The sequence below is a fragment of the Lissotriton helveticus genome, chromosome 5_1 (assembly GCF_964261635.1).
Source record: "Lissotriton helveticus chromosome 5_1, aLisHel1.1, whole genome shotgun sequence".
NCBI lineage: Eukaryota > Metazoa > Chordata > Amphibia > Caudata > Salamandridae > Lissotriton > Lissotriton helveticus.
The window spans coordinates 462,427,968-462,549,863 of NC_136065.1; the positions used below are offsets into that span (position 1 = coordinate 462,427,968).

Consider the following 121,896-nt stretch of genomic DNA (forward strand, 5'->3'; position numbering starts at 1 on the left):
AGGAGCACTGGGGTAGGATACAGACGATCCTTTACTGGCGTAACCGTGAGTACCACTCGGCGAGTTGAGACGTGTTTGACCCTAGTTTCCGACGGGCTCACACTGACGGGGAGGGGAGATCCGGGCGATGTTACGCGGTACCCTCCCTGCCGGCATCTTAGCATGGACACACCCCTCATTGTGTCAACAATGGAGGGAACTAAAAAGGGCAATTTTTTAAGGGGGTCCAGTGCTTGAGCCCTTGAACGATAGCAACAAAAAGAATAGCACTGTTCCCCAGAAGAGAGTAGTATACGGAGTAACCAAGCGGAGAAAAGCTAAAGGGGGGAATCCCCCTTTCGGAACTGAAACCCTCACACACCCAGCAAGCTAGGTGTCATGCTTCATCATATGGGTTTTGCTCCTCGTCAGACTGGCGCTGCAATGTCTGACGGGCACCCAAAAAGGGGCTCTTTGTCAGAGATCTTTTGTTCCTGCCATTTGGTGCATGTGGGTGTGAGGGCTTCAGGGGAAGTGTAGACGTGTGCAAAAAAGGTGAAGATTAAAAAAGGTTAGTAAATCCACGGCAAACTTTATTGGTGTGGTTCGCTACCTTACTAAAAACAGTGAGGAGAAAATACACACTAGTGCTACGATCCAGCAGTGTGTGTTCTACCTACAGGTCGACATGTTTCATGCTTTGGGAGCAATTCGTCAGAACCTACAGTGAAAAAGTGCTACACAGTACGGAAGGGGCGAATATTACCTTCCTCTTGAAGTAGGAACGCAGGCCGGATGGTCCTGCTGTGTCTAAGTGTCACCGGTCTTCTCGAGTGTGCTGGCGCCCAAATGGTAGGTACCTGTCCTCAGCTGGGACCACACCGCAACACCTACCCGCACGTCAGGGAGAAGCCGGGGCCCCGGCTTCTCCCTGACCCTGAACACACACTGCTGGATCTTAGCATTAGCGTGTATTTTTCGTGTGAGGGTCTTTTTCTACACGGAGGAATCCATTTCTCCTGTTCTTTCAATCCTTTACACATCAGGGTACATCTTCTCCCTGTGCCATCTGACCTCCATCTGCTTTCTTCATTAGGAACTTCATACTGTTTTTGTTATAATGGTCTTTGGTCATGTATGCTGGACCTCTTAAAGCCCTTCTCTCCCCCTCATTGATATAAAAAAAAAGTGGTTCGTCTTTCTCAGATGGGCATTAAGGCTAAGACCCCCAGGCTCCATTCATCATTTCTCACAGGAAGAACACAGACTGTGTCATGTAAACCTTTCAGATTGCAACCTTTTCCCCAACCCTGTGGTGTGCCACAGGATTCTTCAACAAGTCCAACACTTTTTAATCTTTATATGGTTCCGCTGGTTAAGTTGGTGTGTTCTTCTGGTTTTAAAGTATCATCACATGCAGATGACACCCAAGTAGTGATTAGTATTTCTAAAGACCAACTGTTTGCTGCAGAACACAATTCAGGACTGCCTGAGAGAGGTAGATGTTTGAATGTGGACAAACTTTAAAATTTTATGGAGAGGAAATGGAGGTCACAATGTTTGGCAAAACTCAAGCCCATGGTGCCCCTCTGAACTATGCCCCTATCTAGGGACTCGGCATGACATTTGGGATTTATCTGTGACAAAACCCTCTCCATTGTAGCGTATTTCAATCAAATGGCAGCAATATGTTTCTTTATTATTAGAATGTTGAGGAAAATGTTTCTCCACAGTCCTCTTCCTTCATGCAAAACGTTCATCCAAGTCTTTCTGGCCTCTCGGCTGGACTACATTTATGGATTACTCACCTATTCTGCTCTATACTGCAGGTAGTGTAAAATGTGGCTGCCAGGCTGATCCAAAGGATACCCAAACATCAGACTAGAACGGAGGAGTTATTTGAGCTTACACTGGCTGCCAGGCTTGAAACTCCCCATGTTCAAGGCTCTGTGCATGCCACGAAGAGGCTTGCATGGGGAAGAACTAGTATCTATCAAATCTAAGTTCAGTTGGTAAGTCCCTAGGCGGCATCTTAGATCCTGTGAGAGTAAAAGATCTTGTGGTACCACTAACTCAACGAAGCAGATCAGGATCTAGGACTTCTCTCTGCTCATAGCCAAGGTCAGGAGCCCACTTCCCATTGAAATAAAATATAATCAATCATCTATGTTCCACGAAGCTGATTATAATCTGGCTATTTCCCTAGTAACATGAGAGTTCTCATTTCCTGCTTTCAGGACAGGCTTTCCCTAGCGTTGAAATGCCTTAGGGTAAAAGAGTGCGCTTGAATGTATACATTTTATTTTTGGGAGTGCCAACTAACCTGCCTAACCCCAATAAATTCCCTTCTACGGCTGTGTCGCCCTATGCATCAGTACCCCTCGGAAGCATTTCCATAATCATCCTACCAATTGGGCAGGTTAGCTGGCACGCCCAATAATAAAATGTATAAATTCTGAAGTTAAACAAATAAATAATTTAATACACTACAAAAAGCACACCCAAATATCGGGCCAGAGAGCTAAATCCTTTTTTAAAAAGAGCATCAATCAAACATAAAAAAGAAAAAGAAAAACATGCAATGGCGATCATACAATTTGCATGATGAGGGAAGTTTATCTATTCCTCCCTATTGTTACCCAACTCAATGGTACTAATTTTATTGACCTCTGATGTATGATAGGCTAGAGAACCTTCAGGGGTTTGAACCTGTGACCATGAGTTTGAACACAGGCCCCAACAATGGATGTATTAGTCCACTGAGTCACCTGAATTTCAATTTGAGTTGAATATACAAATGCACTGTTTTTTTCTACTATTGAACACACTGAACGAACTGTCTTGATAAGAAATAGAACCAATCTTTTGATACTCTAAATATCTTTTTTCAAGGAAGTAGAGGTTTAATAAAATGTATAAATTCTGAATTTGAATGCATTGCAAACACGCCCACTGACGCGCGTTTTCTCCTCCATAGGTGCTTCCCAAACCTGCGTCCTGATGATGATCCTGTATAATTTGTACGCATAGGGTCGGAATGTTGACACAATAATATGTACTGTTTTTGTCTGATTCTGGGGCATTTTACTCTGTGTCCGAGTGTGTACCACCCACTTTTGCATCCTCGATCAGTCCCTATTCACGTACATAGATTGTATAGCACCAGCGCACTTTACACTCACCTATTTCATTCGCACTGCACCGTTGCACTGTTTGGGATCAACATTTTACTTTAACATAACATAAGTATTTGTAAAGCGCACGTTCATCCGTAGGCATTTTGGCGCTGCTGAATACCAAATGTTTATTGTTACCAATTTCCAATTTATAAACTTTATTTCGATTTTAAAATAAATCACAAAAGTCATCACAGTTCAAACACAGGGGTTGGGTTAAACAGTAACATTACAGTGTCACAACAGCAGGATTGGGAAGATCTCTCATGTACACAAAGTTAAACAAATAAATAATTTAATACACTATAAAAAAACACACCCAAATAGCGGGCCAGTGGTACTTGAGGGAACACTGTTTCTCTTCATTGCTTGAATACCCAGGTCTCAGGGTTACTGGGTTGCCCCTTATTCTCATACATAAAAAGTACAAAGGAGTTGCAATTCAAGACAGAAATGATTACACCATTGGAATGTGCTTCTGGTGAACTCAGGCAGAATATATTCCATGGCTTATAACTACTATATAGTTATTAGATAAGAGATGTATTTACTTCTTGGTTTTGATTGTACTTTCCGTTCAAAAGGTATTAATGTAATTACAAATATATTATATACGTTTTATATAGCCTGAGATGTTTCCAGTATATTTCCAACATCAAAAGCTGCTAGGAAACCCTGCGTGTTTACAAAACCAAATCAAAAAATGATCACTGGAACATAGTGATTTGAAGGAAGGTCAAGAGGACTATTGTTAAAGGGGTCAGGATCAGAGACAGGACAGAGTGTATATAGTCTACAGTTAGCTGTATTGTGGTTGAGGAGGAGGGATTTAAGGGGCGATTGAAATGGGGGAATGATAGGTTCAGCCTGAAGTCTTCTGGTGAGGGCATTCCACTGAGTGGGTCTGAAGAGCTTGAAGGACCTGATCCTTGCTGGTTCACAGAATGGTTTCAGAATATATAGGACACTCAATGACTGTTTGGGTTTTATTGTTAGTTAATCAATATTCCGACAACAATTCAACATTTGTAGCTGCCAATACGTTTTGCATATAATCATGGAGATAGGAAAGGTCTTCTTGTTTAACCATTTATTATCTGGAGCGATGCAACGTGCTTGATATGTAAAATACATAAATATACTATCAGCCGGGATAGAGCACAACATATGCACTTGGTGAAGTTAGAAATCAGAAAAGTTAAGCTTCTTCTTGATTTGAGTGATATGCAATTTGCAAAAGTCTAGGCTGCAACCCATTAAAGGTGAGTTTGTTATAGTTATTCACTGAAGAGGAAAGTGAGGTTTGCTACCTCAGAGGCACTCTGAGATTATGAAACCTGACAAGACAGAATAGAAGTGGACTATTTTCCCAGTAACACTAAATAAGGAGTCCAGCTCTGAACAGTCATGTGACATGTCTGTTACCACAAGGATATGTAATTAGATAAGGCTTTGCACTTGTCTATTCTGTAGCCATTGTTTTGGGGTCAGAATTTCAAGGACAAAGGGAGAGGTGTAAAGGGGGGAACACTAAAACTGCAGTTATCTTGTTTGTTCCAAGGCACTTCTCCCTCTTAGAATGAGTACCTCATCCCCTTTTCTCATTCCATCTTCCCAAATCACTTTTTAGATCTCTTTTTTCCCTCGTCTCACAAATCATTTTCTATTTTACTTTCTTCCTCCATTTCCTCAACGGACTGTCAGTGTGACCTTAATAACACATATGTATTGACTTATCTGGGGCTCAGGGAGGAGGTGGAACACACGTTTTAGCTAAAAATTTCCAAAAGAGGAAAACGTTGGGGGTGGAGACAATCAAGTGAGAAGTAGTCATAGGAGGAGGTGATTCTGTTTCTGGTGATGCTTCATACAAGTTCACTAAAGTGTCATCTCTGGAATCTCTTGCAGGTAAAGTGCTTGTTCACTGCTTTAAAGGAAAGAGCCGTTCAGCCACACTAGTCCTCGCCTACTTGATGATTTACCAGAACATGACGCTGGTGCAGGCCTTAATAACGGTGAGCGCAAAGAGATACATCAGTCCCAATGAAGGCTTCTTACAAGATCTGCGGTACCTCGACAAAAAGCTACAGAAGAAAAGAGCCAGTATCATGAACCAGACAACCAATAATAAATGAGCTGTAAGCAGTCATATCTACTGAAATAAATCCCCTGTTCAGCAAGACACAGAATCCCTTTCTCTTATTGCCTACAAAGGGTCTGCGTTGTGTGTGACATGTTTATGCTTTTCAGAATAGACCAGACTTAGGAAATCACCTGATTTCTGAAAAGGCTGGTGCCTCTGAAAAGGCTACAGGTGGAAACTCGGCTAAACAACAATGCTTGGTATGGGATGAGTCTGCCTCAGTACTGCCAGTCTTTGAGGGATGTTCCAGACATGTCAAGAGACTAACCCATACCTACTGACCTACAAGTGGGAGTGGCCTGTTGAAAAATAGTTGCACATGCTTAAAGGCCAGTACATTTGCCCTGGATTTATGTGTATCTTTACTCACTTATTTTCGAGCCAATCCCTGAACCTGGTGACTAACAAACCCATTTAGCTTCCAATAGCTTAAGGTGGTCATTCAGCACAAAATAAAAGTAATACTACTTAAACAGCTTTGAGTAATTACTGCATTAAAAAGAAACATAGGTGCGTTAGAGACAGGTCTGGTTATTCTCATTTATAAAACCCTTTGGCATCTTGGGTAATTTCAAGCTTCCAGGAGGAACATGGGTAAATCAAATACTCAGAATTTGTTGATGTCTCCTGCATCGCTCCAGATACCACAGATGCTCAATTTCTAAATACACTTTCCACAAATATAAGCCCTCAAGGTAGGAAGAGGCATCTATATCAGATACACAGTAATATAATAAAGCATTTGCTTAGATGACATTTAATTGGGGAGTAAAGAAAAATTGAGTGGGAAAGAGTTATACGGCTTGGGAACCTAAACAGAACACCTTCTACCATCCCGTACTCAGACGTCTTGAAGGCAAAAACCAATGGAGCTGGTTGAAATCTTTTTAATTAGATGGGGCTAGGAAAAAAGGAAATGTTAAGTGTCTATGTGCAATGACGTCATGGGATTATGTAGATCGTCTCTGGTGGGGCACCTGAAGAAGGCTGGTTTTGTGACTAGGCAGATTAGGATTGCTGCAGTGTCTAATCTACCTCAGATCCCTCATACAGTGCAGTCTCAGAGGCTGATAACGTGTACTATGCTAGCCTGTATGGACAGACATTTCTCACATTTACTAGGGACATAAAATTCATGACTTACCTATTGTGGCATTGGGTTTGGTATCACCGCTCAGCCTCTGGAAACAAAGCACAACCTCTGAAAAAAGACCCCAATCAGGGGATATTCTCAGCCAATTTCCCCCTCTAGCAAAACATCCACGACTTTCAGAGCAAATTGCAATATGAGAGACTGAACTGTGAGGACCCATCAGCATTTCTATTGGATACACGCTTCTTAAACAAGATGGTGGTTCCTCTTTGCCTAATAGGGGGAATTATATAGAGAGGAAAACAGAGTGACAGGTGCTTACCATATAGAGGTGTCCAGATGAAGACTTGAATGCTACTTTGAAATAGGAGAACTACTAGTTAAAGTGGGTTAAGTAATGGAGTCGAAACCACTGCCTCATTTGCAGTGTATGTTTGGGATGGAGACCACATTCCTGTTTGGTAGACGTAGCGCCAAAATGGAGGGGTCAATATTGAGCTGTGGCAAGCTGTCTGAGTATAAACAGTGAAACTGGGAAGACAGGGTCACCTTGTGCAGTAGAACCGTTGTCAGACAGCAAAGCAGTATGCAAGAGCTTGTGTTAATGAATCCAGAAGGGGTGTTGAAACAAATCTGCACACAAGAATCACTGTAAAAAGCTTCAGACCCCAAACATATAATCTATTCTGCATCAGATTTCTTATGTCAAAAGTAGACCTGTAAATGAGAAAAAAGAAAGTAAACTTGTAGATGAGAAAAAACCTAACGCACCATATTCAAAACGCAAAAGGTTAAACTAAAGGAAATCAGAATATAAACCTTAATAAATATCTAAACTGTCAGCAAATGAAGCTGTGGACACTAGCAAAAAGCATTACTGCATAATTCAATTTTAGATATTATTAAACTACAAATATAGGAATTTCATCAGTCTTATATCTAAATCAATCACCACCACAAAATCTCTTGGCTTGAAACATGACAAACTACTCCACCTTCAAGGGTGTTGAATTGTTTTAAATATGGGACGAGATACTTCAGAAATCGACCTCTCCGGTATAAAACAAAAAAAACTTGTCTCTTTTTGTGGCATGCAGCAACGTGATAACTGGCAGCGTTCTCACTTATATCGGATCTCCAATAACAGCCTCTCTGTTAGACCTCATATTATATCAGTGTTTAGATTCTAGCAAGATTTTAATTTTGCTGCATTTCCTAAAGTCTACAGACAGGTGCTCGAAGTAGACGGAAAGTGTTCGTTTGAGAGATTGAATGCCATCTGGTGCTTCGCACACCCATTCTTTTCAGGGGATTCACCAACCCTTCTCCCATTTGGAAACAAGTGAGTGTAGGGAACGTGAATTTGTAATCACTCGGCAGAGTTTTGCAGGAGAAAATTTACAGATGTACATTTGCTCATGGGAAAATATATGTCCTAAATTGTATGGCTTCCAGGTCTACTTCTGTAAGCTCTTGGGGATTCCTGAAAGTCATACACCTGCACCTTTGCAAGGACATAAACCCGTTGGTGCACTTCTGAGACATAGCAGTGCAAGGCAAACAGCGAGGGGAGTGGCGCATGAGGAGAGGCAGAGGCACGCCATGCCGGCGGGGGGACCATGATGAGCCCAGGCGGGTGGTAGTGCTGCATTAATGGACAGCAGAGAGACTGGTGGCTGGGATACGGACCTGGACAGTGCAGCTGACTGCGGACCGGCTGAATCAGTGAAGGAACCGTGGTGGCGGCTGAGACTTCACACTCGGCGCAACTGAGGCACGGCCTGGTTTGGAGGTGAAGGGCCCAAAGGCAGCAGAATCAAAGGAGGAGCTCAGTTGCCACCAGTACGGTGGATCTGGATCCTTTCAGAGGAGGGACTAGCGATCAAATATAGTGCGGCGGGACAGAGCGGTGGGACCGGACTCCGCCCCCACCATAGCAGAACAGAGCACGACCGCGACCAACCCACCCGTTTGTTCGTCACATCGGAGGGGGCGGGCCGCAAGGACACCATGGGACCACCAAGAGACGGGACACTGAGCAGCAAGAGGCGCAGAGTGAGGATAGCGGGGACTCCAGTTCACGCTCGGGACCCAGGAAGGAAGGGGTGACACCCCAAGAGGAGCTATCACTTCATGATATCCTGCAGGCCATAGAACGGTCGAGGATGGCAGTGGAGACCTAGATAGACACAATCCGGGAGGACCTGGGCCTTTTATGAGCTGACCACAGGAAGCTGGCGGATCAGGTCACGGCGACGGAGGGGGAGATAGAAGGTCTGAGGACACCGGTGGCTGCGACGGCTCGCAAAGTCACGGACATAGAAAAAAGAGTCCTGATCCTGGAACAACGCGCAGAGGAAGCGGAAAACAGGGCCCGCCGCAACAACATTAGGGTCACGGGCCTTCCCGAAAAAGTGGAGGGGAACGACATGGTGGCGTACCTTGAGCGCTAGCTGCGCACTGCGGTGGCAGAGGAGGGGCTATCGACATTCTTCGCCTTAGAAAGGGCACAGCCCGAGCTCCGCAACCTGGCAGGCCACCGAGGCCGGTAGTGGCCCACCTCCTCTTCTACAAAGATAGGGACAGAGGGGGAGCGGCTAATCTCTAATGCACAAGCAGACTGAATACAACTTTCTCACCTGGAACATCCGGGGGATGCACTCCATGCATACGGGTATAACATTTTCTCACAGCTGAATAGACGGGGAGTCCACATAGCAATGCTACAAAGACACATACATTAGCGGCGGAGGGGGAGGCATTACAACGTAGGTGGAGAGGACAGGCGTACTACACCACGTATTCTACATTTGCCAGGGGGGTCTTGATTTGGATCAGGGCGGGGGTCCCCTTCCAACATACTGCCCACAAGGTGGATCCGCAGGGCCGATATGTAGTGGTCACAGGACGCCTCGATGGTCAGGACATTACACTCATCAATGTCTATGGCCCAAATATAGATCAGGGGGCGTTCCTGGAGCGACTGTCAGGGACACTGGCCCCATACCTAACGGGGGCAGTTATCATGGGGGGCGACTTTAACTGTATAGCAGACCCACTTCTGGATCGCTCACACCCACCCCTTAATGAAGCCCCGGCACATAAGACGTTTTGGGACTGGCAATCCCATTGGGGGATGGTAGACACATGGCGAAAGACGCATCCAGGGGACTCCCACCTCTCCCACGTCCATGACCTACATGTCCGCTTAGATACCTTCTTATGTTCGCCAGATATGCACATCCGACTCCACAAGACAGAATACCTCACGTGGACGGTGTCTGACCACAATCCTTTATTAGCCCGACTGCGATGGGGAAATAATCGTCAACGCATCCCCACTTGGCGCCTCAGGCCGGAGGCACTTGAGGACCAAGTGTTCCATAATGAGATTAAAGAGCACATCGTCACATATTTCATTGACAATGCACACACTACAGACTCTATGGTGACTGAATGGGAGGCCTTTAAGGCAGTGATTTGGGGGTGTTGCATGGCACTGTCCATAGGGGTGAGACGTACGCTAGTGACGGACGTGGAAAGGGCAGACTGGGTGTTGAGGGGAGTGGAGTGCAGATGTCCGAATGCTCCGGACCTACAGCAGGAGTTGCTCGAAGCGAAGGAAGAGGTGGCGAAACAGGAGGAGAGACTGAGGTGCTTCGATCACCGAGCCTACATGGATAGAACACATGCAGAGAGAGATAAGGCGGGCAGATTGCTGGCGTGGCTTGCTACCCTTACCCGTAGGGAACACGCCATTCTAGAGTTAACGGGTCCAGGAGGGCGACATCTGTATCTGCAGGATGAAATTAATGAGAGTTTCCGGGGGTACTATGAGCGACTATACACGAGCACAGGCACCAGGGAGGCGGGGGACGTGGAGGAGTACCTGGCGGACCTTCCTATGCAGGCCCTAATGGACGAGGAGGTGGAACCCCTGGGGGCAGCAATCTCAGACAGAGAAATCCGAGTAGCTATTAAAGCACTGGCGAGAGGGAAAACACCAGGCACGGATGGGCTCCCTAAAGAGTTTTATGCCATGTACTTGGACGTGCTGACTCCCAGGCTAGTGGAGATGTACGCGGAAGCCAGGGAGAAGGGTTGCCCGCCGGGTACGACTAGAGAGGTGGTGGTAGTCCCGATTCTGAAGCCGGACAAGTCCTCCATGGAGAGCGAATCGTATCGCCCATTGTCGATGCTCAATCTCGACTTTAAAATTATAAGTGAAATACTGGCTACGCGCCTACTCCCCTCTATGGTACCACTGGTACATCAGGACCAGGCAGGATTCATACCTTGGCGAAATACAACCCTAAATATATACGCAGGCTACTGTATATTATTGAATTAGGAGCGGCAGCGGAGCGGAGGGGGGCAGTGTTCACCATAGACATGGAAAAGGCATTTGATAGCGATAGCCTTGAATGGGGGTTCCTATATGCAGTATTGTCCAAAATGGGCCTGGGAGAGGGCTTTATAGGCTGGGTGAAGTTCTTATATGCTGATCCAGTGGCAAGGGTCCGCACAGGTCACACAATATCGACGCAATATCGAGTGGAGAGGAGGACGCGCCAGGGATGCCCCATATCCCCGCTGCTGTTCGCCTTAGCAGTGGAGCCATTTGCGTGTGTGGCACGGTCCGGCAAGGGAGTACCAGTGGATTCAGGTGGGAGAGATACGGCATCAAGTGGCGCTATACGCAGACGATCACCTACTATTCGTCAATGATGCAGAGGGTAACCTACCGGGAGCTAAGGCAATGATGGAGCACTTTGGCTCCTTGTCAGGACTACGAGTGAACTGGCTGAAGTCCAAGCTTTTCCCCCTGGTGAGGGACGCAAGACCCCCTCTGAATTTGGGAAATTTGAGATGGGAGCCCCGTTGCTTTCGCTATCTGGGGGTCCACATATTCCACACAGTGGAGGACGTGAAGGAGGGCAATATAGGGAGGGCGCTCCGCTCGCTTAAGGACACTATGGCCTTCTGGGGGAGGCTCCCACTCTCGGTGATGGGATGTATCTCGTTACTTAAAATGGTGGCGTTACCCCGGCTGCTGTACTTTTTCGCAACATTGCCAATTTGGATATCAGAAGCCTGGTTCAGGGAGCTGGACTCCTGCATGTCAGCTTTTGTATGGGGGTCGGGACGAAGAAGGGTAGCCCTTGCTACATTAAATCGACCCAGATTAGGGGGTGGCATGGCACTGCCGGATATGGAAAGTTACTACCTGGCGGGACAGCTGCAGCGGTTTACACAATGGATTGCAGGGGCCGGGACCCAGATAGAGGGATGCCTCCGTTTGCCCCGGAGGGGCCTGCGGTGTTCCGAACCCTGCTGCGGACGATTAGACCCCAACAAATTGGCAGTAATGAGCATAGGGTGATATACTGCTGCTGGGACCGATGCCTGCAGAAAACTAAATCAAAGCGCCCATACTCCCCAGAGATGGAGGTGCAGGCACTGGAGGCTCTCCCTACTGGAGGGCAGTGGAACGACCTGCACAAATGGAGGGAAGCGGGGGCGACAAAGGTCGGGGATTTGTTTTGGGATGGGGAGCTCCTTTCCTTTGAGGATTTCAGAGCAAACTGGGACATACCACCAGGACACTTCCTCCTACACGGGGCGGTCACGGGAGCAATACGGCGACACTGGGGCGCGGGACGGCGGAACCTATACAACAACACACATGTGAATACATGAGCCTGGCGCGAGGCACCATCAAGGCAGTGGCCTGCTTGTACAGAACTATTGGCCATGACTCCGCGCAACCACTAGATAGACAAACATAAATGGGAGGACGACACTGGCAGGCCCCTAGAAGATAAGGACTGGGACAATGTTTTGGAGCCAAAGTTTCTCGAAATGCCCGGTTTAGTTTGATCAGTTTTTACATACTCCACCAAGCCTATCTAACCCCAGAATGTATTAACCGATATTTTGCTGGTGCGGATGCTAGATGTCCGAGGTGTCAGGAGCAGGGGGCGACGTTTATACATATGGTTTGGAGCTGTCCCTCCCTAACCCAATACTGGCGAGAAGTGACACAAGTGACAGCAAGGGTGACGGAAAGGGTGGTCCCATGCACACCAGCTCACGTACTGCTTCACTTATTCCCACACTCTACTAAAACCAAAACCACATCCAGATTTCAGGATTGGCAATCATTCTGGCGAAGCGGGAAATCACTAGTAGCTGGAAGAAACCGGGGGGGACCCGATGTTCTCAGGTGGAGACGCGAGATGGAGAAGTGGGCGGGTTGAGAGGGCAGAGTACTGCTTAGGAACGCACGGCGGGGAGTGGGCAAGCCGGAGAGGGCCCAAGCATGGGAGGGTCTAGTGACAGACTTAATGAGGCTGGACAGGGGCTCAGAGGCTTCCACACCAGAGAGAATCCAACAGGTAGTGCACCCCCCGTTGCAAGGGTAAAATGGGGTACCCCAATAGAAAAGCAATAATGGGTCTGGCGTCGGTATTTTCGGGGACAGTAAGGGGACTCCAAAGGAGCCCTCGGGGCACCACTGTTGCTTATGGTTGGAATATAAGGGAGCATATTCACCAATTGGAGCGATGCTCAGGGGAAGACAGCAGTGCGGTGGGGGGGGTCGCAGTTGTTGTTTGAGGCCTTGTTTATGGGGGCATAATCTGTAAATAAAGGGACGATGGGGCAATCCCGCACCGCAATGAACGGACATGGCACAACAAGGATATTGACAGCAACAACAGGCCCATGGGCTGGTTTGCCTGACCAAGGCTAGCATGTAATGATTGTCCCAAGATGTATGATGTATGCAAAATAAAAGGTAATAAAGTTTGTTTAAAAAAAAAATAGTCTACCCATGTAAGAAGTGCTACATAGGCAGTACTATACAGCCAGCGAAACGAAGAATTTTAGAACACACCAGGGCTATTGAGAAGAAATACTTCTCGTATCCCGTGGCAAAACACTTTGCCAGATTCCATCAAAGTGATAGAAATCTTCTTAGATCAAGTTTTCGCCCATGAACGGGGAGGCAATAGAGAATTGAAATTACGCAGACTTGAATCCAGATATATAGTTGACTTGCAGACCAAATCTCCCCTAGGATTAAATACAGAGGAGGAGTTAGCTATTCATCTGGGATAGTGTGCTATATTGTATCTAAAACTAATGTTGCTGTGTTAACTTAGATTATGAATTACTTGTAAATGAGTAACTGTGTTCATGAAGGTGCTCTCCTATTTTTCAAGAATTGTCATTCAAATCACATATGTTTTCTCATGTATTATGAATTGTCATCCAGATAATCTATATTTTTAATAATGAGGTACATTGTATAGATCGCATATTAGGAGTGGAAATTCATCTTTTTGTTTGATTGCCCATCCAGGGCTCAATTCTGTTGGTTCTTGAAAATATGAATAATCATTTTTACCATAACAGTTGTTACAAAATTCATGTACATTGGCTGTTCTCCACAAATTGTTAGAGGGATGATTAATTAATTTTTTTACGTGATGATTTTGGACAGTTTTGATCATTGTGTTTTCGATCTAATTGGGTAGCTGTGATGTAATTAACTGGCACCATTATGACAAATTTTATTTTCATATTGTACTTTTTATGTTTATAATCATGTACAAAGACATTTCACAGCCATGTCATTGATTGAGTAATTGCTCATACAGAGCAATATTATCCTCATGTATTGTTATATATGAATATAATTCACTGTGTTGCTTTTGGGATTTTTATTTACTCCAAGATTACATAAAGTATAAAACAAAGTCATGGGTAAGAAGCAAAGTAAGGCCAGTGCAAAATCTGAAGCCACTCCAGCCCAGGATCCACATCACACAGGTCACAAGGGAGGGCGTGGAGTTAAGAGAGAAATAGGGAGCAAGAGGAGGGCTCTGGATCGAGAGGAAAGCCCGACAGGCAGTAAAAATGTGGAGCAGAAATTAACTGAGCGGTACTGATTAGAAACAGAGCCTGTAAACCTCCCATCAACAGCCAGCGAGTGCCTGTGGGGTGGCATCCACTGCAGCATCCTGAGGCTGTACATTCCACCCCACCCAATCACCGTGAGAGTGCACCCCGCATCATCCTGACTGTGTACACACCTGTGGCACACCCTGCGCCCAGGACCACTCCAGCACCCTAAGCCTCTTGTCAGCCTATACAGGACCCGCGTCTCCAAACACCCCAACTGCTATTACAGGCCTGTCTTCCTCCCAGCACCAGCTGGACATCTCAGCAGCTGAGTCCGTTCCAAGCACCCGAGCTGGGAATTCCTCTAGCATGACACCCCTCCCAACAACCGAGCTGAGCCTCCCTCCAGTACCATAGGCCTGACACCCCACACAGCACCTGAGCTGGACACCCTCCAGTTCCGCGAGTCTAGACCCCGCTCTGGCGGCAAGCATTTTTAGCCTGGACACATCGTAAACACCCCTAGTGTCCGTTGCTTGGACTTCCCATCATCATTTCAAACTGGGCATGCGGCTGCAGGACCCAACGCAGCCTCCTCCGCACAGGCACCAGTTCAGGCCCCTAAGCCGCCCCCTCCATCGCCCTGAGTCTCAGTGCCTGGACACCCCGGGCAGGCTTTAGCGCTGGTGGCACCCAGTGTGACAACCATGCGCCACCAAACTCTATGACCTCCTCCTCGGATTCTCTCACTACCACCGGCCACAAGTGTCCCTCATCCCTCCAATCATAAGGTATTGCTAAACATACCGCCCCCCGTAGGCCAGCGCCCGGTGCGGCCACACCAGCCTAAAGCCGGCCCAATGGACAGCGAACCAGCCCTCTAAGCCGGCTCTCCACCGCTACAACCAGCATGCACACCTCTCCGATCCCCCGGAGCTGTGTCACACTCCTTTTTGAGTAAAAGGGAGGCTGGACGTGTGTTTTTGCCAGCTTGCAGGTGCTGGCTTAGTGACACGCCCTCTCGGTCTGGAGGAGCGTGCCTGACCTGCAACTCTTGTGGCAGTATATTATACAGCGTGATGCCCCCCCCCCCCAGGTGTTTTATTCCCGCTTGACCGTAATTGGCCAGTGCGTAGCAGATCTTAATACAGAGCACGATCCATAAGGAGATGGTTTGCTTCTGCAAGGCCTTCCCTTTTTTGGCCCCAATATATCCCACGAAGGGCTGATTGTCCACCTGGAATGATTCTGTGTGGTCAAGGTAGAACAACAACGCTCTTTTAGGATCCAGCCGGTGGATTCACTCCTTTTCCTTAGAGGGATGAAGCGAAGTATAAAAAGTATGCTGGCTGGTTGATTGGCCTATAAAAAATGAAGGATGCTCGGGTTCGAATGACCAGTTTGTCAGGGAAGAAGGAGACATACGAAGGCTTAGACGACAATGCCTGACGTTTACTGACCCTCCAGGCAGATGTAATTGCCACCAGAAAGGCCGTCTGGATGTTGAGAAGTTTATGAGAGCAGGTATGAAGCGGCTCAAAAGAGGCACACATTAGGGAGGGTAAGAACCAAGTTATGGTCCCATTGAGGCATAACGAAGCAAGCTGGAGGAAATAAGTGGTGCAAACCTTTAACCCCTTCGGCGCTCATGACGGAGCAGTTCCGTCATGAGCTGAGGTTGGGCTGTGCGCATGACGGAACCGCTCTATCATGGCCCCGCCCGCTCAATAGAACCTTCAGCGCTGAAGGGGTTAAGGAACCTATTTACAATAGGGGACTTGAAGAGGGAAGGCTGATCTGGCAGCTCCAGGAAGGAGGAAATGGCAGACAAATAACCCTTCAACATGCCCAAAGCAGCACCCTGCTGGGCCAGGGTAAGGATAAACAGAAGAACTTGAAAAAAGAGTGCAGATAAGGGGTCAATTTGTTTGGCAGAACACTATGCCACAAAACTGTGACAACGGCTGCCGTATACTGGTTTGGTGGGGGGACGCCAGGCTGCCAAGATAGCATTGCAGACTTTGGTTTGAAGGTCAAAAGCTGTCAACTGTTGAAGCTCAATCTCCATGCTTAAAGGCGGAATGTTGACAGGTCGGGTAGGGAACCCTCCCTGCTGTTGCAACAGACGTAACAACAAATAGTCAGCCTAACTGGAGGACAGATGGCAATGCTCAACAGCTCAAGATATTAAACTCTCTGAGTCCAATCAGGAGCCACAAGGATGAAATGACATGGTAGTGGTGTTGTCCGTGAACAACTGCATCAGCCTTCCTTTGATTAATAGGAGAAAAGCTTTAAATGTCAGTCGGATCACTCAGAGCTCTAACAGGTTGATGTGGAGTCTGAATTCCACCAGAGATCTCTGATATCCAACTGTCCCAGATGGCCACCCTAGCCCAGGAGTGATGCATCTGTCACTACTGTCAGATCTGGTTGGAGAAGTGACAGGGATCTGCTACTAACCCAATCACAGTTCCTTAAACACCACTGCAGATATGTTACTGTGCCCTCCAAGATCCATGTTAGAGAGACTGCCCTGATGCTGCGCCCACTGGAACGTCAGGTCCCACTGCAGAGTCCAAATATGGCAGCGGCATGTGTCACAAGCAGGATGCAGTAGGCCATGACACCCACCAGCCTCAAAGTCAGTCTCACCGAAATCCAAGATAGAGGTTGAAACATTGGTAACAAAGCCTAAATATCCTTGATTCACCCTTCGGAAGGATAAGGCTGAAACTGCACTGTGTTCAAAACAGCCCAGATGAAAAGGAACGTCAGAAAAGGGGGCAGGTGTGACTTTGTCACGTTAATTTTGAAACCCAATGAATGCAAGAGGTCCCCTGTAGTCTGGAGGTGGGAGACGACTGTCTGGGTTGAGCCCACTTTGAACAGCTAGTCATCTAGAAAGGGGAAGGCTGGCACCCCTGATCTCCGCAGATGAGCTGTAACCACCGCCATCATTTTGGTGAACATCGAGGGCCGCTGGTAAGTCCAAAGAGGAGCTGGGTGAACTGAAAAGAAAAGTGGTAGTGACCTACCGTGAACCACAGGTCGAGTCTGTGCGAACGTAGGTCAGAGATGTGGAAGTAAGCGTTCTGCAAGTCCAACGTTCCCATCCCATTTCCAGAGTCCAAGTCAGACAGGACTTAAACGAGCATGAGCATTTTACATTTCTCCTTTTTTAGGAAGAAATTAATAGGGTGCAGGTCTACAGAAAATAGACAGAGCACAGCATGAAATAAGTAAACAGCTGATTTGCCCCAATCAGCAAAATATATTGATACAGCTATGGCTGTAGCTGTATCAATGTTGTAACTACTGAACAACTGTCATGAAGATCGCTTGCTGAACAGAATTTGCTACATGATTTTTTGCATTAAATATTTCTGCTGATTGGGGCAAATCAGCTGTTTACTTATTTCATGCTGTGCTCTGTCTATGTTCTGAAGCTCATTAATATATACAGAGAATTTTCTGCAAGTATTGTGTGATACTGTGGGTGGCACTGTATGAAGACATAGAGCACGCTTCAAAGGAGAGAGCTACGAACTAATCTTAATGCAAACATAGCGGAGGTGCTGGCTCCTTTAAGTTATCCACTGCCACCATTCTTTTGTCTGTTATATTGATAGGGTGCAGGTCTAGGTTAGGACAAAGGAATTTGTCCTTCTTGGGCACCAGAAAATAGAGGGAATAGCAACCACAAACAACTTCTGATTCTGGCTCCCTCGGTCAGCAGAGCAGCCACTTCCTGGCAGAGTAAGGAGAAGTGGTCCTCCACCAGCCTGTTGCAGGTATTCAAGCAAGCAAGCCGGGCCGACGACGCCTGAAATGGCAGAAACCGGTCCCCGGAAGCTTGTTTCCTTCCCAGTATAAGAATTGGCTTGGTAGTTTGGTTTGCCCTGTTCCCATCATGCACTGGGACAGGAACAGACTAATTTGCATATAGCCAAGTTCTGAGCTGGGATGGTGCAGTGAGCTAAAAAACGGTGATGGATCAAGCCCTGATCTTTGGACTGGGTAAGAGTGGTCTGCTTAATTCAGGCACTCTGTTCATCACCACCCCCTTTTCTGAATCATTTTGTCCACCATAAGCGTGGAAGGGTATACTCAGATATGAGTCCCTTGCTCATTGCACCATCAGGATTCAAGCAAGCCGGGCCGACGACGCCTGAAATGGCAGAAACCGGTCCCCGGAAGCTTGTTTCCTTCCCAGTATAAGAATTGGCTTGGTAGTTTGGTTTGCCCTGTTCCCATCATGCACTGGGACAGGAACAGACTAATTTGCATATAGCCAAATTCTGAGCTGGGATGGTGCAGTGAGCTAAAAAACGGTGATGGATCAAGCCCTGATCTTTGGACTGGGTAAGAGTGGTCTGCTTAATTCAGGCACTCTGTTCATCACCACCCCCTTTTCTGAATCATTTTGTCCACCATAAGCGTGGAAGGGTATACTCAGATGTGAGTCCCTTGCTCATTGCACCATCAGGATTCAAGCAAGCCGGGCCGACGACGCCTGAAATGGCAGAAACCGGTCCCCGGAAGCTTGTTTCCTTCCCAGTATAAGAATTGGCTTGGTAGTTTGGTTTGCCCTGTTCCCATCATGCACTGGGACAGGAACAGACTAATTTGCATATAGCCAAGTTCTGAGCTGGGATGGTGCAGTGAGCTAAAAAACGGTGATGGATCAAGCCCTGATCTTTGGACTGGGTAAGAGTGGTCTGCTTAATTCAGGCACTCTGTTCATCACCACCCCCTTTTCTGAATCATTTTGTCCACCATAAGCGTGGAAGGGTATACTCAGATGTGAGTCCCTTGCTCATTGCACCATCAGGATTCAAGCAAGCCGGGCCGACGACGCCTGAAATGGCAGAAACCGGTCCCCGGAAGCTTGTTTCCTTCCCAGTATAAGAATTGGCTTGGTAGTTTGGTTTGCCCTGTTCCCATCATGCACTGGGACAGGAACAGACTAATTTGCATATAGCCAAGTTCTGAGCTGGGATGGTGCAGTGAGCTAAAAAACGGTGATGGATCAAGCCCTGATCTTTGGACTGGGTAAGAGTCGTCTGCTTAATTCAGGCACTCTGTTCATCACCACCCCCTTTTCTGAATCATGTTGCAGGTAGGTGGCATGGGTGAACAGGTAGACGCAAAGGGGAGGGAGTCGCCCCTTCAGACAATCTGAAGAACCCAGCGATCAGATGTTATTGACCTCCAGTGGTGCAGGTGGTGGCATATCCTAACTCCTACAGGGTGCCCATGATGTTTGGAGGGTAAACTAAAGAGACTTGAAAGCTGTGGCTGCTGAGGGGGTGGCCTGGCACAACCTGTTGCTACCTGACCCACAAGGCAGCATCCTCAGCCACACAGAGTCTGGGAAGCATGCCTCCTGAAGTGGCTGGGCGGGTAGTGACGTAGCTGGAAACCTTTTCGGTGGCCACGAATGAAGCAAATGGCAATCTGGAGTTGTAGATGGGCCATGGAATGGCCTGAAGTCCTGGCTGTAGCTTTGCTGTCCTTGTTGCACTCTAGCAGTGAGACCGCCTTGTCTCTAAAGAGACAGAAGCCATCAAAGGGCATTTCAATGAGTGAGGCCTGGACATCCCCTGAAAGCCAGTGGTTCTCAATCAGGCGTGGCACCTAAGGGCCATTGACAATGAAATTGCTTCGCCTAGTGAATTGGTCGAATCCAGTCCTCAGCGAATGCCATGTTTGGCTGCATCCCTCCTGTCAGCAATAGCTTGGGAGAGTATGGCAAGGGCCTCTTCAAAGACCATAGGCAGCACCTGCGCAACTGAGTCCCAGAGTCAATAGGAGTATCGTCCCAAAAGGCACGTGGTGTTCACCGACCACAGTGCCAGGCTGGCGGAAGAAAAGATTTTGTTGCCTATGGTATTCAGCCTCTAGGATTTGTTATGGTCCCCAAACTAGACCTAAGTAGCAAAAACGACCTTTCACCTACATTTGTCCTACCTTGCTCTGCATAACGGTTCTAACTCTGACCTTTTACCCAGTTTTGTGCTGAATAAATGTTGATTGGTTTCCTTGAAACTAGCCTCATTTATTATGCATGAGGATTCTTAGAAAAGTCCCCTGCACATGACGTACATAACAGGATTAACATACTCTGTATAAAAGTCATGGTCATCTTCATCCTAGGGTGACAGAACTACTTTGCATAATTGCAAGTATTGATTTAGGCTCATTTACATAATCAGACTCACAACATATTGATTATGGTAGGAACCCCAAGGCTATCTTTATGGTATAAAATAACCATACCTTCACTAGATAAGCAGAGGAGATGCTTCCACGCTGACACATGACACTGAGGTACCGGCCCGCTTAAGCTGCAACACACAGCAGTCTGACATTCCTTGCGGGGTGACCAACTCATGACCAAGACGGGATTCTTCTTCCACTCCCATCAGGTAATGGGTTGGCTCTTTCCTAGGGGATTCTTGGCTTAACACCCACATACATGCTAGGTACACTTAGGTACAGCCCACAATGTAGGAGTACGCTTGATTACTGTCCTATGCCTGCATATATTCACTGTTTTAGCACCATGGTAGAATTCCACATTCTATTTACTCTGTTGGTGCTTGTAATCTTTTACATTTGCTTTTGTCTAATGATTGTCGCAGCAAACATGTTTTATATTAGAATGATGCTGGTTCAATAAAAGTTTATTGAAAATGTGCCCAATTTTTATTTCTAAGTATCTCTCCAAGACCAAGTGAGCACGATTGACTGAGCAAAAAGTACTATACTGTTTCCAAGATCCCTGAAGGGTCAAGGTATGTCATGTTCAATGGTTCCCAGATACTATTTGCTCCTTGGTAAGGTTAGGGGGCCTGTGGTGGCACTGTGAGCTAGCTGGTCTATTGGCTGAAATATCCTGCGGGGGTGTCCGGAATCAGTCTAGACACCAATCTCTTAGTTTATGTTTGTCCAACAAATGACCAGATCCTATATATTTTTAGGAACTACACAACAGATTCCCTGGTTAGTGCGGTGGAAGGGAATGCACCAGGATTTAGTTTGCACATGGAGGCTTGGACCACCCAGTTCTCTGGGGTGGGGTGTTGGGTGAGGAAGTTGGAGCCATGGGCTTGGCGATGGCGAAGGGCTAAAGTCCTATTCACAGGAGTCCCTGTGGAGGGCTTGGTCTGGTCCAAGTAGCAGGACATTTGTGAGGACCTCGTTAAACAGGAGAAGCAGTTCAGATGGGGTCACACCTGGCTGAAGCCCCCCGCCAAGAAGTATGTCTTGATAGCCACAGAAGGTAGCGTAAGGTCCTGAACCTCACCTGCCATTCCCCCCACCATTGCAAATGAGACTCCCTCTTTAGTAGTCATGGTAAGAGGATGGACCAGTGAGGGGTATGCATTCGCCGTCACGTAGGTATCAGATCAACACATACCTCAAGCGACACCACATACAAATTGCCCTGCTGCAAGAGACCCACATAGCCAAAATTGAGAGACACAGCGCTTACATCGTCGCTGGAGCGGCCAATTGTTTGCTACAGGTTATTCGGCTTTTGCACGGGGTACGCTAATATGGGTAAGGGCAGGCGTTCCGTTCCCAATTACACAGTCGCTGGTAGACACAGAGGGGAGGTATGTGACAGTGAGGGGCACGCTAGATAGCCGACAAATAATACTTGCATCGCTATATGCTCCCAACACAGAGCAGGCAGCATTTCTCGACAAGAAATCACACATTCTCGCGCCATGGCACGACATCCCCATGATATTAGGGGGTGATTACAACAGCATCCTTGACCTGTCCTTGGACCAGTCCTTTCTACCCCTTCCGGGCACCTATACACACCATGCTATGAAGGCGGTGACAAACTGGGCAACACAGTGGCACTTGAAGGAAGCCTGGCGACACCGACATCCCCATGATATGATAAGAGTATACTCTTATTATTCAGGAGCCCATGACCTACATATGTGATTGGACCGCAATATGCTCTTGGACGCACTGCTTCCCCACATAGCGGCGATTCATTATTTGGGCCGGACGCACTCCGACCACAACCCACATGTATTGGACATGATGTGGGAACGCCCCCGTCCGCCAATTCCAACATGGCGGCTACAACCAGACCTCCTACTGGACGCACCCTTTCGTACCCTACTGGCTGCAAATGTTACTCAGTATTTTGAGGACAATGCCAGTACAGCCAAGACGCCTCTGGGGGAGTGGGACGCATTCAATGTTGTGATCAGGGGAGCCCGCCTCGGTGCTCAGACGGGTATGAGGCGACAGTTGGAGGCAAATCTTACGCGCATTGACACTGAGCTGCTCCGGGGGAGGGAGAGGCGTTGGAGCGCGATCCCGGACCTCTGGAACGCCTGAGGAGACACACTCTGGATTATTAGACCGGCTCCGTAATCTAAACTATGCAGCACACTCGGCGCACACTCATCACACGGGGGACAAACCAGGGAGATTATTGGCCTGGCTGATACGACAAGACATGGCTACCGCGCCAGTAACAGCACTACAGAATGCACAGGGTGTCGTAATGCTTACCCAGGGCGATATACATCATGCTTTTGTAGAACATTATTCTACAGTATACAGATCATATTTGACCGCAGCGGACACTGAAATACAGGATTTTCTCTCCACACTAACGTTGCCGCAGATAACAGACCACCAGCGAGGGGAAGTGAGAGCCCATCTGTTACCGGAGGACATAAGAGATGGCATCTACTCTCTGTCCAATGGAAAGACGCCGGGTCCCGATGGACTACCGGCTGAATTCTACAAGGCATACTCAGAGGTTCTATTACCGGAACTGCTGCGAGTCTATGAGGCGGCACTGGAGTATTCCACACTTGCCCCCACACAAAAAAAGGCAATGCTGGTCTCTCTTCTAAAGCCGGGTAGGAACCCTGAACTCCTAGGCTCTTACCGTCGTCCTCTGGCCCTGTTAAATACAGACTATAAAATACTCTCCTCCATCCTGGCCAAACGCATTGCACCATTTGTGACAACTCTGGTTCATGCAGACCAGAACGGATTCGTGCCCACTAGGAGCACCTCCCTCAATATTCTGAGACTATTTAGAGTCGAGCAATATGCAACGATAAACTGGCCCAGATCTGGCTGTTTAGTATTGGACCTGGAGAAGGCCTTTGATTCGCTGGAGTGACCCTATCTTGCGGCGGTCTTACGAAAATCTGAGTTGGGAGATGACTATCTACAAATGGTGCAGTTGCTGGATCAGCATCCCACAGTCTGGGCTTGTACGGGCAGGCTTCTGTCTGACGAAATCAGGGTGAGACGAGGTACCAGACAGGGTTGCCCCTTTTCCCCGTTACTTTTCTCCTTAGCTATGGAGCCACTGGCGGCTCTTCTCCGTGAGGGGGGCGCGGATTGGGGCATACCCTTGAGCGATGGTCTACACACAGTGTCCCTGTTGTGCGTTCTTTTACAGCGCACGAATCACCCGGGGGCATCTCGGCGCTTGGCTAGAACTAATCCTGCGATTGGAAGAGGACCGAATGAATTAGAAAAGGAAGGCCTTTAGCTGTTTCCTAAATGTGCCATAATTGTCAATTTTACACAAGAGATCTGGTAACTCATTCCAGTATCTTGGCGCTAGATAAGAGAAAGCTTTTCCTTCAGAACGACTTAGTCTTATACCTGGTATTTGGAGGAGACCACGCGTACCAGACCTCAAGTTCCTATTAGGAACATGTTTGATAAGTCTTTTTTGGAGGTATTTAGGACCTCTACCATTGAGTGCTGTGTATGTAAGGCAGCAGATCTTAAAAAAGGATCTTTTCCTCACCGCTAGCCAGTGGAGTTCTCGCAACAGGGGCGCCGATGCGGAGCCCGCTGGGCGATTCAGAACCATCCTGGCTGCAGTGTTCTGAATCACCTGCAACCTGTCTAACAGGGTCTCTCCTACTCCAGCCAGGAAAGCGTTGCCGTAATCCAGTCGACTAATAACCATTGCTTGGATCAAGGTTTTGCGATGAGTGGTAGGCATGAAGGGGAGGATCTTTCGCAGCAGACGCATGCTATAGTAGCAAGAACGAGTCGTGGTGGCGATATGGTATTTCATTACTAGGGACTGATCTAATTTTATCCCTAGGTTTTTCACACAATGAGTAGGCACAGGGGCGGCTCCCAACTGGGCGGGCCGCCAGTCATCAGACCAGCTTGCTGAGGCTTTGCCCATTAGCATTAATTCAGTTTTACCAGGGTTCAGATGGAGACAATTTTGCGTCATCCAGCTGGAGATCTCAAGTATGCCTCTGGAAAACGTTGCTTTCTCTGCAACTAGGTCTGTACCAAACGAGAATATGAGCTGAGTATCATCAGCATACGAGATGATCTCAAAGCCCAGTTGTTCCACTCTCCTATCTAGTGGGGTCATATAAACATTAAACAGGGTAGGACTTAGGCAGGATCCCTGAGGGACACCTCTGTCTAAATTAATTGCATCAGATCTGTATGGGCCAAGCATGATTGTTTGTGTCCTATCGGACAAAATATTACGCAGCCACTTTAGGGCTGTTCCTTGGATGCCACAGGACTCCAGTCTCTCCGCTAGCATTTCATGAGAGATGGTATCAAATGCCGTGGAGAGATCTAGTAGTATCAGGATTGCCGAGCCGCCCTTGCCTATTTGTAGCCTAAGTGAGTTTGTATGCAGATGACTTGTTATTATACGTGCGCAACCTTCATGCGCAGCCGCTGGAGATATCGGCACTATTCTGTAGATTCGAAGCGATGTCGGGACTCAGGGTAAACTGGGCCAAGTCAGGTGCCTACTCTTTCCGAGATGACGTGGTCGAGACTGAGATACTTATCAATGGAATTACGCTTGCCTGGTGGTATCCGACTACGTTTAGATACTTTGGAATACATGTTTACAGATCCACAACAGATATACCGGAAGGTAATCTGGTTCGCGCCATCTCCTTAATAAGAGCGCAGATGCAGTTCTGGAGGGCCTTACCACTTAATGTGATGGTCCGTGTCACCCTAACCAAGATGATAGTGCTGCCTAGAGTGCTGTACTATTTTGAGAATCTTCCGGTGTATGTCCCAGTGAAGCTATTCAAAGAATAAGAGGGGCTGGTAGGTGGCCTGATTTGGAATGCGGGCCTGACCAAAATAGCATTGCAGAAGCTATATGCACCCCCGGAAGGTAGAGGCTTGGCGGTTCCTCATCTGGAGCTGTACTATTTAGCAGCGCAATTGCAGTGGGCCGCAAGGTGGCTGAGCGGTAGGAATCTGGCGGAAATGGCGACTGAGATGACAGCTTGGACGCAGACCCAGATATGCGGATTGTTCCACCCGCTGGCGAAGCTTCCTCACGCGCAACAAATACATGTTGAGCTGGCGCATAGGTGTTTTAGGAGAAGCCTACACCTCACAAAAGACAAACTTCCATATGCACCGGTACTACCGCTAATTGGGACGTCTAGGGGCAGAGTCCCCATAACGGACATAGCATTGGCGCCCTGGGTGGAAGCGGAGGTGGAGACCCTGGGAGACCTATACGCGGATGGCACTCTACTGCCTTTTGCGACACTAACTGCAGACACTTGATTACCAGCGGGCCAGTTCCTCCTGCATGCAGCCATTACACGCACATTCACATTAGCATGGGGAGACATGACTAACGAGCCACCGATGCACCAGTTAGTGCAATACTTGCATGTGATTAGGGAGGGATCGCATTAAGTACACTGGCTAGTATAGGCCCTGCTCTGCAGAGACTTCGCACACATTGGACTGAAGACAGAGGGCGTCCCTGGACTGATAAAGAGTGGGAAGGGGCCAGTACCACGCACATACCAGGAAATTTGAGATTCAGGCTCATACAAACTTACATAGTACATAGGGCGTATCTTTCACCGGACAAGATCAATAAATACTTCAACATCAATACTTCCGAATGCCCGAGATGTCGTCACCTGTGCGCTGGCCTGTTGCACATGTTGTGGTCTTGTCCCCTGTTTTTACATTATTGGCGCTTGATCACAGGAACACTTACCACCTGCACTAACACAGAGGTACCTACTACATGGGAGATATGCATCCTGGGGTTTTATAGGAAGGCCAAGGCCAACAAGGTGAGCTCCAGGTTTCGAGACCTGGGCCTTGTAACTGCGAAGAGACTTATCACTAAAAGATGGAAGCACAGGGACCCTCCAGAGGCATCACACTGGGCGAAGTCCTTTGGGGTCTGGGCACAGGCAGAGAGTACAACCCTACACAGGAAAAAAGCGGCAGGGATGCGCAAGTATCCCATTGCACAGACCTGGGACGACATGCCCAGGACTTTCATACAATCTACTGCCACACTGCAGACACATCCCGTGCAACGGGCAGGGCCTGCCATTCAATAAGCTCCCTGGGCACTAGCGACACGTTGCCCCTGGGTATCACCACCATTGCAATCGTTAGGCTGGGCAGCGACCTCACATTCCTTAAACGTCACTATACGGTAGCAGCTCCTGCAACACGATACCCTAATGACAGCGCAGCCGCATGGGAAAAAAAAGAAGCAGCAGCCCACAAGCCACACTAGCAAGTTAGCCTAGCCAGGACTGCACTCAGATGGCACGCTAGATGCTGGACGCATACATCCACAGTTGTGTGACGTCTCTTTTATTTTGTTTTGTTTGATTTATTATTTACTGTTGTTGAATATGGTTGATTTGTTATAAGAAGAAGAAAAAGAGATATTTAATGTACGGATTCTATGCTTACATATGTAGTGATTTAACTGCTATGAAACGCTATGTGAAGTACTCTAAGAGCAGAGTCTCGATACGATTAGCTACCATCTGTATGCATTGATATTTTTAAGGCACATTGTTCACTATGAAGCAGAGAGCTACTACAAACCTCCGCTTTGGCCCTCTGTCGGAGTTGACAGAATGTGCGGGCTGTGGAAGCCTGAGGCGAGTTATAAATGTTTGAAACTGAAACGGCGAGAAATAAATATTTCGACTTATGTGCTCAGAGTCATAGCATGGGGGATAATGTTGCTTAACCAATATGGATCAATAAATGATGATTAATGTAACGATAAAGATAAAATGCAATAAAGATATTTAAAAAAAATAAATGGTAAGAAGATGGACCAAGCCAGAATCTGGGGAGGTGTCCAGTCCACTGGCACTTAAATCCTCACACCGGTTGTCCTCATTAGTCTCTTTCAGCTGGTATTCGTAAGGGTCCTAAGGCCCCTCCCAATGTTCCCCAAGTCGTAGCCCATAGGAATACGGTTCAGGCTCCAGCTTGGAGGGAATGGCTCCAGTCGGCGCTAGCGTTGGTGTTAGATGACACCTATCTGGCTCCAAGACCGACTTTGGGTTAAGAATAGGAGCAGTTATGTTATGTTATGTTATGTTAAAATGGCTTTTGTAGAGCGCACGGCTACTCAAAAAGAGTGTCCCGGCGCTTTTAATTAACGAAGGCTGCAGTAAAACTAACATAACACATTAAAAAGAGAGAATTACAGATAGAGAGAAAAAAAACAACACACACAGGGGGCCTACTGGGAGAATAACCACGTTTTAAGGTCCTTTCTGAAGGCTAATAAACTAGTGGCTCCCCGAAGTGACAGGGGCAGAGAGTTCCACAGTTGGGGCGCCAGCAATCCAAAGGAGCGACCTCCCAGACGTGCTCGCTTCACTCGTGGAACGGTCGCCAGAAGTAAGGATTCTGACCTCAGAGAGCGCGCCGGTTGGTAGAAGGCGAGTCTCTTCTGGAGATACTTAGCCCCCGTCGCATGAAGAGCTTTGTAAGTCAGAGTTAAGGTCTTAAAGGCGATCCGCTTACGGATTGGAAGCCAGTGCAAGGTCTGGAGCAGAGCCGTGGCACTGGCACGTCTGTTCAATCCGTAGATTGCTCGCGCCGCAGCGTTCTGCACAACTTGCAGCCGCTGTAGCAGGTACTCTGGCAGGCCCAGGTATAGAACGTTAGAATAATCCAACCTGGAGCCTATCAGGGCCTGCACAGTCAGCCTCCTGTGCTCCTCCGATAGTAGGGGAAGAAACCTCCGTAGCATCCTCAGGAGGCCAAAACACATACCCGACACTCCGAGAATCTGGGCCTTCATTGTTAACCCCGTGTCCATCTTCACACCCAAGTTCTTAGCCAGTTGGGATGAACACAAAGGGGGGGACATATTAATGGGCCACCAGGCCTGCCACTCTGGTTCCATATCGCACCCGAAGAAGAGTACCTCAGATTTATCGGGATTGCACTTGAGGCTGTGTAGATGGAACCATTGAAACACAGCCCCAAGGCAATCCCGGATACTCTCCCCCTCGAAGTCCTCTCCTCTCTTACAAGAGAAGAGAAGCTGGGTATCGTCGGCATACGATACGATCCGGGCCCCAAATGACTCCGCCAATGCCGCCAAAGGGGTCATGAAGATATTAAAGAGGGTCGGGCTCAAGATAGAGCCCTGAGGGACCCCGACTCCCAGAGGCGGCATCACGGCGGAATCCGGAGCGGCCCAGACCGTTTGCCGGCGGCCAGCTAGAAAAGAGGAAAACCAGCTGAACACCGTTCCCCGAAGTCCTATCTCATGGAGGCGTGGCCAGCGCTATGGCGGTGTAGATGCATCCCGCGGAGGCTCCGTCAGCCCGGCACTGATCTAGAGGAAGAGGTGTGGCGCCGCGGCCAGGGCGACTGACGCTGGAATCTGGGGACCACGGTTCGATCCCCGGCTCCGGCGGCAGGTTAGCCCAGCACCATGTGACTCTGGGCAATAGCTCGCTTAATCTTCCCGACGGCCCCCAGCGCCTAGAGACCCTAACGGGTGATTGTGCGCTTTACAAATGTGGATATTATATTATTATTATTATCTTGTGTGTAATCCTGATCCCTGAGCCTCATCCGGCCATAAAAGAGAAGTGGGGAACCCAGGGAAGCATAACGCTAATATTGAGCGGACCAGCGCCGCCAAAGCGCTGAGGAAACCTACCAAACCGGCTGCAGCCTCATTCACCCTGGAGTGAGGGATTTCAAGATTGCGGCTTCTGCGGGTTACAGCAGCCAGCGAAGGTAACGCGGAGAGGGGAATTGGCAGCCCGAGCAGACAGACACGCTCACCTGGGAAAGTGGCCAGATCGAATGCCACCTGGACAAAGAGGGCTGAGACCTCCTCTCTCCGTGATGCACGTGGAGTCGGCTGGCAGAGGTGGCAGGGATGTGGAATTCCTATAGCCCGACGCCCAGGACATATTGTTTGGGGTCAAGGGCAACAAGTTTTAATGTGCATTTTGTCCTTGGGACAAGCAGGCCCAAGCCCCTGCAGCACAAACCCTTTGGCTGCCAGTTTGCAGTACCACATTAAGGATCAGGGAAGGGCACTGACTACAGTTAAGTTAATATTTGTGTGCATATGTTAATGCTGTTCAAACTTGTATTTATGGTTCATTAATTGAGAGCCTTTATTATTAGGCTGTGCGCTCTCAGTAAATGTAAGTTCTGACTGCACTACTGACAGAGGTTCCAGTATAAAAATGTGGACACGCTGTTTCAAAGTTTAGCAATATGAGGCTACGCATAATGCTCCTAGAATGCTCTCTCATTAGATACAAATATTTGCAGAAGCTTGAAAGCAAGATTAATGATTCTTTAATTTCAATATAAAATGTTCCTAAAAAATGAAAGTAGGAACAACATTTTTTTGCCAAACTACTGTAAAATTTCAGTTACCATTTCTTTGCAGCATCATTTAGTAAAATGTGTTGATGCATGCTAGTATTTCCCCAAAATATTAATATTAGAAAATCAGTGTAACCAGTTTCAATAGGATTTTGGGAAATATAAAAATAAACAAGCATTGGCAAAGCCAGTAGGTCTGAAATGGAGGTCAGCTTTTTAGTTTTGGCAATGCGTGACTGTTTTGCCATGGTTTTTGTAAAACCTTATGATTGTGAGAGCTGCCAGACCCTCTCCATTATAACAAATATTGGCAAAAGCAAACATTGTTTCTGGTCTCAAAAAAGCACACACTGCCACATCAGTTACTGGCACTGAACAAAACTACTTTGTGTGCCGATATGTTCCTTGTGAAAGAGCAGAATGCTGTCACTCACCGTGAAGCCAGCCGATACAGAGAGAGTTTTAATAAACACAAACGGTCATGGTTAACGCCAGACCAAATTATTAAAGAAAATCTCAAAAGTGCACCATTGGTATATGTCCTTGCATTAAGGGCAGCTATATGGCTTCCGTGAATTTGCAAGAATATACAGCAGAAGGGCATGAAATAGCACTCCTAGAAAATATTTGTGAACTGCATTTTAGCATGAGCAAATATGCATGTGTAGATTTGCTCATGTGAAAACCTGAGTGTTTGCTAGTTTATTTTCCCTCCAACCACTTTTTTTGCCACTCTGAAAGAAGGTTTAAATCATTGTCAGGAGTAAATTTCCAACATTTCTCAGTATTGGAAAAGATTAGGGAAGAGTTGTTGAAAACCCTTAAAACATGTAAGTTAGTAGGTTTGCACAGACTCAAAAGGACATTCCAACCCTGGAACTAATGTTTACCCCACCTTCAGTCCCAGTATGTAGATCTGTGAAAACGTAGCAACATAAAGGGATTGCTAGTAGTCAAACACTACTATGGTATGAGACCTGGCATAATCAGAGAGGCTATATAAGAGCTCTTATATAATGAGATTTCTACCATAATTTGTCGCCGCACAACATGGCACCAAAGGGACAAGTGGATTTTGTTACAGGACAAGTAGATTTATGAATCAACCTGTCCCATGGACAAGTAGATATTTTAATAAATTCCACACCCCTGGGTGGGAAATTGCCCTCATGGGTTCGTGGGCCTGGACCTGGGGGTTCCCCCCTGTCTGGGGAGTGAGGTGCTCAAACGTGTGGAGCACCCTCCGACCGACCCGACTGGCCTCACCACATAGATATGAACCCCATGGTGAACGACTGCGAGGTGGTGGCCCCTGCTCCTGGTGGTGGCCCGTGCTCCGCAGACCTGACGTCGGAACGAGGGGCAGAAGCGGGAAGTTCCGGAGGAAGGAGACTCCCAGAAGAGCCTCTGAAGTACCAGAAGCAGAGAGCAGGTACCGGGGGGTGCAGCATCGCGTCCTGGATCGAGGAGGCAGGGGGAGGGCCATGGACCCTCGTGGGCCCTCGATCAGCCCCGGACGTGAGCGTGGTGGACACCCTAAGCCCTGGGAATTAATGAAGGGGCCCTGTTTGGGCAGAGCAGAGTGTCATTTAATGTGACAATAAGAGGCAGTACACAAACTTGAGGACAAAAGCCAGCGACCACAAAAAGGCCCCCGGGCAGGCTAGCGGCTACAGAAAGAAGACCCGCCAGGAGGAAACTCACGGGATATGAGGAGGGCTAGACGAAAATCCTAGCAATATACAAAGTTTGGCGCGGGCCCCCTCCAGAACGACGAAGCCTTGGTGGTCTGCCTAGTGCTGGAGGAAAGTAACAGAGTGAGGAGCGAAGATGGTTCCCAGATTTTGGCAACAGACTAGAGGCCTACAGGAACGCAGGTGGTGCACGACGCCTGAACAAAATGGGCAGGGTTGGAGGGGTCCCCTGAGAGGCCAGAAATTTCCCCCACGTGATAAATGGAAGCCCCCTGAGCCGAGTTACTGTTCATGTCCAAATGCCCCCCCTTAGGCGGATGATCAAGTGCAGAAAGCAGGAGAAAGAAAACAAGATAGAGGGACGGAAGGAAACACAGAGCCCGGAGGGGAGATAACAAAGTCAACCACCACCCACATCACTGGAACTACAAATAGGAGTCAGTTGTCGAATGACTCGCAGTGGGAGACCGGCCTGAACGAGTGGGAAAATCTGAATAACAGAGGTTACTTACAACTTTAAAAAAGAGGCGAGCACTGCAGGACTTCCCCCCCATCACACTGAAATAGGAACTAGCAAGACCCCCCTGATGACACAGCCACACTGAATGGCAAGAGATACAGAGCCAAAGCCCCAAAGGCAGGGGAAAATGGACAGATACGATAAAGTGATGGCCCCTCCCTTCTGAGCTACAGGCGACCCACCTCCCATTCCAGACAACGCAACCCTCCTGCAGGCAATATAATCGTCTAGAGAGGTGCTAGAGGGAAGAATAGTAGAATTGCGCATTGATGTGACCCTACTAAGACAAGATATCCGCAAAGTATCAGAAAGTGGCACTCGCAGAACAGCGCATTTCTGAGGTGGAAGATGTCTTGCGCAGTCTGCGGAAAGAGGTCACACAGCTGGCAGCCTCTTTGAAAGAGACCGCATGGAGAATAGACGATGCGGAAAACTGTGAGGGTACAGATGTAGGATCCTTCCTCGTCCAATAGCTCAAAGACACCGAATACTCAATACTCTGTCTGCTTTATGAATGAACAACCCCACAGGACGTTGGTATATAGCATGTTACAACGCATGCTATAACATAGCATACTATTACACCACGGTCGTTACAACGACCGCATTGTTAGTACGCAATGCATTTACATCGCAAGCCATTACGACTTGAACTAGAGGGCGTGCTGGACTTAGGAATATTATTAATTACTATTCCTACTCCAGTTTGCGAAACAGTGGGAAGGTGTTTGAATTTATTTCCAATACCCGAGCGCCACCTAGTGCAAATCGTTGTAATGACTTGCGATGTAATTGCACCGCGTACTAACAAAGCGGTCGTTGTAACAACCGCGTTGTAATGGTAGCGCGATCCCAACATCGGGTGCATGGCTGCCTCCGTGGGCCCTTCTCAGGCTGGTGATCGCCTGTTTTTTAAATTATCAGGACAGGGACTTGATATTGTGATAGATAAGGAGCGCAGTTGAGGTCCGGCTGGGTAATACCAAGATAATGGTTTTTCCGGATTACTCTAGAGATGTCCAGAAACAGACAAGAACCTTTGACTCCGTAAGGAAAAATTAAAGACCCTTCATACACAATACATGTTACTTTTCCATGCCAAACTTAAAGTACTATTCCTGAAAAAGACTTTCTTCTTTCAAACACCAGAGGAGGCATGGGCCTGGATAGAGGAACGCCCTCCTAGATTGCAAAGAATGGAACGAACAGAGGGCCTGCGACCAGCTATGAGCACTACAGTAAGATCCAAACTGCAGAACACAGCACTTAAGCGCAATTTGGGAAGAAGATCAATGCCCAAATAAGCACGCCACGGAGGTGTGATAGGAATCTGTAGGAGAAGACGGGCAGCTCGGACACAAACGGAGGGTCAGAACGAGGGACTGCAGAGATGACATCGCCCAGGAGCTGTCCACGATGACAGGCCACCCCGGTCATGTAAAAACAGGAACACACAGAGGACACTGACAGCAATCACCCACTCATGCAAATGATTACCAGGCTAAAGGAGCCGAAAGCGGATAATGACACTGGTGAAGCACATCGGCCTGCAACACCGGATGGGAGCGAAGAAGAATGAGATCCAGGGCATGCCGGAGGCCCAGAGACATTAAATCATTAACCCCCAACAGGCAACCAGCCTTGGGCTGCGCCAGTGTCCTTTACTTTGTTTTGTTGGTAAAGAATTTATTTTGGGGGGCGGGGGGGGTTGAGATACATACCTCTCAGACTTTGCCTGCGCCTGTTTTGTTTAGTTGAGGGATGGGTGGGTGTGGGAAGTGGGAGAGTGTGGGGGGGGATTTGTTGGGAATTCTGTGTGTAACAATGTTGATTTCTTTATGGCCAGTATGTGGGATATTAGAAGGGAGGGGGGAAGGAATGGGTGGTCACCGCTGAAAAGAGGCTGCTACTAGCCAATGTAGACATGCATTGATATATGACAAATGGGTGAGAGAGGATAGACGGTCCTGACATGGAACATCAATGGACTAAGTGACAAAATCAAGAGGGGGCAGTCACAAGGTATTTTAAGAGACTCAAACCAGACATAATCCTCCTGCAGGAAACACATTTGATGGGAGCCCACTGCACCTTTCTGGGAAGAGGGACATATACCACACTGGCGCATGCTTGGTTTACCCCAGTATCTAGGTGTGTAACCATCTTAATTAAAAAATCACATCCCTTTTGGACAAATAAAATCTGTACAGAGCCTGGGGGCATGCTCGTGGCGGTACAAGGGACTTGTGAACAGAAGGCGCTTACACTAATCAGCGTTTCTGCGCCCCCACGGTTAGAGGCTCAGACTCTAGATAGAAGTAACCGAGATTCTTCTAGAATCTGGTCCTTCTAGACACATAATTGAGGGGGGGGATTTTAATGACGTGGTTGACCCGCTGATGGACCGCACGGAAAGGACAGCGGAGTCAAGTAGACCTACCCAACTGGCTGAATATCTGAATACTCTGGGCTTGACTGATCTATGGCGTCGCCTCCACTTGGTGGACTGTACCTACTCCTTTTTTTCTGGAGCCCATTGGGTTTTTTCTAACCCTGGGCGTAGTGGGCGTAGTGGGGCTTCGCGGAGCTACGTGAAGTGGGCGAGAAACTACGCCCACCTCCGCACTCCGCGTAGCCCCACTACGCACCGCAGGCCTCCCTCCCGCCCTCCCTAAATACTTTAAATTAAAAGTGGAAAAGAATTAAAACGCACTTACCTTGCCCGCCGCGTCCCCGGGGCTCGCTATCTTCATGGCTGCCGTCTTGTGTACTAATGCGCATGCGCAGGCGACCGCGCATGCGCATTTCTCGTGAGAAATGCGCATGCGCGGCCGCTCGCGCATGCGCATTAGATACACAAGACGGAAGCAATGAAGATAGCGAGCCCCGGGGACGCGGCAGGCAGCGGCGGGCAAGGTAAGTGCCTTTTAATTCTTTTACACTATTAATTTAAAGTATTTAGGGAGGGCGGGAGGGAGGCGGGTGGCGGCCAGCTACGCTCCGTCTGCGGAGCGTGCATAGTGCCGGATTCTACGCCTGCTACGCAAAATGCGTAGAAGCCGGCACTACGCACACTCCGTGCACGGAACGTAGCCGCCCGCCCAGGGTTAGTTTTTTCCAGGTTGGATTATCTCTTCACACCAGCAGGAGAGATCGAGACAGTAGAAAGGGCCGACTACCAAGTGAGAGGTATATGTGACCATTCGCCCATACGGCTAATGGTGGGAAGAAATTTGGGTAGAGCCAGCGGGAATGGAAACTGAATGCATGGGATTTGAAAGACAGGAAAGTGGCAGGTAAGATTAGAACGGACTCAGAGTTGTACTTCAAGGAGAACATGGGTTCTGTTGTCTCAGCTGTCACCCTATGGGAAGCTTACAAGACAGTCCGAAGAGACAGAGCCCAAAACATAATAGCCCTCATGAAGAGGGACGAGTCCCGCAAAGTAGAAGCTGTTAGAGTGAGGTACTGGGTTTTTCAGAACCGGCACAGACACCGGTAACCCAGCGGTGTCAGGGTACACCCAGAGACCTCGGGTTCTTCCTGATCCAGACCACAGAAACTCAGAGTCTTCTAGGTGAAGTCAAAGATCGATTTATTGGTTGCAACCAAGGTAACAAGTGTCCTAGAAGCACAACACACGGGGAAGTATATTCTCAGGAGACTGCTCGAATTTACAAAGTCAGGCTTCTCTTCTTATACACAATTTTAAGCTTCAGGCAAAACATTCTCGGTTGTAAAGTAAATCGTTAACATATTTCTAACACAAAGAAAAAGCAGAGTCATGATGACATGTCCATATTTCACTTCGGGCTGCTTACAACAAATCATCCGGCAAGGCCCAACATTTCATCAGATATCACTGGACCCCCAATAAAAACGGGCACCTCCCCACCATAAAGCAAGCGAAGCAAAGGAGCAGAGGTAGATGTGAGCAAGATACGGCAGGTGTGTGCGCTGAAATGGTTTTATGGCTTGTTGAGCCTTGATGCTATCTTGTTCGGCCACTGGGAGGGGGACTGACCTAACGAGTTCGGCCTGGGGCAATGGTTCCAACTTGCACAGGTCATAGGAAAGTCGATTAAGGAGTACGTGTCCTTGCTGGAATTAATTTGGCTGGATTAAGGCCTATGTAAAGGGCAACACACAGGATGGCTGCAGTATATAAAATGGAAGCCAAGGGTTCTGGACGATAATGACGATTTAAAGGAGAAATCGTTACTCGAATACGCTGAAAATATATGTACATGGTGTGCTCGTCATTCTCGGTCTTTTGATACCAAATTTGTCATGTTTCGATGAAGTTTTAATTCTCGAGTCCAGAACGATTACTCGAATCCAGAATCTTCAGAACCACAACCCCTCCTTTTGCCCTTACACAGGCAATTAATCTATCCTCATGTTAATCTGAGTCCAGATCTATATTCCTAAAGTCATTGAGATGTTGCTGTAACATCATTCTAGTACTCAGTTCATCTCTTGATACAGGCTTCCTTACACATGATGAAACACAGAGGCCACATATTGCAGGAGCACACTGTATGCACAGACAGAACAGGAAAAGAATGGCTAAGACCCTCCCAATGACCATTAGAATTTTCCATCCCCAGGCAGATATCAGTTCCCAGAGCCATCCCATTAATGACCAATCTCCTTTATCCACATGAATAGATTCGGAAATCTTATGTAGTTTGGAGATGGCCTGGTATACTGTTGGAGCGTTATCAGGGATGAAGATGCAGCAACTAGATTGGATCAATCTGCATACCCCACCTCGGTCTGCAAGTATGACATCTAAAGCGACCCTGTTCTGAAGGGTCATAAGTCGATCCGACTGGAGCTCAGCAGTCAGGTTACTAAGGGCACCAGTAGTTTCTATTACGGTGGACTCAACTACCCTTGTCAATTGCCTTATGTTCCTGCTGTTAGCCATGGATCCCCAGAACGGCAGAAAACCCTTTGCAAAGTCCCCAAATTCTTGACCTGCAGTGTCTTCTTCACTCAAAACACCTCTAACTATCCTTGTCCTGTGGTAGTCTGCCGCTGCTGTGTAGGTGGGAGGCAACAGGAAGGAAACAAAACATGAGCCCGAAAAGTCAGGGGGCAACCATGTATAGGCTCTATCGTGGCAGATGAAATAAGTACCCTTAGCTGCTAAAAATGCTGGGGAAGTCTGAGATCCAAAAACATACGTTTCAGTACAGACACTCTTCCCTAACTGAGCCCTGGGATTCGTGCCATTACCTTGCAGACACAGATAACCCTGATGGGGTACAATCCAAATCGGGGACGATCTCTTAGCTTGCTGTTTCTCACTCAGAGTAGTTCCATACCCAGTCATGTTCCATCCTATGTATAATAGTGTCTCATCTCTAGGGATAGTCTCGTAAGAAATACCTTCCTTAATCATGTCTACTATACCCTTGACTAGAGCACTTTTTCTAGGATTGTCTGTCACAGAACGCAGGGGGTAGATTTCGTGTGCATATATGAACATTGTCCTATATGCCCATACATAACCATTGTGACTAAATGGCAGGACCAAATAGGGGATACCTTTATCCGTTGTGTGAAGCATAAGACCACACACCCAACAGTTAGTTGTGTTCATTACAAGTTGGTGTTGGTGTAACAACTGAACAAAGGAGTTATTAATGAACTCCAATCTCCTATTTGATTCGTGGTCAGGCAAAGGGTGGAAAGAATGAGAGGAAACAGTGGGAGGAGGTATGGGGGATGCAGTGGGTGCAAATGTTACACGAAAAGAGAATAAACATAACTTATTAAAAATACCATGACACTGAATAGCATGGAAATACATAATATTATAAAGTTTTTCCTTGTCATCACGTTGCACAGTCTGTGCTTTAAGGTCGTTTGTTTGGCAGGTCTCTCCACATCGGGAAACTCCATCCTCTCTAAAGTGCTGCCCGCGGTGGTAGGTTGCCTCTGCTAAGGGATGCTTCTGTCAGTCTAGGGCAACTCCCTTGGACCAACCAGAACTACCGACCTAACGTCGTCAGCTGCACCCCAAAGACTTTTAATCAACCGCGGCCCTAGCAGCGGAACCCGGATGGCGGTTCGAAAAAACAAAAATAAGCAAGTTTCTTAGATGGGGGAGCTGCACTTTCAAAAATAGTACTTGGGGGAAAAGGAAAATATCGGTTTTTATTAGTCTCAAATTGCAAAAAGAAAGTGTTTTACTAGTTCGTTTTTCTCGGTCTCAAATTGTATCGTTGTTTCCCGGGTACTGTCTGATCCTGGAACAGAAGGTCAGGCTCTGTAATGTTCAATCGCTCGGATGGTGTCACAGCCTTGTGCAAAATGTTCTCATTTTCTCGTTCAGAGTCAGTTCTCTTTACGTGCAAGTCATGAAAGTCATGAAAAGGGACGGTATGTGACACGGTATCAGATTCTGGGTCAGCGACACCCTTCTGGACCCACTGGTCATAGGGTAGAGGGAAAGGGAGTTTCTTACAATGAATCCCGTGGACCCAGTTGGCCTTCCCCTCCACCCGAACGGCTGATCTTGTAGAAAGAAGGACGAGATGAGGCCCGGTCCACCTGGGCTGGTCGTTCTACGTTCTTTGGAAATTCCTTACAAGGATCCAGGAGCCGGGGTCAATGGCGTGACCCGGAGTCTCAGAGACCGAAGGCAGGGTGTTGTGGACCTGTTGATGCAAAACACGCAATTTAGCCGTCAGTTCATACAGATAGTTAAGCAAAATAGGGTGCTCAAGCTCGCTGAACTTGGTGGGTCTAGGCACTCCCCATATGTTGGCTGGCCGGCCAAAAACTATTTCATATGGACTAAGTTTCACTCGTGAATGTACAGTCATCCTAGTGAACAGGAGTGCTAAGGGTAGAGCGTCAGGCCATTTAAGACCTGTGCTCGCTTGGATTTTGGCCAGTTTAAGTTTTAGAGTGCCATTGTAACATTCTACTAATCCAGCTGATTGGGGTGATTTGCAGCATGGAACTTCTGCCGGATACCTAGCCCTTCACACTCTCTTTTCATCACACGACCCACAAATTCACTTCCATTATCAGACCAGACCATTCTAGGCATTCCAAACCTGGGGATTACTCTTTCACAAGGGCTTTTGCTGTGCACAAGGCAGTGTTGTCTTTTAGGGGATAGGCTTCCACCCATCTTGAGAAGGCACAAACAACAACGAGTACGTATTTTAAATTGTTGCACCTCTCCATGTGAATGAAATCTAGCTGCAAAACCTCGAACGGGTACGTAGGAGGTGCAAAATGACCAGCTGGAGTTGGGGTTCCTCTACCAGGATTGTGCTTCAGACATACCATGCAATTCTTGACAACATTCTCTGCACACTTGGGAATCCCTGAATTCTTCCATACTGGGGCCAACAACTCGCAAATCCCTTTGACGCTAATATGAGCCATTCCATGAGCCATTGTAACCACTGCAAGCACATATGCATCGGGTAACAACCATCTCTGATGCTCTGATGATTCAATCCAGCAACCATTTGCATCCATTCTACCCGTACTTTCTCTCCACGTATTCAACTCTTTCTCTGTGGCCTCAGCTTGAATGGACTTCACGCTCTCGACTGTGTCTTCACACATTCCAACATCACCAGTCCATCTTGCAGGGCCTGCAACGTACATTCGGCTCATTACATTCTTTGCCGTTTCTTTCGCGATTTCATCAGCACATGCGTTTCCACGACCAACATCATCAGTCACCTTCTTGTGAGCACTACATTTCACAATCGCCATTTGCAGGGGCAAGGTCAGTGATTCAAGAAGCTCATTCACCAACTGACCATGCTGAATCTTAGCTCCATGCGAAGTCAGGAATCCACGTTCTCTCCACAATCGCCCAAAACTGTGAGCCACTCCAAATGCATACTGACTATCAGTGTAGATAGTCACTTTCATCCCTTTAGACAACACACAAGCTCTCGTCAGTGCAATTAATTCTGCTGCCTGAGCTGAATTATGTGGGACAGGTGCAGCTTCAACAACTGTGTGCAACGTCGTGACGGCATATGCTGCAGTCGTGTCACCACTCGGGAGCTTGAAGCATAAACCATCCACCCATAATGTACCATCACACTCAGCAAGAGGAGTGTCGAATAAATCTATTCTCCCTTTCGTCTCTTCCTCCGTTCTGAGAAAACAATCGTGCTGTTCTGAAACATCTGATTCCTCTGTAATTGGCAACAACGTAGCTAGATTTAAGGTACTGCATCTTTTTATGTGCACATGGCTCGCTAGCAGTGTCAATTCGTAACTGGACAGTCGAGCACTAGTTAAGTGCTGTGTCTTGGTTCTATTTAACAATGTGTCTACTGCATGCGGGACCATCACGATTAGTGTATTATTCATTACTAGACCAGCAGACTGTCGAATAGAGACAGCTGCTGCTGCTGTGGCTCTTAAACAACTCGGTAATGCTTGTGCTACCAGATCCAAGGTCGACGAGAAATAGGCGCATGGACGCTGCCTACCTCCAAACAACTGAGTCAACACAGACAATGCACAGCCCTCTTTCTCGTGAACATATAATGTAAAAGGCTTACTGTAGTCGGGGGTACCTAACACAGGGGCCGAACACAACGCTGTGCGCAATTCGAGAAAACTTTCCTGACACTCTTCAGACCAAGGAATGGGATTGGGTGTATTTTTGCACGTTAATGCCACCAAGGGTTTGGCTAATAATGAAAAATTTGGAATCCACTGTCTACAGTACGATGTAATGCCCAAGAAAGCACGCACTTCTCTCTGTGTTTGTGGCACATTCAATTTCGCTATTGCCTGAATTCTTTCTGGGGTCAATTTCCTTCCCTCCTTCGATAAGAGGTGACCTAAGTAGGTCACTTCTTGTCGGCAATACTGCAGTTTGGAAAGTGACACCTTGTGATGAAGATCACACAGATGACGCAACAATGACAGCGTGGCCTTTTTACAAATTTCCTCAGTGTCTGCGGCAATGAGCAAATCATCCACATACTGTACAAGAGTAGCACCTTCAGGTAAAACAATCGTGTCAAGCTGTGTTTTTAGAGCTTAACTGTATATTGATGGACTTTCACAGTAGCCCTGAGGGGCGCGTTTAAAGCGGAAACTGCGACCTCCTAAACTGAAGGAAAAAATATCCCTGCTTTCCTCAGCAATCGGGATGCTGAAGAAGGCATTCTTCAGGTCAATCACCGAAAACCAAGAGGCAGATGCTGGAATCATAGTCAATAATGTGGTAATGTCGGGGACAACTGGGAATTGTGGCACAACTATTTTATTCACCTCTCTCAGATCAATCACAAATCTGTACACAGGTGGCTGAGAAGGGTCAGTTCGTTTTAAGACAGGCAGAACAGGACTATTGCAAACATTGCCTCGTGTTTCTTCGATCATATCCTTTTCAATCAATTCGTAAACGATCGCTAGCAAAGCTTTTTCACCCTCACTATAAATCCTATATTGTGGAATTCGTGGCATTTTAACATTGGCTTTCAATGTTACAACATATGGTGGAATTTCTAAAAGGCCTACATCATTAGGACAAGTGGCCCAAAGAATATCTGGAAGAAACGACAATTCTGCTGGAAGTTTATTCCTCGACAAATATATGGGAGAAACTACTTTCTTACCTAAAGTAAGGTGTACTCCCGAAGGAGAACAGTACAAAGTTGCATGCAACCTTTTTAACAAATCCAATCCTAGCAAGTTTTCACCACAACCTGTTGTCAGAATGAGGGGTGCTTCGAAATCACAAGGACCAATAGAAAGAGACAAAGGGTCAAAAATCGGATTTCTAACTGGGGCGCCAGAAAAACCTACAGAAACGTTCATTTCGCCAGACAAAGGTGCGCCAGGGAGTTTGGAGTGCATAATGGAACTCTTTGTAGCACCAGTATCCAACAGAAAAGGCTCTGACACACCTGATGTAATCACCTCGACGTAAGGTCCACTCTGATCTACTGGAACTGAAACAACTCCCTCTCTTTGTCTATGGCTGTCCTAGCAATCATTACCCTCCAAATATTCATTTTCTGTGTAGTAATCATCAACATAGTATTGAGCTGTCCTGTCAGAGGCGTTGTTCTGTTGATCGAACCTATTCATAGAATGTTGTGGTGGAAGGGGACGTGCGTTCTGGGGGACGGTTCCACGTCCTCTACCTCTAGGCGCTTGCTGAACACTACGACCTCTTACACCAGAAACACCATTTGCGCGTTGTAACAAAACAGGACAACTATACTTGAAATGACCTTCTTCCTTGCAATACGAACACTGGTTGGGGCCTACAGGGACACGTGGCTGAGTGTACTCGACTCTTTGCGAGTTCCTCTGATACTGTTGAGGCTGCTGAAAATTACTCTGGTAGTTATTCTGACCATGATTATTTTGATTACCACCACCACGTGGCGGATAGGCTTGCTGTAGCAAAACCTTCGTTTTCAATTCTTTCGTTTTCTTTTCTACTCTATCTTTCTCGTCTTTGTCTCTATTTTGGTAATATTGTGCAGTAGCTAATATCTGTGCTGAGGATGAGACTGCCCAAGAACTTTCTGAATCCTTTAACTTTTTACACAATTCTGGAAGCAGATTGTGCACGAATTTATCGACAAACAATCTCTGACCACCTTCTGTGGTCATGTCTTGACCGCTGTGGTCAACAAATGTTTCTTCAAATCTGGTGAAGAAATCTGAGACTGTTTCTTCTTTCTTTTGCTTGCATGCAGACAACTTGTCCCAATTTACACGTATTGCAGGCATTATCGTTTTCATGTAATCAACTATTCTACCAGGAAGTTTTGCTATCAAAGGCTCAGGCTTAGCACCACCAACTTGTCGGGCGTCTGCAGCGGCAATATTAGCCCATGAGTCACCTAACTCTTGATCATGATCTGTATGACGAATTTTTCCCCATAAAGGCTGTGGAACAACATTCCCAAATAGCATATCGATATCAGCTAAATTCATTATACATGATCCAGCGGTTTGTGACAACTCTTTATAATACCCTGCAGGATTTTTACGCGGATCAGGTAATGTCTGTTTAAGTGCTAAAACTTCAGCTCGCTTCCATGGGACATGTACCCATACATCAGTGGTTCCCAAACTTTTTTGACTCGTGGCTCCCTTGACCTAATTGGCAGTTGGCCGTGGCTCCCCACCATTTTTTTACCTGCGCATCGGGGTGCCGCGGCGCACCCTTTGGGAACCACTGGTCTACATGAAGAATCAAGCCTAGACGTGATGAAGGATTCAGAGAGTAGCCATCACTATCATCAAACTTTATTTGCAATCACAAAGATCTTATAAAGTACATCTCAATGCATACAACACCATCTTAGAGTAGTATTAAGCACTCCCACTAAAAGTAACCAGGCTAGAGAAAGGCTCAACGAGCTCTGTGGCGTTACAAGATGTTTATGTGGGGTGAGCTCTGATCATGGGCTTCCGCTGAAATGTTTCCGGGGGGAGGGGGGAAAATTGTTAACTTCATCACCATCCCCCTTGCCCCCTTCTCCCCTCTGCCTTACACGCTTCTCGCCCTCCCCCTCGCACCCTTCTCCCCCTCGCACCATTCTCCCCCTCCCCCTTATACCCTACTCCACCTTTGCCTGGCACCCTTTTCTACCTTGCACCGTTCTCCCCTCTGCCTTGCACCCTTCTCCCCTCTGCCTTGCACCCTTCTCCTCTCTGCCTTGCACCCTTCTCCCGTCTGCATTGCACCATTCTCCCCTCTGCCATCCGACATTCTTCCCTCTGCCTTGCACCCTTCTCCCCTCTCCCTTGCACCCTTCTCCTCTCTGTACCCACCCACCCAACGCTCTCCACCAGGCCCCTGACCCCGCACCCACCCAACGCTCTACACCAGGCCCCTGACCCTGCACCCACCCAGCACTTCTCACCAGGCCCCTCACCCTGCACCCACCCAACGCTCTCCACCATGTCCCTGACCCTGCACCCACCCACCCAACGATCTCCACCAGGCCCCTGACCCTGCACCCACCCACCCAACACTTTCCACCAGGACCCTAACCCTGCACCCTCCCACCCAACGCTCTCCACCAGGCCCCTAACCCTGCACCACCCACCCAATGCTCTCCACCCGGCCCCTGACCCTGCCCCCAGCCACCTGACCCTGCAGTCACCCACCCAACGGTCTGCACCAGGCCCCTAACCCTGCTCCCACCGACCCAACGGTCTCCACCAGGCCCCTGACCCTGCACCCACCCACACAACGCTCTCCACCAGGCCCCTGACCCTGTACTCATCCAACGGTCTTCACCAGGCCCCTGACCCTGTAGTCACCCACCCACCCAACTGCAAGTAAAATTAGAAAGCTGGCAAGAGGGATGCTTACCTTGTCTGCTGCAGCAAAGAAAAAGGGCTTATCGCAGAGGAAGCCTTTATTATTATACTCTCCCGCTGTGAATAGAATGGTTACACTTTCTTTGCCAAGGATGTTTTCCCTCTTCCTTTTGGGAAAATGTACTTTGTAAGCAGTAACACTCTGCTACCCCCCCCCCCCCAGCAGTGCCTTGAGATCCTTACAGGTGAGTAGGTGCGCTATACACGTACCTGATGGAGCGACTGAACTGTTGATGAAAGAAAAATAGGTGATGCCGCCAATCCTTACATTCATAAGTAGTGAAATACCTATGCATAAAGTAAGGAGTAAAATAAACTTGAACAACAAGCGGACTAAAATTGCCCTGCAGATTACAAAGGATAGAAAGAAACACATGGTAGACCAGTAAAGATGTGCAGTTGTTGGTATAGAATTAGAGGACTGATTTTACAGATTGCTGAATGAAAAATACAGTATGTTTTAAATACACTGCTTAAATAAATAAAATGAAGACGAGCAACATACACCAGTTAGTAATCCAGTTTTCTTTTGAAGCGCCAGGAGTGAGTTATAGCATCAGATGCATTTTGATTTTCAGGCTAACATGCTGTTTAAAAATTGCTACATGTATTTTTTCTTTATAGCATTTCTGTGTTTATATAAATAGTCAGGGTTTTCATCCTCATGCCGGTATCCTAACCAGCGTGCTCGTCTTCATCTAATTTCCACTTCGAGCAGAAGCACTGCTCTCCATGTGGTCAGTAAAAACTGATTAGGAACTGACCAGGGTTGCTGGGTCATGCATCACAGTGGAACTTTGTCTTTTTGGGAATATGTTTCATAAATAAAGCACCTACTCTTGCAAATGCACCAGGGCTCTTTATTTCAGTTTTGTTTTTCCCTGCAGAGGTTTAAAACTCACTTGCATTAGTTTAAGCAAAACCCGGCCGGCGCCTTATCTATCTCTTCCTTTACGCAGCTACAGCTTTAGCCATTTCGCCCGCCGTAACCTCACCGACCGAGCTCTTAATTGAGCCATTTAAATGCAGAGGGCGAGGGCTGGGATCACGTTCAGCACAAAGGTGCCACATCCTGGGCGGCGGCACGGCGCCCCTGGCTTCTCATCATGGCGCACTGGGGCGCCGCGGCGCACACTTTGGGAACCACCGCCATACATGCTGAAAATGTGGCAGAATAGGTGGGTTAGCAGTTGTGTCGCCCTCTCTTCATTGTGGGGGAACTTCTCTCATCGGGTATTGTCGTGCCTTTTTCCTACTAGATGCACTAGGCTCAGATGGTGACCCAGAACTGCTTCCCTTACTCCGATATGATAACAACATTTCAACTGCTTTTTCCACATCTGGACCTACAATCATGCCCTCTCCAAACTTAAACCGTACACGACACATCTCTTGCGGGATGCATTGCAGGGTCATTGTCTTCCAAATCCTCACAAAGGAAAACACACATCTGTTCGAAAACATATCTCTGTGTCGGTGCTTCCCATTGATGGAAGACTTCCATGACCGACTCTACATCATATTTTACGGTGTCCATAACCCATTTTCGTGCTAAACGATTCAATGAGTCTCTCTCTTGATAGTCAGGCAGTCGACTTCGCAACTGTCTTCGTTCCATTTTAAGGGTCGTAGTAGGCGACCCAAAAAGAGGTGAAAGAAGGTTAGTGACAGTGCTGGCCATTTTCTGCCAAATTGAGGGTGAAACTGAAGGAAGAACGGGGTAAGATAAGGCAGGAGCAGAGATACCAGCAGAGGAGGCATCTGGAGAAATAGAAGGAGCACTAGGCACAATCGTAGGGAGCATTAGGAGAAGTAGACAGTACAGTGGGCAAAATCGTAGAAGCAGGTGTGATCGGTGGGCCTTGAGGAGGCTGCACCAAAGGAGTAGGAGCCAGCTGAAGAGTAGCTGGTGGTTGCTGCAGAGGAATAGGAGGCATAACAACCACAGTTTGTGCAACTGTGGGTTGTGGAGGCGCCGTGGCATTTTGTGCATAGGGGGGTGGTGAACTTAATAAATGCAACATTAATGGATCTTTTTCACGCTCTTTTGCTGCCTCTTGCTGAAGAGACAGCAAAACTGGATAACATTTATCTATTACCATTTTACGTTGCCTGTGCAACTGCTCACTCATCTGCTCTTCTTCATTGTCTTTAAACTGCATAGCAGCTTGCATTACTGAAATTCCTCCTTCTCTCTTATTTTTCTTAGCTAATTTGATTTCCTTCTGTTTGACCTCCTTACGCCATAGTCGAAAAGAGTCGATCATTGCCGGCCGGGCTTTCTTTTTGAAGAGTTTAACTTCAAGGTTATCTAAGATTTCGGTATCAAAGCTACCATATTGGGGCCATTTTAAAACACCATCTTTTCTTGTGTATTTGATCCACACTTCGTTGTATGTGATGGGGGCCTACCCCATGTTTCACATATAACTCGTAACTTGGAGTTCCAACCGGAGGAACCGGACATGAGTCCTCCAATCGGGAGTCCCTATTATTACAACCAAGACAAAACAAATTTCCAAGTCTAAGACTAGGCATCTTTGCTCTCTAGTCTAGTTCCAAACTTCAAAGGATTATCGATTACGATATTTCTCGTGAATACACGAGTCCTTCGGTTTTGGTGCTTGCAAGTACCAACAATTATCCCAAAGGATACCAAAGACTAAGACCAACTAAGGACTGGGAGACGCTCCACTTATACTTAACTGAAATATCGATGACGTCACCAGAAGACTCGGGTTCTCCATTATTAGGATGAGCTTCTCTGTCTGGTTTCGCTAGGTTCAGCTCATTACAGTGGGACCGTAGTGTCTCACTTGTCCACTTGCTTGATCATTATGGTGTGCCACTAGCAGCGGAAAAGACCTGTGGCCCTGTCATGACCTTGAATTTTCTCAGGATTGGCTTGGCTGAGGAACCCATAACTAGGGTGAAACAGGTCTTGGGTTGCTTGCATTACAGTTCAGGATGGAATTGGCTTGGTAGTTCGGGATGGACTGTTGCAAGAGGAGCATGGTCAAGATTGATTTGCAGATAGATGGGTCCAAACTGAGGTGACATTGTGTGCAAAATAAAAATGGGTTGAGATGCGACCCACGTGAATACCAGTGGCTGATATAAATTCAAGCATTCCATCCATCACTTTTTTGTATACTTTAGTGTGTCGCCTTAAGTGGTTGTCCTCATGGGAGAGCAAGGGTTTTGATTCTGCATGAGGATGCGAATCCTCTCTGAAGGATTCTGTTCCTCAGGGTTTTGACATTGGGCCTGGGCTAGGCGGGCATTGATCCCATGAATTTTGGGGTTCACGCATTCCGGATCGGGGCTGCCACTTGAGCAGGCGTCAAAGTTCGATGCAAAGTTGGTGCAAAAAATAAGAAGATGGAAATCTATTTCAAGCACCATGTGAATTTGAATATGTTCTAGTTACTACTTTGGTTGGTTGTGGATTGTTGGGCTTCATTTTTTTCTTTTCTCTTGTTGTGCAACTCAAGGTATTGCGTGAAGTTTTGGCCACTGGGTTTACCTTTATATGGTGTGATATTTACCCGGAGGAAGACTTCATCAGGGACACGAGGAGAGTCCAATTCAAGATGTGCTGGTTTGGCCTAGAGGGTCTGCTCTTGAAGAACCTGAGGCAGTTTATAGGTAGATCCAAGCAAGGGGGGTTTTGCCTCCGATTTTGGTGATTCTTCATTTAGGCAGTAACAATTTGGCACAGCGTGGCCGCCGGGACTTATTGATATGTTGCTGGCTGTTTTTCCTGGTGCTGTAGTGGCATAGTCTCACCTGGTGCCTAGAAAAGTTTGCCTTGGAGGTGTCTCTGCCCAAGTTCTTAACAAACTTGCTAAGCACCTGAACAGAACAAGCATTTGCAATGCAATATGTATTGCATTTGCGAGAGTTAGAGCTATTGGCGTTGTATGTGGCAATGTATTTTACCTATGTGTTTTCGTTTGGAGTGGAGTAGATGTATGTGGTGTGGAGTGGAATTATGTGGGTTGGATTGGAATTGTGTGGGGTGGAATTGAGTGGTATATAGTGTATTTGTGTAATGGAATTATGTGGTACGGTGAATAGATAGGGGTGAGAGCTGCACAGAATAGTTAGAATGGAAGATAGAGAGGGTTATGCAGTTTGTGCACGAAGTGGTGAACAAACTCCATATAGAGGGGAAGAAAGAGTGTGTGAGAAAGAGGGAAAGAAGGGGATAGCAGGCCACAGGTGCATGAAGGGGGAGTGCCAGTGTTCGCAGAAAACACCCCAACATGAGAAGGTGGGTGTGGGTTTGAGGGACAGAAACCTTGAAAAGACACAGGAAGGAAACTGTGCTCAAAGACCTGAAGTCAACCATATGAGAGATGCAGGAAAAGCGTGTGAGAGAGCGAGAGATGGGTGAGGGAGATTAAGAGAATTTTGTGGTGTGCTGTTACATTTTGTGGAATGAGGTGGAAATTTTTGATGTGGATTGGAGGTATATGGTGTGTTGTGGAATTTGTTGTGTATTTGAGATATGTTGTTTGGTGTGGAATTATGAGGTGGGTATTGGAAATGTGTGGTGTTGGATTGTGTGGTCTGGAACTGTGTGTTGTTGAGTGAAATTATGCTCATTGGAATTACGTGTCATAGTGTGGAGTGCTTTTATGTGAATAGCTGGTATGTGGCATAGATTGCATTTATGAGGGGTGTATTTATGTTGTGTTGCGTAGAGTGAAATTATGTGGAGTGTAAATATGCGGCACTGAGTGGTATCACGTGGAGTGTGATTATGTTGCATGGTGTGGATTAGTGTGGCATTGAATTGTGTGGTGTTGCGTGGAATCATGTGGGATGGTTTGAAGTGGAATTAGGTGGCATGTTGCAAAGTTGAATTTATTTTGTGCAGTGCCAACTGGTCTCACATTTTTGAGAGTTAGAGCTATTGGCATTGCACATGACAATGTCTTTTGCCCATGCGTTATGGAGTGGAGTGGATATATGTGATGTGGATTGAAATTATGTGGATTGGATTATAATTGTTAGTTGTAGAATTGTGTAGTTTGGAAATGTGTGGTGTGGAGCGAATATGTGTAGTGGAATTATGTGGCATGGTGTGCAGTGGAATTATGTGAATAGTAATTATATGGTATTGAGTGTACTAGGATTATGTAGAATGGGATTGTGTGTCATAGAGTTAATTAGGTAGAATGGCATTGTGTTGTGGAGTGGTATGTATCGAGTTAAATTATGTGGTGTCCTCTTAAATTTTGTGGCATGATGTGGGATTCTGTAGTGTGAATTGGAGGTATATGGCGTGTTGTGGAATTGTGTTGTGGAGTTGAATTATGTGGCTTGGTGTGGAATTATGTGGTGTGGAATGGAAATGTGTTGAGTTGAATTGTGTGGCATAACACTGTGTGACGTTGAGTGTAATTATGCTGATTGGAATTATGAGGCATTGTGTGTTATATTAGTCTGTAATTTTGAAGACTGTAAAAATGCATTTGTTCACTGTTATGCACTAATCAGAGAAAGACTTTACGCAACTTAATAAAGAACAAACACATTACTTTACAAGTATCTACATTTTATGAATTCAGTACAAAACACCTGCTAAAAGCAGAATACGCCACTCCCATGTTAAAATCCAAAAGACTGCCCTCACAGTAATATCACTAGAAAGTGTGCCACGTTTGAGTATCTGACTACATTAAAAAAAAATATGCATCATTGGAAACATGAAAAAGCCCCATAACAGTTCAATTAAAACACGCTGGACCGGTGCCTCAGAGCAGTATGCAAAAACTTGACTTAATTAATTTACTTTATGAATCAATGAGTTTGTTAGAAAATGCAGGAGATGGTGTTGTGTTCTTTGTAATTTTGTCCATCCAGGGGCACCGTCCCCGTTTGCCTCTCTTCTACGGTGCCCAATCGTCCGTAAAATTCATGGACCGTCCGTAAATTGGATCTCACGTCCGTGGCCCGTGAGGATCTCTTTTACAGACACTTTTTGTCTGTAATTTTGGGCCTTTCAGGGAACAGAGCTGTTTCCCTGCGTGCGAAAGGCCTCAGCTCCCTGATGGGGCTACCCCACACTCCTCCTGAGAGCACAAGGGCAGCCCCACCCCACCCATTATCATCCTGTGTGGGGCTGAATGCCACATACAGAATGACAATGGGGTTTCCAGGCTGGCACAGCATGTGGTGGCCTCCTCCAGCCTCGGTCCAGGGCAGGGCATTTGATCACATGGAAGTGCAAAAATGCTCATGTTGCTGCTACCTGAGAATCCAGTTCATCAAAGGAAGGCGGTGAAAGAAGTTCAAAGGAAAGGATTATGGGTCTCTCAGAATCTCATCTCTTTAGAACTGACCCATTTTCAACATTATATTCAAGGAAGCCATGGTTGCTGCTTTTTTAGGTCTCGCTAGAACCCGCGCATGCGCTGGTCTGGAGAGACATTTAGTAGCTGACTTTTAAAAGTGCTAATTTTGCCGGCCACCAGCTTGCTGTTACGCGCACAAGCGCGCGGGTCGTGCACACCTGCCATATGGCTTGTAATGGCTCAGTGCACTCGCGCAGTCACCATCTGCCTCCCAACGCGTTTACTGCTGCGCGCACACATCATCGCGATCGCTTTCACCACGATCACTTTCGCTTTCGCGACCGCACAGCCATTACTTTTATCGCCGCGCGGCCAATGCTTGTTTTGCCTTGTGACTTATAATACTTTGACCAGAGCACCTTTGGTGGCACTAATGGACACGGATAGATAGTTTAGAAGTTATTGTGCAATATCTGTAGCCAAACATTTTGTTTCTGATATAATTTACTGCACTAATTGTGCCGCACAATATATGCATTTTTAGAAGGTAACAACAGATCTCCTTAGAGGATATGTAAATTTGATACAATTCTATTTTAGTATATAGTGCTAGAGATTTGCCCCAATCTTACTTCATCCCAGTCCAAAGAGACCCCCCACCTGACCCAAGCCCTGCCTACCTCTCAACACAACAAGCCCAGCCATAATAATGTGCTCGGGCTCTGCCCTGTTCCACCTTCTTACCAACAGAATAGTGCAGATGTTAACTAACGGGAGGGGCAAAAATGGGAGACTCACCGACTCTCTGCTCGTCCTGATAGTGCCTTTACTTAGGGGCTTCCTTGTCATCCAGTTTGTAGTCTGAGAATTTGGAGTAAACCTGCACCCCGTTTTCCTTGGACAAGTGGTAGTTTCTCAAGTCCTGTATGATGTCCATAATGGGGTTGAGGACGGCGCTGTCTCGGAGCTCGACCGGCTCGGTCCTCTCTTTGCAGTCTCCGGCCGTCAGCATGCAGAGCAGCAACGCCATCTGCAAGGGGCTCTTCGGATGGCTCATGGCGGTCAGGCAGGTGGGGACAGCCTCTGACAGCTCCGGGTCCCGCAGCGAGACGCAAACACATGTTCAAGGGAGGAAAACTGCAAGACTCGTCAAAAAATATGCAAACCTCACCAACACACTTTCCCTGCACTTCTCATGTATGAAGAACAGTTGTGCGCACGTAGAATTCAGCCTAGGGACGCCCGCCTGCTGTGCTGGATGCACTCTGCAGGGCAGACAGGCTCTGCTTAAATTTTGTTCTAAACACATTTACTGTCCATTTGAACATTTCCCTTTTCGTCGATACATTCTTCCATTGACTATGTCTGTATACAAAACCCCGCCCTCCCTCCATCCGCCCATCCATCCCCTAGCCATCCAACCCATAGTGTCACTCATCTAGCATCCAAATAAACTAAATCCATCCATCCATTCATCATCCACATATACTTACATACACGCTATCCACACACTCAAACCCATAACCCGTCCATTCATGCGTCCATCCATCAGCACATCTCGAATTTAAATAAATCTATCTATCTATCTATCTATCTATCTATCTATCTATCTATCTATCTATCTATCTATCTATCTATCTATCTGTCTGTCTGTCTAGCTGCAGAGAGAATGCAGACAAATATGTGTGTTCAGACCATCCACGTCTGCCAACGTGGGTTCCTTCTGTATATTTTCTTTATCCTTCCCTCCCCTTTGTCTTTTTAGCTGCATGTCGATCTTTTTAACTAGATATTGTCATCCAACCTGTACATAAACTATTCACAAGCTGTATGCATTTATATTTTTCTTTCAACTTTTTCTGTATTTGCCAATCTATGTTTTTTTATCTCTGTCTATCCAGTTACCTCGGTGTACCACTGTTTGTCAGTCAGTACATTGTTAAGTGGGTTGTCTATATTTGTCTTCCGGGCTTTTGTCCCTGCTGGCTTCTCTGTGGCTGTGTATTAATGCTTTGTGTCCATCCCTTTCTCTCTCATTTTCTGTTTCTGCCTGCTTGCGTCATGGCCACCTGTCTCTTAGGACTGTCTTTCTAATCTACCTTCTACTTAGGACACTTTCCGCTGCTCTGGTTGTCTGTGTGTATGTCCGTTTGATCGGGAGTCTGCCTGCCTAGCCAAATAGTGTAAAAGTGATTGTTGCATGCGTGCCACTACCACACTACCACAAACAGTTTCAAGTATTTCAAATACTGGAGCAGGAACCTGCACATAGTCTTATAAGTAAGCAGAAGTGTGACATCAAAGAGATAGCACCCCACCCCCTCGCCCCCTCCGGTGATTTATCTGCTTTTGACAAGACCTCCAGGTGTGCCTTCCTTTCCTGAATTCGATGCCTCTTCCGTGAAAGATGAAGCACCAGAGGAGTCAGCAGCTCCTTCCTTTTATCATAAAAGTTTGCAGACGTCCAGGTACTGAGCAGGCTACACCATCACCGCTCCCGGCTGACTCTTATATAGCATAGGATTTTCCTGAGGTGGCTCAATCTGATATTATCGACATCCAAGTGGGTGGACAACAATTAAAAAAAAAGTCGACTTTGCAACCTTTGGCGAGCGTGTACTGCTGAAGCATTCCACGCAGTTGTGGTACTAGGAGGGCTCAGGCACTTCTTATCCTGTGTAGACGACGAAGCCGCAGACGTCCCAAGTGGGCAACCCCGGGAGTTCCACCAGCGACGTGCTATGAGTCACCCGAGTCGCCCAGCGCCCTTCCCGGCTGTCAGCACTCCCCCACCCTCTCTCACAGACTCTCTCACAGACTCTCCCACAGACACTCTCACAGACTCTCACACAGACAGTCTCACAGACTCTGACAGACTCTCTCAGACACTCTCATAGACACTCTCACAGACTCTCTCACAGACACTCTATCACAGACACTTTCTCAGACTCTCTCACAGACTCTCTCACACTCTCTCAGACTCTCTCACAGACACTCTCTCAGACTCTCTCACAACACTCACCTCGCACAGACACTCTCTCACAGACACTCACAGACACTCTCTCACAGACACTCTCTCAGACTCTCACAGGCTCTCTCAGACACTCTCACACTCTCACAGACTCTCACAGACACTCTCTCACAAACTCTCACAGACACTCTCTCACAGACTCTCACAGACACCCTCTCAGACTCTCCATACACTCTCTCACAGACTACATCCTCCTCGGAGACCTGCATTTCCACCTTGAGAATACCAACAACAGCAACTCCACAAAACTGATCGCCAACCTCGGGCTCAAACAACTCTTCACGACACCCACCCACTCCGCTCGACACTCGCTCGACCCCATCTTCTCCGCCAGCCACTACGTCACCTTCAGCCACACCACCGAACTCCACTGGACCGACCACCACTGCATCCACTTCTCATTCGAGAAACACACCTTTGCAAGTTACAGGAATTAAAAAAATATATATATATCAAAATATACATGTAAAATAGATTGTAAGTTCGAGTCCATTGTGGAGGAAAGTGGCAGATGGAACATGCCAAGTTGTTATGCTGATGGGGGTTCACAGACTTAGGTCCCCTCACAAAGTTGTTTTGCTGCTTGATCCAGAAACCTTACCAGGACACAGTTTAATTTGGTGTTCCGAGGATCAAAGCAGGCCAAAACTGCTGCTCTGCATGATCTGACCATGTTTATATTCCAAAGTTTCCTTAAAAGGGACCGTCTTTCATACAGCAGGTTTGGACAGGGGCATAGGATGTGAATTATGTCTTCTTTGTGATTCCCACAAAGTCGACAGTGTTCCTGAACGTGATCTCTTTTCCATTTTGGCATGTGAACCGACAAATTGATGACTCCCATTCTCAATTTTAAAAAACTTAGTTTTGTTCGTGCAGTGAATGGTAGGGTTAGGTACTGCTGCGGGATCAACTGGACATAAGATTGCAAGGTCATCCATCCGTGACTTCTTTTTGCTAGACGAGCCTTGTCTTCCACTGAAGAGAGCTTTTTTGTACTTATTTTCCCTAGCCGTTTGAATTCGTTTTGGCTTACTTGCATGCTCCAAAGATCTTCCAGGCATAAAGTTCTTAAACCTCTTTCCCAATATTCATGCCCTGCTCGCCATACATTCGTGTTAAGACAGGCCCATAGGTGTTGAGCTAGGCTGCCTTCCTTCGATGACCTCAATTTGTGACAGCACATTAGGAAACTCATAGCTCTGGCAAGTGATTGATTGCAGATGCCCAGTTCCAGCCTGATTTGAGCCGGTGATGTTTGAGTTGGTAGCTTGAACACTGTTCTGTAGGTTTTTGTGATAATTTTATCCAATTGGCCACTGTCCGATCCTTTTAGGACCTCGCTTCCGTAAGTTAATGGGGAAATAATTTCCGCCTGCACTACCTGTATTGTTGGAGCGAATGTTGGGCCAAGTAGTTTCTTGTGTATGGAACTAATTGCAAAAGCAAGTGCAGCACCCTTCTTTTTTTGTCATCTAGATGAGATTTGTATCTGCCGTTATTGTTGAAGAGGACACCAAGTTACTTATGGTAGTTATATTCAGCAATGCTTTCCCGGTCCAGGGCCCAAACCAGCTTCTTAGCCTTTCCTGGACGTACCGCCAACATTTTTGTCTTCTTGTTGTTAATCTGGAGCTCATTCTTGTTTGAATATTCAGAGGTAGCGTCCATGAGTCTTTGCAGGCCAATCTTTGTTTTGCTAAGAAGGACCACGTCATCGACGTATAGGAGGTTTGACAACAAAAAAACGGCTACTTTAGGAGGATGGGAATTTACCTTGTTTAAGGCTTCAGGAAGGTCGGATAGGAACAAATTGAAAAGTATGGGGGCCAGGACACATCCTTGTTTTAGACCTTTTGTCGTCGGAATAGGGCGTGATAGTCTAGAGCGTCCCCAATCTTAATCCTGACCCATGTGTCCTGATGTAAAAGCTGTATGGCTTTTAAAAGGTAATTTGGGATGTTTAGTCTACAAAGCTTAGTTCTGTTCACATTGTCAAAAGCAGCTTTGTAGTCAATGAATCCCATATAGAGTGGGCAAGAACTAAACTCCGCCTGATCAATCAAGCAGGAGAGGGTCATAAGATTGACCGAGGTGCCAGAGTTGCTTGTAAAACCGGTTTGATTCGGAGGAATTACAGAGTGGTCATCAGCCCATGCCCTAAGTGAGTTTAGAAGCAACCCAGCAAAATACTTTGCTTCGTTGTCAATAAGAGCTATGAGGCGGTAATTCCCAGGGGATTTTTTGTCCCCTCCTTTGAAAATTGGTGCAAGAATTGATCCCTGCCAAGAGGGCGGAATTATGTTATTTTGCAGGATAGAGTTAAAGAGGGTGGTTAAGTTTGAGGCCCAGAAGGTTGCGTCCTCCTTAAACAAGGCCAGAGGGATTCCGCCTGGGCCTGGGGCCCCGTCCTTCCGACCCTTTATAATTAGTTTTTCGATTTGGACCTTCTGTTATGAGTTCTTTACTGCTTTGAGTCGTAGGGCACTCTATTGGCGATACAATTTTTTGACCAACTTTGAGAGATTCCTTCGTTGAGGGGGCTTTGATGTTACGATCAGATGGCCAGACTGCCACTTTTTGAGCAGTATTGTCTTCAACAGTGGAATTCTAATGAAAGGTTTTTCCTTTTTGGTCGTTAAAATGAAAATACAAGAAGTCGACCCACTCAGACTCCACTATGCTTGAAGACGCAACTTTCGGGGCACGCCCAGATCTGCTGTTAACGGTTCGCCAGAACCTTGCGGAATTATTTGTTTTAATATCTTGCTGTAATATGGCCCAGAAGGAGTTCCAGTGAGCTCTGCGTTGTTCTCTTTTGGCCTTCTTAATATAGCTGCAGGCCTCTCTCAATTTTGTTATTTTTAGAGGGTCTAATGGATTTGTTTTTAAAGCCCGCCATGTGCGATTCATAGTTCTTTTTGCAGAATGTGTTGCAGGATTCTTACTGGGCGTCTCATTTTGCCCGTTCAGGTTAGCGTGCTTTATCGGTTTTGCATGTTTATCCATCAATTTGATTGCAAATGTTGACCAGTTGGCGATTTTGTCATTGGTGTACCTGCTGGTGCTCTCAATGATTTGTTTAGCCTCTATTGCTACTTCTTGAAGATTGTTGAAGGAACACTTAATTCGTTTTAGGTTGATCGTGTATCTATCAGATGAAAGTGCCCTTTCTTCTTCATGTTGAGTTAGACTGGATCTAAGCGATATTTCTTGGGGGCAGTGATCACTTTCTGTTCTGTTTCCAAGACTAAAACCTATTATTTGATGAAGGAGTGAGAGGCTAACAAAGGTGTAGTCGATTAACGAAGCACCATTTTCCGACCGATAAGAGAATCAAGGTGGCTTGTCTGGAGGAAAGCGCCCATTTAAGGCTCTGAGGCTCAGATTTTCGAGGTTGCCTTATAAAGAACGGCCCTTCGAGTCTACCTTGTTCCATCCTGGGGGTTCCTGCGGTGGTATGACCCAAAAGCTTTCAAGTGATTTGGTTACCTCGTTTTTTTGTAGATCAGACATTAGCCACATGTTGAAGTCTCCGGGTAGTATTATTTCTGGATTAAGGGATCCGGTTTTCACTCTTAGTATTGTCGCTATTACTTCTTCTGCAAAGGATTGCCTTGATACTGAGTTTGGACGGATATAGGCATTCATTAAAATCAGAGTCCTGCGCTGGCGTTTGTTGGTGGTGAAGGAGATACCCACACACTGGAGGAAATGTGATTGACTTGATAAGTCCCATGAGGCAATTGCGTTATTTATTGATATGTAGATAGCTAGACCGCCACTGCCTCTTCCTGAAGATTTCAGTTTTTGAGCTGGAATGTGATGTTATGTTATGTTCTATTAAGTTGTTTTATATAGCGCATGGCTACCCCAGCAACGGGGCGTCCCAGCGCTTACAGACATGCGTGACAGATCGGCTGCGTGTGGAGAGGGAGTGTAGTACCGGCCTCCACAGCTCTGCAAGTTAGATTGATGAAAATAGTTTTAATTAGCTTACGGAAACACTGATGGTGCGTAGTGGATCGTGCTTGTAGAGGGATAGAGTTCCAAAGTAGTGGAGCCTTATGCTTAAATGAGCGTCCTCCCGCTCTGCTCCTTCGTACCCTCGTAGTACAGGCCAGATGGAGATCTGCAGAGCGAAGATCGCGCGTCAGGGTATAGAAGGTGCAGAGTCCCTTCAAGATATGAGGACCCTGTCTGTGTAAAATTTTGTGAACTACACATAGGGTCTTAAATTGGATTCTCTGTTTTACAGGGAGCCAGTGCAGCCGAACGAGAGCCTGTGATGCGGAGCAGAGTTTTGGCAGGGCAAGCAGAGTGCGGGCTGCTGCATTCTGAGCCCTCTGAAGTCTTTTAACCCCTTGTATGCTCATGACGAGCTGAGCTCGTCATGGCATACAGCGCTCGGGTGCTCATGACGAGCTCAGCTCGTCATGAGCCCCGCGGGTGCCCGATCTATTTCGTTTTCACGGGGGAGGAAGAGGAAGACCTTCCCCTGCCCCCCCCCCCCGCTCCCCCGCGTCATCAATGACGGCAGCGCGCGAGGCGCGCTGACGTCATTAGAGGTTCCCTTTCTCCACCGACGCGCAGGGAAGCCATTTGCTTCCTGCGCGTCGTTGGAGAAAGAGGTGAGTTTTGGAGCTGGGGAGGGGGGGATTGAAACGAAAGAGGCATCGGGGGGAAAGGAAAGGGTTTTCCTTTCCCTCTATGTCTCTTTCTGCATTCCTGCTGCACAATCGTGCGATCGTGCAGCAGGAATGCCCACTAGACACCAGGGATTTTTTTTTTTTTTACATTGGCAAAGTTTGTTGGCTTGGGGAGCGGCCCCTTGGGCAAGGGTCGCTCCCTTATTTGGGGGCACATATTTTCGCTTTCTCTGGCCCCCGGGGGGGGGGGGGGCAGAAGTTGCATTTTTGTTTTGAAAAAATGGCATTTTGGGGCATTGTCTGTGCGTTCGGGGAGTGGCCCCTTGGGCAAGGGTCACTCTCATTCTGGGGGCCATTTTGTGCAGTCCTTTAGTTTTTTTTGTTTTGGGGAGCGTCCCCTTGGACAAGGGACGCTCCTGTATTTGAGGGGCAATATAATTTTTAAATTTGTTTTGTTCCCTGGGGCAAAGAACAGTGGAGTGGCCCCTTGGGCAAGGGCCACTCTTTTTCTGGGGGCTATCTTGTGTGGCCCTATTGTTTTTTTAGTTTTTGGGAGCGACCCCTTGGACAAGGGTTGCTCCCCTTTAGGGGGCAATTACTTTTGCTTTGTCTGCACCCCAGGGGGGGCATTATTTTAATTGTATTTTTCATAGAATCCATGCATTGGGGCAAACTGGCCCCTTGGGCAAGGGTCACTTTCATTTTGGGGGCCATTTCGAGTAGCCTAAGGGGCATGGTGTAAGCTTATGGCTGCCCCCGGTGAGGGGGAGAGCAAACTTTTAGAAAAATAACCATAATGGTCAGTCTGATTTGCATATGGCCATGTCTGAACTGGGTTGGTGTAGTGAGCTAAACAATGATGATGGATCAATTCAAGATCAGTTGCCTGGGGTGAGTGTTAGATATGCGCTCCGTCCGTCATCCCCTTTGGTATCACCTGGAAGGGCAGTTCTGCTTTTTTTTTTTTAGGGCCACTAGGGCACCAGGGTTTATTGTTCCCTTCCTTTATGGGAGGATGATTGTGGCCTTTTCTGCCCTCTTTAAGTGGCAGAGTAGCAGTCCCATCTGTTCCCAAGGGGGGCAGAAGGCAGTAGACACCAGAATTTTAAAATGTTTGCTCTTTTTAGGGGTGGCCTCAAGGGCAAGGGTTGCTCCCCTATTGATGTTATACTGTTAGGCCCACCTACCCCTTAACTTGGTATGTTGGACTAGTGTATTTTTTGTGTATGTGAATCTAATGTTTTTTTTTCTTCTTTTTAAATCTAGCCTCAAGCTTTTGATTCCTGTTTGCGCTTTCAACAGTGGTTGTTCTGCCGTTTTGTGAATTTGCATTTTTGTAGGTAAGAAATTTTTGTTGTTGTATGTACTCCAAATGAGTAATATTGTAATGTTTGGATTATTTTTTGTAAGTGGTGTCTTAGTGGCATTTAGTTAGTGTTTTGTGCATGAACATTTTTGTGATGTGTTTTGCATTGTCTTATGTCTATTTTTTTTCTCTTTCTTTTTTAGTGGGATATTGTTGATCCATACTGTGTCAGTGCAGACTACGTGGTGGTGAGTTTAGTTGCTTCTGGCAAGTGAGTGGTATTGTTTTGCACTGTGTAGTTTTTTTTGATAAAGGTGAATTTTGTTCATTGCTTTTTTCACATAGTGATTATAGTTATTGACTTGTGTGTCAAGTTACCTTTGTTAGTAATCATTATGGCTAGCCGTAGAATGACTGCTCAGCAGGTGGTAGGTATGCTTCTTGAATCTTCCTCTGAGCCGCATTATGACACTGACAGTGCGTCTGAGGGAGAGGAGGGAGGTGAAGATTCTGGCAGTGAGTTTTCTCTCCACATGGAATCATCGGATGATGATGAAGGTACTCTCAGTGCAGATGAAGGGCCTGTGTTAGAGGAGGACACTGCTGTGCCAATGGTGCAAGAGGCAGCTGGATTTCAGCCTGAGGCTGCTAGTCTTTCTACTGGACGTGTTGGGCTCTGGGTTGATCCGAACATGGTGCAGCCAGTGTTGTCTGCCTTTAGCGGTGATGCAGGGTGTAGAGTGGATTGTGAAAACTTTTTGCCTATACAGTATTTTCAGTTATTTATGGATGATGTGTTTTTGGGTGAGATTGTTGAGCAGACTAATTTGTATGCTGAACAGTTTTTGAGGGTCAACAGTGACAAATTTAGGCCCCACTCTAGAGCTACCCGGTGGACTCCCACAAATCTGGAGGAGCTGAAGAAGTTTTTGGGATTGACTTTATTGATGGGTTTGTTAAAGAAGCCGAACCTGGCTTTGATGGAAACAGCCATATTTCCAGCTGTTATAACTTGTGATCGGTATTTACTTTTGCTGCGCATGTTGCATTTTGTGGATAATTCTGAGGCGTTGCCACTTAGTCACCCTGACTGTGACCGTCTTTTTAAGATTCGGCCTGTTCTTGATCACTTTGTTGATCGTTTTCCAGAGATTTACATTCCTGGGAAAGAAATTTCTATTGATGAGTCTTTGGTTTTGTTCAAGGGTCGTTTGGTTTTTAGGCAGTACATCCCTAGCAAGAGGGCACGCTATGGAATTAAACTGTATATTTTGTCTGAGAGTAAGACAGGGTATGTTTTTAATTTTCGTGTGTACAATGGTAGAGATTCCACTATTGACCCCCCGGGTTGTCAGTCCACTTTTGGAGTGTCAGAGAAAATTGTGTGGGATCTTGCTAGAAGACTGTTCAACCGAGGCCACCATTTGTACCTTGATAACTTTTACACTGCTGTGCAATTGTTTAAAGTGGACACTTTTGCATGTGGCACAATCCGCTCTAACCGCAAAGGTTTTCCAAAGGAGCTTGTTTGCAAGAAACTTCAGAGGGGTCAGTGCAGTTCCTTACGTTGTGGCGAACTACTAGCTATGAAATTTGTGGACAGGAGGGATGTGTACATGCTGAGTACCATCCATGATGAGAGTACTTCACCTCTGCCAGTTTGGGGTCAGGTTGCTGAAGTGCACAAACCTGTGTGCATTCAGGAGTACAATACGTACATGGGTGGTGTTGACAGAGTAGATCAGAGGTTGGAACCCTACACTGCTATTCGGAAGGCTTATGTTTGGTATAAGAAGTTGGCCATTCATTTTTTCAACTTAGCAACTTTCAATGCTTTTATTGTGTTCAAGGCGTGTTCTCCTGGGTCAAAGTTGTCCTTTCTTCAGTTTCAGCACTCTGTGATATCTAGCCTTGTTGTTGTGGAGCAAGTAAGTGTTCCTAGATTTGGAGTGGTGGAGGATGTAGGTCGATTGGAAGATCGCCACTTTCCTGATTACATTCCTCTCACATCTACAAAAGACTTTCCCACTAGGAGATGTAGAGTCGGTTGGCGAAGAGGTTTGCGGAAGAAGACTCGTCTTTACTGCCCTGGGTGTCCTTCTAACCCTGGGCTGTGTGTGCCTGCTTGTTATAGAGCTTACCACACACAAAATAATTTTTGGGAGTATCCATGAATGGTAAAATGTACTGCCTGGTCTGCGTTTTTTAAATAATTTGTATTCTTTTTTAAGGTTGGCATTTGTGCTATGTTTTTAGTTACAGAATTTGTCTTACTAGATTTTTAACTATTTGCAATTATTATTATTATTATTTTTTTTAAAGTTCAAAATGTGAAGGTGTGCGTAGGCTGGCGGTGTGGGCGGAGTGGTGCTTGGCTGGCGGTGTGCGTGGCGTGGCGCTTGGCTGTCGGTGTGCGTGGAGTGGCTTTTGGCTGGTGGTGTGCGTGGAGTGGCGCTTGGCTGGTTTTGTGTGTGGAGTGGCGCTTTGCTGATGGTGTGTGTGGATTGGCGCTTGGCTGGTGGTGTGCGTGGAGTGATACTTGACTGTGCACGGAGTGGTGCTTGGCTGGCGGTGTGTGTGGAGTGGCGCTTGGCTGTCGGTGTGCGTGGAGTGACTTTTGGCTGGTGGTGTGCGTGGAGTGGTGCTTGGCTGGTGGTGTGTGTGGAGTGGCGCTTGGCTGGTGGTGTGCGTGGAGTGATACTTGGCTGTCTGTGCACGGAGTGGTGCTTGGCTGGCGGTGTGTGTGGAGTGGCGCTTGGCTGGATGGTGTGCGTGGAGTGGTACTTGGCTGTCTGTGCACGGAGTGGCGCTTGGCTGTCGGTGTGCGTGGAGTGACTTTTGGCTGGTGGTGTGCATGGAGTGGTGCTTGGCTGGTGGTGTGCGTGGAGTGGCGCTTGGCTGGTGGTGTGTGTGGAGTGGCGCTTTGCTGGTGGTGTGCATGGAGTGATACTTGGCTGTCTGTGCACGGAGTGGTGCTTGGCTGGCGGTGTGTGTGGAGTGGCGCTTGGCTGGATGGTGTGCGTGGAGTGGTGCTTGGCTGGCGGTGTGTGTGGAGTGGCGCTTGGCTGTCGGTGTGCGTGGAGTGACTTTTGGCTGGTGGTGTGCGTGGAGTGGTGCTTGGCTGGTGGTGTGCGTGGAGTGGTGCTTGGCTGGTGGTGTGTGTGGAGTGGCGCTTGGCTGGTGGTGTGCGTGGAGTGATACTTGGCTGTCTGTGCACGGAGTGGTGCTTGGCTGGCGGTGTGTGTGGGGTGGCGCTTGGCTGGATGGTGTGCGTGGAGTGGTACTTGGCTGTCTGTGCACAGAGTGGTGCTTGGCTGGCGGTGAGTGTGGAGTGGCGCTTGGCTGGATGGTGTGCGTGGAGTGGTGCTTGGCTCCTGGTGTGTGTGGAGTGGTACTTGGCTGTCGGTGTGCGCTGAGTGGTGTTTGGCTGGCGGTGTGCATGGTCTGGTGCTTGGATGGTGGTGTGGGTGGACTGGTGCTCGGCTGGCGGTGTGTGAGTAGTTACTTTCTGTTGGTCACTACACACACTGCTAGTTGAGTGACACTCCACGCAGTCCATCATTTTGTGGGGTTGCAGTGTAGGAAATGTGGGCGTGTGAAAGTGATGGGCCCTTGAATGGCGCTGTCTGCTGGTGTGAGTGTTGTAATGTGATGGGTCCGCGGCTGGCGGTGTGAATGTTTTGTATGTGTCACACGTACGAAAGGTGTATGAATGGCCTGTAAAGAGGTTGGTGCCTTGACGTGACTTTACAGCTCACGAGCTGTGAGTCAGTGGTTCAGTTTATCATACTTTCAATTATACGCAGTGTATTTCATTTTTGTGAAATTACTTGCAAATACAATTGTATGTACTGAATCATCACTCACCCTCGTGCCAAATCCAACCAGTATGTGTGTGTGCTTGCGGATTAGATGGCTGTGCAGTAATATGTGTCTTTTTTCTCTTTCTGAAGTAGGGTGTACCTTGTCCCTTTTTGTGAATGTTGTAATGTGTTGCTTTTCCTTCCGGATGGTGTCAATGGTCTGGTGTGTATCAGGTATGAAAGGTGCGTGAATGGCCTGTAAAACGGTTGGTGCCTTGTCATGGCTTTACAGCTCACGAGTTGCGAGTCACTGGTTCGGTTTTTATGCATTTATTTATTGACAGAGCATTTCATTTTGTTGAAATATCTTGTTAATGAAATTTTATGTACTGAACCATCACTCACCCTCGTGCCAAATCCAACCTCTATGAGTGTGTCTTTGAGGAATAGATAGCCGTGCTTAAATGTTTGACTTTTGAGTAACTCTGTTAAGATGTACATTATAGCTATAAATAACTTACTAAATTTAGATATTATTGGTAAACCATGGGAGTATATGGTCATGTCTTTCTGGTGAATTCTATTGTTTTTTTTATCCACAATCTCCTGCAAACTTGAAAATGTCTGTCACAATTTCCATGCAATATTGTCCCAAGAATCGCACGCTCTCAAATTGAAAACTTAATTCATTCAAAACAATTTGGTTTTGCAAGGGGGTTCCCATGAGTTTTTGGCCCGGGGCTCGGCGGGCATCTTTGGAAATTACCAAACCCAAACAGTTCTAAAAACTAGACACCCGGGGGAGTCCAGGGAGGTATGGCATGCGTGGGTCCCCTAATGTTTTCCTACCCAGAAATCCCTGCAAACCTTAAATTTATGCTAAAAAAACACTTTTCCATACATTTTTGTGTGAGATCTCCGTGCCGGCACAAATGTCCTACCACCCAGCGTTCCCCTTGATCTCCCGTGTAAAATGATACCTCACTTGTGTGGGTGGGCCAAAGGCCTGTGACTAAGGTGAGGTGCTTAATTTGTCAATCCCAAACACTACAATTTTTTAAAAATTCATTTTTAGCCTGTTCTGCTTTGGGGCACCCACACAAGTGAGGTATCATTTTACTCAGGAGAACAAGGGGAACGCTGGGTGGTAGGGCATTTTTGCCGGCATGGAGATCCCACGCAAACAATTTTGGAAAAGTGATTTTTTTACCAAATTTTAAGGTTTGCAAGGAATTCTGGTTAGGAAGACATTGGGGGACTCACGCATGCCATACCTCCCTGGACTCCCCCGGGTGTCTAGTTTTCAGAACTGTTTGGGTTTGGTAGTTTCCAAAGATAGCCGCCGAGCCCCGGGCCAAAAACCCAGGTAACCCCTCTTGCAAAAGCTGGTGGTTTTGACATTGTCAAAACCACCAGCTTTTGCAAGAGTGCTTACCTGGGTTTTTGGCCCCGTGCTAGACGGCCCTCTAGGGAAACCTACCAAACCCACACATTTCTGAAAAGTAGACACACGGGGGCTTCCAAGGAGGTATGGCTTGCGTGGATCCTCCAACGTTCCTTTACCCAGAATCCCTTGCAAACCTCAATTTTAGCAGAAAAAATCTGTTTTTTCACACTTTTTTGTGTGGGAAAGCGTCGCATCACTGGGCTCACACAAATTTCCTTCCACCCAGCGTTCCCCCAGGTCTCTCGATAAAAATGGTACCTCACTTGCGTGGGTAGGCATAGTGGCTGCAACAGGAAAAGGCCCAATTCGTACGGTGGAGACTTAAAAATTACCTTTAGCAAAACAACCTTATTTTTTGGGGGGGTCACCTGAGCTTTTGGCCCGGGGCTCGGCGGGCATCTTTGGAAACTACCAAACCCAAATAGTTCTAAAAACGAGACACCTGGGGGAGTCCAGGGAGGTATGGCATGCGTGGGTCCCCCAATGTTTTCCTACCCAGAAATCCTTGCAAACCTTAAATTTAGGTTAAAAAACACTTTTCCATACATTTTTGCGTGGGATCTCTGTGCCGGCACAAATGTCCTACCATCCAGCGTTCCCCTTGATCTCCCGAGTAAAATGATACCTCACTTGTGTGGGTGGGCCAAAGGCCTGTGACTAAGGTGAGGTGCTTAATTTGTCAATCCCAAACACTACAATTTTTTAAAATTCATTTTTAGCGTGTTCTGCTTTGGGGCACCCACACAGGTGAGGTATCATTTTACTTGGGAGAACAAGGGGAACACTGGGCTGTAGGACATTTGTGCCGGCACGGAGATCCCATGCACAAATGTATGAAAAAGTGTTTTTTTAACCTAATTTTAAGGTTTGCAGGGAATTCTGGGTAGGTAAACCTAGGGGGACCCACGCATGCCATACCTCGCTGGACTCCCCCGGGTGTCTAGTTTCCAGAAATGTGTGGGTTATGTAGGTTTCCCTAGATGGCCGCCAAGCCCCGGGCCAAAAACTCATAGGAACCCCCTTGCAAAACCCGGTTGTTTAGTGATAGGTTATTTTGATGTCGCCTCCTTAGGTTTGGGGCTCTTGCCTGTCGCGGGTCCTTGAGTCACCCACGTAAGTGAGGTACCATTTTTTTCAGGAGACCTGGGGGAACGCTGGGTGGGTGGAAATTTGTTGATCCACGCAGATTCCGGAACTTTCCACCACAGAAACTTGAGGAAAATGCATTTTTTCCACAATCTTTTAGATTTGCAAGGGATTATGGGTAACAGAACCTGGTGGGAGGCAGTCGAGTCACCCCATCCTGAATTCCCCTGGGTGTCTAGTTTTCAAAAATGTATAGGTTTTCTAGGTTTCCCTAGGTGCCGGCAGAGCTAGGGTTCAAAAACAAAAGGTAGGCTCTTTGCCAAAAAAGGGCACGATTTCACTGCGAAATTGAGTTGTGACCACGTTGCGTTTTGCGCTGTTTCCTGTCGCAGGCACTAGGCAGACCCAGGCAAGTGAGGTACCATTTTTTTCGGGAGACCTGGGGGAACGCTGGGTGGGTGGAAATTTGTTGATCCACGCAGATTCCAGAACTTTCCACCACAGAAATGTCAGGAAAATGCATTTTTTTGTCAATTTTTTAACTTTGCAAGGAATTCTGGGTAACAGAACCTGGTGGTAGGCAGTCGAGTCACCCCATCCCGAATTCCCCTGGGTGTCTAGTTTCCAAAAATGTATAGGTTTGCTAGTTTTCCCTAGGTGCCGGCAGAGCTAGGGTTCAAAAACAAAAGGTAGGCTCTTTGCCAAAAAAGGGCACATTATCGCTGCAAAATTGCGGTGCGACCATGTTGCGTTTTGCGCTGTTTCCTGTCGCAGGCACTAGGCAGACCCAGGCAAGTGAGGTACCATTTTTTTCGGGAGACCTGGGGGAACGCTGGGTGGGTGGAAATTTGTTGATCCACGCAGATTCCAGAACTTTCCACCACAGAAATGTCAGGAAAATGCATTTTTTTGTCAATTTTTTAACTTTGCAAGGAATTCTGGGTAACAGAACTTGGTGGGAGGCAGTCGAGTCACCCCATCCTGAATTCCCCTGGGTGTCTAGTTTTCAAAAATGTATAGGTTTGCTAGGTTTCCCTAAGTGCCGGCAGAGCTAGGGTTCAAAAACAAAAGGTAGGCTCTTTGCCAAAACAGAGCATGTTTTCAATGCAAAATTGCGGTGCGACCACGTTGCGTTTTGCGCTGTTTCCTGTCGCAGGGACTAGGCAGACCCAGGCAAGTGAGGTACCATTTTTTTCGGGAGACCTGGAGGAACGCTGGGTGGGTGGAAATATGTTGATCCACGCAGATTCCAGGACCTTCCACCACAGAAATGTCAGGAAAGTGCGTTTTTATTTGTCAATTTCTTAGCTTTGCAAGGGATTCTGGGTAACAGAACCTGGTGGGAGGCAGTCGAGTCACCCCATCCTGAATTCCCCTGGGTGTCTAGTTTTAAAAAATTTATAGGTTTGCTAGGTTTCCCTAGGTGCCGGCAGAGCTAGGGTTCAAAAACAAAAGGTAGGTTCTTTGCCAAAAAAGGGCACATTTTCGCTGCAAAATTGCGGTGCGACCATGTTGCGTTTTGCGCTGTTTCCTGTCGCAGGCACTAGGCAGACCCAGGCAAGTGAGGTACCATTTTTTTCGGGAGACCTGGGGGAACGCTGGGTGGGTGGCAGTTTGTAGATCCACGCAGATTCCAGAACCTTCCACCACAGAAATGTCAGGAAAATGCATTTTTGTTTGTCAATTTCTTAGCTTTGCAAGGTATTCTGGGTAACAGAACCTGGTGGGAGGCAGTCGAGTCACCCCATCCTGAATTCCCCTGGGTGTCTAGTTTTCAAAAATGTATAGGTTCTCTAGGTTTCCCTAGGTGCCGGCAGAGCTAGGGTTAAAAAACAAAAGGTAGGCTCTTTGCCAAAAAAGGGCACGATTTCACTGCGAAATTGAGTTGTGACCACGTTGCGTTTTGCGCTGTTTCCTGTCGCAGGCACTAGGCAGACCCAGGCACGTGAGGTACCATTTTTTTCAGGAGACGCGGGGAAATGCTGGGTGGGTGGAAATTTGTTGATCCACGCAGATTCCAGAACTTTCCACCACAGAAATGTGAGAAAAATGCGTTTTTTTGTCAATTTCTTAGCTTTGCAAGGGATTCTGGGTAACAGACCCTGGTGGTAGGCAGTCGAGTCACCCCATCATGAATTTCCCTGGGTGTCTAGTTTTCAAAAATGTATAAGTTTGCTAGGTTTCTCTAGGTGCCGGCAGAGCTAGGGTTCAAAAACAAAAGGTAGGCTCTTTGCCAAAAAAGGGCACGATTTCACTGCGAAATTGAGTTGTGACCACGTTGCGTTTTGCGCTGTTTCCTGTCGCAGGCACTAGGCAGACCCAGGCACGTGAGGTACCATTTTTTTCGAGGAGAACCGGGGGAAATGCTGGGTGGGTGGAAATGTGTTGATCCACTCAGATTCCAGTACTTTCCACCACAGAAATGTGAGGAAAATGCGTTTTTTTGTCAATTTCTTACCTTTGCAAGGAATTCTGGGTAACAGAACCTGGTGGTAGGCAGTCGAGTCACCCCATCCTGAATTCCCCTGGGTGTCTAGTTTTCAAAAATGTATAGGTTTGCTAGGTTTCCCTAGGTGCCGGCAGAGCTAGGGTTCAAAAACAAAAGGTAGGCTCTTTGCCAAAAAAGGGCACATTATCGCTGCAAAATTGCGGTGCAACCATGTTGCGTTTTGCGCTGTTTCCTGTCGCAGGCACTAGGCAGACCCAGGCAAGTGAGGTACCATTTTTTTCGGGAGACCTGGGGGAACGCTGGGTGGGTGGAAATTTGTTGATCCACGCAGATTCCAGAACTTTCCACCACAGAAATGTCAGGAAAATGCATTTTTTTGTCAATTTTTTAACTTTGCAAGGAATTCTGGGTAACAGAACTTGGTGGGAGGCAGTCGAGTCACCCCATCCTGAATTCCCCTGGGTGTCTAGTTTTCAAAAATGTATAGGTTTGCTAGGTTTCCCTAAGTGCCGGCAGAGCTAGGGTTCAAAAACAAAAGGTAGGCTCTTTGCCAAAACAGAGCACGTTTTCAATGCAAAATTGCGGTGCGACCACGTTGCGTTTTGCGCTGTTTCCTGTCGCAGGCACTGGGCAGACCCAGGCAAGTGAGGTACCATTTTTTTCGGGAGACCTGGAGGAACGCTGGGTGGGTGAAAATATGTTGATCCACGCAGATTCCAGAACCTTCCAACACAGAAATGTCAGGAAAATGCGTTTTTGTTTGTCACTTTCTTAGCTTTGCAAGGGATTCTGGGTAACAGAACCTGGTGGGAGGCAGTCGAGTCACCCCATCCTGAATTCCCCTGGGTGTCTAGTTTTAAAAAATGTATAGGCTTGCTAGGTTTCCCTAGGTGCCGGCAGAGCTAGGGTTCAAAAACAAAAGGTAGGTTCTTTGCCAAAAAAGGGCACATTTTCGCTGCAAAATTGCGGTGCTACCATGTTGTGTTTTGCGCTGTTTCCTGTCGCAGGCACTAGGCAGACCCAGGCAAGTGAGGTACCATTTTTTTCAGGAGACCTGGGGGAACGCTGGGTGGGTGGCAGTTTGTAGATCCACGCAGATTCCAGAACCTTCCACCACAGAAATGTCAGGAAAATGCGTTTTTGTTTGGCAATTTCTTAGCTTTGCAAGGGATTCTGGGTAACAGAACCTGGTGGGAGGCAGTCGAGTCACCCCATCCTGAATTCCCCGGGGTGTCTAGTTTTCAAAAATGTATAGGTTTTCTAGGTTTCCCTAGGTGCCGGCAGAGCTAGGGTTAAAAAACAAAAGTAGGCTCTTTGCCAAAAAAGGGCACGATTTCACTGCGAAATTGAGTTGTGACCACGTTGCGTTTTGCGCTGTTTCCTGTCACAGGCACTAGGCAGACCTAGGCACGTGAGGTACCATTTTTTTCAGGAGACGCGGGGAAATGCTGGGTGGGTGGAAATTTGTTGATCCACGCAGATTCCAGAACTTTCCACCACAGAAATGTGAGAAAAATGCGTTTTTTTGTCAATTTCTTAGCTTTGCAAGGGATTCTGGGTAACAGACCCTGGTGGTAGGCAGTCGAGTCACCCCATCATGAATTTCCCTGGGTGTCTAGTTTTCAAAAATTTATAGGTTTGCTAGGTTTCTCTAGGTGCCGGCAGAGCTAGGGTTCAAAAACAAAAGGTAGGTTCTTTGCCAAAAAAGGGCACATTTTTGCTGCAAAATTGCGGTGCGACCATGTTGCGTTTTGCGCTGTTTCCTGTCGCAGGCACTAGGCAGACCCAGGCAAGTGAGGTACCATTTTTTTCGGGAGACCTGGGGAAACGCTGGGTGGGTGGCAATTTGTAGATCCACGCAGATTCCAGAACTTTCCACCACAGAAATGTCAGGAAAATGCACTTTTTTTGGTCAATTTTTTTACTTTGCAAGGAATTCTGGGTAACAGAACCTGGTGGGAGGCAGTCGAGTCACCCCATCCTGAATTCCCCTGGGTGTCTAGTTTTCAAAAATGTGTAGGTTTGCTAGGTTTCCCTAGGTGACGGCAGAGCTAGGGTTCAAAAACAAAAGGTAGGCTCTTTGCCAAAAAAGAGCACGTTTTCAATGCAAAATTGCGATGCGACCATGTTGCGTTTTGCGCTGTTTCCTGTCGCAGGCACTAGGCAGACCCAGGCAAGTGAGGTACCATTTTTTTCGGGAGACCTGGGGGAACGCTGGGTGGGTGGAAATTTGTTGATCCACGCAGATTCCAGAACTTTCCACCACAGAAATGTCAGGAAAATGCATTTTTTTGTCAATTTTTTAACTTTGCAAGGAATTCTGGGTAACAGAACTTGGTGGGAGGCAGTCGAGTCACCCCATCCTGAATTCCCCTGGGTGTCTAGTTTTCAAAAATGTATAGGTTTGCTAGGTTTCCCTAAGTGCCGGCAGAGCTAGGGTTCAAAAACAAAAGGTAGGCTCTTTGCCAAAACAGAGCATGTTTTCAATGCAAAATTGCGGTGCGACCACGTTGCGTTTTGCGCTGTTTCCTGTCGCAGGGACTAGGCAGACCCAGGCAAGTGAGGTACCATTTTTTTCGGGAGACCTGGAGGAACGCTGGGTGGGTGGAAATATGTTGATCCACGCAGATTCCAGGACCTTCCACCACAGAAATGTCAGGAAAGTGCGTTTTTATTTGTCAATTTCTTAGCTTTGCAAGGGATTCTGGGTAACAGAACCTGGTGGGAGGCAGTCGAGTCACCCCATCCTGAATTCCCCTGGGTGTCTAGTTTTAAAAAATTTATAGGTTTGCTAGGTTTCCCTAGGTGCCGGCAGAGCTAGGGTTCAAAAACAAAAGGTAGGTTCTTTGCCAAAAAAGGGCACATTTTCGCTGCAAAATTGCGGTGCGACCATGTTGCGTTTTGCGCTGTTTCCTGTCGCAGGCACTAGGCAGACCCAGGCAAGTGAGGTACCATTTTTTTCGGGAGACCTGGGGGAACGCTGGGTGGGTGGCAGTTTGTAGATCCACGCAGATTCCAGAACCTTCCACCACAGAAATGTCAGGAAAATGCGTTTTTGTTTGTCAATTTCTTAGCTTTGCAAGGTATTCTGGGTAACAGAACCTGGTGGGAGGCAGTCGAGTCACCCCATCCTGAATTCCCCTGGGTGTCTAGTTTTCAAAAATGTATAGGTTCTCTAGGTTTCCCTAGGTGCCGGCAGAGCTAGGGTTAAAAAACAAAAGGTAGGCTCTTTGCCAAAAAAGGGCACGATTTCACTGCGAAATTGAGTTGTGACCACGTTGCGTTTTGCGCTGTTTCCTGTCGCAGGCACTAGGCAGACCCAGGCACGTGAGGTACCATTTTTTTCAGGAGACGCGGGGAAATGCTGGGTGGGTGGAAATTTGTTGATCCACGCAGATTCCAGAACTTTCCACCACAGAAATGTGAGAAAAATGCGTTTTTTTGTCAATTTCTTAGCTTTGCAAGGGATTCTGGGTAACAGACCCTGGTGGTAGGCAGTCGAGTCACCCCATCATGAATTTCCCTGGGTGTCTAGTTTTCAAAAATGTATAGGTTTGCTAGGTTTCTCTAGGTGCCGGCAGAGCTAGGGTTCAAAAACAAAAGGTAGGCTCTTTGCCAAAAAAGGGCACGATTTCACTGCGAAATTGAGTTGTGACCACGTTGCGTTTTGCGCTGTTTCCTGTCGCAGGCACTAGGCAGACCCAGGCACGTGAGGTACCATTTTTTTCGAGGAGAACCGGGGGAAATGCTGGGTGGGTGGAAATGTGTTGATCCACTCAGATTCCAGTACTTTCCACCACAGAAATGTGAGGAAAATGCGTTTTTTTGTCAATTTCTTACCTTTGCAAGGAATTCTGGGTAACAGAACCTGGTGGTAGGCAGTCGAGTCACCCCATCCTGAATTCCCCTGGGTGTCTAGTTTTCAAAAATGTATAGGTTTGCTAGGTTTCCCTAGGTGCCGGCAGAGCTAGGGTTCAAAAACAAAAGGTAGGCTCTTTGCCAAAAAAGGGCACATTATCGCTGCAAAATTGCGGTGCGACCATGTTGCGTTTTGCGCTGTTTCCTGTCGCAGGCACTAGGCAGACCCAGGCAAGTGAGGTACCATTTTTTTCGGGAGACCTGGGGGAACGCTGGGTGGGTGGAAATTTGTTGATCCACGCAGATTCCAGAACTTTCCACCACAGAAATGTCAGGAAAATGCATTTTTTTGTCAATTTTTTAACTTTGCAAGGAATTCTGGGTAACAGAACTTGGTGGGAGGCAGTCGAGTCACCCCATCCTGAATTCCCCTGGGTGTCTAGTTTTCAAAAATGTATAGGTTTGCTAGGTTTCCCTAAGTGCCGGCAGAGCTAGGGTTCAAAAACAAAAGGTAGGCTCTTTGCCAAAACAGAGCACGTTTTCAATGCAAAATTGCGGTGCGACCACGTTGCGTTTTGCGCTGTTTCCTGTCGCAGGCACTGGGCAGACCCAGGCAAGTGAGGTACCATTTTTTTCGGGAGACCTGGAGGAACGCTGGGTGGGTGAAAATATGTTGATCCACGCAGATTCCAGAACCTTCCACCACAGAAATGTCAGGAAAATGCGTTTTTGTTTGTCACTTTCTTAGCTTTGCAAGGGATTCTGGGTAACAGAACCTGGTGGGAGGCAGTCGAGTCACCCCATCCTGAATTCCCCTGGGTGTCTAGTTTTAAAAAATGTATAGGCTTGCTAGGTTTCCCTAGGTGCCGACAGAGCTAGGGTTCAAAAACAAAAGGTAGGTTCTTTGCCAAAAAAGGGCACATTTTCGCTGCAAAATTGCGGTGCTACCATGTTGTGTTTTGCGCTGTTTCCTGTCGCAGGCACTAGGCAGACCCAGGCAAGTGAGGTACCATTTTTTTCAGGAGACCTGGGGGAACGCTGGGTGGGTGGCAGTTTGTAGATCCACGCAGATTCCAGAACCTTCCACCACAGAAATGTCAGGAAAATGCGTTTTTGTTTGGCAATTTCTTAGCTTTGCAAGGGATTCTGGGTAACAGAACCTGGTGGGAGGCAGTCGAGTCACCCCATCCTGAATTCCCCGGGGTGTCTAGTTTTCAAAAATGTATAGGTTTTCTAGGTTTCCCTAGGTGCCGGCAGAGCTAGGGTTAAAAAACAAAAGTAGGCTCTTTGCCAAAAAAGGGCACGATTTCACTGCGAAATTGAGTTGTGACCACGTTGCGTTTTGCGCTGTTTCCTGTCACAGGCACTAGGCAGACCTAGGCACGTGAGGTACCATTTTTTTCAGGAGACGCGGGGAAATGCTGGGTGGGTGGAAATTTGTTGATCCACGCAGATTCCAGAACTTTCCACCACAGAAATGTGAGAAAAATGCGTTTTTTTGTCAATTTCTTAGCTTTGCAAGGGATTCTGGGTAACAGACCCTGGTGGTAGGCAGTCGAGTCACCCCATCATGAATTTCCCTGGGTGTCTAGTTTTCAAAAATGTATAGGTTTGCTAGGTTTCTCTAGGTGCCGGCAGAGCTAGGGTTCAAAAACAAAAGGTAGGTTCTTTGCCAAAAAAGGGCACATTTTTGCTGCAAAATTGCGGTGCGACCATGTTGCGTTTTGCGCTGTTTCCTGTCGCAGGCACTAGGCAGACCCAGGCAAGTGAGGTACCATTTTTTTCGGGAGACCTGGGGAAACGCTGGGTGGGTGGCAATTTGTAGATCCACGCAGATTCCAGAACTTTCCACCACAGAAATGTCAGGAAAATGCACTTTTTTTGGTCAATTTTTTAACTTTGCAAGGAATTCTGGGTAACAGAACCTGGTGGGAGGCAGTCGAGTCACCCCATCCTGAATTCCCCTGGGTGTCTAGTTTTCAAAAATGTGTAGGTTTGCTAGGTTTCCCTAGGTGACGGCAGAGCTAGGGTTCAAAAACAAAAGGTAGGCTCTTTGCCAAAAAAGAGCACGTTTTCAATGCAAAATTGCGATGCGACCACGTTGCGGTTTGCGCTGTTTCCTGTCGCAGGCACTAGGCAGACCCAGGCAAGTGAGGTACCATTTTTTTCGGGAGACTTAGGGGAACGCTGGGTGGGTGAAAATTTGTTGATCCACGCAGATTCCAGAACTTTCCACCACAGAAATGTGAGGAAAATGTGTTTTTTTGTCAATTTTTTACCTTTGCAAGGGATTCTGGGTAACAGAACCTGGTGGGAGGCATTCGAGTCACCCCATCCTAAATTCCCCTGGGTGTGTAGTTTTCAAAAATGTATAGGTTTGCTAGGTTTCCCTAGGTGCAGGCAGAGCTAGGGTGCAAAAACTACAGCTAGGCACTTTGCCATAAAAGGGTAAATTTTTAACTGCAAAATTGAGGTGTGACCACATTGCATTTTGCGCCGTTTCCTGTCGCAGACACAAGGCCGACCCACACAAGTGAGGTACCGTTTTTATCGGGAGACTTAGGGTAATTCAGATTTGTAAATCAACTGTTATTACCTATTGAGTTTTCATGCATTTCTCCCTTCCCAATGAAAGACATTGTGTAAAAAAAAAAAAATTTTGAAAAATGACCAATAATTCTCATGCTAGTATGAGTATTCCCAATTTTGAAAATGTACAAATATATACTGTTTCTAAACTCTATAATTTGTACCCAATTCAGAAATACATAGGTGTCTTTCATACAGATTTTTCCATGTATACATTTTCCAAGAATAAGTGCTCTATACCCAGTTTCTAATAAAATACCATTACAAGTTGCTGCTCAGTTTTTGGATCTGGGTTCGTCGGGTTCTTGGTGAAACTACAAGTCCTATATATCCCCACAACCAGGAAGGTCTAACGGATGTAACGGTATATTGCTTCCCAAGAGCTGTCAAAAGTACAAGAAGTTATAGGTGAAAACGTTGAGACAGAAGGCTGTTTTTTTCAACAAATGTTCAATTATTCCAATATTTAACTGTTAGTTTCTATAAAGAAACCTTCATGGACTTAAGACAAATGACCCCTTTCTGAATTCAGAATTTTGTCTACTTTTCGAAAATGTATAGCTTTCCAGGATCCATTATTTCTTTCAAACTCATTTCTACCATTAACCAGAAGGAGGTTGAAAGCTCTAAAAATAGCAAAAATAGGCTATGTCCCAGAAAAATGCCAAAACTGTGTGAAAAATGTTGGTTCTCTGACAAAAGACTGTCATTCCCTAAAAGCTGAGAAAATCGAGATTTCAGCCCCACAAACCCTTTTTTGATAACATTTGCAGGGAAAAACCCAGAGGCTTTCATTTGCAGTCCGTTTTTCCCATTTTTCTGAAAAAACTAAAATTTCACTGTATTTTGCTTAATTTCTGGGACCCCTCCAAGGGAATTCACAAACCCTGGGCACCTTTAGAATCCACATGATGTTGGAAGAAAAGGACGCAAATTTGGCGTGGATACCTTATGTGGTCAAAAAGTTACAGGGGCCTAAGCGCGCACCACCCCAAATCGCCAAAAAAAAGGCTTAGCACAGGAGGGGAAAAGGCCTAGCAGCGAAGGGGTTAATGACAGTCAGATTGGAGCCCAGAAAAAGAACGTTGCAATAGTCCAGGTGTGAGAGGACCATGAACTGGACTATTATCTGCTGGATTGGGGGTTCAAAAAATCCTAGAATGGGTCTGAGGGCGCGAAGGCGCCCATAGCAAGTGCCTGCCACTTTTTTTGCGTGGGAGTCCAAAGCCAGGTCATTGTCCAGCAAGACTCCTAGATTTTTTACTTCCAGCTTCGGGGTCGGGGACTGGCCCAGTGTGGGGGGCCACCAGTGCTCGGCCCACTTCTGTGGGTTCCGACCAACTATGAGCACCTCTGATTTGGAAGCATTAAGTTGTAGGCAGTTATCAGATAGCCAATTAGCGATGGCCATAAGATCTTCACCAAATTTAGTTTGGTCAGACTCACCATTGTTAGAGAAGGTGAAAATAAGCTGAGTGTCGTCAGCATAAGAAGTTAATATGATATCCCGTTCTCTTGCAAGTATGGCAAGGGGTCTGACATACACATTAAACAACGTGGGGCTGAGAGCTGAACCTTGAGGGACCCCACAGCTGAGAGGGTGTCTGCTGGATGAGTATGGAGCGGCATGCACCTGGAAGGATCGGTCAGCTAGAAATGACACGAACCAGTCCAGGGCGCCGCCCCCGACCCCGATCTCATCAAGACGTTTGAGCAGGATCCTGTGGGAGATCGTGTCGAAGGCCGCACTCAGATCCAGCAGAATAAGGGCAGAAGTGTTGCCCAGATCTTGTGCCACCCTCAGCTGTTCGGTAACTGCCAGGAGGGCTGACTCTGTACTGTAATTGGCTCTGAAGAGATTTTGAGACTCAGCCTGAATATCATTTGTTTCCAAGTACCTGGTCAGGGCAGCATTCACATAAGATTCCGTGACCTTGGCCAAGTACGGCAGCAAGGAGATAGGCCTGAAGCTATCCGGCCTTAAGGGGTCCAGAGTGGATTTTATTAGCAAAGGGACCACCTTGGCATCCTTCCAGGAGCTGGGAACCGTGGCTGATTGGAGAGATTGATTAATCAGCTCGCGACCCTCCTGCAAAATGGAGTCGCAATGAAGTCGGAACATCTCGGGTTTGACCGGGTCGTCTGGAGAGCCAGACTTCACTTTAGCGGCAAGAAGCTCCAGCTCAGCCAGGGATAGAGGGGGAAAGGTTAGAAGGGAGTGAGATAAGGCGGTTGAGACTGTGGCTTCAGGGGGGGGCATAGTCTAGGCATTAGAATTCAAGGTGTTGTAAATACCTTTAACCTTTCCTACGAAAAAGCAAGCTAGCTCTTCGCATTGTGTATTGGATCCTATTGTGCTTTCAGTGGCCTCAGGAGCTTTAGACAAATCCTTTATCAAGGAAAATATGGTTTTCGAACGATTGGTACTCGAGTTGATCAAGTTGGTGTAGTAGATGGTTTTAGCCTGTTTTATCTGCTTGTGATACAATTTGGTGGCAGATCTATAGCTGGCTTTAGTTATGGGGTCATATGAGCGTCTCCATTTGCGCTCTAGAATTTTACATTGTTTTTTCCCTATAGCCAATTCCTCCGAATACCACGGGTGTGCCTGGTCGCGATAGGGCCTTGATCATTTCTTGGGAATAAAATGGTCCAGTGCATCAGTGATCCATTTCCGATAGGCTTTATCAGCCTCCTCCAGATTGCTTTTCGGCCGTGAAAGTTTGAGTCTGGATTCAAATAGGGCACCATCAAGTTTGTGCCAGGGACGTCTCAAGAGAGGGGGGGGAAGAGGCTTGGGCCTAGGGCCAGCTGGTATCCCTATGGAGATATGAATAAGATGGTGATCCGTCCAGGTAAGCGGGAGGGGAGGGTGTACAATGATGTCTTGAATATTGGTGAATACGGGATCCAGCAGATGTCCTCCAGAGTGCGAGGGTCCCCATACCAGCTGAATTAGTTGGCAGGCCTCCAGGTCGCCCACAAAATTCAATATGGCAGGAGAGTCTAGACACTCAAGATGAAGATTTAAATCGCCCAGGACACTAAAGTTGGCTGATTGTAGTGTTAGGGTGGAGATAGCCGCAGCCAGGGAGTCTTGAAAAGTGCCAGCTAGACCAGGGGGGCGATATATTAGGAGACCTGTAAGGGTGAAGATGTCCGAAACCCTGATCTTGAATAGGACACTTTCACAGTCAGCTATGTTAGCCGGGGAAAGGGTGCAGGCAAGACTCGATTTGAAAATTACAGCCAGTCCTCCACCCCCCCCCCCCTTCGTCCTATTCTGGACCCGAATAGAGTAACCTGGGGGTAGAGCCAGGGCTAAAGTAGCGCCAGACTCATCAGTCAGCCACGTCTCAGTAAGATATAATATGTCAGGATTATGATCCAGGAGGAGTTCAGAGATATCTTCGTGGTGTTTAACCATAGACCTGCAGTTTAAGCTAAAGATCTTGAGTTTTTCCGTTTTTTGTAATGTGCAGCTGGGAGTCAGAGAGGCCGTAGAGGCATCAGTGGCCTTATGACCGCAACGCTTGCACCATAGGCTGAGAGTGCCCGGGTGCCATAAATGGGGCGTGCAGGCACTCTTCCTGCGAAGGGCCAGTAGCTCCCCTCGCGTGTATCGGGCCATAATTGTACTTTCAGACAGAACTCCTGGCACCTGGCGATGGGCTGGCGCGGACGGGCGCAGACAGGCTCGCCTTTGACGACCCTCCCCGCGCGTTCACAATTGTTTAAAAACACAAGTATTGCCAATAAGCACACTTCTTCGGCAGCACCTCAGCGCCTAGTAAATCAAGCGCGTCCGCTGCGCGGGAAAATGTGGAGATACCTAAATAAGCACCGTCCCCGCCTCTGGCGAAGTGAACACCCTCAGGGGCAGGCCCAAGGTCGTGAACGCCCTCCACTACTAACAGCACTTGCCGCGGTGGAACGAGGCGCCGACCGGAAGATCAACAGGTAGGGGCACAGAAGTTTTAAAAGTACACGATTCACAATTGTTTAAAAACACAAGTTTTAAAAATACAAGTATTGCCAATAAGCACATGTCTCCGGCAGCACCTCATCGCCTAGTAAATCAAGCGCGTCCGTGAGTTTTGAAACCTTCTATTTGCTGCGGTTCAAAGAGTCATGTCTCCTGTAGTAGTAGAATCTCGAATTTCCGAAAATAAGAGATTATCGCTTTATCCTACAGTTTGTTGGTTAGGCCGTTGATGTTCCACGAGCAAAGCTTTATGGGACACGTATTAAGGCCCTTTTCACTGTTGAGCGGTCAGCGGAGAAGTCGAGTTGTTTTAAGGATGCCTGCCAACCATGACCATGTGCCGGCATCTTCCCGATCCCTGTTTGGAGTGGTCCCATCTTCTCTCGTTTTTCTTAATTTGTGGTCGAGGGTGGGGGTTTTGTTGCATGCACCCCTGAGGACTGAATACACTGCACCCCTTTCCACTCGTGTGTACTCAGTGCCTTGACTTGCCTGCAGGACATGTGGGTAGCCCGCTTCCCTTCCAGGTTGTACAAGTATACCCTACTGCTTGAAAGTGTCAGTTTGCCCTAAAATGTTATTCATTGCCTCTGCCGATCTCCAAGTGACCTTTGTAGTTTTGTTTATTTGGCCGTGGCATGGTGCAATGAATTCTATCAATGTAATGTCTTGAGGGGTTATAACATTTGATAGACCTGTTGCTTGTATCAGCTTTATAATGTTCCCGCGATTGAGAATATCATGGCTGACTTTAGACTTGTACTCCGGGTAAAAGAGTGTGAAGATGGGATCACCAGTCAAAGGGGCCCTGAACGGCCTAGGATTTGCATCTGATGTTTTGGACATGAGGCGTTTGATCTGATTTTGTCAAAGGACCCAGGGAATGTGCCTCGTTCTGATCACTGAGGCACTTTTGGTTTTTTCCCCGGGCCGCGGCTCCTTTTTCCCTTGCCGGGCTTGCGCCCGTATGGTATTTAACAGCGCTGTTGAGGTCTGCCTGGTTGGAAGTCGTGGTACTGATGGGCTGATTTGCGAAGTGACTGGAATTTTGGCCCTGCACCTTTGCATTCTGCGAGGGAGGTGTATTTGAGGGAGCCATGTGAGTGATTGTAGTTTGCTCAATTATCCCACTTTGCGCCTTATTTGTAGCAAACGCCCCTGCTGATCCCTTTTCTGTTGGCGAGGAGGAAATGACACTCTTCCTTTTATTTCTTTCCAGCAAGGTTGGTTGTTCTTCTGATTTGGTACTTAGCTCGTCAGTACTTTTTGGGTCATCACACTCTGTGACTGCTGGACGTCTAGGAGTGTTGAACATCGGGTAGAGGCTCAGGTCTTGTTTGCGCCTTCCCATCTTGTTGCGGCCTTGGCGCTTCCTTTGTCTTCTCCCCTTTCCTACAGGATCGCCCTGATCTTGTTCTGTTGGAGAAGGAAGAGTAGAATTTACTCTGCCGACAGTTACAGGTTTTTGTTGTTCACTCGTTTGGCAAGCGGTCCCCAATGTGTCATTGGATTGAGAGAAGTCAATTTCTGTGGCCCCTCGTAGCCCCGAGTTTGTAGCCATCACTGCCATTTCCAGGGAAGGGCTTTAGATTCGTGATTTCTTTTAGATCTACCAGAAGTTTTTCCATCATCCCTGGAAGTGTGCTGAGTTTCTCGACTATTGGTGTACAATCACATCCTCGTTGCGGGCCGTCTACAGCTGCTTGGGCCCGTCTGATCAAACTGTTTAAATTTGAAATCTTATCGTCTATTTTGACTACATACACAGCTAGTGTATTCAGGAGGCTGATTTGGATGTCCATTTTATTGGCTTGATAGGTCATTGCATCAGCTGACCTTTGAAGAATGTCTAGGGCGGTGACCCATGCCTTCTCTTGTGTGAAGTCCTCGTTTTTCTCCTCAATTGGTGAGGATGATGGCCGAGGGTGGCCAGGGATGGCATTTCCGTATGAGAACAGCATTTTTTCCCATTCCTTAGACTCGAAATAGGAAAGATCTTTTTCAGCCAGATCGGCTTCCTCTGTGGTTGTCGTGGGCGCTGATACTCTGGCTGTGTGTTGATCGCGTTGGGCAGGGTCTGTTACACCTTCCCCGAAGGGAGGAGGGATGTCAGCTTCTTCCTCCTTTGTTTCCGTTGCACTGACCTTTTTAAGATCTATTACAGATTGGCCGTTTTGACTACTCATAGTGCTGAGGCTGGCATCGTGAGGGTTGGTTGCTACTAAGTTGCTTGTTTTACCTCCATTTGATTCAATTAGGAGATCCGTTTTATTGTGGATAACATTGGATCGGGCCACAGAAGTAGGTGTAAAGTTGCGCCTGTGCTCTGGGTGAGTTGAGATGGTCTTAGTTGGTGGGCTTCCCAGAAACGTGACTTCTGTTTGATTTGTCACTTCAAGCCTACTGGTGGCTGACAGATGACTACTTTGGGGAATATCAATAACCTCGTTCCCACCAGAACTGCCCTTGTTGATGTTCACTATAGGGCTCAGGGGAATTGGTAGTCCCACAATTTTTATATTACTTGAAAAAACAGCTGACCCAGCGTCTTTCAGTAGAGCAAATTTTAATGTTATTTTTGGTTGGTTACTAAAACATTTTCGGGCCAACCTATCAGATCCTTTCAGAGGGAATTGAGACGTGCTGTCTGTGATATTTTCAGGGTCGCTCAGCGACAGAATCTGGCCAGAGTCCGTGGTTGTCATCACAGTTTTCCCTCTGCTTTTCTTTTTCTTTTGTGGAACTGTTGACCTCAACCTGCCACATCTCATCTCAAATGAACGGGATGGAAAAGATGGATGGAGAAAATGATGAGGTGACTGCGTGGCAAGATGGGTTTAAGAAAGAGGAAAATAATTGAGTTTTCCAGGTGCTATGCTGTTGCTGTTGCCTCCTTTGCTCTTCCTATTTCCTTCGTGCCCCCCTACGGCCACTTTGGGAGTGGGCTACGGCGTTAAGGGTTGCGCTAACCCCTCAGCTGAATTGTTAGAGTTTGTGTCTAATTTTTCTGTAGAAGTGGGCAGATTATCCCCCTCGTGCCACTTTCCCCACCCTCCTCTCCCGTCACGTACCTTCTACCTTGCACCGCTCCTGCAGTTAGAGGACAGGGGGGGGTAGGCAGCAGAGGTAGGACGTGAGAGTGAGCTATCATGCAGCAGTCCCAGGGGCTCACAGTCACTCTCCGCTGTGTAACGCTGTGAAACCGCTTCCTGCCTCTATCTCTTCTGCTCTCTATGCCCGCTTGTCTCAGGACCCTGCCTCCTTCTCTGGGCGGTTCCTTTTTAGGGCAAAAAAGTGATGATGCCAAAGACAATCCCGTGCCTTGTCACCACTCGTCCGGCTCCTCGTTCACCCCTTTCTATTTACTGCTTCACCGGTACTCACGCCGGACTGCGGGACAGCGGAGGCAACGGACTGTGCCTTGGGGACTCCTCGTGCCTCGGCCTCTGCTCCACGGTACCTCCCCTTCTACAAACCACTTCGGAGCAGCAGCGGAACAGCGATATCGCGGGCTGCGGGCTGCAGGCCTTCGAGAAACACATGGCACACAACCAACCGCAACGTATCCCACACCACAACTGGAAGCAAGTCACCGAAAACCAGCTCATCACCACACTCGCCCGAGACCCTCTGCACTCCAAGACCGAGACAGTAGCCCGCGACTTCAGAAAATGGATCGACAACTGCGCCAACACTCTCGCCCCGATCAGGAAACCCTCCAACAGGCACACTGACACTAGAGCCATCTGGTTCAACTTCGACCTCCAGAACTCCAAGCACACCTGCATTAGTCTTGAGAAGCAATGGGGCAATGACCAGACACCAGACAACCATGCAGCCCTCATCAAGCCAGACGCAAACACCCCCAGGTCATCCTGTCCGCCAAAAGAACCTCCTTCAAGGAACGCATAGACGACAATGTACACAACAGCAAAGAGCTCTTCAACATCTTAAAAGAACTCGCCACCCCCAGCTTCAGCTCCAACTACATATTGCCGTCACAAGAACTCTGCGACTCCCTGGCTACCTTCTTCCATCACAATATCGCAGACATCCACAACAGCTTCAACACCCAGTCGCCGACGACAGACGCCAACACCCCCGACTCAACACCCACCAAACACACCGACCTTCTGCTCTCCTGGAACAACGTCAAAGACGAAGACATCATCAAAATCATGAACACCATCCAAACCGGCTCACCTGCCGACCCCTGCCCCCACCACATCTTCAACAAGGCAAGCTCCATCATCGCACCCCAACTCGGAAAGATCATCAACAGCTCCTTCAAGACCACCACCTTCCCAGAGAACTGAAAACACCCCGAGATCAACGTCCCGCTCAAGAAACCTAAGGCGGACCCAAAGGACCGTGAGAACCTCCGACCCATTTCCCTGCTCCCATTCCCAGCAAAAGTCATTGAGAAGACCACCAACAGATAGCTGACCCATTTCCTGGAGAGGAACACTGCCTTGGACTCCTCACAATCTGCCTTCCGCGTCAACCACAGCACCGAAACCGCCCTCATCGCTACCACTGACGACATCAGGACCATACTGGACAAGGGTGAAACCGCGGCCCTAATCCTCCTGGACCTCTTGGCCGCTTTCGACACCATCTGCCACCGCACCCTGCGCACACTCCTCCACGACACAGGAATTTGAGGCAAAACCCTGGAGTGGAACAACTCCTTCCTCACCGGCAGAACCCAGAAACTCCACCTCCCCAGTTCTGATCGGAAGCCACCACAATCACCTGCAGCGTACCCCAAGGATAATCCCTCAGCCCGACCCTTTTCAACATGGCACCGCTTGCCAACATCGTACAAGCACACCACCTCAACATCGTCTTGTATGCAGACGACACACAGCTGATCCTCTCCCTCACCAAGGACCCCGCCACCGCCAAATCCAAACGCCACGAGGGAATGAGGGCCATCGCAGACTGGATGAAGACCAGCCGGCTGAAGCTGAACTCAAGACAAAATGGAGGTCCTCATCCTCGGCTCCAACCCCTCCGCATGGGAAAACTCCTGGTGGCCGACCACGCTGGGCGCTGCACCGATACCCACAAACCACGCATGCAACCTGGGTTTCATGCTGGACTCAATGCTCGCTATGACCCAACAAGTCAACAGTGTCTCCTATCCTGCTTCAACACCCTCCGAATCCTCCGCAAGATCTACAAATGGAACCCACTCCGAAACCAGGAGAACCGTTACCCAAGCACTTCGCTGCAGCAGGCTGGACTACGCTAACGCCCTGTAAGCAGGAACCATGACTACACTCCAGAAGAGACTCCAACCCATACAAAACACCTCCGCACACCTCATCCTAGTACTCCCTCGCCACAGCCACATCACCAGCCACTTAAGAGATCTGCACTGGCTCCCGGTCAACAAGGGGATCACCTTCAAACTCCTCACCCACACTCACAAAGCACTCCACAATGCCGGACCATCATACCTCACGAACGATAGTCCTTCTACACCCCAAACCGCCAGCTTCGCTCCTCCTGCCTCGCCCTCGCCACCGTCCCACGCATCCGCCATACGACCACCGGCAGCTGATCGTTTTCCTACCTCACAGCAAAGACATGGAACACCCTCCCCGCCAACCTGTGGCGGACCCAGGACCTGCTGACCTTCAGGAGACTCCTAAAGGCCTGGTTGTTCGACCAGTAGCTGCCTCCCCTTGCGCCTTGAGACCCTCACGGGAGAGTAGTGCACTCCACAAATGATTGATTGATTGATTGATTGAAGCAGAGAAAAAAAATCTTGTGGTAGTTTACAAGTTTCTACCGAGGTGCATTTAAGCAACAAGAGACGTTGTTATAGATGTGGTAGTACCAACCACTTAGCAAACGATAAGAAATGTCATGCTAGAAAAGTAAAATGCTCCTTTTGTGGTGTGGTTGGTCACTTCCAAAAGGTGTGCCAGAAAAGATCCTCAGGTTCAGTCAAATTGGTTGAGTTTGGTGATGAAACAGCTATCAATACGTCAGATGAAGATGAAGTAAATATGTGTGTTCTAAATATTGATAACGATAGCGTAGTGCAAAGCAGAGATACTCAGGCTGATAGGTTAAGGAAACCTGTGTGCGACATGTCAATTGGTGGTGTAAAAATAAGTAAAGTGGCAGATTCCGGATCCCCATACACTATTGTAAACAAAAGTGTTTGGGAGGATAAGTTTGTACCTTCCCTTGGAAAACAATTTGAGAAATCTGACATTACCATAAAAACATTTACAGGTGATCCCATTGAGGTGTGTGGTTTTAGGAAACTAAATTTCTCCTTCAAACTATGTATCCTTGGTCAGACCCTCTGTGTTGGGGTGGATGGACCAGGGTAGTCTTGGACTTATTCTGGACCCCAAAAGTTCTGATCCAGTACTAGTTGTCCAGAGGATGAGGAGTTTAGTAAGTGCATTTTATGCAAATTTCCAAAAGTATTGTCAGGGAAGATTGGTAGGTTAAGTGGATTTAAGCACAAAATATGTGTTACAACAGATGCTATACCCATCATCCACAAAATCAGAAATATCCCCTTTGCTATTAAAGAAGACATCCAGGCACAACTTGAGAAACTACTGCTTGATGGCGTCATTGAAGAAGTAGAAGCATCTGAATGGGTGGCTCACTTGGTCGTTGCCAAGAGAGCAAATGGAAATTTGAGGCTATGTTTTGACTTACGTGACTTAAACGACAACATCATCGGTGATCAATTTTCCCCTACCTAGAATCAACAAATTGCTATCATACAAAAAGGGTTAAATGGTTCTCAAACATAGAAGTCTGCCTACCACCAGGTTCCCCTGCACTCTGACAGTAAGAGCCTTACCACGTTTATAACGCCATTTGGGTGCTACAGGTTTAGGAGGGTGCATTTAGGCCTTGCATCAGCAGCTGCCATTTTCCAAAGACTTACGCATGAAATCTTCAAAGGTGTAAAAGACATACTAATGTATCAAGACAACATTCTTGTCATGGGTAAAACAAGCTGAGCATAGTAAATGCAAATTTGCATGCTCACAAGTAACCTATCTAGGACAAGAAATCACTAGTGAGGGTGTTAGGCCTAAGAAGGAATTACTAGACCCAATACATAATGCTCCTGTACCAGGTAAAAAGGAGGATTTATGGTCGTTTTTAGGCCTTGTATAATTCTATTAGAAATTCATCAAAAACTTTCCAAACAAAACGTATGATTCAAGACAGTTACTCAAACTTAGGTATAAGTTCTTATGGTTGGATGCTTGTCAAAAGTCTTTTTGTTCTTTAGAAAAAGAAATGTGTTATGTTATTCCTTTGCAAAGTTTTGATCCCACTTTGGAAAACATCATCACTACAGATGCCAGCGGAAAGGGTCTGGGCGCATTCCTCACGCAGGAAGATGATCAGCGGATGGAATGCACCATTGCTTTTGCTTCCCGCTCTCTTACCCCCACGGAGGAAAAATACTCCGTAATAGAGCAGGAGGCACTAGCATGTGTTTGGGGACTTGAACATTTTCGCCAGTTTATTTGGGGTAATAAGGTAATATTACTCAGAGACCACAAACCCTTAACAAAAGTTTTCACAACAAAATGACTCTATGCTGGATCCCCCAGACTTACATGGATGTCTGTACGCTTGTTTGATTTCAACTATGAGGTACAGTATGTGCCGGGTGTCAAAAACGTGGTTGCTGATTTTTTGAGTCGCATGCCTGTCGATTCCCCTGCTCCAGTAAATAGCGAGGAGTACAAGGAGTTATGTGTTGCAAACATACATTTGAAGTTACATGGAAATTATATGAATAAATGGAAAACAGAGCTATCTGAAGATGCAGTGTTAAGTGAGGTTCTGAGAATGCTTGCCAAAGGCTGGCCTGAAAAGAAGGTCATTCCTGATGAAATGCGCCCTTACTGGGAGGTTAAACATGAGTTGTCGGATGAGAACGGATTGTTGGTGAGGAGCGGGAAGCCTATTTTATCCATCTACACTTACAAAATAATTATGGAAATCTGCCATGAGGGTCACTTGGGCATCATCAAGACGAAACTTAGAGTAAAGAATTGGTATTGGTGGCCTGAGGTAAATATTGCAATAGAAGAAATAGCAAGGGATTGTACTATGTGTAGTAATTCAAATAATGCCAGGTTACATTCAGACCCCCATTACATCCCATCACATGTCCCACTATGCCATGGGAGAGAGTTGGTATCGACATCATGGGGCCCATTACTGATGAAGGCGAACAGGTGTATACCATTGTACTAATTGACCATTTTTCTAAATGGCCAGTAATTGGACTTGTAAAGAAAGCTGATGCACACAGTGTTGTAAAATTCCTTGATGATATTTTCGTGAGAGAAGGCTTACCCAAATGCATAGTTAGTGACAGCAGGTCCCAATTCACTTCAGAGGTCTTACATTCTTATCTAAAAAGAAACGGTCTGCAGGTGGCGGTCCAACCGTCATCATAATCAGATCGATATTTCCCAGATGTTGTGGGCTGATTTGAATATTCTGTTTGAGATTGTGGTTCCTGGTGATTTTTGTGGGCTTGTTCCTGGTGATTTTTGTTGGCTGAGTGTAAGACTGTTGTTGGTTGGCCTACACAAGAACCATCAAGGAGTGCTCCTAGTTGTGCTCCTTCTGAAGCTATCAAATACAAGAATGTGACTGAGCCTTTGGAAAACCAAGTTTCTAAGAAGGCTACAAATTGAAATAAAATGTTGAGAACTTCACAACAGCCAAAAAAGTTAGTGCATGCTTTTTATGAGAAGCTCATGCTAATTTTTAAGAGACACAGTAGAGTCGGAAGGCTGGGGCCAGTGGATTCAGGTCTGCTTTTGTGAATAGTTTGAGGGCAGATATTAGCAATCTCATTCGTCGAAGTGAAATGTGTTGATAGACAAGAGTATAGATGAAGTTTTAAAATTATTTATTTATTTATTTTACAGATTTGTAAAGCGCATGGCTGCCCGTAAGCGTCCCAGCGCTAGTGATAGAAATGACAAAGATGTAACAGGGAAGCATTACGGGAACAGCCAGGTCTTGAGTACCTTACAAAATGAGAGAAGGTTGGGCTGGGCCCGAATGTCTGGGGGCAATGAGTTCCAAAGCTTGGAAGCATTATAGGCAAAGAGTCGGCCTCCAGAGCGGGCCTTCTTAATTCGGGTACAGATGCCAAGTTGCAATGTGAGGAACGGAGAGTTCTATTGGTTTTGTAAGGGGTGATAAGGTCTTTTAAAATAGGTGGAGCATTTCCCTGAAAAATGTTGTAGGTCGTGCAGAGAGCCTTAAATTGTACTCTTTCCTGGATGGGCAGCCAATGCAGGGCATTAAGGGCTGGTTTTGCTGAACATCGACGGTGGGTTCCTGTGAGAAGGCAGGCGGCAGTATTTTGTACTATCTGAAGTTTTGCTAGTACTTTTTTGGGGGCTCCCAGATAGAGAGCATTGCCGTAGTCTAAGCGGGACATCACAAGGCCCTGAATCAGGAGTTTTGGGGATTGTGCTGGGAGTAGGGGCAGAATTTTTCTGGCGGTCCGTAAAAGGCCATGGCATGCGCCGGCCGTTTTCCTTGCTTGGGTGGAGAAGTTGAGACCTTCATCCAACCAAATTCCTAGACTCTTGATCTCCTGTTTAGGATTAGGAGGTGTGCCCATACAGGGGGGCCACAGGGACTCAGGTCGAAAGTGTGACTGATTGCCTAAAACCATTATCTCTGTCTTATCACTATTGAGCTTAAGATGTGACATGTTCATCCATTTGGTGATGTTACTAAGACATTTATAGAGATTGGTATAAGATTGGTCTTGCTGACTTAAGGAAACCACCAATTGGGTATCGTCAGCGTAGGTTAAAAGCTTGATCCCGAGTGGGGCGATGATTTTCTCAAGGGGGGACATGTAAACGTTAAATAGGGTCGGGCTCAGGGATGACCCCTGAGGGACCCCGCAATGGATGGCAGTGGGTTTGGAGATGAAATTACCATCTGCTACCTGGAAGGACCTATCGTTCAAGAAGGATTCCAGCCAGGATAAAGCCGTCCCTGTGATTCCAAGGTCCCTAAGCCTGTGGACCAGTATCGAGTGGTTGACGGTGTCGAAGGCTGCGCTCAAGTCCAGGAGGATCACTGCCACTGATCCTCCTGAGTCGATGATCTTTCTTGCCTCTTCGACAACCGCCAACATCGCAGTCTCCGTGCTCTGGCCAGGTCTAAATCCCGTCTGAGAGGGTTCAAGGAGGCCATTGATTTCAAGGTAGTCAGAGAGTTGACGGTTGGCACATTTTTCGGCGATCTTGCTGATGCCTGGGAGCAGGGAGATCGGCCGGAAGTTGCTTAACTCTAATGGGTCCAAATGCGGTTTCTTAATTAGGGCTTTGACAATTGCTTTTTTCCAGCTAGGTGGAACAACACCATGGAGAAAAGATGTGTTAATCAGGGTTGCCAAGTAAGGAAGAATGGTAGGAGCAACTAATTTTAAGATGTTGAAAGGTGCAGGGTCAGCTGTAGATCCACTTTTGATTGAGTGTAATATTGGGGAGAGAGTATCTATTGTCATGGGGACGAATTAAGTCAACTGGTGTACTGCTGTTTGGGGAGTGAAATTGGAGGGATTAGGAAGGGGGGAGCGTCGGATATTTGTAACGGGAGGGAGTTGAGAATGTTCTTTATCTTAGAGTAAAAAAATTCAGCAAGTTCGTTACACCGGTTAGCTGAGGGCTCCACGGGAGGGGGAGGGTCCGGTACTTTTTGAAGTTTTTTAGCGATTTGAAAAGTCTCCCTGGATGAATTAACGGATGATTTGATTTTTTCTTCGAAAACTTTTGACTGCGCAATTTTGAGAGCCTTTTTATAGTTAAGAATGGTATGTTTATATTCTATCTTTTTAATAGGGTCAATGTTTTTTCTCCAATCTCTCCGTTTTTTTACAGATTTTTTTCAGAAGACGCATTTCCTGGGTGAACCATGGGGAGGTAATTTTACCCCGGGGCTTACAAGTAGATTTTTTCGGTTAGGTTTTATCCAGTGTCTCTCCGATCCATTTAGAGAACTCGGAGTCGGCTTGAACGGGGTTTGAGACAAATATGGGAGGGGAACCCTCTAGATTTTGCTTCCATTTTTCTGGGTCTAGTGTGGCCCAGGGGCGTGTAGACTTGCTAGGTGGAGGTTTAGGGCGCGTGGTGTTAGATAGCCTCCAATTCAGTGATATTAGAAAATGGTCAGACCATGGTAACGGGGTGTGATCTAAAATTGTGAGGTCATCGATGTTTGAAAAAATGGGATCCAAAAGGTGTCCCAGTGAGTGGGTGGGTTGTCTACTTTGTAGCCTAAGCTGGAGGGTTTCCAGGTCAGCTATTAAATCAGAGGCTAGTTTGTCTTCACCTTTGTCGAAATGTATGTTAAGATCCCCCAGGATCATAAAATTGGAGTGGGTAGCAGCCAGTGTGCAAGTGTGTTCCATGAGAGATTCACAGAACTGTCCTATAGGTCCTGGCGGGCGGTAGATGAGAAATCCCGACAGGGATCTACATGGAGAGATTTGAATGGAAAATAGGACATTTTCACAATCTAGGAGGGGGCTGCCTTGCAAACAGCAGAATAGATGGTCTTTATAAATTATGGCGGTTCCCCCTCCCTTTCCTTTAGATCGATCTACATGTTGGATTAGGAAGCCAGGAGGAATGGATTTAACGATGTCAGGGTCGGAATCTGGTCCCAGCCATGTTTCTGTTAGAAAAAGAACATCTAACTGAAGATTTTCTAAGGTGTGGTAAATTTCTGTTGAATGTTTAGGAAGTGATCTGCAGTTGACCAGGGCCATGCGCATCGAAATGGGAGTAGTTTGTACAGGCTTGGTTAGCGTAAATTTGTACGGGCAGTAAAGGCAGTGATTGGAGGAATTATCCCCAAGCACAGAGTGCAAACAAGGGCCCTTTATATCTCGTTTCAAATGTAGCAGTGCATCTCTCGAGTATCTATGGGTGGGGAGATGAGCATTCTCTACAGTGTCTGGCTCTGAGCTCTGCCTAGCGCGGACGAGCGCAGACGGGCTTACCTCTGGCGCACCTCCGGCGCGCCATCGTCGAGCCCGCTGCGCGGCCGAGGTGGGAGGTGCATTTTGTAGTGAAGGGCCTAATCGCCCTAAACACTAGATCGCTGAGCCTGCGGTACGCCCAATATGGCGTCTAAAGTGGATTCGGTCCTACATAGTCCCCCGTCCAAGGGGCCCTTACTCGGCCGCTGAGAACAGCGCGGACTCTCTGGGCGAACAAGGAAAAAGGTAGGGGCGGGGCACAATGTTTAAAATACAAGTGCACAGAAACGGCGATTTTTAAAATTAACACACAGATTTAGATTCACGATCTACTGGCGGTGCGAACTAACTAGGTGGACAAAAGTTAGCTTAACACACACACTAGATTTATGATCAACTAAAATGGTGCAAAATAAAATAGAAGAACATAGGGTACAAAATGCTTCCTGACTCCCGGCTTCCGCCTCAGGAGTGTATGACTATCAAAATCAAAATTAGTGAAATATAATAGTGATTATATATTTATATTACATAGAAATGGATTAAGGAGAAGTTGATGATTGCCCAAAAAAAGCAACTGGAAAACAGGTCTCGGAATCAGGGGGATTCACTATGAATTTTGTTCACTCTGGTATGAATGGATGAGTCAAATGCAGATGTAAGGTGGTGGTAAAGGTAATGGTATGAAATGGATGTTCAAATGATGAAAAAGAATGCAGCTTGTCACTTCTGAGGGAAGACTGGGTGCTTGAAGAGGGAATGCTGTCTGAATTTGGGGAAATGTAGAATAAATCCCAGAAATGCAGAGAAATAAGGTGATGGTCACGAATATGCAAAATTCTGAATGTGCAGCTTCAGAATTTGTTTTTAAATGCCAATGCCTACAGCCCAAGTGAGCAGCAAAATATGAGGAACAAGATGCCCTATAGTGCATGGTATCAGCAGAAACCCAAAACTCTGAATGATGAATTGTGGGTGCACCTGAAAGGGGAAGAGGCTTTCACACTTGGAGCAGTCCTAGAGGTAGACGAAAGTGGCCCATACATTGACTAAGAAGTCAATGGCCAGCCTGTTTCATTTTTGATTGATACACGAGGTACCTGTTCTACAGTTCGTTCTGTGCAGGTTCCAAACCTACCCCTCTCAGGAAGAGAATTCCAAGTTGTAGGATTAGTAATAAACAAATTGTAAATCAGGTTACTGCAGATGTTCTAGTTAAAATTGGCCAGATGGAAAATAAGCACCAATTTATTTTGTGTGATTCAAGTCCTGTCAACTTGTTGGGAAGGGGCTTACTCTGCAAAATGAATTGTGTGATTTACTGCATAACGAAGGTGTTGCAATTGCAACACAAGATGAGGCTTGTATGTTCTAAATTCTTCATATTTGAGAGTTGAGTTATTCCCAGTTTTAACCAAAGAAGACTTGCCTATGGATTCAAGACATACTGTCAAAGATGAGATATGGGATTTTCATGGAAAAGAGACTGAATTATTCACAGGGGAAAAACAGTCAAAATAAAAGTCAAACCAGAAGCAATGTTTTCTAGAACAAGACAATAAAGACTTATAAAAGAGGCAGAAGAAGGAATGAAACTAGTGACTGAAAAAATTATTCAGCGAAGAATCCTCCACGAGGGACATGGTAATCCTTGTAATTCCCCGGTGATGTGAATTAAAAAGCTGAATGGCAAGAGGAGAATCATACAGGATCTCCACATCATCAATAAGATTGTTGTTTCATGTTGTCCAGTGGTACCAAACCCAGCAGTGATTTTGTTTCCTATTCCATCAGAAGCAGAATGGCATACATCGCCTTAAGCCGAGAGTTCTTCTCAATTACTTTTTGTATTCCAATTTTTTTTTAAAGTTCTTGTGTGGGTAGGCTCTCACAAGGGTATAAGGTAAGTCCTTTGATATTTAGCCAAATCCTGAAGAAAGATCTAGAGAGTTTAAAATTGGCATGCAATTCAGTTTTAGTGCAATATATTGATGTCCTACTGGTTGCACTAAAACAAAAGAGGATAGTAATCTTAATACAATTGCTTTGATAAATCATCTAGTCAAAAAAAGGCATACCGTTTTCCCAATTAAAATACAGTATTGTAAAAAACGAAGTCCTCTATCTTGGACACCATATTGAAAAAGGTGCGAGGAAAGTCTAAAAAAAGTGTTTCCGCAATTCTGAAATGGAGTCCGCCAACCACCCAGAGGAATATTCCGATGTTTCTTGGAATTGCTGGGTAGTTTTGTCAGTGAATCACAAACTTTTCTTCAATTACAAAGCCTACAGTAGGGTTGACATGCAGAGATGTCCAAGATCTGGTACCATTTGAAATTAATGTAATGACACATTTAAGAAACTGAAAGCGAGTTTGCGTCATGCGTCCACTTTGTGAAAGCTTGATTTCTATGTGATGTTATTTTCTGTTCTGTCATGAGGGAAACGGATGTGCAGTTTTGATTCTTACACAGAAACATGGAGCTTAAATGCGCTCAGTGGCATATCTTTCTGCTGTGCTGGTCCCAGTAGCTGTGAGTCTTCTAGGTTGTTTGAAATCGGTTGCAGCTGTCTGCATTGCCACTGAACAAAGTGAAGGGATTGTAATGGGCCATACTTTAATAATATATGCCCCACATTCAGTCTAAATTCTTTTGACAAGAACACAACATATAACCAACAGTAGACTGACTCATTATGAGTGATCATAATTGCAGCAGAGAGTGTTTCTATTTGGAGATGCAATGTATGAACTCCACAACACTATTTCAGGTAAGATTTGTGAAGACAGGGAAAATGATGAGATTGATGACAGACCAGATCACAACTGCTCAGTGGTGACTGAGTTATGTACAATGCCAAGATCAGATATTAAAGAGACACCTTTGGATATAGCTGATCTGACATTGTTTGTTAATGGATCTTGCCCGAGAGACTAATTTGGAGCACTGAGAGCTGCCTATGTAGTATGTTCAATTTCTGGGACTTTAGAAGCATCTTCTCTGCCAAACGTACCTGTAGCACAAGTGTCAGAATTGGTTGCATTAAAAAGAGCTTGCAGCTTATCAGAGAATTTGGATGGGACAATTTATATAGACAGCCAGTATGGTTTTGGGGTTGTTAATGACTGAGGTCAACTATGGTAACAAAGCAGTTTGTGGCCTCTATAAAGAATGGTGTTTACATACTGGATGCATTGAAAATCATACAAAAGCCAAAAGAAATTGCAGTTGTTTAATGCAAACCCTATAAAAGTGGTAAGGACATGGTTATGTTTGGAAACAAGTATGCGAACCAAGTGGCAAAATATTGTGTATTGCAAGATCAGATACATGTACAAGAGGATGAAAATGGAAAATTGAGAACTAACAAAGTATAAAATGCACAAAATGCAAATTGTTTCTTAATGGATTCAATGCAGATTGTTTGAGAGAACTGAGAGACTTACAAGAGGATGCCCCAGAAAATCAGAAAAGAAAATAGGAGGGACAAGGCTATAGGAATTATAATTTCTATGTAAATGCTGAGCACAAATATGTATTTCCTGATTCAATAATATATCCCCTGTGCAAGTATTTGAACAACAGGATACCTGTAGCTAGAGATAGCCTGATTTGAATATTCAAGAAGTATTGTGACAATACAGGATTTCAAAATCCTGACAACAAACACAGCTGTCAAATGCACTGGTGTGCTCACACAAAGATGGTAAGAGTAGTTGAAGCAGTTGAGGAACCAAATGGTCTAGAGCTGAGCACACAGTGTCAAGTGCACAGTCAAGCACAAGTTTGCAACGTGAATCTAGTTGTAGGTGAAGAAATTGAGAATTGTTAAACCAGTGAAGATAATGAGCAAAATCAAACTGAAGAGGTGGAGTTTCAGGTTAGTGAAAGCTCTGATGGAGACCCGAAATTCCTGAAGTCCAGATTCAAAGCAGAGATCAGAGTGAAGAGATGTTACAGTGAAACAGTCTCTGATCCAAGAGGTGAAAAGTTGCTGTTGAAATTTAAAATTACAGAGACCCTGAAGTGAGAGAAGAAGTTCACAGCTAACAGGGTAGACAAAGACAATGCTGACCAAGGTTCAAGTTCCAGTTGGAGTCTGAGCTCAAGCTAAAATTCCCAGGAGAGTAAAGAACGTCTGACAAAGACTATTGTTGAAAGAGAAAGAGTGAGGAAGACATTCCAAGCAAGAGAACTTGCAAAAGAAAACACTGTGAACCAGAATAAAAGCCAGAGACACAAATAGATTCTGAAACCAGTGCAAGTGAAACACCAGAGGTCAAGAGATCAATGAGAAATATAGTTCAAGATCGAAAATAGGCCTCACTTGAATGGGTGTACTTAGCTACAGTTTCCGAAGAATTAGAGGAAGAATTAGAGGAAGAAGATTAAACATTAAACAGATTAAACATTGTTGGATGATTATTTATTAGTGAATCACTTGTAGTGCAAGTTTGAGAGTGAATCAGAGACTGAGTTTGTAACAGAAGAAGAGCCACTGTGAACTTAATATGGACGCTTTTTAGATAAATTTTTGAGACTGCTGTTAAATAGGGAAAGCTTATCCGAGCTCAAGATGGCCGCATCTTAGGAGGGCTCCGTCAGCCATCTAACTATCCGTCAGGAATCCGACAGCATCCAAGCAACAAAACATATGCCCGCTATCGTCCTGAAGAGCACTTGAGAAGTACTACCCAGCAGTGTGCCTATTGTGCCCGACTGAGCTGCTGGTGGACGGAGAAGCAACACAGCCATGTGGGGCCTTGCGAACACGAGTCCTGCGGCCTGGTTCTGGCGGAGGCGCGGTGGTGCAGACAGATGCAGCCTTGGGCCTGTGGCTTGCCTCAGCCTCTGCTGGTGAGTGATACAAACACCTTCTCCGGTGGGCGGACTCTGAACCTGGTGACAGCTGTTTCCCCGCAGACCGAGCTGGGTTCTGACGTGCGGCCTATGTTGTGTGGTGAGGCCTTACCTGGCTGTCGAGCGGCGGATTGAATCCACGGAGCCAAGACCTTGCGTTCACTAGGGGCGGGAGTGTGCTTGGCTTGCAGAGCAATGGGAGGCACTAATCCTGATCGGCGGCTGTGCTAGTGGAGTGGCATAGAGGGTGTGGCGAGGTCTGTTCCTGACTGAGCGTGCTGCCGCTGATAAGCTGGGAGTCGACGGAGAGATGCTGGAGGCCGGATTAGCGTTTTGGAGCTTGCAGCACTGGCCAGGATCGATTTGTGGCCCCTTGCGGACGCAAGCTGGGAAACAAGTGGCTTGGAGTCCTGTGGCAATTGGGGTGGATCTTGGGCTCCTAAAAACCATGGGCAAGGTGGATGAATCGCAACCCAAGCTGCTGTTCGAGCAGCGCAAGGTACGATAGAAGAAGATAAGCGCCAAAAAGGCTCCTGCAGAGCAGAATGATACCGCGGAGGAGGCAGAAGGGGAATAAACCAACTCTTGGCGGCGATGCAGATAAGCCAGTCTACCATTGATGGCAAAATCGACTCTCTGGCCTACCGGATGGACTGCATGTCGAAACGGTTGGATAAACATGCAGAGCTCCTTGATATGGCGGAGAGACGAGTGACCGAAGTTAAAGAAGCACAGATGGAAACAGGTAACACCCAGAAACAGATGGGGAAACTCCTTAGCGCCCTGCAGGACAAGGCAGAAGATTTGGAGGCTAGATCGAGGAGATGCAATATCCGTATCATTGGATTTACAGCTATGGGCAATATGGAGACATTCGTTGAACAGCTATTGGTGAAACTCCTGGCTCGTGATACATTTTCAGCCATGTTTGTCGTCGAGCGCGCCCACTGATCCCTTGGTCCCAGGCCAAGCTAGTTAACGTAGTTTGGAATGACACATGGCAATAGAGTTCGCTTCCTGACATTGAACGTCAGGGGCCTTAATGATTTTAGAAAAATGCGAAAGGTGCTTGCTTATCTTACAAGGCACAAGATTGATATTGGTTTATTACAGGAGTCTCATTTGCCCGTAGACAGTAAGATGCTTACGCGTCGGCGCTTGCATGGTGCCTTTCACGAGGTGGGGTTCCCTACAAATGCCAGGGGTGTACTCACCTGGGTCACCCGGGTATACAACAGGAGGCACTTGAGGCAGACTCAGAGGGTAGGTTTGTCATCTCTTGATGTCGGGGGAGGGGTGTAGACCTGATTGCAGTTAACATATATGGACCTAACTATGACAATCCACAGTTCTATCCCAAATTGTTTGGGCGCCTGGGAGGGTTATCATCTTTACCGCAAATATGGGGAGGTGATCTTAATTGCGTGCTAGACCCAGCATTGGACCACTCTGGGGGCCCTGCCTTGAGCCCTACGACTGCGGCCAGAGCCATTATCGATGCAGAAAGTCAGTTAAACATGGTAGATGTATGGGGGACTTGGTCACCGATTGCGATAGGCTTGACCCACTACCATGCTCCACATGACCTCCATGCCAGAATTGACTACTGGTTTGTTTCCAGATGCATGTATCCTCAGATTCGGGCTTGCTTGACCCACCCCGCTCTTTTTCTGATCACTCCCCAATAATGCTGGATGTTGAGAGCCCACAGAAGAGACCTGCACCCGTTTAACATGACAGTTCCCCCATACTCGTTGCTAGACAGTGTAGTGAAGTCTGAGATCCATTTTGGATCTTGCTGCGTGATCGCGCGAGAGTTTTTCGACCGTGAGTACGTCATCGCGGCCTGCCAACTTGCAGAGCGAGAGTTTGACAACGCGAGTACGTCATAAGGGCCCGTGATCACGCATCGCGGGAGTAAGCAATGGCGAACACGTAGATGCGGTGCGCAGCTGACTTCCGGCGGGAGATTTGAACAGCTCGCTTTCCCGAACTTGCAAAAATTGCAATTCCTTATAAGAAATCCACTGCAGGCAGCATAAACCTTCTGAAAATTATCATTTTGATCAGAATAACTCCTCAGATTGACATTTGGCTGCACTTTTTTGTGCAAGGAGTCCATTGGGGGGGGGAGGAAGGAAGTGCCCCAGAGTCTCCAACTTCCTGTTCCCGTCCAGAAGGCTCCTCCCAGTGCTTTGTCCATGTCCTGGTCACTTTTCATTTGGAGCTGGAAGGATTACTTTTTGAGGCTGCTGCTGGATATTTGTATTTGAGGACTTTTTGGACTTTGGAGTTTGGATCACTTTTGGATTTGAGATTTTACAAGTAAGTTGGTGTTGTTTGTTTGAGGCATTGCAGTTGCTGAAACTACAATTTTAAAACTTTTTCCCAACTTAAAAAAAATATATATTCTGGGCAGCCACAGTCTCCAGTAGGCCCAGGGTTAGTCATTGGTGCATGATACAACTGTTTCTGTGAGTTTGGTTGAACTTAAATCTCATTTATGTCATGGAATTTTAGCTCACTGTTCTATGTGGATTTTGTTTTAATTTTGGGGTGCCTGTAAAGCCACACTAGCCAGTATGCCCAGGGGTACTGAGTGGTGCATGGACCAAGTCTTTCTGTGGGGTGTCTTGAATTTAAACATCATTGAGGGCATGGATGGTATTGGATTGTGGTGATTTTTGTGTGCTTTTCGACTTTTGGTGGGTTGTTGGGGCCAGGCCATGGGGGTGGGGCCCATTTTGAGGCCTGGTACATGCAGGTCCTGGCCATGTGGGTGGGGGTCAAGGGGCCATTTTGAAGCCAGGCAGTGTGCTCAGGCCTGCACCCAGTTTGCCTTGCTTTCATCCATTATGCCCAGGGGTACTCAGTGGTGCATGGACCAAGTCTTTCTGTTGGGGCTCTTGAATTTAAACATCATTGAGGGCATGGATGGCATTGGATTGTGGTGATTTTTATGTGTTTTTCGACTTTTAGGGGTGTTGTTGGGGCCTGGCCATGTGGGTGGAGGCCATTTTGAGGCCTGGTCCAGGCAGGGCCTGGCCATGTGGTGGGGGTCAAGGCTCAAGGGGCCATTTTGAAGCCAGGCAGTGTGCTCAGGCCTGCACCCAGTTTGCAGTGCTTTCATCCCCTATGCCCAGGGGTACTCAGTGGTGCATGGGCAAAGTCTTTCTGTGGGGTGTCTTGAATTTAAACATCATTGAGGGCATGGATGGCATTGGATTGGGGTGATCTTTGTGTGTTTTTTGACTTTTTGGTGTGTTGTTGGGGCCTGGCCTTGTGGGTGGGGGCCATTTTGAGGCCTGGTACAGGCAGTACCTGGCCATGTGGGTGGGGGTCAAGGGGCCATTTTGAAGCCAGGCAGTGTGCTCAGGCCTGCACCCAGTTTGCCTTGCTTTCATCCATAATGCCTAGGGGTACTCAGTGGTGCATGGACCAAGTCTTTCTGTGGGGTCTCTTGAATTTAAACATCATTGAGGGAATGGATGGCATTGGATCGGGGTGATTTTTGTGTGTTTTTCGACTTTTTGGGGTGTTGTTGGGGCCTGGCCATGTGGGTGGGGGCCATTTTGAGGCCTGGTACAGGCAGGGCCTGGGCCTGTGTTGGGGTCAAGGCTCAAGGGGCCATTTTGAAGCCAGGCAGTGTGCTCAGGCCTGCACCCAGTTTGCCTTGCTTTCATCCATTATTCCCAGGGGTACTCAGTGGTGCATGGGCCAAGTCTTTCTGTGGGGTGTCTCTTCTGTTAATGTAAACATCCATTTTTGATTAGAATTGCAATTTTTATTTTGGGTCTTTCCGTTTTTGGGTGTGTTGTAAAAATAAATGCCTAGTTGCAAATATTAATTGAAGCACGACATATGCAACATTTATTTAACTGATGTTCCTCTGGCTTCCTTTGCTTTTAGGTGCACAAGAGAACCACAAATCAGTCATCGTTCATCATCAGTGCCAGGAAGAAGTCCTGCTGTGGTGTGTGCAGCACAACGTCGAGTGAGGTCACGTGTGGCCACAGACAACTCTGCAACTCGTGCAACTGCAGCCTGCTGTTCTGACATCTGAAGAAGATGGGCCCAAAGAAAGGTGGCCGTAGCTCCTCCAACAAGAAAGTTGCCAGTGCCACTGCCAGTAAGAAGGAACAGAAGAAGCAAGTGGTGCCACTTACCAAGGAGACTGGTGTGCCTACAGACACTTTTTTGGGGGGGGGAAACTACGCCTGCAGCAGCGGGGTCCGCCGGGGACCAAGCTGGGAGCAGCACCTCCGCTTCATTGGGCTCAGTGCCACCACACCAAGTTAGGTCCAAGGCCATGAGTGCTGCAGAGGCAGCCACTTTAATTGGTCAATCACCATCGACCAGTGATGTTGGCTCATCGAAAGAAAGTAGCATCCAATCAACGCAGGGTGTAACTCATCTGATGAGTGTTCAACAACCACAGCCGCAACGACAACCACAGGTGCAACTAGTACAAGCGCAAGTACATGCGCAAGGAGAGGCGCAAGGAGAGGCGCAACTAGAGGCTCAAGTAGAGGTGCAAGGAGAGGCGCAAGGAGAGGCGCATGGAGAGGGGAATGGAGAGGCGTAACTACAGGCGCATGGAGCGGCACAACTGCCCACAATGCTTGTTCCTCCAGAAGTAGGGGCACATCAGGAAATCGAGATTCAAGCGGAGGTATCATCCGAGGAAGCCACTCCTCCTGATGATGATCCATTGTCTTCCAGATCCCCAGCAAGAAAAAGGTCAAGGAGGGCTACTACAAGTTCTTCTTCAAGCCCCCTTCCTTCTGATGATCTTGATGTTGATTGGAACCCAACAATGCAGTTTGAGAGGGAGGCACGCCATGAGCCGACAAAGGTAGCTAAGCCTAAAAGGAAGATTCCCGCAAGGCTTCCACTTATGGGTGATGACGACGAACAAGAAGTGGTGTATTCTTCTGCTGATGAACAGTCTGACGACGACCCAGTCATCACAGTCGTCACTCCAGCCCCAGCGGGCATGCAGCAGACAGACATTTTTACCCTATCCCGAATTGCTGCTGAGCGTGATGTGGGCGGCGTGGCACTGGTACCACCACCAATGCAGTTAACTACTACACCAACACGACCTACAGCTTCTATATTTTCTCGTCAGAAGGGCCAGCAGGGACCTCCGTCCAGCTCGACCTCCATTACCTCAAGTAGTGGTGCTGTAAGTGCACAACAGAGTCAAATTCAGCCACACTCATCCTCCACTTCATCCGGCATTGAAAGTAGCACCTCCAACACCAGCAGACATCTCCAGTCCCCAGTTTGGGACTTCTTTAGTGTTAGCAAAAAGGTGGAAAACATGGTCGTTTGTTCGATTTGTAAAACTGTAGTTAGTCGGGGTAAGCTTGGTACCAACTATACTACCGGAGGCCAGAGAGGTCATCTCCAAAAACACCACACTATAATTTGGGAGGCGCACATAAGGAAGATCCGGGAAGCCAAAAGTACAACAACTTCAAATGTATCCATTCATATTGCATCTGATGATGACGCGGGGCTAATCGTGCAGGGTGGAAGTGAAGAAGCGACAGACATTTTTACTGGTACACCCAGTACCCCTGGCAGCAGCACTGCAGTGGTATGTATGAGGCACACTAAGAGTCTGGGAGATACACCAATGTGAAAAAGTACATCAATGAGCCTAACTGGGTTGAAGAAGTCTGGATCATCATCATCACATATGAAAACGGTCCAGACCACCATTAAAACCATGTTTTGGTCGAAGGCGCCATTTGAACGCAACCACCCAACGGCACGTCTGTATAACGCAAAGCTGGCTAAAATGCTAGCGCTGGACCTTCTCCCTTTTTCTTTCGTGGAATGGGTGCGTTCTCTAGAATTTGTGGCAACAGTCTGCCCTAAATGGAAGGTTCCTAGCCGGTCCTATTTTGCGAGAGTTGCGGTTCCAGCACTACATGAAGATATGCTGGAAGTGATTGGGTCAGCTTTGCAGAAGAGTGCTGTTCACACTATCCACCTGACAACAGACATGTGGACCAGTTGCCAAGCCGTGGATTACATGTGCATCACTGCACACTGGGTCTCTTTTGCAGGGGTTAGAGAAAAGATGTCTACAGGTGTTGACCCTGCCACATTTTTTTAAGCGACTCGGAAACATGCAACAGTAGCCATGTTTGCCATGGAGAAATCTCATACTGCAGTAAACATTTTGGATGAGTTTAAGAGTAAGGTCTCTAAATGGCTGGTGCCAAGAAGTCGCATGATTGGTTATGTTTCCACGGATAATGGCAGTAATATAGTTACGGCCATGCATGACTGGGGCTACTTCCGAGTGCCGTGTTTGGCGCACTGCATTAACATTATTGTTCAAGATTTCTTGAAAACACAGTCAGCAAGTTACTGACCACCTGCCGAAGAATCTGCACACATTTCAGCCATTCTTTTAAGGCCCGGAAGGAGATGAGGATCATTCAACGTGGCCGTGGAGTGCCAATCAAACGACTCATCCAGGAAGTGGCAACACATTGGAACTCAACATTCTACATGCTGGAACGTCTGTTTGAGCAGTACTTGGTAATCAATTAGTACGTCAATAGCATTACCATACGGTCTGCTGCTATGAAAGACATGAGGCTAGAGCCGGAGGAATGGGACCTAGTTAAAAGCCTGACAGACATGCTTCGTCCTTCTGAGGTCTTCAACCATGAAGTCAGCAGGGTGGACTGTAGTTTGGGCAAAGCTATCCCATTGTTGTTCATGCTAGAGCAACAACTGAAGGCGGTGTCTTCAACGTTCCGAGCTGATGTTCACAAACATATCGGTTTGGCGGAGAGCTTATTAAGCCGCCTACTTGTCAATGAGGCATAAAAAAATACATTCAGAACAACATTACATTTTTGCCACTATTCTGGATCCATGGTACAAAAAGGCACTGACCAGCAAAGTATTCATTCCTTTTGATGAAGAAGATGTTTCAAAGTACAAACATTGGCTAGATGTGTCAGCCACTCGGTTCGAAATAAGAGCGGCAGGAAATTGAAGGAAACACCACAAGTACTACTGAAACAGCAGGCCATCCGGCGTCAAGGTCCACTTCTGTGGCCAAAGGCAGTCACTTTCCCTCACAGCCGTTACCGACAGCAGCAACAGTATCCTCGTCATCATCACCTGCACCAGGCCCAGCCATAATATTGTCGGAAGCGGATTGGATAACTCTGCAAGGGTTTGCTCGCTCCAGTGTTGACGCAAAGGAAACACATGGTACGCAAAGTGGAGCACCACCCAAGGAGGCCCTTGAGTGGATGGTGCAGGCCTATCTGAATGATCCAACAGAGGTCTACATTGATCGTGACCCATTGGTGTATTGGTCTGGGTAAAGGCCTCACTGGCCACTGCTCAGCAGGCTGGCTATAAATTATTTCTCTTGCCCACTCGCAAGCGTGTCTTCGGAACGAGTTTTCAGTGCTGCTTGTGCCATTGTCACTTCAAAAAGGTCCCGCCTCTCGCCCAAAAATGTGGAGAGGTTAACAATGATCAAGATGAATCAGCACTTCATACCACCAGATTACAAAATACGTGAATCCACGCAGGAAGAAGAGGAAACCGACTTAGGTGACGGAAGCTCTTCTCTGTTAGCTGACCTACTCCATGTTCAATTCACAGAGTTTCAGGACGAGCTCTACTTCCCTGACAACTAGGCTTGAAAAACTTACTTTCTGTTTTCTTCAGTCCTTTTTGACTTTTATTTCTGTGTGTCTTTCTTTGATTTGCAACTTTTAGCACAACAAAACTTTAATCACAACAAATCCATCAGCAGCACTGTCTTCGTCCTATTTTACCATTTGAAGGTGCCGCTGTCTGCATTCCTGAAGTTCACAACTCAGTCATGCTCCTCTATCCTCCTCCTCCAGACTCCCCCTATCCATTTCCCTCAAGGCAGATGGCCGGATTACCCAGAATCTAGAAACTGTTGCTTCAGTCCGTACAGGAGTCCCCTCAAAAGAAGTGGGACTGGAATGACTCACTATGCTGACTGCACTGTCTGAAATTGACACGAGAGGCTGCCCTGTGGCCCCTCACTTAAGAATAAGATGATGACAAGTGGAACAGGTAATGAATGATGAGATGGCATGCAGTGGTGGACAACACTGGCTGTCTGGCTCTGATGAAAGCAATTGTTGTTTGTTTGTTGTGCATGAAGTGAATCCTATCGATGTGTTCTGTTATTATTATTTAATCTTTTACACACTAAATGTAACTCAAGTGTACTCTGTTACCTTGTATAATACAATTTGTACTTCTACTGCAGGGGCCAGCCACTACGTTGCATTTTTCAATATGGAAAATGTCCTTGGACTCAGTGTGTAGACAACATTGAGTTTGCCAATAACATACCATGATGATGATGAGTCTTGATGATTAAAGTTACATGTTATCTTTATTCTTTACACAGTCACTCACTGGGATGGATGGATCATCATCCTTGTCGGTTTACGGAAGAAATATGTCCGTTTCGTGAGTGGCAAACAACAGGTAAACAAGTCAACAACAACCACAGCAGACCTACATGTCTGTCTAGTCGTGGTATGGGAGTGGTCGAGCCAGTGTAGTGTATGCCAGAGACCAGACAGCAGTTCATGTAAAATTGTGGCTATGTGGCTTGCTGCATAAAATTACATATGCTATGTCTGTCTGTGTCAAAGAGGTATGCTACATTATCAGGGTGGCTCACTCAGTGGTGCCTGCCTTGACCGTCTGCATGGCCCTGGCCTGCTGTGTGCAATTACTATCCTTGAAAAGGAGACTCATATTACGCACTTTAGAAATGATGCCTGTATGTAATACTGTCGCCTCTGAAAGTGTTATTTTTGCACTACACAACGTACCTTATATTTTTTCTCAGTGCTGTTTTAATATCCCTTCCTGTTTTTCCATCAACAATTGCAGGCCGGCTTTTACCTTGTACCATGGGAACAACATCAATCCGCAATTCCGCATCCGCCAGGCAGGCAGTGGACAGTGTGTCTGGTCACCAAGATTGATAGACGGAGCGTCAGATGGAATGGAGGAGTACCGCGAATAAGAGGAATGGCTGGATGCATGCAACTTCCCAAATTGAGCAGGACAACAACAACATACAGTTACAGTACCCTCTTCACTTCTCCTTATCTTTTAAATAACTTATTGTTGTGAACCTCTATGAGTGTGACTCTCTGCTTCAAATTGATCCCTACAGCTATTTCATAACTTTCTTTGCTATTTTTAAAACTAATGTAATGTACTACTAAGTCATTCTCTCTCTGAGTGAAATTGCGTAATTACAGCAGCCCGGTACTGCCTAATAGTTTAGTACTACTTAGTAAGTTGTAGTTAGTACTACTTTTCAGTAACCGAACCATCCATTTAGCAAACAACTTCAAGCATGCACTTCCTTTATGTCCCTTAAAAGATTTATGGATATCTTCATATCCAAAGATTTGTTTTTCTTCATTTGTTGTTTGTCCATGCTGTGTTTTGTTTCCCTCTCTCCACAAAACTTTCCCAAAAAACCCCATTCCCATCCAATTTTCAAACCCTAACCCTCTTCCCCCGGGCTGTGTGGTTTTCATTGAGGTGTGACTAAATGACAGCAATAATTCCACACAGTTGCTGGGGAGGATAAGGTGCAAGCAACCTCCTCAAAACAATTTTAAGGCAGCTAGATGAATCCTAGGATATTGAAATTCTGCTTTAAAAAAAACAATGAGTATTTTCAAATAAATTCTGTATTTCATGCCCACCATCGATTGGATCCATCGTCAACATCATCCTCCTACATGTCAAGACTTGTTACGCTGCTGTGTCACTGTTCTTGTTGTAGCCATAATTATAAATGCAATTTTTTTTTTCCATACTTATATTCAGCATTGCTTAGGCTACAAATATACTGTTCCTTCCAATACTCCTCTAAGGCCACTCAATGTCTCTTTTTTTTCCTTTTCATATGCTCCTACTGCTAGTGTGGTACCACTCCTACTAGCACCACAACAATGGCATTTCTGTCCTAAATGGATTTCATGGGCAACCGTAATCGCCATTTGCCATGCAGCCAGCGCTGTGCCTAGCTCTATTCTCAAACACGAATCACAGGTAAGATAAGCATTTTGGGGAAGTAGAATAATGGGCTAGGACTCAGCGGAGAGGAGAGACTGACAGTAGTACTAGTAAAGTACTAGTAGGCCAATTGAAGTCACTAACTCTGTTACTGGCACTTTTGTACATTTTTGGACGTTTTAGATAATTCATGCTGGTAAGTTTGAGGAAACCAAACGTGCAGTAACCCCCGCCCACCACCCCACAAAGTAATATGAACGCGTATACTATGTTGAAGTATGTAAAATAAATAATTATATATTTACCCTAACAAAAATAAACTAGTCCATAGACCCAAACCACCCCCTCCCTAACCCCAACAAATGTTCATTTCAATGTCCCGCAAAAAGTCCCTTAGAATCCCCAACTCCCAAATCCCCCGCCCCCCCCAACAGTCTTTAAAAAGGGGCAAGGGACACAGTCACTTCCGGCGGTGTCCTGTAGACAGGTTGTCCCGCAGCTCTCTGCGGAGGTCCTGGAGCTGGTGCTTCTGCTTCTCCACCGTGCGCTCCAGGTAGTTCACTCGGCGGCGTAGCCGGAGCAGGCTTGCCATCCAGGCTCTGGGGGAGGCAGCTGCTGGTTTTGTTGCAGCTGAGCGGCGGTGGGAGGCTGTCGGACCACGGCGCCATACTGGAGGCTGCCGCCTGGTGGACCCGGGGGCACTGGAGGAGGATGCAGCTGTTGCCGCCTCCTCCTCCTGTTCCCAAGCCCACAGCCGGCGATATTCTGCACAAATGGCCTCCAGCTTCCGGGCCCTGGCCCGGACAGCCATCTCCTTTCTGGTGAGCTTTTTCTGGAGCACCTATATGAAGAAAAAAGAAAAATACTGTAACCAATACTCTTTAACAATAACACAAAATAATTCAACAGAAAGTTGTCTCACAGTAACACTAGCAACTTGCAAGCACAGTATAACATTTTGACATGTATCTTTCCGCCGTCTTTGTAGGCCTGTAACATTAGTGGGAGTTTCAGCAATTCTACTAGCAGCACTATGGACTCACTACATAGTCAGAGAGTAAGAGAGTACACCAGTCTTCTTTTTTTTCTCTAGTTTTGCGAAAGAAATTACTTGTACGTTGTGGTAGCCGGCATAATGCCAGCTCAGTCAGCTTGCACCCAAGAAAAACAGACACAAGCCATCATGACGCAGACTCGCATTACTTTAAACAGTACATGCAGGTGGGGATAGGGAAGCTCTTACTTTTCTATAGGGGTGGCACTGGCCATACTCGGTTACATCAAGGGCTACTGCTCAATGTACTTTATATTTCGCACTGCCCCCCCCCCCCCGGGCCTTCAGTACTACAAAAGGAATATAAAGATTATTCATTTCTGATCATGTATCCAGCCGATCACATGATCTTTGCTTATATGATGGATGACTTTAGGTGCTTTGTTGTGATAGATTGAGTGAACAGCGATAGTCCACCCATGATTAGCACAGCTGAAAGAAAATTATTAACATAGGGAGTGAGTGTGGTACCCATAATTGCCGGAGGAAGGGACTTGACTTGATATAATGGCAACTATACAATACATACACAATATATGCTCTGCTTGCAAAGTAAACTACTGTACTGTTAGTCAAGGGAGAATTTCTGAACAATCACAACTTCTAGTATTTGGATTTCCTCTGCTTTGCTACTCTGGCACGGACATGCTGTTCAAACAAAGTAACACTCTTCATCCACTTAGTGTCTGCTCTACATACACCTCTGCTATCTATGAGGAAGAAGATACCATCCATGCTTCCAAAGTAAACGTGGATTAGTTACTTACCTGTAATCCTAGTTCTCTTCCAGGGGTATCCTCATCAAAGTCATAAGCATTAGAATATTACCGCCCATGCGCGGGACCCCGAAAATAATATATTATATGTGCCCCACATAAATATACTCATATATATATATATATATATATATATATATATATATATATATATATATATATATATATATATACATATATATATATATATAAATAAGCAATTGCAGCCAAATAAACAGTAGAGCTGAATTATGCTGTAAAGAATTTCCACCATACATGAACATTTGCATTAGAAACATGAGAAACAACACCAAAGATTGTTTAGAAACTGTTTTAATGCTTAGAAAGCAGTAGAAATTCTTATAACTCACTGAAAGCATAGAAAGCTCCCAGGCTGCATTGCAATCACACAGTCTAAAAAGACTGAAAAGCTAACTTGTAGCTGCATGCAACAAAAAACTGACACCGTGCCTTTAAGGCACTCATGACCCCAGTTTCCCATCATGCCTCAGGGGTGACAGTTGGGTCAGTTGTTCTTTTCGGAGACTGAAAAAACCAAGTAACAAATAGGTTAACAATATCTCCTTATTAACGAATGTCCTTTGCCCGGGGAGGCGAGAGGGATGTTTATGACTTTGATGAGGATACCCCTGGAACAGAACTAGGATTACAGGTAAGTAACTAATCCTTCTCTTCCAGGGGATCCTCATCAATAGTCATAAGCATTAGAATAGAATAGCGAGCCTCACCTAATCACTGCGGGCAAAGGAATAACAAGACAGTAATCTCATCAACAAGCCTGAGCAGGCCATGGGTTACCCAAACAGATTCCTCAAGGAGGCTTGTCCTACTTGAGTATCAGCCCTGGAATCAGATTCTAGGCTGTAATGCCTCGTAAAGGTATGAACTGATTTCCAGGGTGCAGCCTTGCATATCTCTGACATGGGAACGTCATGTAAGAAAGCTACTGTGGCTGCTTTCCCTCTAGTAGAATGCGCTTTGGGTAACACCAATAAAGGCCTGCCTGCAAGCTGATAGGCCAATTTAATGCAAGAGACAATCCATCTGGAGATGGATCTCTTGGCCGCTGGAAAGCCTGTTCTCATTGAACCATAGTTCACAAACAGCTGATCCGTCTTCCTGATACCCTTGGTCTTTTCCAAATAAAACTTGAGCACTCTCTTAAGATCCAAGGAGTGCAGTGACCGCTCGGCTGGGGTTGTAGGATTTGGAAAAAACGAAGGGAGGGAAATGTACTGATTTATATGAAAATCAGAAACCACCTTAGGCAAGAAGGATGGATGAGCCCTCAGGACTACTCTATTGCGGTGGAAAATAGTATATGGTTCCTTTGTACAGAGCGCTTGTATCTCACTTACTCTGCGCGCTGACGTAATCGCCACTAAAAAGGCTGCTTTCCAAGAGAGATGTTGCAAAGAGGCCTTGTGGATGGGTTCGAAAGGAGGTGACATTAACCTGGATAAAACCACGTTCAATTCCCAAGGAGGAGAAGGATTTCGCACAGGGGGATAGACTTTTTTCAACCCCTGGAGGAAGTCCTTGACCACCGGAACCTGAAAGAAAGAGATCTGGTTAGATGATTTTCTGTACCCTACTATGGCTGACAGATGCACTCTAATGGAAGCATATTTCAACCCAGAAGTAGCCAAGGAAAGGAGATATGGAAGGATGACTTCTTCCTGCCCTTTAATAGGATCTAGGTGACGATCTTTACACCATATGAAAAACCTCTTCCACTTGAACGCATATGACGCTCTCGTGGAAGGCCTCTTAGCTTCTTTTAAAATGTGCATACATTCAGGAGGTAGGTTCAGATGCCCATATTGCAGGACTTCAGGAGCCATGCCGTCAAGTTCAGTGATGGAAGGTTGGGATGTAGTATCCTCCCGTTCATCTTGCTCAACAGGTCTGGTCTGCAAGGAAGTCGTCTGTGTGGACACACAGACAGATGCAGAAGGTCCGGGTACCACCACTGCCGTGGCCAATCCGGAGCTATCAAGATCATCTCCATGTCTGGCCTGAGGAGCTTGGACACCACCTTCGGAATCAGAGCCAGGGGAGGAAATGCGTAAGCAAATGTTCCTGACCAATCCATCAGGAGAGCATTCCCCTGCGTCCCTGGCCGATGGAATCTGGACGCGAAGGCGTGGCATTTTGCGTTTTCATCGTCTGCAAACAAGTCTATGGTTGGACGACCCCAACAACGAAAAAGTTCTTCTACCACTTCGTCGTTTAGCACCCAGTCTGGCTGATCTTCGAAGTGCCTGCTGAGTGAGTCTGCCTTGGTGTTTAATTCGCCTGGAAGGTGTACTGCCACTACTGATAGGCCCGAGCCAGAAGCCAGTGCCAGATTGCCTGAGCCTCCAGGTAGAGAGGGCGAGATCGTGTGCCTCCTTGTTTGTTCAGATAGAACATGGTGGTGGTATTGTCCGTCTGAACTAGGACTGAGTCAGTGTTTATAGCTGGAAGAAAAGCCTTGAGAGCTAGATGAACTGCCCGAAGCTCCAGCTCCAGTGTTGGAAGAGGTTGGTGAAACGGTACTCCCAGCAACACATTCTGCGGGCGAGTCCACCATAGGATGGAAGTCTTCGCTGTCTGGGACAAATTGATTCGATCCTCCCAATTCCCTGTCGTTTGGTTCCACTGGTCCACTAGAGCCTGCTGCAGAGGCCGCATTCTCAGTCTGGCGTTTGGAATCAGAAAAATACAGGATGCCATGGAGCCCAGCAGGGAAGCTACCTGTCTGACTGTTGGATGTCGAGACTGGAGGAGAGTCCTGCACTTCTGTTTCATAGATGATAGTCTCTCCTCCGAAGGAAACGCTTTTCCCAATCTTGTGTACAGAACTGCGCCCAGGTAGTGGATGCTCTGGCTCGGTCGTTGGACAGATTTTTCCATGTTCACATGGAGGCCTAGCTTGTGTAACTGTCGTAGGCACAGTTGAAAGTCGCTGAGTACCTGTCGGGGAGATGGGCCTTTCAGGAGCCAGTCGTCCAGGTATGGATAGACGAAGAGCCCATTCCTGTGTAGATAAGCCGCAACCACTGCCATGCATTTGGTGAAGACTCGTGCTGCTGACTTGAGCCCGAAGGGCAGCACTTTGTACTGGTAGTGCTTGCTTCCTACCACAAATCTCAGGTATTTCCGATGGCGAAGGGCGATTGGAATATGAAAGTATGCATCTTGCAAATCCACCGAACACATCCAATCTCCGACTTGGAGATGTGGACATATTTGGTGAAGAGCCAACATGCGGAACTTTTCTTTGACCACCACCTTGTTTAGAAGGTGAAGGTCCAAGATGGGTCTGAACTTGTCCTCCTGATCTTTTTTGGGGACAAGAAAGTATCTGGAGTAGACTCCTTTTCCCGTTTGAGAGGGAGGCACTTCCTCGATGGCTCTTCTTTGAAGAAGAGTCTTGACCTCTCTTCGGAGAAGATTTAGTTGGTACGGACAAGATTTTTTTGGAGGTATGGGCTTTGGGATCGCACGGAAACGTAGTGCATATCCACTGCGCAGTATATTCAGCACCCAACGATCTTTTGTGATGCTGACCCACTCTGCCAGATGTTGCGAAGCACTTCCTCCCACTGGAGTGGGCAACGGCGCCAGAGGAAGACACTGCTCAGGCTTTTCCTCCTCTCGGTGTAGAAGAGGACTGCTGATGACCTCCTCTACCCCGGTTGGATTTGCCTCCTCGAAATTGGGTTTTTCCCTGATTTTTGTTCTGGGACCACTGAGGGGTTTGAACCCTCTGTTGAGCCCCTCTGCCCCTGTTGGATTTGAAGCGTCGTTTGAATTCCTTCTTCTTCTCCAAACCGACCGCTTATACCGTGTCCAGTTCGGTCTTCATCCGGGTCATTTCCTCATCCGCGTGTTCCCCGAAGAGAGAGGACCCAGAGAAAGGAAGATTCAAGATGCGTTGTTGAGCATCAGGTTTCAGGCCTGTCAAGCGTAACCATGAAGACCTTCTGGCACATACTCCATGGGAATAAGAGTGTGCCGCCAACACTGCACTGTCCGCCGCGGTGCTTATCATTTGATTAGCCACCAGACAGCCTTCCGTTAGTGTCTCTTCAAAGTCCTTTTGGTCCTCCTTCGGGAGCTTGGCTTTGAAGTGCTCCATCGAGTCCCATAAGGCTCTGTCATATCTTCCCAGCAGCGCGGACGCACTGGATACCTTCAGGGAAGAAGCGGCAGCATTACAAACTTTGCGACCCCATGAGTCCTGTGTCTTACTGTCCTTATCTGGCGGGACAGAAGATGAAGGAGCGACTGCATGGGTCTTCAGAGCTGCTGCCACAATCACAGAATCTGCCGGTGGATCAGATTTGACAAAGATTGGGTCTGAGTCAGCAGGCTTGTATTTCTTTTGTATACGAGCCGGCACTGCTCTGATGGTCGCAGGGGTGAGGAAAACGTTCTTGACTGGTTCCATGAGCCCCGGGACTAAAGGAAGTAACGGACGGGAAGAAGATTTTTGGTGTAATGTCTCAAAAATTACTGTGGTAGTCACTTGTGGGACAGCCATCTCAATATTTAATTTCTGAGCCTCTCTCTGCAGAACATTTAGATAAGTATTGATGTTGTCCACTGGAGAGACTCTGGAGATAGGGCTATCTGTGAGAGTAGGAGAGTAATCTCTTCTGGAAGTTCGGGAAGAGGAGGTAGAAAAGGTGGAAGGAGTTCTTCTACTCCTGCGATGGTAACTGCGTCGCCTCTCGCGCGATCTTCTGGAACGTTCTTCTCTTCTTGGAGAACGAGATCTTCTCTGACGTTCCTCTCTTCTTGGAGAACGAGCTCTATCTGGTCTCCTTTCAGGTGAACGTGCTGCCTGTTGCCTGGGAGGACTGACTCTGTCTACCTCTGCAACCAGCCTTTGCAGCGGAGATCTATGTTCCGGGCTGACGTACTGCCGAAGGGGTTCCGTAGCCCCTGATTTCTTCCAATTCTGCAGTGGTGCATACCATCTAGGGGATAGCCTCACCCCATGAGCCGAAACCTCTGACCGGCGTGGAGGAGATTTACGGACAGGACTAGATGATCTGGAGGAACCTGAACACTGAGAAGATTAGTGACGTGAAGCCGATTCTGTAACAAGAATCGCCGAGTGTCTCGACGTCGATCTCTCCCTCATCGTCGATGAGTGATGCGAAGAACGGAGGTCTCTCGACGTCGAACGGCGCTGACTTGCCGACGACGGAGCTTTGTCTCTCGACGTCGAGCGTCTATGTGACGACGGCGGAGGAACTCTGGACATCCTCGACCCCGAACGTCGACGAGACCTCGACGGAGATCGCCTCCTCGACGCCGATCGACGCCTGGTTGTCGACGGCGGAGGGGTCTTGGTCCTTCACGCCAGACGTCGCCCTGACGTCGGCGGGGGAGTCACACTTCTCGACACCGATCGACGTCGAGATGACGACGGTGGAGGCGTGCCGCCCCTCGACGCCGATCGTCGATGGGTTGGCGACGGCGGGGTGGTCTTGGTCCTTGACGCCGATCGTCGCCGAGTTGACGACGGCGGAGGGGTCTTGGTCCTCGACGCCGATCGTTGCCTGGTTGACGACGGCGGAGGGGTCTTGGTCCTCGACGCCGATCGCCGCCCGGTTGACGACGGCGGAGGAGTCACTGGTCTTGACGCCGAATGCCGCCCTGTTGACGACGGTGGAGGCGTGACCTCCCTCAACGCCGATCGTCGCCTGGTTGACAACGGCGGAGGGGATTTCGTCGACGGAGCTGGCATTCTCGACGTCGGTGACGAACCTGATCTTCTTCTCGACGGCGATCCCGCCGTCGACAATCGTTTTTCAGTTGGAAAACTCCCAGAGAGATTTTTCTTCAGCGCCGAGCCCGACGTTGAAGTTGAAGGGTGTGAAGACTTGCCTTTAGAAGGACTTCTGGCCCTCTTGGTGCCCTTCTTCACTGGAGATTTTCCTCTGGAGGACCTTTGGGCCAGTCCATAAATGCGGTTTCTTTCTCTGTCTTTGAGAGTTCTCTCAAACAGGCGTTTGCAATGTGGACAGTCTTTAGGATCATGATGATCAGGCAAGCAAAGTATACAGACATCATGACTGTCTGATTTTGCCTTCTTGTTGCCACAAGAAGGACAGTTGTCAAAAAGAGAGGGCATTTTAAAAGAAAAATGCCACACAAAAAATGTCTAAAAAGACAGAAACCTTACTTGACAAGATGTTAAAAGTCAAAGTAAGTCCAAAGGATAGAAAATATAGGCAAATTTCTGTCAGAAAAGCCAGAAATGAGTGGAGCTGTGTTACCAGGGTCCTTCCTGAAGGAGCCGGAAAGAACAACTGAACCAACTGTGACCCCTGAGGCATTATGGGATACTGGGGGTCATGAGTGCCTTAAAGGCACGGTGTCAGTTTTTTGTTGCATGCAGCTACAGGTTAGCTTTTCAGTCTTTTTAGACTGTGTGTTTGCAATGCAGCCTGGGAGCTTTCTATGCTTTCAGTGAGTTATAAGAATTTCTACTGCTTTCTAAGCATTAAAACAGTTTCTAAACAATCTTTGGTGTTGTTTCTCATGTTTCTAATGCAAATGTTCATGTATGGTGGAAATTCTTTACAGCATAATTCAGCTCTGTTTATTTGGCTGCAATTGCTTATTTGTTTTTAATATATATATGTATATATATATAAGTATATATATGTGGGGCACATATAATATACAGATGTAAGTCCGCGCTGGTGCGAGTTTGTACCCTTGTGGTTGATCGTGTTTTTAAACTGTGTTTTTAAACTTTTTGTGTAACATATGCACTTTATCTGTAAGCTGATTTGAAAGCTTCACTGCCCTTACCTTAGCTGTGCCGCACACCGCACGCCTCCCCTCCGACCCCGGTCCACCGCAGCTGAGGCTGTTTGAGTGGAGGGCGGACCGGGCTGAGCGAGACACACCCCTGACACGCCTCGAAACCACTACATAAGGCTAGTCACTTCCCCAGGCGCGAGAGAAACAGATGTAAGTCCGCGCTGGTGCGAGTTTGTACCCTTGTGGTTGATCGTGTTTTTAAACTGTGTTTTTAAACTTTTTGTGTAACATATGCACTTTATCTGTAAGCTGATTTGAAAGCTTCACTGCCCTTACCTTAGCTGTGCCGCACGCCGCACGCCTCCCCTCCGACCCCGGTCCACCGCAGCTGAGGCTGTTTGAGTGGAGGGCGGACCGGGCTGAGCGAGACACACCCCTGACACGCCTCGAAACCACTACATAAGGCTAGTCACTTCCCCAGGCGCGAGAGAAACAGATGTAAGTCCGCGCTGGTGCGAGTTTGTACCCTTGTGGTTGATCGTGTTTTTAAACTGTGTTTTTAAACTTTTTGTGTAACATATGCACTTTATCTGTAAGCTGATTTGAAAGCTTCACTGCCCTTACCTTAGCTGTGCCGCACGCCGCACGCCTCCCCTCCGACCCCAGTCCACCGCAGCTGAGGCTGTTTGAGTGGAGGGCGGACCGGGCTGAGCGAGACACACCCCTGACACCGCCTCTCAATATATATTATGTGCATGGCAAGGCCGCGCGCAGCGGGCGCGCCGAAGGCGCGCCAAAGGCAAGCCCGTCTGCGCCCGTCTGCGCCCGTCCGCGCCGGGACCGGGCCAAGGGCCAAGGGCCACAACCCCTGGCAAAATAAACCCCCATAGAGGAAGAACATTCTACTCTGCAGAAGAACTACTCCTATTAAGACCCAAACTCCGCTGCAGCCCTATCTCCCCGCTAGCAGAAACCAAAGACTGCGCACATTGCCAACTCAAGTTTGAGTTCACACGCTGCAGAAGCATGACGCCACGTATTCTTCCTGACATACCTGAAATAAAAATCTTCAGGGCCGGACTCATTAATGCTCGATCACTAGTGAAACACAACTCAGAAACAGCAGACCTCATTGAGGATAAAAAGCTGGATGTAATCTTCATTACTGAGACCTGGGCTGACGAAGCCTCAGATATAGACCTGTCATTGGCGATCCCGGAAGGATATACAATAATCAGAGCTGACAGAAAAAAGAAACAAGGGGGGGGCTTAGCAATCATTGCCAGAAATGAACTTCAGATGAAGGGCTCCGAACTAGGGAGCAAACCTGACTGCGAAACATTATCCTTCAATATCAAAATAACACACAATTATACCTTCAATGGCCTCCTGATTTACAGACCACCGAAAACCAAAACCAATCTGATGGTCACACTGAGCCCCTTCTTAGAGTCCAGTATACAACACTCTGACTTCACAGTTCTGGGGGATTTTAATTTCCACTTGGAAAAGGATGATGCAGGAACAGTAGCATTGATCGACGCAATGAACAACATGGCCCTCGCACAATTAGTGCACACGGACACGCACATAGCAGGACACACCTTAGACGGCATTTTCACATCCAATAAAGATGTCAAAGTAATAGACTGTCTCCCCGTACCATGGTCAGACCACAAAGTCATAATTTTCTCCATAACCCCAGACTTTATAGAGGAATCAATGCCTCCCCAGTCCCATGACAAACCTAACATCTATCTGGACTGGTCAAAATTAGATAAATCTAAATTACGAGAACACCTTGCGTCAAATGCACCTATTCTGGACCTAGAAAGTAACAAAGCAACTGACCAAATATCAAACTGGATAACATCAGCAGTAAATATAGCTGCACCACTGAAAAAAACGATATTCAAGAAGAAGCAACCTTCTCAACCCTGGTTTTCTGAGAATCTAAGATCCCAGAAACGAATCTGCAGAAAACTAGAAAGGACATGGAGAATAGGCTACGACTCAGACAGTAAAGCCAAATATAAAACCTCCCTGAATGTCTACAACAAAATGATATTTACAGCAAAATGTCAGTACTTTACTATAAAAATAGAAGAGGCAAAAAACTCTAGTCGAGAACTATTCTCCACGGTAAAGAAAAAATTAGCCAAAATAAATGCAAATAAGAATATACCAGCTAGTACGGAGTTCTGCAATACTCTAGGGCAGTTCTTTGTCGACAAAGTGACAAGGGTTTATGAATCCTTTAATGCAACCAATCCACAGACCCCAGCCTTAGATATTACAACCCAAACTGAAAACTCGGTCCCTAGAAAAACACCCAAACCTTCATTTAACTTCCGCACACCTGAGAGAGAACAGGTCCTCCAAGTAATCATGACTACGAACTCCGGAGCATTGTCAGACCCCTGCCCACCAAAAATGTTCCACCTCTTCCCAGAACTGCTTAGCGAGAAACTGGAAGAACTCATGGGCCACATAGTGAACCAAGGTATCTATCCCGACCCCTGGAAATTAACATCAGTCCTACCCATGTTAAAAAAATCTAACCTAGACCCAGAAGAACCGGGAAATTACAGGCCAATAGCCAGGATTCCCTTCGGCGCCAAGGTGGTTGAGAAGATTTGGAATAAACAGCTTGCCCAGTTTATTGCCGAGGCAGGTAAGCCAGTGGATGGAGCAGAACTGCCTAAAATTGAATGGGGACAAGAGCGAGGTCATGATATTAGGAACAAATGCAGGAATATGGTCACCAGACTGGTGGCCGGCGGATCTGGGCAACTGTCTGTCACCCGTAACTAAAGTCAAAAACGTAGGCATCATGCTAGACAACAGGATCACCTTTGACGCCCAAACCAGCAAACTAGCATCCAATATGTGGTTCATCCTAAAAATGATTAGGAAACTAGTGCCATATATTCCTCTAGATTCCCGGAAAACGGTAGTGACCATCCTAGCCTTGTCAAGACTCGACTACGGGAACGCACTATATGCGGGGATGCAGGCACAACATTTAAACAAACTGCAACGCCTGCAGAACTCGGCAGCGCGATTAATCTTAAATGTCCCCAGAACAGAACACATTTCACACCATCAGGATACCTTACACTGGCTCCCACTGGCAAAACGAATAAGATTCAAATCATTATGCTTAACATACAAGGCCCTCCAAGGTACGGGCCCTCTGTTCCTCAGAACCCACCTAAAACTATACACCCCAACAAGAGAACTACGATCCAGCCAGGCAAAACTTTTACAAGTTCCTAGGTTCAAAAAGGCAAGATGGGGGGGCAGAAGTTTCATACTGCATGCAGCAAAAGATTGGAATCGCCTTCCCCTTGCGATCAAGAACTGTACCTCCCTGATATCATTTAGAAAATCAGTAAAGACATGGCTCTTTAATCCTTGCTAAAACCCAGCTCCCGTGACACTAGGACACCATCTCTTTCTGGAGCGCCAAGACGCCCATGGGCACACGAGCGCTTTACAAAACTACAAATCAAATCAAATTGTTTCCGGGGTGCCGCGCATGGGCGGGAATATTCTAATGCTTATGACTATTGATGAGGATCCCCTGGAAGAGAACTATCATTGTTCTTAATGTCTCAACTGTACTAACTTTACTTTTTCTCAACAACCAACTAACACCCTTTTCATTTTATTTGGTAAACCACCGTCTTCACTTGCATTTCACTTTCTAACCCAAATGATATATTCCAATGCACACCACACATGCATTTTCTGATTCACCCACACAGGCAGTCATCTTTTCTTTCTCCTCCAACCATCCTTGTTTCAAGCAGCCATGCATCTGATTCCTTCCTATCAGCCATCTCTGCATGCATTCAAAAACACGTATCATTCTTTACAGTCATAAATGTTACGACTCGCTCGTCCTTCCTCACTCCCTTACCTCAGTAAAATCCTGGAAGCACATGTCACAACTCACCTTAGTTCGTTCATTGAACAATCCAACTTCCTTGACCCCCAACAAGCGGGGTTCAGGCCTGCCCATTCTACGGAATCAGTTATCTTGGCGGTCATGGACGAACTAAGAAGAGGGGCTGACCAGAACATCAAGCAGGCCCTGGTGCTCCTAGACCTATCGGCGGCATTTGACACGGTCGATCATGGGCTCCTGATCGACCGTGTCATAAACGCTGGCATCGGGGGTGTAGCCCTGAAGTGGATCACTTCTTTTCTACACAGCCTTTCCCAGGCTGTTAGACTAGACAATTTTGTGGCAAAAAACATAACACTGACCTGTGGGGTCCCTCAGGGCTCGGCCCTATCACCCCTCCTCTTCAACTTGTACATGCAATCCCTGATGGTGTCTCTGAGGAACTATCCGGTTAGAGCTTTCAACTACGCGGAGGACCTCCAGTTAATATTTAATATAGATTCCTCCCCCACTGCCACTAGCAACTTTCAATCCACGATGATCGCCATCAGTAACTGGATGTATTCCAGTCAATTAAAGCTCAATCCGGACAAGACCGAGCTTGTCCTCACAGGGGGACTTCTTAATCCCTGGAATCCCAGCTTCTGGCCTCAGTTATTGGGAACCCCTCCCCGTCCAGTCAACCACGTTAAGAGCCTGGGCGTCATCATCAGCAACGACCTTTCCCTGAAACCACAAATCAATGCGGTCGTCTCCTCTTGTTTTTTCCATCTGCGAAGCATCCGAAAGATCTGCAGGTTCCTAACCAGAGAGGCTCTTATCCTTGTTATCCTTGCCATGATCATCTCCCGCATTGATTATGCTAATGCCCTCTATGCTGGCATCCCAGCATATCAACTCCACCGCCTGCAGTTAGTTCAAAACCAGGCAGCAAGGCTTATCTTCCACCAACCTAAGTCTCAACACCTCAAACCTCTGATGAAAAGCTTTCATTGGCTCCCAGCAGCCAAGCGTGTTGAATTTAAGTTGGGCTGTACCACCTTCAAGGCCCTTATGGGCCTAGGTCCTGCCTTTATCTCCAATAGGATTAAGCCTTATGTCCCTCTCCGGGACCTTCGGTCCTCCCATCAACGCCTGCTCTCTATTCCCACCTATAAACGGAAAAGGCATGGCGGTTTGAGGTTCTCCTTCCTTGCCCCTCGCCTTTGGAATTCTCTCCCCAAGGAGTTGAGAACTACCGAGCTCTATCCCCACTTCAGAACTCTTCTGAAAACACTTCTATTTTCTCAAGCATATGCATAACCACCCTTCTCCTGTTCCCTCGGTTCTTCTGTATCAGCGCCATGAAACCGCTTGGTGTTAGTGCGCTTTAGAATTTTTTTTTACATTACATTACCCTTCTTTCCCTTTTAGTTCATCACATCCCTCAAGTTCATCTGATGTGACTTGGCTTCACGATAAAAGTTTCACAGCTGAGTTGAAGTCAAATAGAGGGGGCCATTGCTTACTCGAGAACTACAGTCGCTAATGCTATGGCTAAGTCAAGGGTGACTGTCTTCTCCGTGATTGGCAAAAATGTAGTTCTAAATTAGTAACTGTTCATAACAGTACAGTGTACTTCTACTAATGTACTGTCTACTTGACAGTACATCATACACCCCTTTGCGAGCCTACTCTAAAATGTCAATAAGTAAGGAGTATAAAACGTACCACCGTCCGCCGCTGCTGAGCCATCCCCCGCAGCAGCTCCTCCTGGTGGCACTTGTGGCGCCGCCGCATCCGCCCCTGGAGTGGACCCCTCCGCGCTGCTGGCCCCGGCACTGGTGGTGGGAAGTACCGCATCCGATGTTGTGATGACGCCTAGAAAAAACATGTCATATTTGTAGATGCCATACACCAACCCCCTATTTCGTCTCGTAATGGAAGAGAAAATGTTAATACTTAAACAATTTTTATTTATTGGGACTGAAAAAAAGTCACGTTTTGGGGAGGGTGTTAACTTATATGCTTAGCCATAACATGCAACACTTTTTGGCACAACTGATGAATGCTTTCTTTTTAACGTGCAACATTTTTCTAATTACAGACAGAACCACCTACTCCTCGTCACCACCAGGAGGACTTGAAGTTCCAACAAGGTAAGGGCTCCCGAGTCCCGCATAGTAATAATAAAGAAATTGTTTTTTTATCTCTTATTTGAAAATAAAACTTTAAAACTAAAAAACACTGTGTGGTTTTGGTTCACGAGTGAGTGAGCGGAAGGGTTTGCAGTTGCACTACTGCACTTTGCAAGCATGCTTCCGTGATTCTGATAGGTCGGGACTCTGTAGTCTTCTTCTGTTCTTCTGGGTCGTATAATCATTGGTCAGACACACTAGATAGTCGGTCAGGGGATTGGGGGTTCAACTTCTGAAACACTAGCGGTATGGTATGTGCTACTATCAAATCAAAAAGCCAACTACTAGCTTATTCTTGGTGGACACCGACATTTTGTTGTAGGAAATTGTCAAAGCACTAACATTAAGAAGACTGGAATACACAGCAAGGGCAACCCAGAGGACTGCACTCAGTGCCTCTAGAGCTATTGCCGGATCAGAGTTTTGTTTAACACCGTTTGCAGACTGGGCAAGATTAGCTACCTACACAGACCAACTCATAATGTAAATAGTAGTAGCACAGAGAGTGATGGTAGAGGCAGGATAAGAATGTAGAAACAGTCTACAAGAAGATCAAAAACTGTTTTGTAAAAAATAGAATTAGGAAACAATTTGTAATGAATAGGAGCTGTAAAAGTTAGGGAAGTATAATTATTAATATTAACAACAGAACATCTTACTGGGGTCAGCAGAAGAGCCTGCAGAGGACCGATCCTGCCCACCTTGTTCCGCCGGAGTCTCAGGTGTGGTCTTCTTGCCCCTGGGAGGTGCTGATGATCATGAAATAAACACAAACATGGATGATTGTTTTTTGGAAATATTTGATTTCTTTGACCACAATCTAAAATTATCTTGGGGAAACAAATTACCAACAATTGCACTACATGTATTGATTGACCTATCTGATGTGGTCAACTAGGATAGATAGTACAGTATTGCTGGATTCGCAGACCTTCTACTTGGAAAGTTATGCAAATCACTAACTAAACCAACAACAAAAAGGTTCTACTACGACTGCCAGCACTCAGCAGCACGCGACGTGACAGACACAGTCCGACATCGTGATTGCAGACCACTAAAAAATGTCCTACTACTAAATAACAAGTCATAATATACTCAACCTATCAATCCACCACTATCACTTCTTAGTGGCAGCAGGAGTACAAAGGAAGGACTAGACTTAAGTCTCTAGTCTCTCTA

The 121,896-nt window shown here is 46.9% G+C and overlaps 1 long non-coding RNA gene across 1 annotated transcript; it reads right to left on the minus strand.

The window, feature by feature from the left end:
- Nucleotides 1-3,273: 3,273 nt before the first annotated feature.
- Nucleotides 3,274-120,374, minus strand: LOC144754656 (uncharacterized). Its single transcript, XR_013594754.1, has 3 exons — nt 120,251-120,374; nt 6,714-7,108; nt 3,274-5,239 (listed from the first exon to the last, which is right to left on the minus strand). It is a non-coding gene; the product is annotated as an uncharacterized LOC144754656 (long non-coding RNA).
- Nucleotides 120,375-121,896: the final 1,522 nt, after the last annotated feature.